This window comes from Dermacentor variabilis, chromosome 9, assembly GCF_050947875.1.
Source record: "Dermacentor variabilis isolate Ectoservices chromosome 9, ASM5094787v1, whole genome shotgun sequence".
Classification (NCBI taxonomy): Eukaryota; Metazoa; Arthropoda; class Arachnida; order Ixodida; family Ixodidae; genus Dermacentor; species Dermacentor variabilis.
In genome coordinates this window covers 106,081,783-106,224,524 of record NC_134576.1, presented here as the reverse complement: position 1 = coordinate 106,224,524, position 142,742 = coordinate 106,081,783, and the positions used below count along the sequence as shown (strand labels likewise).

The following is a 142,742-nucleotide window of genomic DNA, read 5'->3' as shown; positions in this document are numbered from 1 at the left end:
TCCTTTATATCTACACTTTTGGAAATTGGGCCTTTTACGGGTTCCAAAATTTGTACAAGATGGCCTTAATGAACCAGGTTGTCAAAACTACTGCAGCTTCAGCATGTCTCGCAGCTCTCAGCATTGTTTCTGTACGTTGAAGTTTAGCATAAGGCCCTGTCAATTTACTTCAGTCAAACTTCGGACCACAGACATAACGAACTATTGGATATAAGCAATTAAATCGAAATTGTCTCTTATTGATTTTGACATGCAATGATTACAGTTGAACCTAGATACAATGAAGATGGATATAAAAAAGTATCAAATTTATTTATGTCTGTGTTTTGTGTTATTGTACTCACTGCTGTTCTCAGTGCATCTTGTAATGCCACATCAGTCATTGAAGTGACTCTTTTTCACAGTCATCAGAATGAATGCCTGTTCACATATACGTATAGGTGCATCCAAGGAGAGACGCCAGCTTTGATGGATTGTTATTTGTGTGTTCATGCTTTTTCCTGTCAAATTCTTATAGAACCAATAAAAAGGCTCCTTCTGCTGCATGCCTTTTAACTCAAGGCATACGCTGCAGGCCAATCAGCTTTTGCTGTGGTGTCTAGTCAGTCTTCTGGTGGCACCGAGTAAGGGTATCGAAACAGATGGTTGGTCTGTTTCTCATATTTAAACTTGAAACGCTTTTGGAATTCTGCCAAAAAGATTTTTCATGTGCTCTAAAGATGTGGCATCATGCCTTATCCGCATGGATGAAATGTTTATCTTCAAATTAAGAAGCATTGTCTGATGACAGAAATTTTTGAAAAAGGCACCATTCCCATTTCAGTTTTTTAGTGTGAGGAGGGCACAAAGCGTTGCAACCTTCACTGTTAAAATGGATGGGAAGCAAGTATAACTGCACCGAATGCTGACATTGTGAGTCAGGCTGGCAGCACGTCATGAAATCAGCCCCTCAACCGTTGGTAAGTTTACTGTGAGGGGCTTAAAATGTGTCAAAATTATATGTTCATTGAAACAGCATGACGTAGTACAAAGCTTCAAAAATGCTGTTGATGCTGCTTTCACTATGGCAGTATGAAATCGAAGAAATTAACGCAATTTTATGCTTAGCAGTGCCCGAGAAAACTATTTAAACTGAATGTTTGGCGGTGCAAGTGAATTTACCCTTTCAACTGCAGGAGCTAAGTAAGGCCGTGGCTGTCACACTTTTCTCTCAGTCCCAGACTTTCCCAAGATAACCCATGAACATGAAATCTGTGTACTCTTTTCACCATCTATACACAAAAGTTAGCTTATATACGCAATTGTATGAGCAGCTTTCGTGGCTGAGAAAACCTTGTTCCTGACATTCATCTCCATGTTCGTGTGGCTGGCGCTTTACAACATGGTGGACCAGTGCAAGAAGTCCATGCAGGTGTTTGAAGGGTGCAGAAATCGGAGAGCTTCGTATTGACTTTTGTCCATAAGGCATAAGCATTGACTTCGAAGTGTGCCATTAAGAATGTTAGTGACAAGGAAGACTACATTATTGGCTATCATATGATTTTTTGCCTATTGAGTTGAAAATTTATAAAAAATTCAGCAACATGTTGCCAATAAATACCATTTGAGTCTGAAGCCTACTTACTTGTTGTGTCGACAGAAATTAAGTTTAGCGCACGTTGAGAAAGCCTCCAGCTCAAAAAGGGCAGAGATGCCCAAATACAAAGAGGTGGGCATTCTATAAGTATATAGATCACATGAATGCTGTAGAAATGCAAACAGCTTCTCAATTTAAATTAGAAATGAGAAACTTAAAGCTATTATCATAAAGGCTTACAATAGATACCTAGTGCAATCCAAATGGAAGTTCTGGGACCCCTGAATCCTGGGCAAAGAAAAAGAAAGAAAAAAGCTGGACCTGTGTGTAATGTAGGAAGCCTAACTTCAACAAGGGTCTCTTCTGAATTACTGTGTGCCTGGCTAGTGCAATGTAGAGCGCAAAAATGGACGAAGCAGTGTCACTTTGCCTCCTACCTGTCCCATCTGTTATTATAGGGTGCACGCTAAAGTAAACGCCTAAGTTCGAGTGCCTTTATTAGCACCGTGCTGCAAGCTCATTGTTACTTTCACTCATTCCTGATGGAATATTGACAGGGAATTGGTTCAGCAGGTTGTAAGAAGTAAACAAAATCGAAGAAAAAAAATCATTGCAATGTTACAGCCACTGACATGCAGTCTGCAGACCTAACCTAGCAATTCTTTGCTTGTGTTCGACTTTACATAACCAAATGCAACAGTTGGCAAATGTTAATAGGCTAAACCTCGGTAATTCGAATTTCACGGGACAAAAACATATGTCTGAATTAACCGAATGTCAAATTATCGGGGTATCAAGGAAACAAGCAGATGCTTACTTTGTATACACGCTTTTATTTACTGAATGAATGAGCAAGTCCCGTTTCTATTCTTTATGAAAGCAGTACGGAAGCTGCAATTATCGTCAACTCGTGACTGATTGGCTGTCCTAGGAATGAAGGCCTCGCGACTTCCTTTGTAGCATGGCCAAGGCGTGCGTCTTCATCAGACAGGCTTTTCACTACTGCCCACACATCCCGATGAGTTTTTCGCCAATCAGCTGGTCGTCAATATATCATTCATCCATCGTGATGAAGCCGGGGCTCTTCATCCTTGACAGCTTTGCACCAAGTCAAAACGAAACAACTGTTTGCTGCAACCACTGCACACGAAACCGCAGTTGCTATTGACGCGGTCATTGATGGCGACTACTCAGTTTTGAAGGCATGCGGCCAATGCGGTGTTATGCGCGGCGCTAAACGCAGGAATAAAGGCTTTAAAGGCACAAATAGGCACGTAGTATTCTGGCGTTGCTGTCATTTCTGCTGATGACTATGGCGATGTGAACTCCATCGCTTCGTTCCGTTTGGACTCTAGCTCCAGTCTTGCTCCATTGCATCACACATTTGTGGCACTCCGCGAGTTCCGAGGGTTGTCCGAATTAACGAGAGTTTAATTGCAATAAATAATGCATATATCTGCTGGGACCAGATGACAATTCCGAATTAACAAGGTTCGAGTTAACGAGGTTTTACAGCAGTACTTTCCAGCCATTTCGGTATTAATAATAATAATAATATTTGGTGTTTTACGTGCCAAAACCACTTTCTGATTATGAGGCACGCCGTAGTGGAGGACTCCGGAAATTTTGACCACCTGGGGTTCTTTAACGTGCACCTAAATCTAAGCACACGGGTGTTTTCGCATTTCGCCCCCATCGAAATGCGGCCGCCGTGGCCGGGATTCGATCCCGCGACCTCGTGCTCAGCAGCCTAACACCATAGCCACTGAGCAACCACGGCGGGTCATTTCGGTATTGGCAGCGGCCATGATTCAAAAGAAAGTTCGGCAACATGTTACAGTCCTGTAACACATGAAGGCGAAAGCCTGCCGCACTTAAAAAATTATGCTATCGGAGGGGTCAGACTTCTTGAAACACATAACGAGCTGCAGTGTGAAGTAGATGTAGTACGCTGTAGGTCGACATCCTCAACAACACATGCTATCACCTAATGCACTACCTAAAGGTTATTTTCTTCTTTCTTTTCTTCTCTCCTTCTTTCTTTATTTCATTCTTTTTTTCTTTGTTCTTTCATTCCTGCGTTCGTTTCTTGATTCATATTCAGCCATTGTATATTTACTTGCTTACGGGTGTACAAGTCATTCCTGATGAAATTTTTTGCATCACTGGGCTAGACGCCGCCAAGCCTGTGGCATGTGGCGTGTTTTGCGTCCAAGCCTTGGGGTGGCGCCACCATCGAAACGACGACAGCGCACCGCCGGCAGCGGTAATCGGAATGCCAGCTAAGCCTTTATTCTGTAAACTTTATTTGCAACTCATCAAACCAGCACGTACAAAAAATATTTCTATCTGAAATTATAAATCTTTTGAAGTAAATTCAGCTTAAATTCTGAAAATTTTTATAACGTGACTTCTCAAATGGTTAACTGCAAGAGAGCAGGCATTCTGGACCAGAAGTCGAACAGTCGCGACAGAATTCGCCCTTGTGAAAGCTACGTGTTTTCGCTCAAACAGGAAGCACTGGCTCAAATCAAGTTGCAGTTTATGAATATTGTGAACGAAGTGACGTGACATCGTCAGCTACAAAAGTGGAGAAACTTTGGCAACATACCAGTGTGCGACGGCACTATGTGGTCGGATGTGTTTCTTCATTCAACGGCGGACAGCTTGTGTTTACCAGAAATGTGTGGCGAGACTGTACGTAGTATCTTTTTGCACATAAACAACTATGCATGTTACGCACCAGTATATCTTTGAAACGCTATTCATGTGCTTTTTATTTCATGTAAACATTGATGATGTGCGTTATAATAAAGCTGTTTATTGGGAGCAAGTTAGTGTGATTAGCATCGTGATTTCTCTCGGCCTATGCAGCAGTGCCAACCTTCAAAGGTAAATAAGAATATATATATAAGTGAATATATATCAAAGGTAAATAAGAATATATATATAGTGGGGTATACCTGCCCAAAGCAAGCGGGCAGCGCAAAAGCAGTAGCAGAAGCAGACGACGCCGGTGTAGGTCGTCTGCTGTACAGTATTCCTCACAAGCGTCATTGCGCTTTCGATACGCATGCAAGTTTCTAAGCAACTAAAGATTATTCAGGTGTCGCCTGTCATTTTTAAATTTAGATTGTAAGGGAATAATATTCAAAACATTATCTATTATTAGTAAGTAAACATTTTTTCTGGTATCAGTGCAACTACCGTTAGAATCCAGGCGGCGCTAGCGTCGCTTGCGAAAATCGGCCCTATTGGCCCTATAGGAATGTCACGGGCTTGACGCCGCTTTTTTCAGGTACAAGTCATTGCAACAAGCCATTTAGGCTTTTGCCCTAATACTTGTAGAATGGTTAATGAACATGTGTGCCACATGCATACACACATACATAGCTGCAGCATTGTTCTGCAATATGTTCTGCTTTTGTGGCAGCAATATTTTCCTGGGGGGTGGGGGACAATATTTTTGCTCTTGTATTTTTGTTTCTTTTTGTCTTCTTAACGGGCAGGCTTTGGGACCAACTGAAGCAGCAGAGCGAGCAAGAAAAATGGGACAAGGCTGCTGACCACCAATCGACCAAGAACTCGTGTGCAGAGAGACAAAACTTTAATATGTCCTTGATGGGGGCCAGGGGTGGCGGGGTTTGAGATAGCCCCCAGTCCCCCCCTTCCTCAGACAACGGCCAGTCCTTGTTTTCTGGCGGCTCATATGTATCCACCCAACATTCTGTGACTAAGGCCATTACTTAAAAGCTCTATTGTCTCTTTTATAGGCCTTCATTGTGGTCACTGCACATGATTACCCAGCTCTCCACAAAGTGACTCATTGTGACGCCAAGAACAAATCATTTTTTGTGCTTCTGACATAGGGATCATTATCGCGTTGTTCCTAAATTTTTAATTCAAATGCAGCTTGCTGGGTTTCCCTTGGTCACAACGTGTAATAAGCATGCTTGTCCAAAAATCAAGTAGCTCACTAAGTGGTAGTGAAGTGTATTTCACTTGTTGATAGTACTTTGCTATTATTTTACTATGTTTATTGCATTGTTACTTCGTGACAACCATTGTGACACTTGAATGTTTGTCTACTTGGCTCTTCAAAAATGAATTCTGCTTTGTTGTAATAAAGAAGGGCACAGTACATTCCGATTGCCCTGAGCATGGCACCTAACTACCGTGTTTCTCAGATATTCTACACAAGCACTACAGCGCTACAAGCACTACACAAGTGCTACAGCGCACTGAAGTTGCAACAGAGGCAAATAATAAATCAAGCCTCGGTGCAATGACCTGTCCAAAGCTTAATTTTTACCAAGAGCAGAGCTTTCGTAACCAAGAAACATTGGCGAAAGACACCTGCCACTGGTGCTGTAAAAGTATGGTAAGAGTTCCTATGCTGCAACACATCCTGTTTTTAATGACATCGCCACATTCAAAACACATATGCTGCTGTTACTCTCCTGGTATGGTTGAGTTACTGCACTATAGCAGGAAAGTGATGTGACTGGGACAATGTTATTGCATATTTTTGCAGTTAAGTTAATTAAAGTGGTTGTGGAATGCCTCATCTCAACCCCGATCCTATTGTAAGATCTTACTTTCTTTTTTTTTGCACGTATTATACCTCTCTTGGTAACCTTATGAGGGCAAAGTAGAGGCAACAAAACAATATTCAAAACCTGTGCTTTCTAACAGTAGTTGCTCTGAAGCCGCCCCCCCCCCCCCCCCCCTTAGGACTACAACTAACAGCATTCTTGGCAGCAGTGGTGCAGTAGTGAAACTGCCCTTTAGGAGCTGTGTGCACAATTGTTCACGCAGCATGATAGCGCAATAACAGCAAAACCACTGATGAAAATTTATATTTAAAACCTGCCTTGTGCATCTTTAAGCACTTCTAATTGTACATATGTATTTGGTACAGGCACTTCCAAGTTTAGTAGACATATGAGGTAGTTATTTCGATATCCGTCGTTATCATAGAGCATTGTCAAATGAGGTTCACATTCTGTAAACTTGGCAAAGTGCTCGCCAGAATTCTGAATTCTAAATTTGTTCTGCAGCTGTATGCTTTCTGTGATTCTGAACGTGAAACTAAATTATCAGCAGGACGTATCGCTAGGCAGTGCACTTGAAAACCACCTGCAATAAGTGAAGCGAGTGATGCATTTCAAGATGAAACACAATGTTGTTTGACCAGTTTGATTTTTTTTTTGTACGGAAGAAAGAAACAAAAGCACTGGTGTTGCCTCTTCGCATAGCTCACATTTGGCGCATTTTACGAGTGGCGTTCTCTCTGTGTGGTCTTCTAAGTGACGCCGCGATTGTGCGAAAGATTATTCACTGATGCGGCCGTGCTGGATCCGTCGTGCATGCATTTTGCATCAGTATGCGAATTTACCTGCCACGCTTCAAAAGAACTCGCCATATAGTTATTGGGCAAAGTTCGTCCCTGTATCTCTGCTCAATCTGCCTCTTTCATGTTCGTGTGCTGCCCTCTGACGCATGCCGCTGGAAACGTTTTGGAAGGGTGTCGTGGGATTTCGCCGGTTGGTTTGTGTGCCTGCGCCCATGTTGAGTGTGTGTCAGTTGTGCATTTCGTGGATCGCGATTGATTATTAATGGTTTGTCCAGGGCAGCACGTTGTTCACCCATCGAGTATAGCGGGTGAACAGGCCCGAGTGCGCTGTTGTGGTAACAGCTAGGCCGATAAAGGTACGCTGAGGCACGCTGCCGACGCGGTTGCCTTGAGTTTGTTGTCGCTGATGTCTGCGATTGCACATCACTTTTTGTATTCCTTTTACACATTCACTAAATATTTCGCACATCCAAGAAGTCTTCGAGCGCAGTCTTCCGTGTGGGATTTGCCAAAGCGGTGCATTTGTTTACCGATACAGCTTCAGATCGCTGTTAGCTTCAGTTATTGTAGAAACGGTGCATCGCTGATGTGAAATAATCTCAAAACCTAGCAAAACATACAGACGAGTCAGTATGAGCGGCCAAGTCCCTTAAACAACTGCAACTGTGATCCAGACACTTATATATCACGGGTTGTTACTACTGGTTCTCGATTTTGTTTAACTTCATCATACTTACAGTTTGCGCCTACTATATAAGGGACCCTGAAACGATTTTGACGATTTTCTACAAATGTACTGAGTCGTTAGAGTAGGCACTTCTGATCATTAATTGACACATCTAAGTGCTCCGCGTAAAGCATGTAATTTATTATAAGGTTTTAAACATGCACATCGCTGCCAATTGCAGCACACTGCTCGGCGGAATTTCAAGCCGCCCCTACCCATAGGACGGAAATCGCCCATATGACGTCAGTGGGGCGAGCTATCCGATTGGCTGACCAGGGCGCGTGATCGATAATTTTTCCAACTTTATGCTAAACAAATGATGTTTGTAATAGTTGGAATGTTAGTTGATTTGTTTTTATAGAAAGAAAGTAATATAAAGAGAATGCACAAAAACAATTTTTCAGTACATTTAAGCCCTTCTGGCACGCAGCAGGTGTCGTCTGCTTGTGTTACAACGTGCTCCGTACTTGACGAGAGCTCCGCAGTCAGTGTCGGTCTGTCTTTTCGCGAGCGCTGTGATTCGACTTTGTTGCGTTGTGGACTGCAAACGTGGCGACTAGCAATGTGTCAAGCTGCAACATCGTGTCTCCTGCAAGCCAGTAGACGAGCGGACTGGCTGAAGTGCATTGGACAGCCGCTATCCGATGGGCGCCAGGATTTGCGCGATTGCGGCCATCACTTTACACCAGAAGATTACTAACGCAATAGCGTTTCGCGAGTCCGGTGTTAGGGTAAACGCAAGCGCAAGGGGACAGGGCCTGGCCGTGTCCCTTTGCGTGTCGTGTCAGGGGATGAACAGAAGCACAAATGTGAATGGTCTGCACGGTGCAGCCACCTGGTGGCATAGAGCTCAACCACACACAGTAGCAGTAACAAAATGTATTCTTCTTTGCTGCTGGTGTAAATTTTTCGCAGGAGTGTAATCGTTAACACGTTTTTGTAAATGTTTAAAATGTTTTACACTTAGTTAGAGCAATATTAGCTCTTTCTTTGGCAGGTTAAGCTCTGCGCCAATGTTCTGCTGGACCGTGGAGACTGATCAGGCAGCTCACGTATGTCTATGCTAAAGTTCCTTCATCGGGTTGAGTTTATGCCTTCACCGTTCCGTCGAAACGTTCTGCTAGTGTGTGATTACCGGAATACCAGACACGTTCGGCGCTACGACAGAATGCTCGCAACGCACGCTGCTTCGATAGCTCTCGCTTGGGGTTGATGGCCAAGCCGCTAGCGGAAACGTTTCGCGCGGGCGGGCTCCAAGACAATCAGAAGTGGACAATGTGACGTCGCATGGTGACGCAGAACCAATGAAGGCAGAGCTTAGCCCCGATCGCTTGGCGAACGAGTTGAGGAGGAAAAGCATGGCTAGGGAGAAGGGTAACTTGTAATCGCTTGTAGCTTCATTATTTGTAACGCTTCACTTAAATTGTTGTGCGAATGTTCTACTTAAGCTGTACTCCACGCGTATACAAAATTTGTCCAAACCGTTTCAGGGGCCCTTTAAGCAGTTTGCACGTACTATAAAGTATTATTAGAGACAACTGTGCTCGGCATAAGTCCCCACTTGTAGACCGTGTAGTTCTCTCGCAAAAACGCGAATGCCATCGCTGACACTGTTGGCAAATGAGCGAGTTTATGCTGCTGTACCGAATGCACTGTCTCTTCTTTCCTGTTTGATGCAGAGCTAAACAATCCTTCTTTGAAATTAAGAAATGTCGGCATAAAAACACACTCAGACCCAACATCTACGGGAATGCGACCAGCAGCGTTCGGGAATGGTGACGAAAGTACACAATGTTGGCACAACGTTGTGTCGCCGCTTGCCGCTTATTGTGTATGTGCCGTGCGAAGGGAAGAGTAGTTATCAAATCGATATAGGGCCACAACCTAACTATAAGAGCGGTTTCCTTCGTCCTGACTGCTTATTTTTAAATCGAGCTCCATCGGTAGCGGGTGCACGAGCTCGACGAGGTCAGGCCTAACCCAAACTTCGATAAAAAGGTTCAACATTGACTCAAACTTCACGTGCACGGCTTGAGAGGACTGAATCTCATGCATTTGAACTTCTAAGGCATGTCGACGCATTTGGAGCGCGAATAATTATATTTACAAGTGAATGAGCTGCAGCTATCGCGTCGGTTTGACGGCTGATCATGTAAGGTTCGGTGAAGTTATCACGGTCGTCACGCTGACTTTGTCGACGCCGTCGACATGAAAGCCCGTTGCGCCATATGACAACTCGCACCCGTCGGTTGCGACGCTGTCGGTCTATTACAATCAAATGGTCTCAGTGACACAGTGCTGAATAGTCGGCCAATCGTTGGCGTCAGCGTCTTGTCGCTCTCGTATCGACCCAGTGTTACCACGCCTTAAAAGTACATGAAATCAGGCGCACGCTGCCACCAGCGACAGTGGGCCAACGCTGCAAGAAGACTGCATCAGCAACGTGTTTGTGAAGTGTCGCCCAAGTGTAACACAGGGGTTTATCGATAAATTTGACAGCCGTTAATGCAAGGCAGCAACTACGTGGTTCACGGTGCAGTCCGGACCAAGTCCTGGCCCTTTTCTGTTTCAAAGTGGGGTTGCAGACTTACGCACGTTTTCGGCCCCGCGCCGGCGTCGAACTACCAGTAGAGCTTCAACGCGGTACATGGCACGAGCGTTTGCAACAGCGCGGATCCAAACGCTTTTTTTTTTTTTTGCGAGGGTGGGGCCACGCTCGCGTCCCTTCCAAAACGTTTCGCGTCTAATCCGCTTGGGCAGGGCGCATGCGCCGTTGCGCCGTGAAAAAGACGAATTGAGATTGCACTGTCGACCGCCTGATTTTCGACATGAGCTTGTGTGCTTCTTTCTCGTCACTGCGCGATGACCAACAGCTCTCTGCGTGCTTGCGTTGGAAACTATCTTCAAGTTGTGTTCAGTCCGGCAGCAAACATACGTAAATGAGCTCCTTGTGTGTATGGCTTCTTCCCACGTGCGCGGGGGTTTCGCATTTGGTCCCCTGGCCACGAGTCTTCTCATAACATAGTATGCACGTGACGTCACATCCGCTGCTGTCTTCTGCTTCCGCCATCTTGGGGTACCTTATCAACAGGCGCGCGCATAGGCCTATAGGTTCCCCAAGATGGCGCTGCTGTAAACCGGAAGTCGCGGAGTATCGTTGAATGACGTACGTGCATACTATATATAGCTGTTCTCAAGAGCAGTACGCCCGGCGTTGAAGCAAGCGCAGATCTCGGCCGCTTCGGTATATATTTAGCTTTCCAATTGCCAAGCCACGTGATTCCGCTTCACGCAACAGCGAGTAAGAAACGGTATGCGTGCAGGGACACCCGGCACAAGACGCCGGGCTGAACGCGTGCGTTTTTTTTTTTTCCTGTATCTTTTTCTGTGTGTTTTCCTGTGATGACCGCAATGTGCCGGGGTCGGAACCGCTTACTGCTGGAAAACAAATACACCGTTTCTCCATGTCGGTGCCGGCTCTAGGCAGTGGTGACGTGTTCCGCGCCGCCGCAGTTACGTATGCGCCTCGGCGCGTGTTCGGGCGTTATTTTCTGCCTCGCAATTTTCTTTCTCGGAGAGAGTCCAGTTGCTTTTGGCGACTCAACGCTCCACTATGCGAGGTCGCTGCACTCGGTGATTCAGTTATTGAGAGCTTCGATACCCACGACAGCACATTCTAAATGCGTTTATGCATGCAGTGCGTGCTACGCGAAAACCCACCCACCTCGTCTGGCACTTTTTGTGTGTTTGTGGAACGGCTGCGTGAATTAGCGTTGCGGCTTTGTTCAGAATTTACGCAGCCTTTGGAATTATTCCTGAAAACAAAACCACATAAAGAAAAACGCTATTTGTCTTCCTTCTCTTTGTCGGCGACGCTTAATTATTCCATGCGTCTGACATCGAATATCGGGCTGATGAAGAATTATTGTAGCACACGCGCTGTCCGACAGCGCGCGCCGCGTGTTTGTAAACAAGTAGTAGTAAGTGACGTTGAAATGGTAAAAGAAACAGTCACTAACTATAACGATTTATAAGGAAACACGTTGCAAGTAGTTTAAGTAAGGCCAGTCACTGCCTAAGACATGTCCGCTTACTGTAAATGGTTTCCCGAGACCCGGTGGTCGCATTTCGATGTGGTCGAAATGCGGAAAAAAAAAAACGAAAAAGAGAACGACCGTGTACTGTGCAATGGTGCACGTTAAAGAACCGCAAGTGGTCAAAATTGATCCGGAATCCACCCACTACGATGTGCCTAACAATCGTATCTTGGGCATGGCGCGTAAATCCGCACTATTTAATTTTTTCTATATAGATGCTTTTCATTGACGTCATCATGGCAGCCATTTTGGGTCACTAGCACGTCGAGAAGCTGCGTAAGCGAGAAACGTGAGACCACGACAGGCGTGTCTTGCACCGAACGACAACTGAAGCGATATAAGTGATAATCCCGTAAAAAAAAAAAACGTTCGCCGCGTCAATTAATTAAAGCAATAAACGTCTGTTGTGGGGCACTGACGTCATTGTGGCCGCCATGTTAGGGTAGTACGTAGTATGGCGAAGGAAGGAAGGCAAGCAACATTATTCATAGTCCTGCAGGCCGCGAGAGCTTTGGGGTTCTCATGGAGTGGGCGTCTCCCGCGACGGAACCGGGAGGTTGAGTTTCCTGGCGGCGTCGTGGACCTGCCGGACGGCCCAGAGTTGGGGAGCGAGTTCTTCGCTCCAAATTGCTTCTTCAAACTTGCGCTCGTTCGGTTCGGAGTTCGAAGTTGCGTCGGCTACGTCACGTGACAACTTTATGCTTGCATCGTATCCCGAGATTTACCGATTATTGTGCACAATTGTGACTCACCGTTGGAGACGTCATTCCGCCAATTGCGACGGTGACTGTGACCCAATGCCGATGACGATAGTTTCCCACAAGACTTTTCTTACAATGGAGGAAGGAAACGAGTGAGGAAGGAGCGCTCACGGGATAAAGTTGAAGCCAGCAGAAAATGTCGGCCCAACACGTGATCATGTCGTCGCGGTACGTTTTACTGTCTTCCGCGCTCAGGGCACGCACTCCCAGCAACGTGCGACGGCCGCGAGTTGCAGAAGACTTGTAATACGTTGCACTAAACGACAAAAAAAAAAAGAAATCCAGCTTTACAAATCCGGTAATTGTGCTGAATCAGAAAGAGGGAGAGAGAGATATCGCAGTTTTGTAAACTGCGTCTGTTAGAACATCGTGCATGTGTAAAGCGGGCAAATTTGATATTCAAGCGTGCGTGCAGCTCACAATTCCAGACAATGCGCATGACGAGTCGGTTGACGAAGATGGAACGATTACGACGGCATCGCGACGATAACGTGACAACGAGTGCTTATCGATGACTGTGTGGCGACGATAAGTCACGACAGCTAGCGGCGGCATGATCACGATTGAATGATGACGTAATGATTGCGGCCGCGAGATAACGACGGCATGCGTTAAAGGATGCTTTACATTTATTTTATAATAATAATATTTGGGGTTTTACGTGCCAAAACCACTTTCTGATTATGAGGCACGCCGTAGCGGAGGACTCTGGAAATTTTGACCACCTGGGGTTCTTTAACGTGCACCTAAATCTAAGCACACGGGTGTTTTCGCATTTCGCCCCCATCGAAATGCGGCCGCCGTGGCCGGGATTCGATCCCGCGACCTCGTGCTCAGCAGCCCAACACCATAGCCACTGAGCAACCGCGGCGGGTACATTTATTTTATTGAAAAACGGCGTGAGTAGAGGGGATGGATGGACGGGTGGGTGTGTGGATGGATGGTGGCAGAAGCAAAAAAAAAAAAGAAATTATGGGGTTTTACGTGCCAGAACCACTTTCTGATTATGAGGCACGCCGTAGTGGAGGGCTCCGGAAATTTCGACCGCCTGGGGTTTTTTTTTAACGTGCACCTAAATCTAAGTGCACGGGTGTTTTCGCATTTCTACCCCATCGAAATGCGGCCGCCGTGGCCGGGATTCGATCCCGCGAGGTGGCAGAAGCAGGCTAAAAGTTATGCTAATCTCGTTAATACAGCTTCTTTTCTTTTTTTACTTATGCTGCCACGAAAGCTCTATTAGGCTCCCCTAGCAGCTATTGCCCCGCTCCACTAAAGAAAAAAAAAACATCAAAAGGCTTTTAAAATCATTATACAACAGACCGCTGTATCCTTGCGTTATAACGCTCGCATTGCGCATTTCTTTACCACCCGTAAAAATATAAATAAAACGCGTTACGGCATATGAGACACACGTGAGCTAATTCGGAGGAAAGATCGTTACTCTGCATTGCTTATTCGCTGTGAAAAGTAAAAATAATAAACAAACAAACGCCGGGGTCATAACACACTTCTTTCAGGAAGTAAACTGAATAGCGTACCGCCTGCTATAAATACGCTGTAAACAGAGCGACGAATACTCGTGTCGGCCAGTCAACGGTACTTTTTTTTTATCTCTTTTCTGTTTACAGCCGCTTTCTACAGAAAAGAAAGTCCGCGCCCCTGTCGTGTTTACACGTTATATAAATAATTTTCCGGGTTGCCATGGACATCGCCGTGGCACTGTCGAGAAACCGACTCTCCCTCGGGCAAACATTGCCTCGTACACAGACAGGGACCAAAAGAATGACGAAGACAAGCGCTGTTCTTTCGGTCACTGTCTGTGTGCGCGCTGTAAGTGATGCCTGTAACGGAATACCAACTAGCCCTTACCCAAACCCTGCCTTCTCCCTCGGGACCGGCCTTTGCATTCATGTGTGTGCGCGTCTTTTGCCATGCGTTCAACCGCCTTCCAGCAATTATCCCCCATCTGGACGTGCCTCCCTCTCCCCGCCACCGCACGGACACACACAAACGCACTCGCCCACCGTGGTCGCATTTGTCGCTTAGCTACAAAAAAAAAAAAAAAGCACCGGAAAAAGAAAAGTCGATCGATACATACCAACTTACAGACTCCGATGGGGCATAAAATACCGATTATGACGTGTTTGCACGTCTCCCTATCTGTTGTCGATCACGAAACTGCCGGATACTGCCATATCGGCTCTGCGACGTATCTGCGAGCTCGGTATTTCGCGTTTGCCGTGGCCGATATTGTGAGGGGACGCTATAGAGGCAAATGTCGAACGAATACTGATAGAACGGTGCTCCACGAGTTGTCCAAAGTGTAATTTTTTTTTTTTACCGAAAGCTGGAGCACTTCTTTACGTTATTTTTGTAAGCTATAGAGGATCAGGTAAACGTCGAACAGCACCGATGCCGCCACTATGAAAATATACATATGGTAGTAGCTTTCGTTGCGTGACATGTTGCCCTTACACTTGGAAGATGGTGGTTCACGACTGATTTCGAAAAATATCTGTGACGTTGCATCTCAACGTGAAAGAAAATAATTTAGCCAATGTTTCTTACGCCTCCCCCCCCCCCCTCCGCTTTTAGAATGAACGCTCTATATACATGCTATTTGCCAAAGTCACAGTGTGTGGATACTAGGTAGATATTATGAGCGTCTCCTTTGAAACAAGGTGGTGAAGAATGACGCCAAGCTCGTCACTTTTACCTCTCTAATGCGCCCATTTTTTTCGTTCTTTTTTTTTTTTAAACAAGGAGAAGAAAGAGGTTCAGTCATTCTTTGAAATGCTTCTGTTTATAACATGTAACATTAAAGATTCACCACGTGTTACCATTAACGTTCCCACTATTTTCACCGAACTTGAAGTTGGTGTCTTGTGCAGCTGATTTAGGTCTTTTGGAAATAAACCACATAACGGCAGTATTAAGCAACTGTCTACAAAGGCTGTAATTAAGTTACAGAGATTTAAAAGATTATAGTTCGTCGCGCACGACACCCTTCCTGCTTCAACGAAATAAATATAATCCCCGTGCTTCCCATAGTTAACCAAGGAGACCGGGGAACAGCAGCTCTACATGCCGTGCATAAAGTATAAGAAATGGGCGAAGGTAAGTATTCAGTAACTATTTTTAAAGCACATAATTACGCAAAACACTTCAAACTTTCGACACACATCACCCGCAGAATGACCCCCCATTTCTTTATTCAAGAACAAAGAAAATATTAAATCTTTATATATATATATATATATATATATATATATATATATATATATATATATATATATATATATATATATATATATATATATATATATATATATATATGTGTATATAGTCGCAGTAAGAGCGTCGCTGTAAAATCCCGCAAACTACTTCTCCGTACCGTATTATCTGTACCTGCGCCGCGTATGTGTCATTTTAACAGTTTCATAAATATGTTCGCGACACAAAAGAGCCTCACTTAATTATGATTACTATGGTGTAGCGAAATGGTCCGTACGCAGTACGTGTGTTTTCTGCACAATGATTTAACAGAAGTTACGCGGCATTCATAGGGAATTCATATAGATTCCATAAGAACTGTATACGGAACATGTATGGAATTATTGTAAGGGCATACGGAACGCCACGCCCTTTCCTGCATACCGATGCGGCTACAAAATAGTTTCAAGCGTATCGTCGGAAGCACGAAATTATTTATTTCACTTGCATTGCGTCGTGCCACATCACCTTGAAATGACCTTCCCTAGCACATGTTTCTTTCTTTCCTTTTTTTCTTTTCTTTTTTGAAATCGGATTGTCGTGCATTCCGTGACAGCTTGGCATCCGCATTCTTCTTAAATTGTTGCTGTTTCATTCCTTGTTTGTATTTTGTCTTTATTTATTTCTTATGTATTTGTGCTGCTCCTTTGTTCAATTCTGCAGTTCTTCCTCCTCTGCCAGCAACTACTAATATTTGTTAAGAATTGTATAATGATGTTTAATTCTTGTTTATCTTACCTTTGTTTCTGTATTTGTTTATTTGCTCGGTCAATTCAGTTCCCCGTACTCTTATTTCGTTTTTTAATCCTCCTTATTCAATGTCTACCACGGAGGCCTTTAACCCAGGTAGCACAAAAGAGATACGTAACGTTTTCGTAGCGTTTATCCAAGACGATAAAAACGGGTTAAAGAAGACACGAATGAGAGAACTTCGGCGGGAAAACGTCGTATATCTCTACTAATGTCCGGCTTAATTACTTTCTTGAGACGATCTAGAACAGGTCTGTAAGACGTATTCGAAAAGCTGGTCTAGAAATAGGATTGGGAAAGACACAAGTAATCCCTTTGCCAAAACTATTCGTAACCAATTTCTAAACGTTTTTAGGAGGTTATCAAAAAGCTGGTCTAGAAGCGGTCTTGAAAGGTTTACGATCATCTGAAGCTAATTTTCGTGGGTGACGGGCGCGATCAGACATCGTTAGACAGTTTTAGTGTAGCGTCCGCAGCTGTAGTGTACGCTATACGCTATAATATAGCGTACGCTAGGCAGCACACGTTTTCTACAATTTTAGTTGGCCGGCGATATCTTCGGATCTCAGAGGCCATATGCCGTCGTTGCGGCTATTTCGCCCCTTTAGCGACAGGTGGCGCTGACATCTCGAACGTTTCTTTCGTTAGGCTTCGACTCGTTCGAAACGAGAAGCGGTCTCGAAAACACCACGAGGTTATCCATAATACTCTGTCGTCGAAGCGGCCTGAGACTAAGCGAAAGCCGTTTACACAGTCATTTGCTACGAACGAAGTGCATTTTACAAAAGCAACGCCAAATTCAATTCGAAGTGGGCAGCCGGGACCGCCGCCATGTTTCCCGCAAGCTCCACAAACCCCGCAAAAACGCTAACGCTAACTCGTTTGCGTTGCGTACGCCCGCTATACCCGCTATTTCGTTTAGCGTTCAGCGCATGCGCAGTGACGCCCCGCTATTTTTTAGCGTACGCAATGGAATAGCGTACGCTATACTAAAACTGTCTGTTGTTCAAAACACGCGTTTAGTTTCGCCTCACGCGACTGGCCTATGCCGCGCAGACGTCGTCAGCCGCACCCGTTGGCACGGCCTAGGCCAATCGCGTGAGGTGAAACTGATCGGGCGTTTCGAACAACGGTCTCCAATCGCGCCCCAGATGAGTAGAAGCGTCGGTGTTGACTGTAAGAGCCATGGCGCAGTGCCAAGCACTGTTCCCCGCATGGCCGGCGCATCGTCTACCAAGTCGCACGAAAATGAGCCTGTTAGGAATAATAAATCCTTAATACCGCCTTTAGTAAGCTACGATGCTTACAACCACAATGGGACTGACACCCTGCAAAGAACAAATGGCCACGTCTTGGCAGGTGGCCAGACCAAGCCCTTCATGCCAAGAGTGCATGAAATGAGAACATTGTGACAAAACAAAAACACTTTATTAAAATGTAATGCTTATGCAAGGTTCGAACAAACTGTGTGAGAAATGCAAATAGAAGTAAAAGTACACCAACAATGACAAAAGTCGCAGAAAGGATTCGTAATGAACTCGAAAGTGAACATTCACTAGCACATAAACAAAATTCCAAGTACACATACAAAAATGAACAGAAAAACCTGGAGTGTACTAAAGTGTCTAATTTATCATAGTAAAGTGCGCGTGCTATTAGATGGACTAGAGTTATGCAGAAGTGACATCGGAGCGAATGGAAGAAGTAGACTGAAAAATGCAAGAGTATGAATTGGATGGTAACTGCCTCCAAGCAATGTTACCAATCATCTAGAAGCTTGAAAAGAGCACAAAAAGAAATACCACCGCATACCATCATAAAACAATCCTGTGACAAAAATTTAAAAAAATGGGAACAATGCAAAATTGGAAATATTGCCTTTAGGATATATCAAAGAAGGTAATGGCGAGAAAAAATAACCATGCAACAAAAAAGCAATAAAGTGAAATTAGTACAGAATACTTAAACGGGGGATTCAGTGTAACAAGTGAACACTACTGTAGTACAGCGAATGATGAGACAGTAATGCTGCATCTTGCCACTCCAGAACGTGAGAAATGAATATGCAAGCCTCATATTAGAAACTTACATAAACATGGAAATAAACTGGAATGCACTGGAAGCTGCATTTGTGTAACGAAGGAAGCAATAATCATAATAAATAGTAAGTGTTTTATCTAAAAAGCCCTTTACAAGAGGCAAAGTTGTACCTCTCTGGCAAAAACAAAGTTGCAACGAATAATTTGCAAGCCAGCAAATACAATAATTAGCACACTGACATGTCACACTTTGTGCACATCTCCAGTCTCCTAAAGTAAAAAAAAATTACCGACGATTACGTTACTTCCTAATGCGAAATTTGAGCGCAGCAAATAAGCTGTTTCACCTTTTCGATAGATTGAGGCAAAGAAATCGAGCAACACATGTATGCGCTATCACAGAATTTTTTTTTTTTTCACACGTATTCCTTTAACAAAGACTCCACTAACAGTTCTTGACAGTCATGAAGGAAGCTTTGTGGTCGGAGAAATAGACTGATATATGTTCGACTTGGTACACCAATGCTTGATTCTCAAAGACGAGATCGATACAAGTGCCTCGCGAGGTTGTCACAGCCGTGGGGGAAGCAGAGGCTAAGCGCCGCCGCCGAGAAGACCCTGCCGTTCGCGCCGCCGAAACGGAGGCTCATCGCCGCCGTCGAGAGCAACCAGCAGTAAGCGAGGCTGAAGCAGAAGCTCATCGCCGCCGCCGAGAAGACCCTGCAGTTCGCGCCGCCGAAGCGGAGGCTCATCGCCGCCGTCGAGAGCAACCAGCAGTAAGCGGAAGCGGAGGGGGGCGGCGTGTACACCCAGCGGCAAATGATGGGGGCAGAAGCGCGCGCAGCAAGCGGACAACACGATAAAGGGAGGAGGGAAGAGATAGCAGCGACTGACTGATGCCGCTGACGCGATAGTGAGTCAACCCCAGCTATCCGCCACACAAGAACAGGGGGGGGGGGGACCCTTTCCTCCTCTTTCTGCATGGCGGCGACGGTGTTCTATGCAGTCACGTTATCTTGACTCTCTAGCGGCGTCAGCGGCATCCAGCGGTATCAGTCGGTCGCTGCTAGCGCTGGGGGGATGAAAGGGGGGCGGAGCTGGTTACGAGGCCGACGACGACGCCGACGACGACGTGAAACCCAGGAACGGACGCCAAAGAGCTGCGCTCTAAAACAAGGACTCTGAATGAGAAAGACGTTTAACACATGTAGCCCAGAGCAAATTCTTTGCCAGTTCACTCACACTTTCACATCCAGAAACATTTGCCACAAAGTCCAGGCACAGTTCCACTGATGTTTACCAATTCACCCCCACTTTCAAGTCCAAAAATATTTGGCACATAGTCCAGGCAGAGCTTCATAGATAAACAGCTTGAGAGCACCCTATTGATTATTGTGCAGTCCCGCTGCTGGAAATAGAACTGCCGCACATGCTGGTAGTGGTTTCAATGTAGACACACTTGCTGCCCTGGACAGGTATGCTCAGATATCTGCACTGGTGTTCCATTTTGTCGAAGTAGACACATTGATGCACTACGCTGGTAATTGAAATGTTTTGAATGCACAAGTATTGGCTTCACCAGAAAGACTTGCCCACATACCACCACTGGCATATATATGCACTTGCTCTTCACTCAGTAGCATTGAACTTAAAGTGTTCCCTATGCATGGAGCCATGTGTAAAACCGGTGTCACACGACCACTCTCGATCGCGATCAAGCCCGATCCGGATCGAAATTATCGATGCGACTGGCTCACTCTCGTAGCTTGCGCAGAGGAGCCAATCACGACCGAGAAATTCGATTTGTAACGGACTGGATAGCGGCTAAAAGAGCCCCGTGTGAAACCGGTATCAAATAATGCACAGACGTACGCTAGGAAAATGTGTTGCACAAGGACAAAGAACTGCGACATGCCCTGTTGTGCGAAGCGCGCGAACAGAACACATGTATATATATATAAAAGAAACTGCGAGAGCGCTTCGCGAACTCCATGCGCACACATGGCACCCGCACGAACTCGGCAGGCCGCCGTAAAGCGCGAAGGGCGCACAGCGTACATTCCGACACATGTCCCAAACTGCAAACAATCGTACTACCTAAAGCATACAAGTTATGTTATACCAAGGGCATACCGACTCACGTATGCAGTATCCACAAGTGAGTTATGCAGCGTACATGCTGTATCCATTCGCCAAATAGTAAAATTGATAACAAGCACAAAGCTACAAGGGACTCAATACATTACTACCATTTGAGGCGTCAAATAAAATCGAATTTGGCCGTTTCATATATTGGACACAATATATGGACACATGTGGTACCCGGTAATACCATAAAATACCCATCACGTGGGTAAAGGGGGCGAAAACACAATCGAGAACCTGAAGCGCAAACGATAAAAGCACGGTATGGTGCACGCAAAATTCTGTCAGTGCGCTGTAGCGCGAGGGAAGAAAATAGGGCGAAAACACAATCGAGAACCTGAAGCGCAAACGATAAAAGCACGGTATGGTGCACGCAAAATTCTGTCAGTGCGCTGTAGCGCGAGGGAAGAAAATAGGGCGAGAACTTGACCTCACCTTTTGGGATACCGCACTAGTACTGAATCATTACAAAAAAAGCCTGTTTGAACCAGTTCCCTTGTCTGCAACACCCTTGCTAAACGGGAGACTAAAATACCACGATGACGGCTCTATTGCGGAGATCTGCAAGGTGCGCACAGACAGAAATTTTGCCGCCTTTCTTCGCATTCTGCAAAATGCTTTCTTGTTAGGATCATGCATAGCGGCCGACCCCGACGCTAGGGACACACAGGCACGATTTCGTCCCTCTAACTTTCGTCCTTATACTGCCCTTAACGCCTTAATTACAGCGTCAGTGAAAAGGCGCCTCATATAACATGACAATGAACTTGAAGAGCTGATTAGTGCCCTCCACTCCGCGCCCTCCAATTGAAAACACTACTGATTTTCAAATTAAACTACACAAACAGATCGCACAACCCAAACTAATCACAGAACGTCGTTTTCTTGACGGCAAAACCCTGCAACACTTACATGACAAAGGGCAGCGGAAGCACATTCAGAACAGCCGCTATCATACCACAGCGCAATGCAAGTGCGATAACGCTATTATGCCCGGCTCAAACAGATCGCACAAACCCTAACTAATCATAGAATGTCGTTTTCTTTTCAGCAAAGCACTGCAACACTTACATGACAAAGGGCAGCGGAAGCACATTCAGAACAGCCGCTATCATACCACAGCGCAATGCAAGTGCGATAACGCTATTATGCCCGGCTCAAACAGATCGCACAAACCCTAACTAATCATAGAATGTCGTTTTCTTTTCAGCAAAGCACTGCAACACTTACATGACAAAGGGCAGCGGCAGCACATTCAGAACAGTCGCAAACAGACCATAGTGCCATGCGAGTGCGATAACGCAACTATGCCGGGCTTCACGAATAACGTGACCGCCTTGGTCACATAACAATTGAAAACACTACTGATTTCCAAATTAAAACCACACAAACATATCGCACAACCCAAACTGATCACAGAATATCGTTTTGTTGACAGCAAAACACTGCAACACTTACATAGCAAAGGGCTGCGGCAGCACGTCCAGAACAGCCGCAAACACACCACAGCGCAATGCGAGTGCGGTGACGCGAGGACGCCATGACGACGCGACTATGCCCGGCTCGCCCGGCTGCCCGGCATCACGAATCACGTGGCCACCTTGGTCAGATGATTTGGCGACGGTATCGCCACCTTGCGCAAGGTTGGATCGCGTTGATGGGTTGTTGAATATTGTAGAAGCCGTAAAGAGGCTGACGCGCCGTGGCGTGGCGGTGGCGTTTTGAGTCGTTTGCAAAACGTATTCACCCCTCGTTTTTAAGCTGTCTGGCTTCCAACGTTATCAAAACGTATTCACCCCTCGTTTTTAAGCTATCTTGTTTGGAACGTCTTTGATGCGTCGATTTTGATCAAAAATCCGTTTCAGACGTTGAATACCTTAATACGACGTTTTCAAGACTTTGTGTGCTGCCTGGGAAGGTGTAATAAATAAACAAATAAATAAATAAACAAAACAGCTGTAAGTTTTGGGCGCCGAAGTTCACCTGTGTTTTCTTTTTCTTCATGAGTGTCCATGTAAGAGTAGATATTTTTGAAAGATATACACATAGGGTTCATCGTTATAGTTCATAATCTTTTATTCTACATACCTTTATTGGTGTTTATTGAAGGGGATAGTCGGCGTTTCGTTCATTTCGTTTTTCTTTATTTTCTCTTTTGGCGGTACTACTTTTAAAAGAAATGCTTGCCTGATTTTTTTTTTTTTACAGTCACCCTTTTATTCTCAGACTTCATTCGCGCGAGGTCGAGGTTTGCTTTTTTTTCCCGCAATTTTAGCCATTAACTTTCGCAATCCATCACTCAGCCATAGCCGAAAAAAAACGCGAAAATGTAGCTGTGCCTAATGCTTATTTCGATCCCAGCTAATTCCGACGTGTTGATGTCAACAGATGTACTGTTTACCCGTTACTCGTCTAAATGAGTTTCAGTTCTGCACTCTCTCTGTCTGTCTCTCTCTCTCTCTCTGTGTGGGTATATATATATATATATATATATATATATATATATATATATATATATATATATATATATATATATATATATAGTCATATCATAAGAAGCCAACAAACACCGACACCAAGGACAACATAGGGGAAATTACTTGTGCTTCATAAATGAAAATAAAGAAACGATAAATTAATGGAAATTAAAGTGGATGAAAAAACAACTTGCCGCAGGTGGGAACCGAACCCACAACCTTCGCAAAGGTTCCCCTATGTTGTCCTTGGTGTCAGTGTTTGTTGGCTTCTTATGATATGACTAATAAAAAATCGGGCCCCTCGGTTAAATATATATATATATATATATATATATATATATATATATATATATATATATATATGTGTGTGTGTGTGTGTGTGTGTGTGTGTGTGTGTGTGTGTGTGTGTGTGTGTGTGTGTGTGTGTGTGTGTTCTACGAGACTAGGCACCTCTCTGGAATAACCCACACGGTCTCCATGTCACAGACACACACACACACACTATCTATCTATCTATCTATCTATCTATCTATCTATCTATCTATCTATCTATCTATCTATCTATCTATCTATCTATCTATCTTTTTTTTCTCTGCTAAACTACGTTGGTGCAGTGACGTTTCTAGGTTTAAAAAAAACCAATTTCCTTAAGTTCGACTCTCCCCAGGCCCAAGACGACTTTTTCTTTTTTTTTGGGAAAGTGAAAGCGCCGGTTGCAGCGAACGCTAAAAGATGGCGCTGGCGCCCAACGCAGGCACTCAAACCCCGGTAATCCTTAACGAAGCATGCGCGGTTGGTTCTTCGATTACGGCCTTTCATCGTGGGGTGTTGTGGCTGAGAGGGGAGAGGGGTGCCACGGCGTTATAGAAAAGACCCCATTACGCCGTTGCTTTCTCTCAATTCATCTTCCGCTGCTGCTCACCGCATACGTGTTTCTTTCTTCCGTGGCGTGGAGTTCGAACTCGGCGCCCGCCTCACACCGGACATTGGGTCGAGAAGAAAAATAAGGAAAGGCGCGTATATCGAGCCGGCGTGCGGCGCGGCAATCCACTCTCGGCTGCGCAGTTTCCAAACCGCGCAAGCCGGCGTCGGATCGGCACTGTCGGCGCACAAAGGAAGCGCGCTTGAGTGAGCGGTCAAGCCACTGGCACGGACCCGCGGTGCGCATTGTTCGTGGCGCGCGCGCCGGACTTTGGAACTTTTTTTTTTTATCCAGCGCTGTGTGGGAACGCCTCCTCCTTCCTTCCTCCCGCATAACACAGCAAGCACGCGCGCACGCCAAGGCGTTTTTTGCGGCCCGCCTCCGCCGCCACTGCTGACCAAAGCACAAGGAGTTGTCGACAAGTTTCTTTCACGCAACGGGAAAGGTGAGTTGGTTAATTCATTCGAACTGTACGTTATTGGCGTTGATTTAGTTGCGAGAAAAATCAATGAATCATAATGACCCCCCGCGTAGTCGTAGTTTACGAGAAACGAAAAATTTTAATGTGATGTCGTTTGACGTATACCGGCCGATCGACGGACACCGAAAACAAACGCAGAGACAAGACGCGCGCGCGCGCACAATGTAATTGAAGGATGTCTTCCCAATCGTGTCGAGTAAGCTTCACTGGAAAAAAATGCGAGAAATGAAATGCCGAATGTCAGACTACTCGTTGCTTATTGGCTGTTAGACGTGTGTTGCTGGATTCTTCGTTCAGTTTACCAGCGCGAAACGAAATCGGACTCAAACAGAAAAAGACACCGCAGACGCTGGCAGCTAGTGACTCTCACCAACGTTCGTGCTGTTTATGTCCCATCTTCGTGCCCTCAATTATTTAGTTATATTCTTGCGCTGGAAAAAAAAAAACGGATCGAGCCTCTGTACAACTCCGAAATGGTAAACGTGGCACCATGCACAACGAATACGCGGAACCGAGGGGCTTGATTTTTTTGGCTGTGTTAGTTGCAACCGTACGAACCTAAGGGGCAAATGATAGCAATGAAAAGAAAAAGGATAGGCCAAAATAACTGCGCATATAATTTAAATTTAGAAATAATGAGGTAAAAGAGAAATGCAAGTGAAGGAAAAGGCAAGGAAAAGGCCAGGCTGGGAGTCGAACCCACATTTTCTGCATTGCGTGTGCGATGCTCTATATCGTTTCTAATGCGTCAGCATTCCAGGGCTACTTCCCACAGAAATCTGTCGGCGTGTCTGGAACGCGTCGAACCGATGTGCGATGATATATATATATATATATATATATAGTAAGCTACTGGAAAAATGCTTACGCACTGTCTGACAAGTCCCACGTTAGGGATTTTTTCTGCTGTAATTTTTTTGCGTTTCGCTTGAAAGAGTAGGTTAATTTTCCCCGGATTTTACTTGGTATCACATTGTGTGTTGGCGTCGCGTGCTGATAACGAATTGTTTTATCTGCCCCAAAGGTGAGTTCCGAGACCCATGAGTGGCGCGGATGCCAAATTAGGCGACCAGTTCGTGGAATTGCGTGGCGCACGAAGGTTAACGACTCGTCCGCAGAGCGTTATAGCTTAGTGACTATAGCCTTGAGCTGCTGGACTATATCGACGGGACTATATATAGTTATATCCGGTAATCTCGCGCTTCACTGCTACGAGTGTGATTGCGCATTTTATTCTTCTTGAAAGTATGTTTGTTACAAGCATATCCGGACAAGCTAACGAGATATATGTTATAGAAGCTTTTTCAGATAGGATGGTTATACAAGACTGATTCTTAAAAGTGTTCCTTAAAAAAATTTTGGAGTTTTACGTGCCAAGACCACTTTCTGGTTATGAGACACGCCGTAGTGGAGGACTCCGGAAATTTCGACCACCTGGGGTTCTTTAACGTGCACCTAAATCTAAGTACACGGGTGTTTTCGCATTTCGCCCCCATCGAAATGCCGTCGCCGGGATACGATCCCGCGACCTCGTGCTCAGCAGCCCAACACCATAGCCACTGAGCAACCACGGCGGGTACAGTGTTCTTTTTTTTTTCTTTTTTTCTGAATTGGTTGCTACAGGAGCTGCTTACGCTTCCGCATGAAGGAGCTTCAAAATCTATAGTTTGCGAATGGTGGAGTACCTATTTCTGGCGCAGAGCCTTTTCTGGTGCAGTGACCTTTACAGAAAGCGCTCCCGATGCAGCCACACTTCAAAACAAAGTGCCACATCTAAAAATTTGCTTGCACGCACGCGTGTCCATAAATACTCCCTACAATGAGAACGCAGTGATGCGAAAATTCATTATCTTCGATTTCTCCCCCCTCCCCCTCCCCCCGCTCTCTCTCTCTCTCTCTCTCTCTCTCTCTCTCTCTCTCTCTCTCTCTCTTCTTTTTTCTACAGCGGTTATTGAGCCACGAGACCTGTCCTACGTGATGCAGATTCAAACGCGCCTCTGTATAACGAAATCATTCGTAATGGCTGGGTCAAACGTTAGTGCTGATCGTTCGTGACAGACCGAAGCAGCGTAATTGCGTGCTCTCTCGTGATACGTATATGTATATGCTCACGACGGATCAACTCAATTGACGCTGGACGATATATATATATATATATATATATATTATTGTGATGGCCCGCCAGATATACCATCACCTTACAACCGTTTCTCAATTACAAGCTCAAATACTCAATTAACCAGACGTTCAGGTGCGCATGGCATCGCTTGTACTAAATAATGGAAATTAACCTTTTCTTTACCAAGAGGAACTCTCGCGGAAACCTTGCAATACTTCAATTTGTTTAGAAATACGAAAATATTCGATGTTCGAATTCTGTCCTTTCTTTTTTTTTCGAGTATCGCTAATCGATTTCATTTGGAAATTTCGTTATTCGGGCACACCTAAATATATTTAAAGTGGAGCATACTGTATAAAATGAATGTTGGTAGTGTCAAGGTAGACTTTACGTGTATAATTGATTAGCTTTTGTAAGAAAGATTGATGATATTAAAACCGGCCCAATTTCTGGTGCGCTTGGTCCCGTCTGGGATGATAATCAACTATGGCAATCAACTATGGGGACATGCCAAGGATAAAGTGGCAGAATGACACATGAGACAAAGACGTGCTTTAATATAGTGAGAAAAAAATGCAAAAAAGAAAGAAAAGTACTAAAAGGCAAGAATAGTACGTATTTGAGCAGCCGTACTGCTTGCAAGACAATTACAAAAGATATACTAAATAGTGTCAAATAAACGACTGCTGGAATAAGGCACTCCCTAAATCCTTTCCATTTCTCTTCGTCATCCTTTCTAGTTCTTCACATTCGCGTGTTCTGAGAGCGTTAGCCGCCGTGTTGTTTTTGCAACTATATGTATGTAGGGCACATATAATTATTTTTAGTCTTGTAATTTTTTCTGTTAATTGTTTATTTTACTGAATTTGATTCTGTAATTTATTTATTAACGCATGTCGTTGCTTTCTTCTCCATTATATATATATATATATATATATATATATATATATATATAGTGTCGTTTTAGTGTTATTCCTTCCTTTCCTTTCCCATTTTTCGTTCACCTATCAGAATACTTTTCTTATATGATAACTCCTGCCGCCCGGTTCCCTGCCTATTAACCTTAACGGGCACGTGCCATAGATGAGGATCATCATCATCATCAGCAGCAGCAGCAGTAGCAGCAGCGAACTACATTTACCGTCTCCAAAGCGGACACCTATAGGACGACTGGTCGAGATTGACAGCTAGAGCTGCAGGCTACCGTGTGAGTGGACCATTTAGCGCCCTTAACCATTCCCTGAGTGTCTGCAGCCTTGCCATTCCCGAATAACTATGCCGTAACAACGAACGCATAAATACATGTGCTTCGCCGTAGGCTCCACAGAACGTTCGACGCCTCGGTCACAGAAATCTCGCGATTTACGGTGTCTACTCCTCCCACGATCAACTCTGTGGCGCTCCAAGATCATCGCGCTCTTAGCAAAACCTTGCTTCGAGATAGTTTCTCTGTCACGACGTGCTGCGACGAAGCGAATACCTATTCCTCGCTGAAGTCGAGCGAGGAATAGCCACCGGACCAGACGACACCGTTAGGCTTAGCGAGGACCCGTCAGCCCGCGAGTTGCGTGATGACCTGGCGGTGCCGTGACGTTGTTTAGCACCGGTTTTCTTCACAACCTCGCACATCCCAAAGAAGTCGTCGATCCGTCTCGAGACAGCGCAAATAAGTCGTCGTGACCAAACGTCGCTCGGAGGCCTCCCAGTCATGATTTTCAGCCAGGAAGTGAGCCGCTACAGTGTCACCCACCTCCTGCCGACCAGCGACAGCGAACTTTTGGAAGGCCGAGATGGCGCCGGCTCGCACGCTGCCGGTAATGCCGGCGATCACGCGTCACAGCAGCGGCAAGGCCCTCCCCGTTTTGAAAAGAGACTGTCGTCGCTCACCACTCCTCTGTTCTACGTCACAGTGGCCGTGTTCGCTGTGTGCGGAATCTCTTTTGCCCTTTACGTGTTGTACGTTCGATCCAAAGGAATGAGCCTTTATGTGAATAACTAACGCTCGCGAAGGTGCTGTAGTTATGCCCGCCTGCTGTCGTGAAGGAGCTGCGGTTGTGGTCGGTGTTGAGAGATTATGTAACGCATTATTACGCCGTTTTCTTTTTTTCGGTGTTCCTTGAGAAAGCCGTGTATATCTCGCGACGACGATCGAGTATCTGTACGACGGTGACTAACAAAGGCTAACCGCGACCCTTTCTGGTGACCAATTTTCGTGAAGCTGCGTCTAGAAAAGAGTTTATTTGTATGCGCACTTATGGTAATCATAAGCATATTGCAGCATCACAAAGACAAGTGAGATTTAAGAATGCCGTGCAATAAGCTCCAGGGTTCTGCACCAAGACGTGGTCACTTCGAATTTTCGCCATGCGCCGATGTATGAATTACACGCTTTGTGAGGATTAACCTCATAACGACACGTATACAGGAGGCGGAGGCGCGACTTCATCTTGCGGAACACCGTGACAGATGATCTTCACCCATTCGTGAAGAGTGCTCTATGGTCATTCATACCAGATTCGCCGCGTACCCGAGCAAGGCAGTGCTTTTCTCGCAGTTTGCTCCGAGCTTTATTATTGTGGCTCACGCTTTCTCGCAAGCTTAACACGGTTGTTACACGGCGCACTTCTGATCGTGATCAAGCCCGATCCGGATCGAATTTCTCGGTCGCGATTGGTTGCGCAAGCTGCGCGAGGGAGCCAATCGCGGTCGTGAATTTCGATCCGCATCGGACATGATCGCCATCGAAAGTGGTCGTCTCGGTCGCCGGTGTTTTCTTAATGGCGGCTTAAGTCAACGGGCTAAAATATTGGAGACGTCAATGCGTTTTGAAACGGGCCTGTCTCGGAGACAAATGTAAAGGCGTGAGTGGGCAGATCCTACAATACCAGTGCACGTGTGCTAGATCTGTTCTCGCTAGGGTTTTAATGCGATAGCATCGTATCATCGTATTGGTGATGAAGGGAGATATGCCCCCGGCGAGAATATCTGGCTCGGTTTGAGCAACACAGCGGTGAAATAGCAGCGGGTCGGTGTGACCTACCGAGACACGTGACAGAGGGTGTAGCAGTGGTTGTTCGGGTGTGCGGCTGTTTCTCTGTCACACTGGTGCCATTAAAGGTAGTTGTAATTTATTTATTTATTTATTTATTTATTTCACAATAACCCTATAGGCCCTCTAGGGAGGGTATTACATATGGTAGAAAGTGAGGCAAAGAACAGTGCGTAAATGTAAATACAATGCAAAAATAAAACTGGGACAAAATTGCAGTGCATCAACGTATAAACAGAAAGAACCAAAAAATAAATAAGAATAGTTATCAGTACAGCAACTTTAAATGATTTGAGCAAACTATGACAACGTCGCGGAGGCTTTGGTTATCGGCGCATGAAAGGAAAAAAATCAGTTTACAAATCAGAGAGTGAAACGTTATAAATTAGGTATGCATGGTACTGCGTAGAGCGTCTGTAAATTTCGAGGCATTTGCTTCCGTGACAATGTGCGATGGCAGATTATTCCACTCTATCGTGGTGCGAGGTATAAATGACTGACCAAATGCGAAGGAATGACACATGATGCATTTGACTTTGCAAGAATGATCCCGACGCGGAAAAATGGCTGAGGGTTCACACATAAACTCGTTATCAAGAGATACGTGAAAGTAAAGCTTATGGAATAGCGTTAAACGAGATATATTACGACGAAGGGACAAGGCTTCAAGTTCGGCGCGATTTTTCAATGCTGTTACACTGGTTTCTCGTGAATAATCTGAAAAGATGAAGGGTACAGCACGGTTCTACAGGGCTTATAAGTCAGTTATTAGGTGTGCCTGATGGAGATCCCATATGGCTGACGCGTACTCTATTTTAGGGCGTATTAGTGTTGTGTATACCAATTTGCGTAAGTGTACGGGAGCATGTTTGAGGTTACGTTTAAGGAAACCAAGCGAATGGTTTGCAGATGCGAGGGTAGGGTTAATGTGATTATTCCACGTCAAGTGAAGGGTTCGGTGTACGCCAAGATATTTGTAGCTGGAAAGTTGTTCAACAAGGCTGTCGTTTAAGATGTAAGATGCTGAAGTTCGGGCTGCCTGGTTAGTAAGAAACATGAATTTAGTTTTAGCAAGATTTAGAGGCATTAGCCAAGTTGAATTACATACGTTTATTGCGTTTAGGTCAGATTGAAGACTGTAATGATCACGGTTAGAGTGAATATTACGATATATGACGCAGTCATCAGCAAATAGTCTGATATTGGATTTGATGCCTTCTGGTAGATCATTAATACGAATTACGGGGACTAGAGATGAGTTGCGATTGTTAACCGATGTAAATTGCATCCTGTTAGAAAGAAAGCCTTTTATCCATGTGACAACAGCAGAGTCGATGTTTAGCCGTGCAAGCTTGTGAATAAGTCGACGATGAGGGACACGGTCGAATGCTTTTGAATAATCTAGGAATACGGCGTCTACTTGAACTCTGGTGTCTATTGATAAATGTATGTCGTGAATAAAGCCAGCGAGCTGAGTGTAACATGAATAGCCTCTGCGATAATCGTGCGGTTGCTTAAATATGGGGTTACGTTCTTCAAGGTAGTTAATGACCTGGGAGTGTACAATATGTTCGACAAATTTACAAATGTTACTTGTTAAAAAGAATTGGTCGATAGTTAAGCGGTGAAGAACGATCCGGAGACATCAAGAATGACACTACCTAAGCCACCTTCCAATAGGGAGGGATAACGCCTGTCGATAGTGATTGTGAAAATAAGGCGGACAGTATTGGGAAGAGGCTTAGGGCTATATGTTTTAGAATTGTTTTATTTAAGCCACTATCGTCAGCGGAAGACGAAATTTTAAGATTAGTAAGGAGAGAATAAATTCCAGAATCGAAAATTATTATTTCCGGCATAAACAAATCAGCGCGAGTTATGGTGGCTAATGGTTCTAAATATTCACGCGTGAATACCAATGAAAATGTTTCGTTCAGTAGTTGGGAACAATCAATCTTCAGTAGTTGGGAACAAACAATCAACAATCAAGGGTTACGGACTGGATTCCAAGGGAAGGAAAGCGTAGCAGGGGACGGCAGAAAGTTAGGTGGGCGGATGAGATTAAGAAGTTTGCAGGGACAACATGGCCACAATCAGTACATGACGGGGGTAGTTGGAGAAGTATGGGAGAGGCCCTTGCCCTGCAGTGGGCGTAACCAGGCTGCTGCTGCTGATGCTGCTGCTGATGATGATGAGCTAACGTTAGCGAAGGTGTTCAACGAAAAAAAAAGATTTGAAAAATACGGTGCAAGATATGATTTTAAGACCTGTGGTGCTCAGTCATCAGATCCTTGACGACAGAACATCATAGTTTTTATAGTCGCACCTTGAACCGGCTTTTCTTATATATGTTTCCTTTTTTCGTTGAACACCTTCGCTAGCGTTAGCTGGGACAGAAGGTATACAACCCATTGCCAGGAAATGAACGAATATGAAGTTGCGAAAGAGTAATTTACCACTATTAAACTGATTTAGTGTAGGTCCTTAGTGTCCGTTTAAGGTTGCCAAAAAAATGCGTGAGTCCGTGTCTAATAGTATTTTGTTTCTTCAGACCGATGACATAGTTTCTTCTTTCTGTTTCTTTTTTCGTCGGTGCTGCAGGCTAACATTTCGCGCGGTTTTATGTCAACGTAGTTTGTTGTTGGCCCATGATGCTTTGTAAAGTAGAAATCACTATGCTGAAGCAACCTAAATCCAGTGGCACACGCTGTTTCAATATGAAAGCAATATATTTATTCAGGAAACTCCGTAACTTCGTGTTTACATGCATTTGAAGCGTAGTTAGAAGAGACGCGTATGCTGTTTTCTTTCTGTCTTTCTTCTTATATGAACTCTGCTACGAAGACACATATAAATGTCAATGTTAAATTGCACATTGTTTCTCAGAAAGCTTCAACAGGCGGTAATATTAAAGTTTTGAAAATTCGAAGACGGCTTTTATTTTCGCGTTTTGCGCATCTTCATGTACAAAGAACTTCTCTGCTATTTTTGTTTGTTTGTTTGTTTGCTTGTGTGTTTGGTTGTTTGTTTGTAAGTGGAACTTGTACCTCGCGCTATACAATCGACATCAGTAGCATTGGGTAGGGCATTCGTTGCAGGCAACGGGGTATACCTCCTTTTATTGCGATTGAATCGCGCTCCAATTTTGTGTTGCCGACCGTGATGTACCGGAAGGGAAGCATATTCACTGAAAAACCGCACGCTTTGCTGATCGAAAACAAACGTACGCAGCCTATAAAACCAGGGAGTGCCAGTGACCTGGATATATGAATAACTCTGACGGCACACAAAGGAAACGAATGTTATGTTTCTCTTTTTCTTTTTTTCTCCGCAATCTCACTTCCTTTACTCTTGGTCCCTACTTTCTTTTTTTGTTCCGAGTTCAGACAGTGGAATGCTAAGAAATAATAATTCTCATTTCCCCGACGTCACATCCGGCGTATATACCACACTTCCTTTTCTCCCATGTTTCCCGATCACGGAACGCGCTATATGTAGCGTGATTTCAAACAATTTCATACCGGGTCCCTTTCGGTGTCACCAGCAGCCGTTCAATTGCGGGTCGCGATAAAGGGCACCGCGCGGGCGTTCTATTTATAGTCGCGCCGCTCATAAAAAAAAAAAAAAAAGGGGGCGATACATTGCCGCTGGACACGAACAGCGGCTACGCTATATATAACCGGCCGTGCTCCACTATGAACACGGACTCCGGTTGAGAAAGGAGGCCGAGTTGTGCTTATGTTTGCTTTTGTTCGAACGAAGTCGCGCAATTGCGGCGTCGAAGGCTGTGTCACGATCGCGTCCCAGTTCGTCGGCGAGGGGAGAAGTTTATGACTTGGAAGGCGGAAGGCGGTGGGGGGGGGGGGGGGTTATTTATAGCGACCACGCTGGTGTTGGAGCACAGCGATACGTCACTCTAGTCGATGACGTCTTCGTCGTAGTGATTACGTCAGAGTTATAGCGGCGACCCGCAGCTCGGGCCATGTCGATGACCTGAAAATCGCGACTTGGGTCGAGGTTGCTTTTGTGAGAACGCCGGTGTTGATATTAAATCGCAGTTATAGTCGGCCACCAACTCAATAAAGCGAACTTGAATGTCTGAGCGGGATAATGGTGGTTTTATTTATTTATTTATTTATTTATTTATTTATTTATTTATTTATTGAGTGAGTGAGTGAGTGAGTGAGTGAGTGAGTGAGTGAGTGAGTGAGTGAGTGAGTGAGTGAGTGAGTGAGTGAGTGGAGTGGAGTGCTGACGCTGTCAGCCCGGCGAGTCAAAGCAGCATTATGACTTAGCGCTACTCAGCATGCCTTTTACCCCGGCCACAAGGCGCACTTTCGATCGTAATCGATCCCGATCGGGTTTGACCGCGATCGAAAGTGCGCGTGTGACTCCGGTATGATTGCTGCCCAAGGTCTGATCACTGGCCAGGGTGTACGCTGTGCGATAAATATAGTGCGTCATTTTATGCGGTAATGTGTGCTGTATACCACTCTATATAGCGGTGTAGCAAGATGTGCTCTATGGGAACGTTGCAAGTGCTAGGCGGCGCCCTGTCTTTCCGACCCCTAGCGCCATCTGACGAATGGTTGCGCGAATGCGGTAGGATTACTCACGGCGTAAGCAGCTCGCGCTGCGTGTTTGGTGCCCTGTCAAACGGTAGCGATGGCGCGAAACAGCGTGCCGATATTAATTTTAACCGGGTTTTGGGAATTACAAGATCTTGACAGCTTTTTTCGTGAAAAGAATTTAGAGAAAGGAAGTCGTCTATTTGAAGTGGGGCACGTCTACGACGTGAGGGAAGTGTTGAACTCGCACTGATAGGAAGTGACTGCTAAGTGTATTCCGCAAACGAAAAATAACGCACCGGCGAGATGCGTGAAACTCAGCGTAAGTTACTTCGTTATCTACGGTGTGGATGCATGAAATTACAGGTGACATTGATTCTTGAAGATCGGCGACAACAGACAAATCCTAGCGGGGAGCTGCGATTGCCGTGCTGGTATCGCAGGGAACTGAAAACACGCCGCGGTAGTTTCCCTGTACATACAGGACAGCAAATGCGAATCCAAAACATCTCATCCAAGAAGGTGGGTCGTACGAACGACTCGTAAGACCTACCCGAGGTATTCTAACGTTGCTCTCCCCAAACACAAAAGAAGGTGAGGAACTTACCAGTTGTGTTAGACTACGCTGGGAAAATATTTTTGCCCAATTTAAGTTACTGGAAGTTCGATACTTTTATGCTGCGATTTTTTAGTGCGTGCAAAGGAGGTTCCAATAAACCACGTCATCAAATATTTTGGTGATCTCAACTGCCCCTTATTAGTTGATATGCTGGGCGCAGAAGGGTGTATGCCAGATGAGCCAGCTCCAACCCCTCCTCGTAGCTCTCAGCAAGCCCTAGCGCTGTTTGAATGGGATAGCATTGGGAAGGAGTTCCACGGCTTTACTGCGGTACAGTGAGGAAACAAACTACTTTGTTTGCTGCATATCCTGGTACGCACTGCAGGTGTCCCGTTGCTGCCATCATTGCTGTAAAAGCAACGAATTCAGCGTTAACGCACTTGGCATAACGCCGGAACATAAAACAGCTTATGCCGTCGGACGAGCGCGATCCAGAGTTGACGCCGTTCTGCTTCATACGGTCGGCTTGGAAACCTGCAAAAATTTGTTCCTCGTTAGTTGGTGTACGTGCTATTGCAGCATACTACGCAACAGCTCGGGTTGCACTTCGGCATTGCTCACAAAAAGGCAACAGCTACGCGCGAAACAGTGCACAGACACGCTTTCCATACGCAAGCGGGCCGGTCGTATACTGCCGGGTCCGCGCTCGCCGCCACGAGGGGCGCCCTAGTAGGCGCGGGAATTGCCACGGCTCGTTTCTGCGTGTTGTTGCATCCTATGGTATGGTATGGTATGGTATGATATGATGGCATGACATACAATGGTAAAATTTGGTAAAGTGCTGTGGTTGCTGCAAAAGCTACCACGTAACGCATTGGCGAAGTCAGTTCGGTACCGTTCAGTACAGACTGCGTGACAACACTTGGAACGCCAACACAAGGCCGCAGTTTACCTTGGTTATTATCTATCAATCACCCTGCCAGGTCTTGTACGCCACTGCTACCGGCAGTGGCAGCGTGTTGAATCGGAAAGTAGTGATATTCCTTTCGCCACACATCAAGAATGCATCCCAAGTTGCTAAACTATATACTCTGCAGTTAAGTATTACGTGCTCTGCACACCACTTTTCTGTTTTTAGCAAGTGCTGTTGAAGAAAAGAGACGCGCAACGTGCAATTTCCGCGCTCCCAAAGTGACCCACCTCTTCCGTCCTATTGTGCGGAGAACAAAGCTTACAACAAAAATTTTGCACCTGGATTAGGCTGCATTAGAGCCCCACTTCGGAGCATGAACCCCGAGGTCGACGCACCCAAGGACTGACCGCTTGAAAAACGTGATCCGGGTCACCGCTGTTCGTTGCTTATCTTCGTCACCGCTCGCCAACGTTTTTTTTTGGAAGACGTGCTTCTGTACATCGCGCTACTCCTGTACTGTTTCTACGCGGCCCTCCCTTCTTTCCTACTCCGAAGTGACCTGGTTCTCCTGCACGTGAGACGTGCATGCCGGATAGTGAATGCATAGCTCTGGGTCACTCTACTTGTATATAAGCTGGTGTTGGCGCGACGGCAGCTACGAGAACGGATACGACGCGAACGCGCGGAAGTCTCCAAGAAATATTCTGTTGCCGCTTTGTCTGGTTCGATGCTAGAATAGCGGTAAAGTTAAAGGGCCCCTGAAACGGTTCGGACAAATTTTGCAGACGTGTAGGGTGCAGCTAAAGTTAATCATTCGCACCACAACTTGCGTGAAGCGTCTCATATTAAGAGAGCTACGGACGATTACAAGTTACCCTACTTCAAAAGTCATGCATTTTCTCCTCAACTCGTTCGCCGAGCGATCGGGGCTAAGCTCCGCCTTCACTGGATCTGCGTCATGATGGCACGTCGTGTCGTCTACTTCCGTTTCTCTAGGAGCGAGCGCGCGAAGCCTCTCCAACCTCTCCGGCAGCTGCTTGGCAGTCGACTCCAACCGAGAGTTATCGAAGCGTGCGTTGCGAGCATTCTGTCGCAGCGCCGAACGTGTCTGATTCCGGTAGCCACAGGCAAGCTGGGCCTTTAGACGGATGGGTGAAGGCATAAGCCTTAAGCTGATGAAACAACTTTAGCGTAGACGTACGTGAGCGGCCTGATCGCTCTGCACAGTCCATCCACCTGTTCGCGCAGAGCTTAACCAGCCAAACAAAGCGGTAATATTGCTCTAAGTGTAAAACATTATAAACATTTACAGAAACAGCATGTTAACAATTACGCTCCTGCGAAAAATTTACGTCAGCAGCAAAGAATACAGTTCGTCACTGCTACTGTGTTTGGTTGGGCTCTGTGCCACCAGGTGGCTGCACCGTGCAGATCATTCAGGTTTGCGCTTCTGCTCATCCCGTGAAACGGCAAGGTCAAGCAGCCAGGCCCTGTCCCCTCGCGTGCGTTTACCCGAATACCAGACTCGCGAAACGCTATGGGGGTAGTAATCCTCCGGTGTAAAGGGACGGCCGCAAACGCGCAAATTCTGGCGCCGTGGGATACTGACACTCAGATGCGCTGCAGCCACTACGCTTGTCTGCTGCCTTGCAGAGGGACACGATGTCGCATCTTGACATATTGCCAGTCGCTACGTTGGCAGTCCACAGAGCAACAAAGTCGATTCATGGTGCTCACGAAAAGACAGGCCGACATTGACTGCGAAGCTCCATTCAAGACAAAGCACGTTGTAACACAAGCATACGACGCTTGCTGTGTGCCGGAAGTGCTTAAGTGTAGTGAGAAATTGTTCTTGTGCATTCTCTTTCTGTTACTTTCTTTTTATAGAAACAAATTACCTAACCTTCCAACTATTAGGAACATCATTTGTTCACCATAAAGGTGGGAAAATTATCGATGACGCGCCTTGGGCTGCCAATCGGATAGCTCGTCCTACTGACGTCAATTGGGTGATTTACGTCATATGGGTAGGGGCGGCTGAAAATTCCGCCGAGCAGTGTGCTGCGATCGGCAGCGATGTACATCTTTAAAACCTTATGATAAATTACACGCTTTACGCGGAGCACTTAGATGCGTCAATTAATTAATGATCAGAAAGACCTACTCTAAGACTCAGTACGTTTGTACAAAGTCGCCAAATCGTTTCAGGGTCCCTTTAAATCACGGGAATCGGCCACCACTTCGGAATGAACATTATGCTACATTAGACGCGGGAGCATGTACGATTTCACACACGGGCTAACGTGAAAGAAAGACTCGACTCACTGCGGAGCTTCCATTGTGAGCTATCCTTAGCGTGGTTTGTTTTCTTCCTCTCCCAAACAGGCCTCGAGTCATAATTTTTGTCTGTATCTATCTATCTATCTATCTATCTATCTATCTATCTATCTATCTATCTATCTATCTATCTATCTATCTATCTATCTATCTATCTATCTATCTATCTATCTATCTATCTATCTATCTATCTATCTATCTATCTATCTATCTATCTATCTATCTATCTATCTATCTATCTATCTATCTATCTATCTATCTATCTATCTATCTATCTATCTATCTATCTATCTATCTATCTATCTATCTATCTATCTATCTATCTATCTATCTATCTATCTATCTATCTATCTATCTATCTTGCAATATTTCTTTGTTGCTTGTTGTAGGTCCTTTCTTTTTGCATTGTATTGTACTATCCGCTTCTGCTACAGCCCCACCAGAGGCTAATGTATGTGAGATTAAATAAATCAAAAAATCTAAATTCAATATAGCTTCCTTCACTCGGAAGGCCATGTCGTAGCTGCATTGCGAGCGTGGATGATTTCAGATGAGGATCCCTAGAGCTGCTGCACCATTTATTGCCGGTGCCGCGACACAACGCTGGGGTGCGATTCGGTGAAGGTTGCTTTTCCTTTTGTTGCTCTCGGAAGGTCCGCTATATGTCTGAAGTTGTAGTTGCGAGAGACTCCCGGCCAGTGAAACGGCCGGTTTCCGAAACAGGCCTTAATTAAGACACACTGCCGCCGTAGCTTCTCGATTGGCTCACCGAACTCTGATGCGAAAGATGTGTTGGGCCCCGTCGCTCGTGCGTCACCCAGATAACGCGCACGGTCGGATAAACCCCGCGACACTCTCTTCTCGTGCCGTTCGATTTGACTGGTCGCGTGCGAGAACGGCGGCGCCTCGTGTGCTGATAGTAAAGTTAATTACTCTCGAGGGGCGCACCGCTGTCGCTCGGCGCAGCCGTGCGTTCCGCGCCGCAGTTTCGTTCGGTTGTTGGTCGGAGCACGTCGTATCGACGCCAAAGATACACCCCCCCCCCACCCCCCGCGGTCGCAAGAGGTCGTGCGGAAAGAGACGTGAGTCGCGGTGTTCATGTCGGGGGCAACAGAAGAACGACCCTGGACCAATTTGGCCGGACAGTGTTAGGCTTAAGGTCATTTCCTTCGCGTCAGTTCCGTGCAGTGCTGCGTGAGCTGTGGAGGTGCAGTTAACGACGTAATTGCGAGCGGAAAGGCGGCTGAGGAGGCGCTCGAATACTGAAAGGCCGTCGAGCGCGTTCGGACCGAGTTTAGGCGTGCGTCCACCTTTATCTAAAACGGCCTGCTTTTCTGTTGCCATAAGCTCTCTAATTCGGGTTGCGAAAAAGTTGATGGCGAAAGAAAGCATGATAGAGCAATCCAATAAAGCCTATCTTCTTCCATGCCTTTCCTTTTTTTTTTTTTTGCGACACCCATCTTGTACAATGCGTTCGTTATTTCCCAACGAACTGACAATTTTGCGCCTTGCAGTGAAACTTGCAATATATAACTTGGATTGCAAGTTGTTCGTTGCGTTAATGTGCACTAATGCTAATATAATGATAAAAGTGTAACTGTAGCGCGGTAATATGCAGTATATCTTATCAGAATTGAGGTGCGTTGCTTACTAGTGCAATTCTGTGGGCGCATAGCTATAAATAAGCTACAAACATCTAAGCAGCGTTTAGCCACGACTAGCATACCAACAATCTACACCTAATTAGTAAGGTTGCTTGGCAACATTCAAGGTGTAATCTAGCCCCATCTCCCGCGCCTCGTCCTGGCGTCACTGACTACTGCGCATCAACTGCATTCCAAAGGAGTGTAAAGTTGGTTGGGCTTCTTGGTGATGCCTAACTAGAAGTACAACGCATAAATGCGTGGACACAAACGAGCATAACATGCACAACCGCATACCCCGTCTTGTTGTTCTTCGTCCCAGTTTTCCTTTTTTTCGCCCGCCGTCAGGCCGAGAAACCCCTTAGTGTTTTCAGTTCCTGACATTGACACGACACAAAAGTCGTTATGTCTAGGGTCCGCGCTGTTCTAGTTTCGGCGGTGCTAAAATTGGCAACGGAACTTTGCTCTCCACGAGCTAATGTTCATTACGAACTACATTTACCAGAGTATATTCCCTGTAAAAGACGTGGCGTGTTGCGTGCTTCTCCTGCTCAACACACCGCTTGAGCTGAAGCACCCTTGCCGGTGTTATTCTTGACGGTGTGTGTGCGCGCGTGTGTATTTCCTCTACCTTCCCCCCCATTACATTGTCGGCGCCAGTCTCGACGCGCCCACGTTTGTGTGCTTCCCCTGCGTTACATTTCTCTTGCAGTGAAGCACCCTTGCCAGTACCGGCGTGTGTATGTGTGCTTCCCCTTCATGACACTGTCTTCGCAGTGAAGCACTCTTGCCGGTGTCGGCGTGTGTATGTGTGTTTGACCTTCACGACACAAGGCTTGCAGTGAAGCATTCTGGCGAGGGTCAGTGCTCGCATGATGGTCCCTTTTTTTAAGCGAATGGGCCCTTCTTTGGCTCTTTCAGTCGTTTCCTTGGTGGTGGGACTTTCACCGTCATTACAAAGGCGCCGACCCAAAACACAAAAAGCCTCGTGCTACCGAATCGCCGGGCGGGCTCGGCGCCGTAATAACGCCAACTAATATATGGTTCTTTGAGACGCACGCGCTGTCGCGCGAAAACTTTGAAAAGTGTGAAGCTTTAGGCGCTGAATGCGGGATAGGATAATGGCAGTGACCTTCCGTGCCGGCGCTCGCGCCGCTAGAGACAACACACACATGGCGGATAGGGTTGTACGCATAGCCATCTATACTACCGCTACAGGTGTGCTGCTTAACCACTCTGTTTTCTACCAAAACCATAAAAACGGACAATTCTTGCCAGTTTTCTTCTTTTGAGTTCATTGCTTTCAGTGTCTGTTGGCTTTATGTGGTTGTGATTAACAAAATCGAGTCCCTCGATTCCCCTTCTCCTGTTTTCTACCAAGTTACTCAATGAAACAATAAACGCTACCTAAATATCCTGACTGCAAAAAAGCGCGCATTTGAGCGCGTCATTTATTCGACAAAGCGAGCGCATTTCTAGAAGTGTTCAGCTATTCTCTCACATTGATTGTAATCGTCAATTATTTCTGGACGTTTTTATTTTTCCTTGCGTGAATCTCGCGGTAAAGCCTCCTTGCTGATGCCAGCGTGGGTGCCGTCTCGTTTGCATTGCGTTATTTTTTACAGTTGTTTCCGTGCATAGTTCAACTATTCAGACGTGTGCAGTCTGAATCTGGAATCCACAACACGTTCGAAGAAATCGTTGAAGCCCAAGAGTTTTCTCAGTTTATCAGACTCTCTGGTACCCTAGAGGGCCGAGCCATACTTGGCATGCCGGGACGTAACCCCATGGTCGTCGGTCCCGACACTGTGAAGCTGCCCAACGATGTAAGATCCAAGATTTTCATACACCGGATGCCACGCAGTATGCATCCGACCGACAACGAAGAGCGAAGATAAGCCAGCGGTAAAGCTCTGCTCGCCAGTACCCGCTTGGACAAGGATCGAACATGCTTCGTAGACACTGCTTCGTACGCTCAAGAAAAAGCTTTCTCCTCAGTTGTCATCGACTGTGATTCCAAAGCTCTCAGCTGCGCTACCATCCGCACTTCTAGTTTCAGCGTTGCGGAGCAGGTTGCAATTGCTCTTGCATTGACGGACAGTGTACATGAGACGATTTATTCATACTCCAAGGCCGCTATCGGGGCCTTTCAGATGGGAATGGTGGCTCCCTGGACCCTACGTATGATCCTAAATGCTAAAGACCTCAAACATCACCCATTGGCCTGGTTCCCTGCTCACCTTGGAACCATTGAGGGTACCTCGCTCAACCCCAACGAGGAGGCTCACTCGGCTGCACGAGGTTTGACTGACCGTACGCCGGGTAACGCGCCCTCTCATGGGCGACCCGAGCCTTTCTGCTCGTACAACTAAATCTGCAAGCATAATTATCTATCAAGAAGACTCCTGCCTTTGCCGCATTCCTCGCTGTGCAGGGCCCAGGCAGTCACTCTCAGACTTCCACAAACAAGCACTTACCCGAGCCCCGCGGCACTGTACACAGTGTACCCCGAACGGTTCCCAAGCCCGGACTGCCCCTGTGTGGTGGTTATGGGGACTTCGAGCATGTCCTGTGGGGCTGCGCCTGTGCCAGTCCCCTTTTCACCCAACAGGAAATGATGAAGCTTATTAAGGCCCAGTACCAGACCTCTCAAATCCTGGCAGTCCAGAGGGCCCGCGAAAGGACCGTCAGGTTTCATCTGATGGTCCCCGAGTGGGCCTAGCCAAGTGGCGTTGAGTTTACTCGCGTCCACTGTGGACCGAATAAAGTTGTCTCACTCACTCACTCACTCACTCACTCACTCACTCACTCACTCACTCACTCACTCACTCACTCACTCACTCACTCACTCACTCACTCACTCACTTACTCACTTACTTACTTACTTACTTACTTACTTACTTACTTACTTACTTACTTACTTTACTTACTTACTTACTTACTTACTACATAGCAAACGCCCACGTTTGTGTGTTTCCCCTGCGTGACATTATTGTTGCAGTGAAGCATTATTGCCGGTGTCGGCGTGTGTACGTTCATTAACTTCCCCTCCATTACATTGTCGGCGCCAGTCTTGACGCACCCATGTATGTTTGCTTCCCCTGCCTGACATCACTCCTGCAGTGAAGCACCCTTGCCAGTGACGAAGGACAAGAATAAAGTTTTGCCATACCACACATAGGAAACAACCAAAATACATTTAATTGCTTCTCTTCTTTTCTATATATCTGTCAAAAAGGAAACGTCGCCTCATCTACCTGCACAAGAACTGAGGGGAACGGCGCCACGCGATTGTGACGTCACAACTTGAGGTCTTTTTTCTTTTCTTTTTTACACAAACGAGCAAACTCAGACATAAAATTTCTGCAACTTAAGTCACCGAAACAACAGTCAAGCCACAACGAATATGTACGTTTCTCAGTACACAATATTTACAGCCTTGCAAAGGAATAAAAGCGAGGCAAAGGAGGCTTCGACAGCGTTGTACATTGAGTTGCACGCGAAAAACAGCGCTGCTTAGTTACAGCAAGTATTTGCTTTTAAGTAATTATTTTTCATCACTCGACGAAACAGTGGTATCGATTGTCACAGTTTGTTTCCGGGGCCGTTCTTGTAAACCGATCGCACCACGGCAGACAGAAAGAAAAAAAAAGAAGAAGACGGACTGAATTGCTGCTGACAGCGGCATGTCGGCCAGGTCTCTGTTGTGGTCCGCGTCGCGGTCAATGACATTTACCTGAGGGAGAGCAGAAGGGAGCGGCGAGTTCTTAAGCGTTCGATATACCGACTTCCATTCTGCACGGCTTCCGGGTTTTTTTCTTTTCCGTTCTACAACAGCTGCAAAGCCGAAAGGAGACACGGAAGCGGAAGCATTCCGGAAGTTAGTTACAATATGCACTGAAACAGAACGGTGTGTTGACTGAACGCGTTTTCTCTCTCTCTCTCCTTCCTTTTTTCCCCGTGTCTAACATGATGAACTTCAGTGAATCACACAGGTGCGCGGTCATTCATCCCATCCGGGCAGACGTGGAGAGGGTACTTTCGACTCAAAATCGATCGTTGCCTCGTCCTTCGCCTCTCTTTCTTTAACCTTCCACGCGCGTATTTTGCCTCTTGTAAACTCTCCCAAGCGCTGGAGAGAAGGGTATGAAACGGCTGCCCATAGAGCCACGCCTTCGTACTAAGCGCAGACGATTTTGCCGTGCCGTCTGCTCCGATACAACGTGAACGCGCGGTGTTGAGTGCCGTGCGGTTGCTCGCTTCGGGTTCTTCGCAAGCGAAGCAATACGTGTTGCGCTATGGCCGCTTTGCACTCGTTACGAGATCTGCGACAGACAGAAATTTAGTTGCACCGGCTCTCTGTGGGCATATTACAGTGTAAGTTTTCAGAAGTTCGCTCTAAGCCAGATGTTTCGCGTGCCGTATACTTGCACAAGTAGCCAATATCACGAGTATATGTATGGATGCTTCATAGCTGGTGTCTCGATAAGTGTAGACGGTTAGATACAGCAGGATGTCTGCATTTTATCCTACCCTGTGTTGCCTCGAACTCACTGTTGGTTGTTAACCAACGACCAGTCATTCCACAGCTGCATGTACTCACTGGTTGACTTGGGAGATGAAGGTTACGTTTAAAATGGTGCAATTAGTCGACTAAGTTAGCTAGATAGTTATAGATTGACCGGATAGGGATTGACTGAAGGAGACATGGAATGCACTGGTTGACGAACAACCCAACCGATTGGCGAACTAATCCTTCATCAGCCGACCGATCCACTTCACTCTTCGATTGTCCTTCCGTCCCAGGTATGACTCCGCTAGAGACAGCGGCGACTCATGTGACTCCCGGCAGCCTAAGACCGAGCCCCATCGTATTTTACAACGAGGCGCACGGCCACGGAATGACCACCTACCACAATCACCACGGAGCTGGAGGCGGCGGCTTGCATCCGTCCGCAGAAGTCCACGGCGGACATCCGACCAGCCATTTTCTCGGAAGTCAAATCGTTGTGGGTAAGTAAAGCAGCTTCCGTGGAGTGTAGGGGGCGTGTTATCGGCAAGGGGTGGCGTGGGGGAGCGAGGATAACCCGCAGGTGTAAATGCATATGCTAATGACCGCGCATGTCGGTGGGTTACCGCCCCTCGAAGCTCTGTCTGAGTTAGCTGAAATAAATGCCTCATTGTAGCCGCGGACATGACGACAGAACTCGATTTCCTTCGATGTCGTACCAAAAACGCGGAGGGGCACGTAAATGCTGCCGCCACGGAATTCGGTTCTTGTGAAAACAAAGTTTACAGATATCGCCGGGCAAAGATCGTTTTTCTTTTTTTTTTATTGCAGCGTAATCCCACCTTTAATGCAGAACTATCAGCAAGCCTAGATTGGACGTCGCAGTGATTTGTGAAGTCCAGCTTCGTAATTCTAACATGAAAGTTCAAAGTGCACTAACGGTTATGCTGGTAGGTTTCTACCTTAAAGCTATTCGATATTTTCTTTTCTGTAATCAATACCTCATTACCCATTATCGTAGAAAATGGCGATAGAATGGCTTCTTTTTTTTTCAATTCTGCGCCGATGAGTTTTCATGGTTCTTAAAATGCAGTGTAACGTTTTCGCTTCAAAACCAGCAACCCTAGGCCGGACGTGATCCCAATAATTCGTAACGTAAGAGAGACTCGCTTCGGTGATCTGAAAGTGATATCGCCGGCAATGTTTCACTTTGGTAAGTGTCTTTGGTATGCAAAGGCTCCACTGTCGCGCGCGCGCGCGCGCGTGCGTGCGTGCGTGCGTGTGTGCGTGCGTGCGTGCGTGTGTGTGTGTGTGTGTGCGTGCGTGCGTGCGTGCGTGCGTGCGTGCGTGTGTGTGTGTGTGTGTGTGTGTGTGTGTGTGTGTGTGTGTGTGTGTGTGTGTGTGTGTGTGTGTGTGTGTGTGTGTGTGTGTGTGTGTGTGTGTGTGTGTGTGTGTGTGTGTGTGTGTGTGTGTGTGTGTGTGTGTGTGACGCAGCAAACATCGTATATATTTTATGTTGGTCCCCTCTAGCGTAGTGGAAGGAGGATAAATGCATGATGTTTGTTATTACAGTAATCTTTGTGCTTCCAAGCATCTCATATCTGTCGTGTTCACTTTTTTTCCCGTCCTTTTGTTTTTAAACAGATTGCGTATGATCAAGTTTGACTTGTCCGGGTTGTTCGCGAAGCCTGTTGCGTGCGCAAAAATAGCAATTTGCACATATGTTCGTGACAGCATTGTCTATTGGCCAAGTACGCTTACCCACCACGGTCTAAAAATGTGCCACTTGCTCTCGAAGGGTCGGGCATTGAGAGCGATAGCGAGGGTTTAGCGTTCCGCTTGAACTCCTCGGACGGTGTTCTCGGAGGCCACGCCTCCTCGGAGGTCACGCCTGCTGGGCAGGAGAAACAGCGCCATAACAGTTACCAGGCGTCTCACAATGGTGGCGCGATGATCACCGCCAGTTTGCGTTTTGCAAGCGTCGCACCTCTGATGGTGCACGAGATAGAAGACCTAACGAAAAAAAAAAAGAGAAAAGCTGTAGGCGTTATACGGTCGGCACTACCCACTGAATTGTTCGATAACGTTAGGTCTTGACGCTTACTGCTCAGACCAGACACAATAAATCGACCTCTAACTCTCCGCGCGCTAGCCGCGCATGCGCCGTCAGGGGGACAACACGACAACGGTGGCGGCGTGAGTGCATCTGGAGCGTCCGTATAACATTAGCTGTCGCAATGAAATGCTCAGGGTTACCCTCAAGTTCACTGTCCCTTCCAGGACGTGCTCAGTCTTATTTCTTCTCGCCGTGTCGGCCTCGCAGGCGTCAGCCCCTCGGCCAACGGCTCCGGCCGCGTGACCGCCGGCAGCGCCACCAACGGCGTCGGCAAGGCGAGCAAGAAGCACGGCAACAAGCACGGAGGCAAGCGCCTCTCGAACCGCATCATCGAGGCGAGCCTGTGCGTGTTCCTGAGCCTGTGCGTCTCCCTGGCGGGCCTCTTCCTGGGCCTTCTTTACCAGCCGCTGCTTCTCATCGTGTTCGCGTGCGGGCTAGTGGCGCTGCTCGCCTACCTCTGCTACGGTTTCGTCCACTACAAGCGTTCCTGGGTCAGTACGTAGTTCACCGCGGTGCGAGTGTGATGCAGTTAGTAGGGACGCGTACAAGTGCATAACAGCGCGCTAAAGAAAGAAAGAAAGAAAGAAAGAAAGAAAGAAAGAAAGAAAGAAAGAAAGAAAGAAAGAAAGAAATAAATAATGCTTTTGGCACTGCGGAACATATTTCCCTTATTCTTTTGTCTTCACGCCATGCCATGCGTTATCAACAAAAGCTGATTGATATGTTCATTACATTCATTAGCCTGCTGGCTGCGACCGAGCGTGTTGACTTCGGCAATAATAATAATAATAATAATAATAATAATAATAATAATAATAATAATAATAATAATAATAATAATAATAATAATAACTGGAGGACGCTTAAGCTTCGCCTTTAAGAGTGGAAATCAATAGCATTCAAGGATCCCTGACTGCTTCTCATGCTTCCCGGCAATTACAGCTTATGTAACCGTAATGTTTACCGGGAAACGCTGGCGGCGAACGCTATACACAAAGGCGGGCTTTCTGGTAGAAACGCCACCTCTTGCATGGGCCGGTCTCGAAGGTAGTGCACAGCCGCGCCAAAATGTTTGGCACTTTTAATATTTAAGTTCGAGAAGACTTAACATAAAACGCGTGTGCTGCCGGTGTTTTGTTTTATGATATTTGTTTGTGGGCTGACATTATCAAAACTCTGAGGAATAACTTTGCCAAGAATGTAAGACAAGGTATAAGCAAGTTTAGTGATATAATATTGTGGAAATATAGCCCGCATGTACCTCATGTCATATAGCAAGGCGTGACATTTACATATACCGAAATATATACGGCAATTTTCGCTCACGGGCAATTTTGCCGACACCGGATGTCCTGCGACGGCTGGCCCTAACGCTATCGCGTTAATAATAAGAAGAATTTTTAAATTCAGTCCCCCCATTTTTGTAGCCTTAGAATCAGGCTTCGCCTTGTGCATGTAAGCGCAAGAAGGTGCCCACTTTACAGGAGAAGCACGCCACGTCGTGGATGGGCGTTTTGCTTCCTGTTACGCTTGTACCACTGTATCAGACCTTGTGACCTACTGCGCTGTTATTAGCGCTTTCCGTACCATGCACATTGACCATCGTTAGCCCGCTAACGATGGTTTGAAACGCGGCTTTCGAGACCTCCCGCGCCGCTCACGTACACACGGTATTATCAATGAGTGAAGGAGGAGAAAGATATTGTTGTTCTCTAAGCAGTTCGCCTTTTTCCAGCGAGGCGGTGATTTTTCAACGAGCTTTGAAATTTCGTGATTGTCGAAGTAGAAAGCAAAAAATGGCAGCCCACTATCGACGGTTTGAAACGCCGTTTTCGAGAACTTCCGCGCCGCTCACAGAAACACTCGCCATCGAACGTGAAGGAGGAGAACTATATCTTTGTTTTCTACGCAGTTCTTTTATATTCCCGCGCGCTAATTTCCTTAACGCGCTCCGAAGTTTCGCGATAGTCAAAGTAGAAAGCGAAAATGGCCGAGTCCCGGAACGGTGCGCGCGCTTCGAAAGATCGCAAATATAGCGATTCCGCTGCGTCTGACGTTATCGATGGATCGAGCGTCAGCGAGTCCGGGGATGCTGATTTTCGTCGGACCTTGACTCTGAGAGAGACGAGGACGACGCAAACAAGCCCGGAACATCAGCAGCCGCATCCCGCAACGCCAAACTGTAGTGCTTACCGTTAAATACTTGCACCGGAATACCTGCTCACATAATATTTTTTTCTGAGATAGTGCCCATTAGACGGCGGTACGTTTTGTATATCTCATAATTTTTTTTTACATATTTTTCTTCGTAGATACAAGGGTGTCTTTAAACACTATGTTCAATTTCATCCCACAACCTTGATCCTATCAATATATGTCGTTTTTATGACATATATCTCGTTAATCAATCTAGTATGCTTGAAAGCTGCATTCATTGTGCTTTTTGTTTATGTACTACATGAAATACCGAGTGCAGTAATTAAAAAAAAAATGTGGCGTCACCTACAAAAAGCACCTATTTTACCCCATGGCAGGGAAAGAGTTAATACACTAATTTCATTCTTCACTCGAGAAGGAAACTTGCACTTGCATGTTTGTTCATTAAAAGTTCACAGCGCATCCTTACAAGAAGCATCCTTAGAAGAAAGTGGCTCTGTGAACTCGTTCGCTTTTTGCGGTTAACCTCTAAAAAACACCGTGGGCGAGCGCAGTTAGTGCCACGTGGTTGTTTTCGCCCGTTCATTCCGACGAAACACAATATCGTTGCAGCGGAGACGTAACTCGGGTCTGGCGTCTTACTGGGCGGGCCACCGCAAGATCTCGGTGGTCTCCGTCGACCGCATGCCTACCATCAACGAGGTGCTCATCGAGGACAACGTCTCCATCACCAAGGGTCTCCCCGAGGAGACCTGGAGCGGCAAGACGTTCGTCGTGCCGAACGGGAGCGCGTCTCCCGAGAGCTGAAAGCAGAGTGCGGCACTGCCTCTGGGCGCCTCATCCTGCGCGCGTGCGCATCGAGTCCGTGCCGATGGGCTGACGTGACTTCTCGCGCCGAACGCCATGATGGCGGTTTCTGTGCGTCGCGCTGAAAGCGGGTCGCGTTCCCATGGCAACAGGCGCTTTAGCAAAGGACGCGTTTAATATCAGAGAGGTGCACGGCTTTCGTTAACACCTGTCGCGAGGTCGAACGAAAACCATGGCTCAAAAACGGTGCGCCTACTGTTCCAGCTCATTGGGTCTTGCAGATCTTTGCGGCACCTGCTGGAAAAAAGAAAGAACGTGAACTAGGCAGTGATAATGCGTGACGCTTAAAGATCTAGTCATTTTCTGCTCATAAGGGTAGTACGTGTTTGCTATATACAGGAAATTTGCCGCAGTAGGAAAGCGCAACTTGAAACGGGGTTTCGATGCTTGCACGGTTGCCCAAGTCTGGTACGTGGCAATCCAACATATCCGTGCGCGCGACGATCCAACAACGTGTTTGATGTTTCGAACTAGTTGATAATGTGTTTCGAAACAACCATAAAACCTAGACTTGCTCACTTGAATATAGGAATATGGAACCTTAAGGGACAGGCCGCGGCTTAAAACTGAATGCCTGGCACCTGCTGTCGTTTTGCCAGGGAGATAAGACAAGAGGTGCAGACATCTTGGTATAAACTCCTTTTTTTTTTTTTTAGAGTTTTGAAGTGTCTACATGTTAAATAAGATCAAATGTGTCACAATCTCTTTTTCTATGTGATCAAACATTATAATCACAGAAACCTATGCTATCATAAGTAAGCAGGTGCATTGTCTTATTCTTTTGTATACATAGCAAAACACAAGCCATCATTCATTAAACAGGTTTATTAATTCCTCAGCACACAATACATGTCGTTCAAAACAGCACATATAAAGTATCGTGACACAATATAAGGTACACAACAATATTAGCACGGCAAGTGTAAAGATAGTAGGAACCGATGATGATAGGAAAACAGGAAACGAAGTACAGTTCAGTTGCAAATGTACGATCAAAATGCTAAAGAAGCACAGGATTCCACTCACACAAATGTTCGCGACTCGTGAAAGAAGTCAAAGTTGGCATGTGGTTATTGAATTCAACTCAAATACCAAGCATACCCTGATGGTTTGGTGACCGAAGTCACTGTCAACATGCTGATCCTTCTTTATAAAAATCAACAGGTGTTTAAAAGAAAATGGGTGGGGGGGAGCACTGAGCAGAAATCTAAAATATGTGTGAGCCTAAGAATTAAAAAAGAGCGTGGATATATGATCAGTCTCTTTTTGGTTTGATCGCTAGCTTAGTTCGTGCCACCCCACTCCCCCTACTGAGTTAATTTTACAGAATGACTTCATGTTTTTTACAGTCTTGTGTTCTCTCTTTAATTAAATCCAGCAAGAAACCACTGGTGTGTCTAGTCGGGCACGCTTAAAAACTATGCAGCTAAACAAAGCACCATACCTCCGAATAATAAAAAGACACTGCCACTTCACTCTAAAGCAGGTACCCTGACTGGAATGTTGTGCATTATGACTACATAAGCATGTGCTAGTGTATACCAGTGCTTCATGAACCGCCTCTGAAATGCAGAGATCCGTCATACACCACTCAGACCATACTTTCTTGCTGTAACACAGCAGCCAAATGCACCTTTCAAAACTTGCAATCAACAGCTGTACAGACGTAGTGAATTGTCATTTAGGGCGCATTTTATGGAGTTCACATATGGGCGATATATGACTATGCAGACTACTGAGATATACCTGAGCAAAACAGTGACCAACGTATCTGTCTGTAAAACAACACTGCTTCACCAAATGGAATGTAATGAAATCACAGATGATGTAATAAAATAAGCAAGCATTGAAAGGAATGTCTCTTAGCTCATGTGGGTCTCTCTCACAGCACTGCTTTGAACATGCATCCCTCAGCGTCTATGGAGTAAATAATGAGCTTTGCAATCAAGCTATATTGAGCCACAAACTGTCAGCACGCTTAAATGACAATAGCTAAACATGAGCAAAGCCTTGTTGCTTTGACACGAAACATGCAACAAGGTGGACTAATAGAGAGGCGAAGGAATTGTTGTGTAAGCCAGTGAAGAGCTATTTGCTGACTAAAAGAATGTTATGCTCCACATATAACTACCACAAACTCACAATGCAAATCACATACTTCAGTAACATTATCAATATATATGTATTATGTCTACACAATATTACGAAAAAAAAGAAAAAAAAAAGATGGGCATTTGTTGCAAGCAAACTCTGTGTCTCCTCATTGCTTTCAATTTGCAAAAAAAGAAAAAAAAAGCATCAATTGTTCACATATGACTAGAAGAACAAAGTTTGTTAGAGACCTTACTGTGTTAAATGACTGGCATGGTTACAAGCCAATAAATATTTCACAAAGAGAACAAGACACAAAGGTTCAGTGAGATACCCTTCACACGACGTCACTTAACCTCTCAACTACCAAAGGTGAGCCTTACTCGTCCTAATAATTTTTTGCAGCATCTGCCAGGACTAGTCTGAGTCAGTATCATAATCCATTACAGATTTTTTAATGCAGGCAATGAGGCAAGTTCCTGCATCCTATTCTGATACCATTTTAGAACTCTCTCTTTTGCCTCTAAGAGGGAAACAGGTGAAACATTGTGGCAGTTATGTCAGAACTAATGAAAATCGTTGCTATTGGATAACCTAATCATCTAGCCTTTGGACGGCTTTGTGCTAGATAACAGAAAGCCAGTGGCTTTTGATAGCAGGGTACCAACAAGGTTTTTGAGAAAGAAGTCTTGTATTTTCAAATTTTCACAGGAAATATTGCTCACAAATAGAGGCATGATGTGTGCATTTTTAATCTACCACAAGTTTTATACTCAGATTTGCAATAAGGAAAATTGTCATTTTCAAAAAACGTTATGTTCATGATCTCTGAGTGGTCGAAAAATTTAATTGAAATTATTTTTCAAGAACTTTATCAAAACCTACAAATTGGTTCCGCATGAAGCATAAGCTACGACAGCAAGTGCCAGAAGACTGTCAATGAGAAATAAATATTCAGGTGGAGAAACTTCTCCAAGTGGCACCGACACAAATAGGCGACCAGGTAACATCACATGAACAAGTGAAAAAGGAAGTGATCATGGAGGGAAAACAGTGATGAAGGGATATTCACTGGAGCAGAACGAAAGTTTGCAGCGGTGGGCTCAGTTGCCATGGCAACCATGCAAATGGGAAGATTTAGCCTAGGATGCCAAGGCGCACCAGGTTACAAACTGCCTTGAGCTTCTGCAACATGATGAAACTGCGTCCAAGATGGTAAGCACCAACTAGCTCACTAGTGAGTGTTAACTAAAGTCCTCTGGTGCATCCTTTATTTGTGCACATTCCAGATGTGCTGCGCCTCCACATAATAGCAAGTAACTAAGCCTAACAGTATATGTTATGCAGCACCATCTGGCATCCGCATCCTAAGTGCCCTGCGCATAACCCTAATGAGCAACGAACTACTAACACACCAGTATATATGTGGTAACCAGCACCTTATGGTGTGTTGTTTTCATGCGTCCTCATCCTATGTGTGCTGAGCTTATAGATAATGAAATACCCTGTCCCCTCAGAACTACATATGCGGTAGTACACAGGACCACAAAAGATACATGTTTAATTCTGTGTTTGAATGCATGAAGATGGCTTGAGCCCTTCAACTAGCGCACTCCCTAGGTATTGCCCACTATACCACCAACCTCTTTCTAACCTTTAAGCTAACTATTCAACCATTGCTATCTCTTCACATCATGTAACACTTGAGCAAAACGAAATTCTCGCAAATAAATTTTTAGCAAGGACTGAGCCCTACAGCCATATTTCTTAGTGCAATGCAAAAAAAGTATGCAAGAACAAACTTCTTTTGCATGTGCCAGAATCACAAGTGGGATACAAATATATAAAAAAAAAGGAGGAATCTAATTTAACTCTGTTGCTAAGTCTCTATAGCTGTCCCTTTGACAGCTGTCAGTACAATCACATTTTACAGCTAGGAGAATAAGGAAGCCAGGTGGCTCCAGAACAACTTATGCACTTTTTGTGACACTGTCATGACAAACCAAGTTTGGCACACTCTAAACAGTAATGGCTCCTCACAGTTAAGCGGTAAACACCCTAACAAGTGACGCTTTAGACATGATCACTCAGCATGTTAACTCTTGGCTACAAAGTGTGAGCCAGCTATGCAGTACCCAATCATTCTTAAACTAGTCAAGCAGCAACACTGATTGACAAATTTGTATGCAATGCACAAACTACAAACCCTGAAGATATATTGTTAATTAGCTAAAGTGAAATGTGGCTGTTGATGTATGAGTCATTGCTGTGTAAGGTGTTCTCTTCTGTCATCCTTTAGTGTAGCAACATCTTGCACTCAGAAACTGTTACCGTGCTAACGGCATACATACCACATAAACAATAAAATCCAATTACCTACTTTAGCATGACTTTGTCCTGTAGGCCTTCTTGGCAGTGACTGAGAGCAGGATGTCAAAAAATAGGATTTTACCCTTTGAAGCTTACTAAGTTGAGTCTGACAAAAGATGAGAAACATGCAAAAAAAAAAAACACACATCACCCATGCTATCCCAGATTCAACAGAAAACAGAACGCTAGATAGATCTCGAGAATCCGTGCATGAAGGTGAAATTGACAATCCATACGTGACACCAAAGGGTCTACACATAAAACACATTAAGAGGAACATCAGTACATGTGATAAAAGTAGCACGCCACACATTTGACGTACAAATGGTAACGCTTCATAACGGCACTGAGACATACTTTTTGTCGCAAGAGCTTCCTGGCCAGAACGCCTATGACCAAGAATGGTCGTAAAGATGTGGGATAGTGGTGCAACTCCCGGTATGCGGCTGATCTAATGTTACTGAGACTTCAAGGTCTCTTGTGAGAATCTCGGAAAACCGCAAACCCATGGCTCTAGACTCATCGCCTCCATCTCAACTGCTAAACCCATGCCATGCCTTCACCTCTTACAACTTCGGCAGCTGCCCGCCTTACGTGTGGGTCCGGTTGGGAATGTCATGTGACCGTGGTGCATTATGGTAGTTGGCCGAGCCACCAAGATAGACACCGGCACTACATGCTCAAGATCTTCTTGCAATTGCAAAACATGCAAAAGAAACTGAGGCACTAAAGTGGGTTACCCACTTCCTCTGTTGACATCATCACTTATCCCCATCACATCAACCAGCGCCAGTGGGCAAAGGTAGTGCATACCCAAAGGCTACCCATACCATGTCATACCATACCATACCATACCATACCATACCATACCATACCATACCATACCATACGAAGCAACAATAATTGCACTTTTTGCATGTTGGTGGTGTTCACTGCTGTGTGCTGTAGTGTTCTGTGCCCAAGTGGGAGTTATTGCACCAGACCAAGACAGGCATGGCTGGATGTTACCTACACTGTATGGCCCACTGCACTCAAAATTACTTTATGAGCAAGCACAAAGCAGCAACCATGTTGAACATACCTTCAGCAAGGTGTCAGTGCACTTATATTACGCTATTTCATCACTGCCCAGTTATCTTTACGCAAATGAGTTCAATGTAAGTTACAGATTAAAGCGGTACACACGGTACAGACTTCTCACTGCATGGTAAACACTTCGTATGCCATAGCAGTGTGGCTGCTACACAGCATAAATAGATGCGATGCTAATGGACAATGCCGCACTGCAGATATGCCGGAAATGTGTTCTATATCGGTGCCACCGTACGTTGGTTCATGTGTAGTTTGGCTGTGAGCAACTAAGCCCAGGAAACTTTGCGACAAATAGTACACAGAAATAGGCATTAGGCATACAACCACAGCTTTTGTTTTAAATTCCACAGTAATGAGAAATAATTGATCAATGACAATCAGCATGCCATGAAAGGTGTACAACACATCTGCTATCGACAGGGAGCAATCAACAGACCCTGTCACTCAAAAATATTTGCACCAGGACACGCTAGTGCAATATGTGTGACGGCAGCTTACAAAAGGCAAGCTCACCAGCATTTATCCACAGGAATGGCAGTGGAAGGCAATGACAAGCTGGAAAGTGACACATAAGGTTCGAAAACATGGCGCATGCAAAAGTGACATGCGCTGTCTAGGATAAAAATGTTAGAGCAAGGTCAAGAAAAGGAAAAGAGAAAGCAGCCTTGGAGGTGCACCTGGTGTAGGCCGGCTAAAGAGAATAGACCCGTGCGTTCCTGTAATGCCTGTCTCAGATTATTAAAGATAGGGTACCCAAGGCAATACGGTATTACAGACCAAGCTTCCTTAGCATTTGTGCTACAATCACTGATCCAATTATATTATGTAGTAAAATGCATTGCTGTTAATCAGCATTTCGTAAGGTTGCTTGCTTATGGGCAAAATTTTTTGTTGCTGTTATTTCTAGTACTCGCCTGTTTTGCGATAGCTGCAGTATTTCATACAGGGTACTGTGGTTACCGTTAGGTTGTTGCTATTTGAGTAAAATATAACTTTGTTCATGTTTTAGGACGTGATACTATTCTGCTATTATACAGTGGTGCTTGTTATGAAAATGCTTTTGATGACACTCCTACAAGGACCCTGAGTTACACCTGCAGTATATTGTAAACAAATAAAAAAGCAGTGCACTTTGCAGCACATTTTGAGTAGGTATTTTTTTAAACTGGAGCTAGGTACAATGTCTCTAGCAAAATGTTATACATTGGGTACTGACTGACTTCAATTTTGCAGTTACAACATGGCCCTCAGGTGGTTGTTAAAAGCCAACCAGTGTGATACTATGTAAGAACTACACTGGCAATTTTCGTGTAAATTCTGATGTCTGCCAACTACTATACAGCTTGGTCAGCAAAAATTGTATAATCTCAAATTCCCTATATTTGTTAATCCAAGACAGTCATTACACAGGCATGCAACGTTCATCTGGTATGGTGAGCCCGTGGTGCAACGGTCAAATATTCTCAGATTCTGAGACAATTAATGTTTTCACACACTATAATCCACGATTAGAATCCTTGCATTTCTCCCAACAAAGCGCGTTTCGTGTTTACCACTGACCTGCTGACACTCAAAGTTTGCACCAGAATTTCACTTTGCAGCTTACATGGAGCATTTAGTGCCAGCACTTGCTTGGCTCTTCTGACAAAACAAGAAACACAACCGATCTGTGCAAATGTTACTGATTACAGAGTCATTCACAGTGAACAGCTGTTTCACCCCCTGATCCTGTTATGTCATTGAATATGTCCATTACACATGGATATCAGCGAGAAACACTTTAGCTTTACTTTGTTACATTTGAAAATTCATTACAGTGAGACTTCACTGCGGTCACACATGCATTTTTGTTAAGCATTGAAATCAAAGACCGTTAAGATCTGTAATCTCCATTCACTCCCTTTCATGATCCCGTACCAAGGAGCCAATGAAGCTAAGTGATCTCAATGGCCTTAGATTTCAATCACCACTGAAGATGAGTGCGTGATCAGGGTATCACAAACACAGGGAGAACCTGACAACCATACAATGAACACTGAACTGTTAGTGACTTCAAAAAGCCACAGCTGGCATCATGACCAGGCACCACAAACGTTTTGTTTGTCAACAAGACACACTCGAAACACAGACAGTAACACACAACGCACTAACCTCCAGTTCACAGTTCAGATTTTAGGACAATACCATTATGTGAAGGGTAGCTGCCTATTTAGGAGCAAGACCATATGCAAAAACGACCTTTTGGCTCTTAATCTACACTCTGAGCAAGTGAAGGCTAATTACCAATTTAATTGCCTAATTACCATAACTTAATCCAACATAACCACGCTAAAAGCTTAGTTTCAGAAGATATATAGGAAAAGAGTAGACACAGCACAAATGACCTTGTTCTAGAACAGCTCGCTCACAAAATATTTCGAGCAGCCTTACAAAATTGTGACATCCTTGCTATGGTGACATATGAATAAGAAGAGTACATTTTGTTCCAAATGGTAAATGAATAACACACCACACCTCTGTTTGGCGATTGCTTGGATGATTAAGGGGACATTTCGAACACCGAATGAAGCGACTCGTAACTTTCCTGCAGTTGCAAAGTAAGCTTTTCAGGCCCAACTATGATGCTGCAATATTGAAAGTCAAAGTTCACAGGTCATCAGTTGGCAATCATGCATAATCGCCAGAAATAATTACACAAGTTAGATTTGCTGGACGCTTTTTGGAATTAGGTTATCCTGTGCAAGTCCACAACTTCAAAGGAGCACCATACTTATGCACAGACTTCCACAAAAGCATTATCGGTGCATTCTGCGAGGCTTTGAACTTGGACAGATCCTTAAAATGAGCTTAACATGAGGAGTTGCAAGCTCTTTCTGCTTGCTGTGACAGCAGACGTAACTAAGGTTATGAGCAAGTGCTCAATTGTTTCTCTAACCGCACTTGCCATGTTCCGGAAGTGCATCTTTGACATCTCAAGCTTAAAAAACCTAGCCAAGTCAATGAAATCAGTCATTTCAACTTCAAATACAATATTTACACTCATAACTTACTCTAATGCTGTCATTCGACTAAGTCTGGAGCTGGACGTATGACTTTGGTAAAGAGTGGCAAAAATCTGCACTGCACGATACACATAAAAATTTGGAGAATCGGCTAGCATACAGCATGGCTGTTGCAGCTAGAACCATGCCCACTAAACCCATGCAAACTTCTGCTGTCTGTGACCACAACTCAAAGTACCATACATAATTGATGAGCACCACAAGAGTTTCCACCAGCCAAATGAAATGCCAGGATGGCTGTACATGTGAGTAGGAAACGTCAGAATGATTTTCACCTTAGTAGCTTCATCCAGCAGTCACCTCTAGCGGTAACTGTTAATGCTTTACTATATGTTTGGCCCTGCTAGCCTTGCAGACAACATACACCGTGGTATCCTTCCAGTGTCATAACTCTAGAGTCGCATAATAAAGCTCGGCCAGTTCCTTCGAAGTACAGCATGTACCAGCATCACTCACGCTTGCACATGGTTGAACAAGGATAACCCTGGATAACCCAAGGATAAGGATGTCCACTGGAAAGAGAGAATCCTGCCTCTGTTACTTAAACACTTGCCACCTTGGAACTAACCCTGTCACACATATCACAGGTACTAATACAAACAGATAAGTTCACAATAGTTAAATAAGGTGTTCTCAGTGGGATTCTTTCAAGGAGATTATTTGAGCTCATGCTAGCCCATGACTTGGAAACAAATGAGTGGCTACAAGAAATTCTCTAGAAAACCAAATTCAACCAGGTTTTTCAACAAAATATCATTGCGGATTCTAAATGCTACTAACACCCAAGTAAAGCTTCTTCATGGCCTAGTGCGTGCAACAGTGTGGAAGACATACTTGCAACATAAAGTACATCAAGAAATAGACGTAAATCACATAAGAGGGTTATCCTCTCATGTGACTTGTGCCTATCTTTTTGGGTATATTCTGTTACAATTACCAACACCCTGTTGTTAAAACACACAGAATCCTTCTTTCCGCAAATGAAAGAGCACCATGTTTGCCCCATTATGATGGCTTTGGACACCACAAGAGGCATGTCAGGTGTACAAGCTTTCATAACAGTACTGATCAACTCAATTCCCCATAAGCCAACAAACCAACATAACCTGCCAACTTTCGGCACACACATGACCAAACTTTCCCATAACCAAACTGGTTGAGCAGTCTCACAAGTCGTGTGCAGTGCTTCTAAAGTTTCCCAACTACCTGCAACAACCCTACAACTTAACAGTTGAGCGCAGTTCTAAGTTTATTCATGACAGTCTAGCCAATCTGACACAATTCTTTTCACTATATCACTTTCAGTGGCTGAAATTATGCAATAAAGCTGGCTTGAAGTTTGAGCCATGCTTGCAAGACTGTGAGACAACTGCACAACGTATATACTAACTTGAGAGTCATGTAATGACGACAAAGGCGTTGCAGGTGTCGTTACCCTTCTGTGCTAGCAACCTTCAAGCCTCACTTTTCTCAGCTCTATGTCTAGTCTTGAGTTATATGCGCAGTATAAATTATCAGTGGCCTATCGATTCACAAACCATTACTAACTGCAACCGTGCCAGCCTCCTTCAAAAGTGCAGTCAATAATCTCACTGTCAAATGTCAACAGATCCTGCTCAAGGAAGCCATGTTCTTTCGTAACCTCTCGCCTGTTTCATGAGGCTTTCTTTAACCTGCATCTCACTTGACAGGCAAGTCAACAACTTCTGCTCCGCAGTCCACATCACACTTTGTGCCGTTGCGATTTCAGAGCACGTCTGCAAAGTTCTTTCTCACTTGACTGGACTCCCAAACTCGTGAATCGTGTGGCAAGTATGCAGGCATTACAGAGCCATCACCTCCTCCTCCGGAGGTCTCGGCCACGTGTCAGACGGCCGTTACTTTGAAGCCCACAACGGAGCACGGCGAGTCACCGCTCTCGTAGAAGGACGCCTCCGACGACTCCCCGTTGGGAGCGACGTCAGCGAGAAGGACACGGGGCGGCGACCTGTGCTCCGCACTTGGCGTGTCCGCCGGCGAGTCCTCCAGCCCATCGGACGTGTAACCGCAGCGGGTGTTCACGTCTCGCATCTCGGGCTGCACGATGCTGGAAGCGTTTGGGTGCAGCAGGAGGTAGTAAATGACCTGCAATGAAAGAAGGCCAAGAGATCAAACTTATTAAGATTATTATTAGGATCAGTACATCGTCCTGTGTTCTTTTGCTTGCACCCATCGTAAATGCTGCTGTTCAAGATGGAAGTCTGAGGGAACAAGGAACACGATGACAGAGCAGTTGAGATGTACTGCCACTGAGCAAGGGGTTGTTCAGTTTAACTACAATCTCCCATATGTTTACAATGCCTGCCCAGTTGCCTGCAATGCGTGGGAGCTTGTGGTCCTCTGTAGCAGCGTCACGTTCCCAGGCGTTTGATGAAACCAGTCGCTGCTTGAGCATAGAAAACTTTGGCCATGCACTATTGCCACTCTGTAGCCATTCCTTTGCTTCTGCGTGACATATGGTGATGAAATAATGCTGATGTGACACTAACCATGCCCCATAAACTATGACTAACTAATGGGAAACAGGTGCCCTTTAACCCTTTCGAGGGTCAACGACGTAAATACACGGTGCTGCAAACAAGCCCAAAATGGTCGATGCCGTATATTTATGGCACCACCCCACATAGCACCGTCTGCCGCTATGTGGGAATACAGGGAATTTCTTTTCCCGCGCCTCCCTCTCTCGGTTTTCGTCGCATGGTTTGTATTAGAGCTAGTTTGCTCCGGCACATCTATATACTACAGCTCGTGCGGTGGCGAGCGGGCGGCGGTTTGGGTTTTGTTTCACGGGCGGTTTCGGCTTCTTGCGCTGGCAGAACTGATGGCTATCTCGTTACTAATCGCTCAAAGGGCGACCGCCTGTTTCTCGCTCGTTTAGGGCTCACAGGAAGGATGCCGCCGTGCATGCGTTTCGTTTTTTTTTTTTCTTTTTTGGAGACATGCTAAAGCTAATTGCCCCTGGCTGGTGATAAGATGAAGATTAGCAGAAGTTTGTCACATGTTTTGCTTTTAAAAGGGCACACAACCACACAGTTTTCTTGAGTGCACTCACCTACTTAGTTCGATTACGCTATGGACGTAAATATTAGTGTAAGAGCAGGAACATTTGAGAGTTGCGAAATATTCTTGTGTGAGCATTTCCTAAGCCTTGAACTATGTGTATAACAATGCATCAAATTTTTTACTCTTATAAGTTTATTTCCTTTTTTTATTGTTGTTATTCATTAATAAACAGTACATATATAACAACACAAAATATTTTTTTCTCATTTTACGGTCACCCTAGAAAAATTACGGTAATTTTTTCTTAGAAATAGCTCCCTCAGAAGAATTGGAACCTGCAATAAAAAAAAAATCGACCCTGGGTGGTTGCATATGGCGAAAAAATTGACCCTCACTCACGAGGATCGAACGGGAATCAAACAAGGATCAGAAAGGCAGCACTTTGGGTCTTGAACAACACGCCACCTTGCGCCATATGGTGCTGGAGTGCAGGAATAATCGAGAAGCACCACCGTCATGATCACCACCAGGTGAAAACATGCAGAAAGAAGCAGATTCAGAGGAAGAATCGGAAGACCAGTGCGAGGCTCTGCTGGTGACGCAAGACCCTGACAGCCAGCTGCGGTTGGTGAACAGGACTCGGGCGGCGGCAGCGAGCCACGGCTACCTGGACTGAGGAGGCCACCAACCTATGGGCTCAAGAAGCCTGGTCTAACAATAAAGTTTATTTCTCTCTCTCTCAGAGGGTTAACTCTTTCAAGGTCAATGACGTAAATATACGGCACTGCAAACAAATCCAAAATGGTCGATGCTGTTGTTGATGATGATGTTGATGTTGTTCTGTCTTCATGCTCATACGACATCATCTTGGGGTGGGACTTCCTTTCCGATCACAAGGCTGTCATTGACTGTTCTCGCGCCGAAGTAGAATTTTTGCCGCTTCCTGACGTCCAACTTGATGATGCTGATGATTCCGGAGCCAAGCCGCTCGTTGCTGACGACACTACAATAACTCTGCACTCCTCTGTGACTGCAATTGCCTGCTCCAACGATGTTACAAATGCCACTGCTCTTTTAACACCGTCGCATATTTTTGTTCGTCGACGCTGTTCTCTTCCCTTCGGTGTCATCACTGTCAAAGGGAGCTTCACTCATATGCTTATCTCCAACAGTTATGCCTTGCCACTCACTTTGCATCGCGGTGAGTGCCTTGGACGTCTTGAACGCATAGACTCTATGACCATCTTCAACACCCCTCTTCATGGCACCTGCTCCGAGATTGGCTTGCCCCCTGTCTCCACTGGACGTCCTCAACAGTTCTATGGATACCAACTTGAGCCCTGCACAATGTTCCCAGCTTCTCGGCCTGCTTTGCAAGTACTTTTCTACATTTTATTGCCAACAAGCGACTTTGGGCAGCACATCGATGGTGTATCACGAGATCAATATGGGCCCTCACGCTCTGCTGCGCTAGTGACCTTATGGCGTGTCACCCACAGAGTGCCGCGCTATTGAAGACCAAGTCAGCGTTATGCTTCAGCGCGGAGTTGTTCAACCTCCTAACAGACCCTGGGCATCCCCTGTAGTCCTTGTGAAAAAAAAAAGGATGGGTCCATCTGGTTTTGCGCAGACTATCGGCATCTTAACAAGATAATGCGCAGAGACATATATCCTTTGCTGCGCAATGACGGTGCCCTCGATTTTTTGTAAGGCACGAAGTACTTTTCCTGATTCAACTCACGTTCCGACTATGGGCAAGTGCCCATGGCTCCAACCGATTGGCCAAATACAGCTTTTGTAACACCAGACGGCTTCTATGAATTTAAAGTTATGCCGTTTGGTCTTTGCAATGCTCCTGATACTTTTGAACTGATGATGGACAGTCTCCTCCGTAGTCTAATATGGAAGACATGCTTATATTACCTTGATGGCATGGTTGTCTTTTCCCCAGACTATATATTTGAAATCACCATAAAACGCTACGTAAACAGCCAGAGGTTCATTGCTATAGGCTATATATTGAAAAACAGAAAAAGAATGTCGCCGACTACCATCTCCTCTTAGAGACCCTCTTTTTTGGCATCACCAGGCAGTCACTGAAAATAATATACAGGAGGTTAACGTGAAACGGCGTGAGTACTCCTGCACCGTGCTAAGATATCTAAGCATGTAATAAAGCTCTACCTGTTGATCAGCCGGTCTGTGCAGCTGTTGTTCTAATAGCACTAGAGGTGCATAGAGAGCAGGCTAATTTCAAAGACGCACTGCGCATACTGATATGGAAACATGATGGATTGCTGGAACGTTCAGCAACAATCTTGGTGTTTGCCCCTTCAAAGTAGTACTGTATTTACTAACGTAATGAATGCACCCCCAAATTTTTTTTCCTCGCGTAATGAATGCACCCACAACTTTGCTACTGCGCAGACCCACAGTCGCACGGCTGTGCTGTACTTTTTCAGAGGGACTACAATCTTTGACTCCTGCACATGTGTTTAAAGCAAGTGCATTTAATGCTTAACGCATCCTTTCCGCCAGTGCTGGCGTAAAGGTACCTCGCAGATTTGAGAGAGAAAAAAGATGCAACTGGCTCTCCACAACATACACAGTTTACGTACTTTACGCTGGCGTAATAGGAAAGCGTGTGTGCGCATGGGAGAGTCTAAGTGAAGAAAGGTGTTCCGTGAAGGGCGGCCGGCACTTGAACGGCATAGTGGTCATAGTCGGGTGTAGTGTCAAATTCGCGTGTCTGTGGCTCGCTTTTCTGCCTACCTTGGGTTTCATGTGTGTGATGAACCTTCAGTCAAGTTATATGCCTGCTGCGGGACATAGAGTTTATCTGCTCTCAAAACGGAAATGCTGGTCGGAAGTCGATAAACTTTGACAAACCGATGAGCAGGACAGTCGAGGAAAGAGACACACACAGCGTGCTTGTCAAAACACGTGCACGCTTCAACATGGTGCTTGCGATAACAGTAGACGGCCAGAAGCGGCTGCAAGGATGAGCTGATGCAAGATCGGAGATTGCCATTCAGAGCGTGCATCCAGCTTCGCCGTGCACGCTTAGCCTAGGCCACGCCGACTTAGTGCAGCTGACGTGTTCGCATTATACTCTAAGGCAGAACCACAATGCGGATGAAGCAGCCAGCGAGCTGAACAGCAGGTCTGGTGGTTTCGATGCTGAGTGAATTTACAGTTGGCAAATGGTATACGTGCATTTTTACTGCAAAGATAAGTTATCTTATGGATGTTCCAAATCATTACCATCTTACTTTTCAATTTCTGCTGTTAAAAAATGTATCTATGAAATTTACTCTACATAATGAACGCACGTCTCGACTTTGCTTCAGTAAATTGGAAAAAAAGAATGCGTGCATTATGCGGGTATATATGGTATGCATTTTAATTTGAAACTATAAACAAGTCGTTACGTTAGGGAAGACTGATATGCAACACTTCTGCAGTAGCAAACAAGTCGGTATTGCTGCAAGCAGAGGCTTGGTGTGACAGAAAATCCATGAATGTTCAAAATGGCGGCAGGGGTAAAGGCAGCGCCACATTGAATTACCAACGCCGACTTCCCACAATGTCACAAGTTTTGATGCCGCCTAATCAAGCTAGCACTAGCTCTCTATCAATAAAAGAGAATAACAGAGACTCAACATAGCAAGATCTCTACGTTTCCTGTACACTAAAGGAAAAGATATGGTAAAATTTCGTGAATTCTGTCACATTAATGTTAATGACACAATGGTTTATGCACAAGATAAAGAAAAGGAAAAAGTCTGGCCTTCATGATATAGTGCCGACAGAGTAATCTACCAGTCTAAACCAAATGCACGTTCTTGTTTAGCTGCCCTTTAGCAGAAGCTCCCTTATAGACAACACCTCTTCCCCAAATGAAACTCAAGTTTGTTAGTGCAAACATGAAACTAGTAGGCATGATAACAATGAACCACAACAACATGTGAATACTAAGGCCCAAAATAACGCTAACATAACCTTTGTAAATCGTACAAGTTCTTGGATAAAGGAAAACGAATCAAAACTTGGCTGACTAAAGTTATTTATAGCTTGCAGGAGAAAGAAAGAGAACTTCCAAGGGTCAGTTCAAACAAAAACAAGACAAATGCTTGTCCCGTTCCTTCTCTTCTATGACAATTTTCACATTTTGTGGTGAAAAAACATCAATGTCACTGCAGTGCATCAAATAGCCCTGCAGGAAACTTTTTCTGGCAATGCTCCACATGAATATGGAGCTGTGCAACCAAGACAACTACGAACAAGCTGACAGGGCTTACCAGGAAGACCATGCCCATGCAGAAGCTGCAGAAGCTGCCCAGGAGCGCAACCGTCTCGTACCAGTGGCTGCCCTGCTTGTAGTGGTACCACAGCCCGAGCAGCAGGGCGTTCTCACCAAAGGTGAAGGCATAAAAGAAGGCGTAACGGAACCGGCGGTTGCCAGGCGCCAGGTCAACAAAGCAAAAGATGTACACGGCTGCCAGCACTGCCTTGAAGCACAGCTTGTCACTCCTAATGGCGGCATCGACAGAGAGAGAATAAAAAAAGAAAGAAGGTTCACGAGTTACTGCCATGCCCTGCTAGTCATGTGAGCTCTGGTAATTCTATACTTGGACCGTATGGCCGCCGGCACTTTTCGCACTACCGGTGGGAGATGGGGACATCGAGCTGATTCGTTGTGGCATACAATGAAAGAAACAACCTTAGTGACGTGTTGTGACTGTATCTTGCCCACCGGCGATCACCCAGAGTTAACCGGTGGTGCAAAAAGGACCAGCAACCATTCCATGTGCTCCTATTACCATGTTTGAGTCTCTGAGCACTGTACATGAGAGGATGAGCGCTTGCAAAACAAGAGTATGCAGCCTTGCCTAAGGATGAATGCAAGTGCCTATGGCCTTGACTTAGCGCATAATTTAGCACTTTTTCGTAGCCTGTCTAGCATGAGCAATTTTTTATCAAGACGTTGGCTACAGACAGACGTAACTGCCTCATTACTGACATGTTGGGTGCTATGTATGGGTACAAATGCTTCTGCATATACCGTAAATACTCATGTAAGGGCCGCACTCTTTTCTAGAATCTTGGCTGGGAGTGGTCCTTACACGAATCAGTGCTGACCCAAGCAGGACTTCCTCTTCTAGAGGTGAAATGCAACCAGTCTGATTGGAAACACTGCAAACACAGCCGAGGCAACACACCACACAAAGAAATAATGGTGCGGCAGCGCCGGCCTGAGCGGTGCCAACGGAAAAGCAGCTAGCGTCATCTGGCGGTAACGGAACCAACTTCGCTTTCTGGCGGGAAGTTTTGAATTTTTTCCAAAAATTTTGTCCTCCAAAGTAGGGGTGCAGCCCTTACACGAGTATATACGGGAACTGCATGACAGCGTGAACTCTATGTTTTGTGAGGTGCATCCAAATGTACTACTGTGAACAAATTAAATACCAATCAAAAAGTGCTAAACACATCCCTTTCCAAATAACGTGAGTTAAAGAAAGCAACTCTGTTCTACTACTATCAGGTCAACAAAGAAGGGGTAGTCGCCAAGCTAAGTTTACAAGCTGTAATCGTAATGCACAACATCCAACAAATTGGCAAAAGTGAAAAGGAAAAAAAAAAGTGTTTGTTAAACCTGGCACTAGCTTGCTCGCTTTTCATTTGTTTACAAGAGCACAAGGTTGTGCCGTCTGCAAGCAGTGAAGACCCCAGCTCCTCACCTGCTGTCATACTGGCCTATGCGCACAAACTTGATGAGCCAGGAATACATGAGCAGCCAGCGAACACCACAGACGATGAAGAGCACCCAGTGGAAGACCGACGAGAATAGGGTGAGGGCTGTCAGCCGGGGCATGAGCACCATCAGACGCCAGCAGTAGCAGACCAGCGTGCCTAGCCAGGAGACATTGGGCGAGTCCTCAAGCGAGAAGCGCAGCGTCCGTACGTAAGCCACCAGCGCCCAGGCCACCGATGCCGTGCCAACCGCCACCGACACCGCCTGCGCCAGCACTGAGAAGCACAAGAAGTGGTCACCAATGAACATGCCAGTGATGGCCAGCTAGATGTGCCTGATGGTCCGCCAAGAAAAGAATCACTGTGTTGACAAGTCGCATCAAACACGGGGGTCACACAAATCCTGGGGATGCAAGAAATTATTTTCCATACAGCCTGTGGCTGATACTAGTTACGTTTATAACTAATGATCTTGGCCAGACACCTTTGCAGAAACATTGCACTTGGTTGCACTAGTGCAACCAAGCTTTCACATAAATGGAAAGAAAATATAATTTTCAAGAGTGGAGCCATTAGCGTGTGTTCTAATTGAACAACTGGTGTTCTTTGATTATACAGTTCTGTACTATCCATAAACAGTCCATGGCTGTTGCGCTGACAGAAAGGCACGTCATAGTCACATGAGCTAACTGTAGGGGACCGTCCGAGGTTCCACCAGAAATCATTCCACTGGCATGGGGATTAGCATGATCTCCAAGATAATGCAATCTCAGAGGCTACAGTATTAGTCTTAGGCAAGTAAAGTGCCAGGTTGGTTTCTAGTACGTTTTGCAGCAAACTACATGCTGACATGTTGGTCCTGTCTCAAACGTGACACTGATAGCACCGACAGTGGTAGCTTGCCGTGGCAGCAGAGGCGTCGACACTCACCCAGTGACCGCAAATGATCTGGCGTGGTGGTGAGAACGTAGACTTGCAGCATTAGCTGTGGCACCGACTCGAGGAAGGACTCCACCAGACGCAGTATGGAGGCATCGTTGTCCTCCCACAACATAAGCTGGTAGTAGATGCGACGGTCTGTCTTTGTGCGTGACTTATTTTGGCTCTTGATGCCGAAGATCAGTGCACTCAGGTACCTGCAATAGGATGAGAAAATGAGGTGCTTCTTTAACAGCTCACAAAGGTCTAATAGGAATGAACAAGTTGCCTCCAGAGTTCTGTAACCTGTAGCTTAACACAGAGCATTGCAATGGTGACCAAGTCTAACAAGTGGTACACTTAACTTGCCCCTTGAGTGGACACTAATGATAAACACTAAATCAGCTTACGCTGGCAGATAACCATCTAAAAACGTTCTGCATTTCTTTAAATGAAAAACATTGCCTATTAGCATAAAATGTGAAGGCCAAAAGCAGATAGCACAGTGCCCACGACATTATGGTGATGACACAGATTTCGTGGTACCTTTGTGTAAATAGGGCCATTTCTTCCAGGAAGAGAAAAGACAGTATTTTAGTTTATTTCTTAATTCAAGGTAAACCTTCTCAATTTCTTTATCGTTAGGTATTCTCGTCCTGACACAACCGACATCTTCCCCATTGGGGGAAGCTGGTGCGAGACTCTGCCGTCGCCACTCACCTTTCACTTTTCTATCCTCTCTGACATTGAGACAGAGGGGATAGAAAGACGACAGTCGTGTACAGTTCTATAGGTACAATCAAACAATCTAGCCTAACAAGTGACCGTTATTCGTGGAACTAAAAAGTGACCAACGGAGTTGCTGAACTGAAGATTTCCCTACAGTGTGCCTTTTAAAAAACTGGAGTTTTTTTTTTTTCATATCTTGCGCAAGAATAGAGAACTCGTTGAGAGCAACTGCCGATGCAGTGCAACACTGTGACTGCAGTTCTGCATAGTTGTCGTTGCGCCAGTAGTGTGAACAACTCAAGCACGCGTTCTCTATAACCGCAGAAGCATGCCCTACGGCTGATATGCTCTGCCTGTCGAATTATGTTACATACGTTTAACTTTTCTTAAAGGCTAATACAGCTTTTGCAGCACGTGTATTGTAGTACATGTCTGTATGTTCGCGTTGGCGCTGAACCAGGCAGTGGTGGAACTTTTCACATGGACAAAGTTGTTTCCAGTTAACTACACTGCAGGGACCACGAGATACTTTCTGCCCGTCCACTCTAAACAGTGAGTAGATTAGATTGCAAGACGTGGAAATCGCGCGTGGTCAAACATCGAGAGAACGGCGCGCAAAGGGCAGCAAGAACGATGCGCGTTGTGACAGGCGCAACGATCAGGAACGCGCATGTCGAAAGGTCGTCACCTGTACACGATGGCGAGCTGGAAGACATGAAGCACAACAGCCAGCCACGTCCGCTGCCTGTACTGATTGTACTCGGGGTGGCGTGTCTGGATGAGGCACCACTTGAGACTGATCCATGTGACGATCCACGACGGCACGAGAATGAACACGAGCGTCAGCGCGAAGTAGACCAACTTGCCGTGCTGTAGATACTTGTAAGCGACCCAGGCGTCGACGAAGACGTCGCCGATCGCGGTCAGCATGGAGAAGACGAGCACCGCCTTGTCCCAGCGCGAGAAGGATAGCGACTCGGACACCGCGTCCACTTCGACGATGTCGTCCATCGTCCTGAAGCCGTCCATTCTGATCGCTGACGCTGCGGCCGGTGGCGAGTACGCACCGCCGTTCGGCGGGCTCGGCGTCGTCGCGGCCAGCATAGCGTGCCGGTCCGGTTGGTCGGGGCGGCCACTCCCGATCAAAGAATTGGGCGGCGTGCGGACGCGAGCGAACGGGTTTGTTTACCTCGCAGCCGCCACGATCTTGCGACGCGCGTCGTCGGCCAGCCAGCGGTCATCTCTCGCCGAGGAAGTGCAAGGTGAGTGTACTTCCGGTGCCGGAGACAACCTTTTGCTCCAGTTCCTTTTGCCCTCGACCGCCAGCTGATGTCGGGAGTTGCACTCGTCAAGGCCAGAGACGATAGCGTGAAACGAAAACGCGTTCCGTTGGATTTCTGAAACTTGTCCTAGCAGCAGTCGTCCAGTCGACTGCGGAGTGCTCGTGTGCTTGTCGTATTCTCGGCTCTTTCGAGTTTCGATCGGCGGCGCTCGCGATCCGCTGGTGCGTATCTACGGTAGCCGGAAAGAGATGCCGAACGCGGAGAAACCGAAACAGAAACTGCCGTGAAGGAAAGCATACATCAAAAGTTGACGCCCTTGTCGCAGCTCGCTCTGCATTCCGTCGTTCGTGGCAGCTCAAAGCGTTAGGAACGTGTGGCTAGCCATCAGTCAACTGTCGCTGAGGCGTGAAGAGAACAAAAGGGCTCTTCGCTCAACAGGCGAGGATCGAGCGGCGTTATAAAAAGCTGGTGGAGAGAGGAGAGCCCAGCCTGCTGCTGGCTTGTTGCGGCTCCCCGGTGGGTACGTCACAAGGGCTCCGGTCAAACGTCACGCTCAGCCGAGGACGAAAAGGATGTGTGTGCCTGCTGTGCGGTGTGCAGTGTCGCGTTGTTGTTATAGATGACCCGCTGAGCGCTGAGCCTTTGCCGTGCCACTGGGTCACTATGTGCGGTCTGTTGCTCCGCGCTTGTGAGCTGCAGCATTAAAACGTTGAGTGGTATCGCATATCGTTGCCGGCTCTAAATGGCAACCGCTGAACCTCGGAGCGGCGACAGCGATGTCAGCTTCGGAAAAGACGGACGTTTCGACTGGCCCGCGGGCCAATGGATCGACAGGCTCGAACTGCAAGTGCGAGCCCGCGGCCGTGATCGTCAAACCGTCGGTGCGCACGGCGTTCAAGCAGCGCAAGTACACGATTCTCGACGGGCTGTGCGTGCTTTGTTCGGTGGGCAGCTTTCTGTTCGACACCGGCTCGGACATCTGGGTCGCGTACCGACACTACAAGGACGGCAGTTATTGGTATTTTGGGTTGACAGTCGCCTTTATCATGGTGCCCGCAACGATCATGATGGGCTTTAGCTTTAGGTGGTATTTGCTAGATCTCAAGCAGCACCAGAAGCACCCGTCCAAGCTTCAGTGGTTCGTGAGGACTGCCTTTCACTTGCTACAGCTGGGACAAGTCGTCAGGTGAGCGAATCTTTCTGTTCTATGGACCTGGCAAAACCTTTCTGTGGCACGGTCCATCAATCAGAAACGCTCGTGTTTGGTGAACGTGCCGAGCAAAGGCCTTAGAGATATGAGGTCGAAATATTTAATAAACCGGAAAACAAGAGAACGTACTATTTATAGGTTGTTTCACTGTGTGTAGAGTGTGATAAACCACGTCCTTGCATAATGCAGGAAGCGCCACGATAAACCTTATCAGTGTGGCCGTGTGACTGCCGCGTTTGAAAGCATATACCCTTATCTTTGTGCTCGTTTATTGAAAGTGTCACCATCTGGTGATCATTCAGGATGATCGCCATTATCTGTGAATTTGACGCGTGATAAGGAATGCATGGATAAGTTCATGTTCAGGTACATAGGCTGTCATGAGAGAGAACTGGTAGGTGCTGACACTGTATATTGCCACAATTATTAAGGTGCAAGACTGAAGTGGCTTATACCCCTGATGGCCTTGAAAAAAACACGTCGACGAGTCCAGTGGTACAAAAACTATCATCATCAGCAATGACTCGTCCTAAGCAAGCAAAAACTGCGATGTCTCATTCCTCTCGTAATACCGAGGCTATAAGCACTCAGCAAAGTGAAGCGTACAGTGCATGCATTCATTGGAATCACGCATACAATGTACAGAAATGTGTCATCCAGTCGAGTTGTAAAAAAAAAAAAGAACACTTGACCTTCTCAATGGCCCTAGCCCCATTAGGCTGAGGCTACAAGCACTCAGTAAAGTGAAGTGAACAGTGCACACGTTCATTGAAATCACCCATACAACACACAGAACAACATATGTTTCAATCCCCTGCTGAGAGGATGCAATGTAAAGTGAAAGAGAAACGTCGTTGCCGTGAGTCTGACCCTGCTATACGAGCCCGCAAAGCTGCAGCTAAGCGTGGAAAACGAGCCGAAGAAGCTGAACCGCGAAAGCAGCAATGCGACGATGCGAGATGACACATTACCAAGTATGCAGCAGGCTTTTGCCTTCACGCGTTCCAGAAGTATAACGTGCTGCCGAACTTTTCGTTGAACACTATACTAGCTGTGTTGCTACATTGCTGGTATTGATGTGCTTTTTTGCTAACAAGTGTTGTTCGAATGCTGTGCTAGATCTGCACACATTGAAAGTAATGCAATGTTTCCAGCATATCTTCATTTATAATATTTAACACATAATCGCAATTTAACATGTACAATGTATTTCTTGCTTTAATGTGAGCAGTTTATGTCATTGATTTATCAACTTATGCCTGCTGCCATAGCTGCTGACTACGGGGGAGCTCCAGGGCTCGAGCCTCCTCCGAAGTTTTACTGCGAGTGGGGGGAAGGGGGCAAAATAAATGAAACCAATGGCATAACATACACTTTGACAAGTAATTATACTATTGCATTATGGAGTAGCGTGGCCTTATGTTAATAATTCTAGTCATAAGTTGTGTTGAGAAATTTTTATATATTGTGTAATCTTTATATATATTATGTCTTGTATCTTCTCAACTGACCTTTTATCAGGGAAAGATTTTTTGATTGTATCTTTTTGTATTAAAACTTTCACGACACGTTACGTGGCTTTTTTTATGAATGCGTATATCTGCGGCTTCATACACACAGAAGACATATATCTCACTGACGTGTTTAACTGAATCCGCTTGTCGCATGGCTCATCTGAGAGATGCCAGTCTCTTGGTGGTGCGAGGGGACTCAGGCTGTCAAATTGAACTGTCTCCTCCTATGAGGTCTTGTAAATACTCATATAAGGCCGTCAATTCAGTAAACAATTCTTCGAGTGCACAAAAAATTTTTTCAGACCCACACCCCCCCCACCTCTTGGAAAAATGAAAACTTTCCGCCTATGCCTGCTCCACACTCCCTGCGCAAAGCCGTGGTGGTTTTGGCATTGCATTGGAAAGCCCGATTGCACGGGATCGAATCCCAGCCATGGCCGCTGCATTTTGATTGAGGCAAAATGCAAAAATGCCCGTGTGCCATGCATTAGATGCAAGTTAAAGAAATCCAGGTGTTCAAAATTAATCCACTGTCCCCCACTACGGTGTGCCTTATAATCAGATTGTGGTTTTGGCACATAAAAGCTTAGAATTTTACTTAATTGCCCTCCAATTGCATTTAAATGCTTAGCCACTGATGTTGCCTTGTTCCCTATGTAGCAGAACTGTTTGCTTCTCATTTGGTCGGGTTTCTTGCTGTTCCTATCTTCAATGACAATATATGCATAATCCAAAGCAACAAGACATCCCAACTTCAGCAGGATGTTTAGTACTTCTGCTGCTGTTGTACTGCCACTGATGCACTTTGTCCGACTTTTGTGCGTCCCCCTTGTCCTAGTAGCAGTTGTTCGTGGAGTGCTTGTAGTATTTTCGACTTTTTCAGGTTGTTACAGGTGGTGCTAATGCTAGACTGGCACATATCTATGGTAGCAGCAGCAGCAGCAATACGGGCTTTCTATCGTAGTCAAAATTCGTCACAGGCTCAAGGTCCCAACCTTTTCTATAAGCTTCAGTCACTGCCTTTAGTGTTGTAAGAGATGGAGAAAAATGTGGTGTTGCAAGTATCATGGCACATACATGGGTGCACCAAATGCAAATTATGCAAATCCAGATAGGGAAGATGTTGTCAAGACATTTGTCACACAAGGTGCTGCATACAGACATGCTAACCTTATTTCTTCTCAATGAAGCTTGCACTTGCACCCCTTGCCAGTGAGCTAACTTTTGTTTTTATACGAAATCAGCCTGTATGCGTTGCTGTGCTGCAAGGATGGGACATCACTCAATGAACGACATGAGTTGTGTGTTTTGAAACTGTCATCAGTGCAGTATTCTGCTTATACTGCTCAGTCAGACAGGTGGTGTCCATATGTGCAAGTTGGGTATGGGCTTCTATTTTTGAGAGAGCCCATATGGGTTGGGTTTCCTTTATAACTTAGTGCCAGTCTTAGGTAGATTATTTTTCATTTCCTTTACACTTTTTCCTTTCATAAAGACTTGGTCCAATTCACTGCAAACATATACGTTTACTGTGAACATAACATTGACTGGGAACCAGGGGTGTATCCTGCTGCATGGTTAGCACTGTCAACGCTAATGTGCCGGCATTCTCAGAGGTGGCTTGGGCCCCCAGTGCCCCTCTCTGGATCGGCCTCTGCTGAGAACGTATATCAACTATAAGCACTCACAAACTTTCCTATGGACATATAAGCACTCACAAACTTTCCTATGGACAACTGATATTTTTTCTTTTGCTTATTGCGGCTACAGCGTGGGCAACACGGATGAACTTGATATGTGAATGCAGATATGTGGACGCTCTCATCTATGGCCTTAAGAGCGCCCGCAGCAAGTCGGAGCAGCGCGAATTCTACAGACGGAGCGCGGAGGAAGACGTCGACGCCAGCATGCTGCGCCTCTTTGAGTGCTTTATGGAGGCCACGCCGCAGCTGATTCTGCAGATCTGCATCCTTGCCAGGGACTACCCGCATCAGGAGGAAGACTTTTGGACGAGTCAGTTGGTCCCCAGAGATGTGGGGTTTTTTTGTCCTTTGTTTGGAAACATGCCAAGGTGGAGGAGGAGTAAAGAATAGTTATTGGATCATAAAACAACTGCTTCTTTAAAAGAACAAGTCTCTTCCTGCTTACATGAGAAGGGGCTTTCAGTCCAGTCCAGTGCACCTATGGGTTTCGCTGTCTTCTGGGCCCACCACATGAGCTGTCACTGCTCACACGGGTCTGAGCTAAACAGCACAGCCTCTCACTGCTCGGGTGTGGGGTTAGAAATTTACAGAACTACCTGTATACAGGGTGTCCCACATAACTTGAGCCAAGAATTTAAAAATGAAAGACGCGTCGGAAGCGAATTGAAGCGAATGCATACTATTCGCAATAGCCTATAGTAACTCAGACAATTTTTTGTTTTCCATATAACTCACTAATAAGTTTAATTACCCAACTTTTTAATTATTGGCTGAGGACCTCAAGTATGATACGCAGATTTGTAGAGCACCTTCAGAAACCACCGATAGAGTTGTTTCCTTTACGATACGTCTCACGTGGCCCTTTTTTTCCGGGTTGCAGAGAAAGCCAGCGAAAAATGAAAAAAGCTACGTGACGGAGCGTTTGCGCAGTGGCGTTGTGCTGCTCTCGAGCGTGCGTTCGGTTAACAAGGTCAGCTGCATCGTGACTGGTGGCGAGGAAGCGGCAGGGCGTTCTTTATCTCGTTGGCAGCACTCGGCCAGCACCATGTATTTTTGCCATCATCCGACGGGAGCCGACCTTGTTCACCGAACGCACGCTTGAGAGGAGCACGATACCACTGCACAAGGGCTGCGTCATGTGGCTTGTTTCATATTTTGTGGACTTTCTTTGCAACCCAGAAAAAAGGACTATGTAAGACGTATCAAAAAGGAAACAACTCGATTGGACGTTTCTGAAGGTGCTCTACAAATCTGCGTATCATACTTGGGGTCCTCAGCCAATAATTAAAAAGTTGGGTAATTAAACTTAATTCGTGATTTACGGGGAAAACAAAAAAATTGTCTGAGTTACTATAGGCTATTGCGAATAGGATGCATTCAGTTCAATTCACTTCCGACGTGCCTTTCATTTTTAAATTCTTGGCTCAAGTTATGTGAGACACCCTGTGTACTAAGCATAGCCATGTAGTGTGGTAGAAGGAGGCCTAGTCTCCACATAGGGGGCATTTGTGTGAGTATAGGGCGGTGTGTATCATGTGTAGTAGGCCTAAATGGGTGTATGTGTTGGTTTGAAATTGTCGTGTCACTGCCCCCTCGCATAAGAGAGGCCATGGAAACCAGCGGCACTGCGAGGTTGTTTTTACACAGCTTCTTAAAGGAAGCTTATGGAAGAACTATGATTATTTCACAGTCCCTTAACCTATATTGAAGTGTGCAGATCCTTCTGATACTAAACACTACTGTAACAGTCCGCGCCAGCACCCATGCTCCAGACTATTGTATTCAACACAATTTAGATCTCGCTCCCTTTACCCTCTAATCCATGCACACACTGTCTGGTTCATTATTTTTCACTAGTTTTGTGTGTGTTCCACTGGTATGACCAGTGTGGTGGGCTTACTCGAACACTCAAGGTTGGCCCTATGAATTAATCGACAGAGTTTTGTGCAGGATAGGGCAGACAGCACAAAACTACAGGCACGGCGCTTCTGCCTGTAGTTTTGCATTGTTACCTGTCTTATGCTGTACTAAAAATTGAAGTGCTATATTAATTATGTATGTATGTTTTGTTTTGTATGCAAGTTTAACATGGTAATTAGCCTGAACCAACACTTTGCTTGTTGAGGCAGTCATGATTAGATTCCAGTTTAGTGAAAATTAGTATCAAGATTGGGAGCACACATACATTGTTCTGCATTTATGTCCTTTCCTTGCATCCATGTCTCATTTATACTGCGTTTGAGTGCGATTATGGCGTACATGGGAACAGCCTGGAGTAATGACGTTGCAGCTCTCCATGCTAGGTGCCTCGCGGTCCTCACACACAGTTAACCTCTCCCCATTAGTGGTGGCTCAGAATGTGTCCATCGTGACATCCCTGGTGTCAGTGGCCTGGTCCCTGGCCTCGTACAACAAGTCGCTGCGGCTGGTCATCGAGGACAAGGCGAACATGCGGTGGCGGGGTGCGGCCGTCTACTTCCTCTGGCGCCTCTTTGTCATCGTGCCTCGAGTGCTGGCCCTGGGGCTGTTCGCGTCTCTGTTCCCGCTCTACATGTTCCTCGTCTGCGGCTTTCGCTGGCTGATCATGTCTGCCTGGATCATCTCCATGAAGACACAGTTCTACGAGAACAGGTCAGGGGGGCAGCTGGCACCTTGGCCTGCCCTTTGTATCTTTTCTGTTTCCTTTAGGCATAAAATGATTACTCAAAATGTTCTAGATATTCTTCCTTGCCGGAACTACTGGGTTACTTGCACGAGGTACTGAAGAAAAACTTTGAACCTATCGGCATTGTTAGATGATCTTTGTATAACCCTCAAAGTGTTTGTTTGATGCTAAGGGATAACTTAGGCACAGAGTAGGTTAGAGCTTATGGGACCTCACAGTTCTTCCAGGGCTCCACTTGTGACTGGTGTGGCCTCTTTTGGAGGCACCTTGAACTGCTTTGGAAATATAGGAGGACGTGTTATGCCTAGTGCTGCTGCTTGCAGCTCAGTGGATGACTGAGCTAGATATTGGTTCATACCTGAGAATACTCATCCTTTGTATATGCAGTAAAAAAAAAAATGTCCGACGATTACGATACTTGCAAATTCAAAATGTGAGTGCAGCTTTATACATGTTTTCATTTCACGTTGTATTGAGGCAAAGAATTTGAGACTGAAATCACCGTGGAACGCTAACATGATAAGCTGCATCAGAGCCAGCTGTGGAGGACGATAACAACGAAGGAGTGAGCAATATATTGAGGCAAGAAATTTCGGAACGAAATCGCCGCACCGACTGGTAGTGGGTCAGTGCTGTCAGTGCCTTCACAGAGGGAGGGGCAGTATGGCAACGCTGCCATGATGATCGGCATCAGAGTCAGCTGTGGTAGAAGGCGATGACAAATGTATCAGCAGTAGCACGAACGCGTTCACACAGCTATGCTGACGCTCAACCCAGAAACGGGTGCCTAAGCGCTGCACTCTGAAAATTTTGTTCTGAGTCAGCATCTGTCTACAGTAGCTATCTGCAGTGGGGACTCTCGTGGGCTGTGGTGTAGATCTTCCCCTTTTGTTTAAGAATTCTGCACCTAATATCGCAGGGTGGAGGAGCTGGTGTACAACCTGGTGCTCGGTGTGGTGTTCATCTTCTGCTACCTGAACCCAGTGGACACTCCAACTCGGTTTCGCATGTCTGCCTTCTACGTGGGCACCTTCATTGAGAACAGTGTCCTGCTTGGTGTCTTCTATGTATACAGTCCACAGGACATCTGGTACAAGGTTCCTGCAGTGCTCGGTGGAACGCTCTGCTTTTTTCTGGGCATCATCTTCATGGTAAGTGTGCGTGTGCGTGGTTTTGTGGAGGAGGAGGGATATGTGCTTAGAATAATGTTACAAGTGAAACTACTAACGTAGGTTACAGTTCTGAAGTAGCAAATACAGTAGAACCTCATTGATACAGTCCCATTTTGTACACAAATGAAATTGCCAGCGCGCACTCGGTTCCCTCTTCTGGTGCCAGCAAATATTCTTGCAGGTCAAATATTCACAGCTGTCGTCGCTGACCCTATTGTGATGAGCATCTTCACCTACCTGTGTCACAGTGTGCGTGGTGTAGAGCTGTTCGACGCATACTGCACACTTTTAATTGGCAATAGCCCAGACCTGCTGCCGTTCCCTCCTGCAGGCAGTGTGAAATGAGCATCATGTTTCGCTCGTATTCCACCGTCTGCCCAACTCGGTTTCATTTAGATTTCCTGCCGCCATCTTGAAACAGTACACTACAAGAAAACGACAATGCGCAGCTCGGGCCACTCGGGCCTCACTAGCTCAGCGCACGCCCCATCGTTGTACGATGCTGAAATTATTCGCGCAATGGTTCGCATTATGTAGATGTCAACTGCAGTTGAGTCTGCCGAACTTTTTAGTGACCTCGGATTGTATGCTTTCTTGGTTATTACGTTCTTTCTCTCCTTTTTTTTTTTTTCAGAACGTACAAACGAGGTTCCACTGTAGCTCTTCTACTAAGAACAAAGGCTCAGCATGCAAGTAAAGTAGTGAATATGAAATACAGGTGGCAGCACTATCTTTGAATTCCCGAAGCTCGGCACAACATCAAATGTATTGCAGCGTTGACTGGTTGAGGCTAGCTAGCTGTTGACTGTTGAAGAGGAGAGCACATATGCAAGCACATTCCATGTTTACAAGCAATGTAATAACTTAATGTTAAGAAAGACACAATCTCATTGCATTTAAATAGGAAGTAAATTCATAATTGTATCATCTTGTGTGGAACCATATCAACCCAAAATGCGGGGGGGGGGGGGGGGGGGTTGCTAATGCTTTTGACAACACACAATGACTTTGTCAGATTTGCAATTTTTTGTATGGAAAACTGAAGTAAATTTCAGGCTTCACTTAAGATTCCTCTTGCTTTTGCTTAAGAAATGGCGGTTGAGTTCTGAGTTAACATTGTGCCAGTCTAGCCTGTCTTGATAACATCATAGCACATGCATACAAGAAGGTCGCCTATACGACAAGAAAAAGACCAGCGCACATGGCTGTTTGTGTGCATGCATTGCATTGTAATCATGACCATACACTACCTTAATTTCTCATTACCATGATCTTCCAGCCTTACATGCTATTTCTCTTTAGCACCTCTTTGAAGCAGTGTAGGCATCAAAATTTCAGCTTTCATTCTTCTTTACTTGCGAGGAGTATGGAAAGTTCTGCTTTTCCCAAACACAAAGCACGGTGTCAATTTCGAAAACATGCTATGTTCTTGTCTATTAACTTGGCAGTCAGTACGGCTTCACAAGCAAGGGTCAGGGGTTAAATGTTTAGAGCTTTGGATGCCCCCATAAGCCTATGTTCACTTCACAAGCGTATCTACATAGTATTTGTTAATGCAGGTGATCTACTATCTTCTCCTCCACCCAACGAGCAGCATTCCCCTGGTGCTGCGCCGTAACCAGTGTCTTCCGGTACCGCGGGCGCAGATCCGCGAGGAGATTCTCAAGGCCACTGCGCTCGAGAACGACATGGCCAGCCACCTCGAATCTCTCACTACACAGTCTCCGCCCAGTGAAGATGACTGCAGCTGCTCCTGCAAAACAGACAGTAGTGCACGAGACAGCCACAATAAGGTTGACGTTTAACCGAGAGTGCCAATTAGGCCAGGGCCACTGGTGCAAGGTTTGCGTTGCAGTGACCCAGCAGTCACTGATAAGGTGGCTCAGCATATGTAAAGATTTTTGAAGAGCTATATGGAGGAAGAATTTCACACAATGTACTTGCCTGCTTTTTTGAAATGGAACTACTACATAGGCCCGCACAGACAGAGTTAGATAACACCAGCAAGTACAAAACAAGCCAACTTCCAACTGGATGTGTCTTTACACGGCTGAGCGAGAGTTGTTCCTTCATTCACAAAAACGTGGCTTTTTTTTTCGCCTCCTAAAGTACTTCCTTTACACTTGTCTGTACAGTGTTCAGAACATTTTCACGAATGTAACGCAAGTTTTTCTTCATTTTTCCATAATTGCCAGCCGAGGAGTGCACCTTTTATTTTTAAGACCATAAAAAGCACGCAAATTTTTTTCCCTCTCTGGTTCCATTTTTCAAGTTAATGTATGCTCCACCATCAGGCAACTAAGCTTTGTGGAGAAACCACCTTAACCACCTTGTCAGTGACTTGTATCACTAAACCGTAAACACGATAACGTCAAAAGTGAAGTTGGGCTGCAGTGCACGTGACAGTTATCAACGGGCACCTCAACAACCTCAACAATATATGACGCAGTCACCAATGACAACGGCTGTCAGTTTAGTAGCGGGTGCATTGAATGGTTCCACTGGTCACCATGCAGCAAACTCCTGTTGGTGACAGCCCTGTGCCACTATGTATTTATGTTCAATTCACTGATGGAAGCAGCTGAGTATGTCCGTGCCACTGTAGTTCTTCACTGCTGTCACTGCTTGGACCGGAGTGCCAGGCCACACAGAGTGTTTGACGACGACAGCGTCCAAGCTGGATGATGGTTGCCATATGTCTTTCTCTTCTGACCCCCTTGTACAGGCTGTCATGTCATGGGTCACACGTACAGCCTGCCGAGTTTTTAGTAATATAGTTTGAGTACCGAGCGCATGGAATGTCAGTGCCTTATGACGGTGAGGAGCAGCGAGATTGACAATAGTGCATGCAAGCATGCAAAGCACTCTCCAGCACAAGCATCGTCTGCTATGTTATTTGCTTCATGAGTGTACGTGTCCTATTTTTGTTATCCGTGAGGCCCTGTCATTCACATACAAAACCTCCTACGTGCCAGTAACATCCCTTTCACGTATCTTTTTTTCTTTTAGTCCATGGCACAAGCGGGGGTCCAGCAGTACGAAAGAATAATGGAAAGTGCATTGCAGATGACACATCATAGCCATGGAGGTGTTTTTCTTCACACCGGTTCTTCCGTAAACAAAACTGCACAGATAACCCTGGCACGGCATGTGTCCTTCTAAAGCAATTAGTGTAGCAGAAGATGCTTGCACTAAAGTGTGCCTTGCACGCATGTACCTACTATCCCCACTATCATCTCATCTTGCCGTTGTAAGGCGCTGTATTGCTGAATTTGCTACCCCTTCGAACGCTGCTAGTTTTAATTGTTAGATGAATTAATCCCACTTGGATAATTTGTGATCGTGCCTCAGGGTTCAACTACTTGCACTGCACTCACTTGCCACTTAGTTTGTATTTAGTGAATTTTCGTGCAGTGAAGTCTCAGTATAGTGAACCTCAACTTGCGTAAACTACAAATGCATGATATAAATACTTCTTTTTCCTTTTTTTATTTTTCTGGTTCGAATTCACTTGGACACTGTGTGCCCTTTTCCGCATTTTATTGAGGTGATCTTGTTTTGCAGTTTCGATTTAATTATGTCTGTCCTATTCACTTGCATGTACGAGCACCCACAAATGTTTATGAGACACAGGGTTTGTGAAAAAACTGAATTCCCATGTTGCTTGGGCTCATAGCCTCAAATTTAAAGTTTCGATGCGAGTCCTTGCGGCTTAAACAGTGATTCATTAAAGGAATGCCATACATTAACAGTACTACAGTAGCTAGCTGGGCGAGTCGGTACATCTGCATTATTACTTACAGTTCGAACAAATCAAACGCGGACAAAGAAGAGGTACGTAACATGGGCGCTCACGTTACGTCTCTCTTCTTTTTCCACGTTTGATTTGTTCTCGCTGTAAGTAATAATGCCTTAACATATCAGAGATTCACAGGTATCATGGAACCCATGTCCCGTATACATTTGTGGCCGGCTCTACCTTGAGCTTTCGTGACGAATGCAAGAAGGACACCGTTCAGCAGTGAATCCATCATTTGTGTGCATTTCTGTGCAAGCACATATTGCCAGTGAACTAATTTTTACTGCTTAAACGCAGAGACCTGAACTTAATGAAATTTGGAAATATTAACGAAGTTCTTCTCTCTCTCAATGAAATTTGGAAATATTAACGAAGTTCTTCTCTGTGAATACAATTTTTTATGTTGAGGTTGGGTCGTGTACTTGTATGAGGTGCTCAAGGTTTAGGTGGTAAGTAATCGTTGAGCATTGCTTGTAGCATGTGTCTGCATCTAATCTTTGAGATTGCTTCATCGTGAAGTGCGATCATGCATTCAATATTTTAAACTTCATATAGCCTCAGAATATACTGGTGCAAGCCAGTAAGCTCTGACTATGGGAGCTACTTGGTGTTTTGAGTTTCTTGGCAGCTCCTAACTAAAGAATGGGCAGTGGTTTATGCATTTATAATGTGCTAAAAGCAGTCGTTATTGATATTTCTGGATCTTTAACAGCAAACTGCACTACACTTAGCTTCAATATTGCAATGCTTGTATTGCAACTGGTAGTTCAAAGTATAAAACAATAAAAAAGGTTGCCTAATCAGAGTATGCACGACAGCAAAAGCATCCGGAACAAGTCACAAAATACATGATTTCCTCGTGACTGCATCACACAACCTGAAATTAAGGTAAACAATGCAGTTGTCGTATGGGGAAGTATTCAGGGCAGTTTTTCATTTGACCGTCAGTGCATTTGCAGCGAAGAAAGCTAGCTTATTCGCAGATGTCGTGCTCCCAACGATTTTTCGATTGGGGATACGTTTTTCATGTGTCAAGGTGATGTCAATGACGCATCACATTATACATGTAATGCGACGTTACATGACAAAAGGAACTTTTTTTAACTGCTTGCTTGAGATGGCTTCGATGTCCAAATGAAGTTCTTGAAGACTGTTGCTTTGAAGGCAGCTATCGCAGTAAATTTTGTTTCAGAACAAAAGGAAACAGTCTTGTTTGCGTCGCAGTGATGATTAGAGAGTTTAGCATGTCACCATTGCTGCCACTTCGTGCACCTGCCAGATCTGCATGGGTTAACTAAGATGTGGCCAGCGTGCAGCATGCTAAAAGATCTCTGTTCCAAGGTCATGGATGCCGATTGTCAACTCATCTTGTGTACATTGTTTTTTTCTTCTTCAAATTGTTGAAAGAACTCCCAACCGTGCACATTAGATCTGTGCATATATGGTTGATCCTCAATATAGTGAACGCAGATATAATGAATTCTTTTAAATAACGAAGTAACTTTTCTTGTTGATAGCAGCTTATTATGAATGTTGAATATAACAAGTATTTTCATGTTAAATGTGACTTTGTTACAACAATGTTTCACAGTAATTACTCAGCTAACACTGGATGCCAGCTCAAGGGTGACTTCCAATGACTTGTGGTAATTAGGTGAAGTTAGGTTTCAAGCAATTTTGGGAGTCTGTTGCCAAGAACTGGCTGTCTAGTCATCTTCTATAGTCCTCAGTTTGCTAAGCTTTAACTGCTTAATTTGTTTTGGGTGTGTTGTATCTTATTCTTCTTTCCACAATATATATATCTTTTTCTTGCTCAGAGTCTAGTGCTTTTAAGTGTTTTTTTTTTTGGTGGTTACGTTATGCGAGTTCTGTTGTTGTTTTGCTGCTCTTCGTGTAGTTGAACAAACATTCTTGGAACACTTTAGAACATGTTTTAACGCTTGGATTTACATATCGAAGGAGTGTTTCTGGTCAGAGCATTTATAGAAGTGGAATTCATTCCACATAAATGACTTTTTTAACACATTGTTGAACAGAGATAATGGTCTTCTAATAACAATGGTGGGGACTGTATGGGTGGAAGTAGCTTTCTTATCATGGTTTTGACGGCAGTAAATCCACCCTTACTGACTCTGGCCATGAATTTTTCATTTTTTAATGTGTGTGTGTGTGAATTAAGTGGACTGCTAAGAGACATATGTACAGTCCAAGTCGTTATAACAAGAGAACTCGCGGTTGCAATCTTGAAAGGTCGCCACTAATGGCCGAATTTGAGCACAAGCCGTCGACTTCTACTAGGTTATTTCTCTATTGACTTATTATAAACCAAACAGTACTTTGTTAAACTGAACACAAAAGGAAGAAATACCACTGTAGGTTCTCTTTGAGCTGAAGATAAAGGAACATTGGAAATATGTCCATGATGCCAGAAGTTCATCCTGTGTTGAATCAATGGAAGACTAAAAGGTCCTGAACAGTTGAGCCTGCTGAACGATACAGAGTGTACAGTTTTCCCACAAGTTACACAATCTCTGTAAAACAAACTTGCCACATGTGGTCTCAGCCCTGACACAGGACTACTTATTGTAGCAGAGAACATCCTAAAGGGTGATTTTGAATGTGCTGAGAAACACTGTGCTGTACGGTAATACCAATAACAGTTTGTTTAGCTTGTGTACGATGACAGCATGCCAATAACTGTGCCATTTGCATATTGTGTTTGCATCAACACATGCCATTGTATTCAAGGGACATTGTTAATGTTTCAATGCCTGAAGTGTCTGGACGTTGCCAAACTATGCATAAGATTGAGGAGCAGAATGGTGAAACTCACAAAAATCGATTGCCCATATTTTCTTGTTGACAGTGCCACTGCTTACATGTGTTGTTTTTGCATAATTGTTTCTCTCTATTTCGGTTTGCCTGAGGGTGCTCTGTGTTATTTGTTATAGTCGGTAGTCTTAGAAAAGGTGTAGAAAGAATAGTAATTTGTCTACAAAAGCAGCGCTGTTGTAAACTTAATGCTTCACTGTAGTACTACTTAGCCAATATAGTTAAACGCACATTTGTTTTAGCTAACATGCACGCTATCGTATTATCTTATCTTTTCAGTCGTTTTTCACTGTGGCTGAACAACTCAGTGATAGGCTATGTAAAGACCGATCATTTATTCTGAAAGATCACTATTTAGAAACAAACCAAACTGCCAAGTGTTGCCAAAGCAGAACAGTGCAATATTGTATTTATACAGGTAGCTATTCACTTTGGCAATTTTAATAATACAAAGTGCGCAGTTTTCCAAGAAGTTACATGATCTCCATAAAACAAACGTGCCACTTGTGGTCTCACCCCTGACACAGGACTACTTATTGTAGGATGCAATTGTTCCTGCAGTATGTATCTATATCTGTGATAACTGAGAACAATTCCATCTGTTAAAAAATCTAGAACAAGCGTTTCTTTATTAAATTGAAAAGACATTTGTTTACCGAGTTTTAGAGGTATTTTGTGTCTGTTGTTTGTGGCCTTGTTATAAGCTTGGCGTATTGTGACACACAACATATAGAGGTTTAATAAATAGCTTTTGTTAAACTTGTTTTTGTTGTTCTATTAATTACGCCTGTCAGGAGTTTGCGCAAACTTGACCTGATTCTCATTGCGATACAATTTCAGTTACAATTACAATTTTCTTGTATTCTGGTGGACCCCCTTGGTATCTGTAAATGCTACCTGCAAAGATGAAAACAAATGCTAAAGTGCATTATTATATTGCCAGGTGTTCTTGTGCTCATTTGGGCATTCTGACCATGTCCTGACCACGGCTGAAACATCAGTTTGTGTTCATCTGGATATGTGGTTTTGACAAGCATTTCACAAACATCCATCTGAGTACAGTGCCGTCTTGTTAAGCCTTCTCTCTCTCTCCTCTTTTGTTGTTGTTTTAGATGCTACCATATCCTCGTGCAACTCATCATACTTTATAATGCTCATTACCTTCAATTCTTTGCCATGTTAATTGCAAAGTGACTGTAAAATATTCATCCCAGATATGAAACCAGATGTGTATGGAAGTATGTGGGAATGGTTAAAGCATATCCTTGCTGCAAGCTTTTGTGAAAATTGACACCTCTACAATTTAGATCATCATGTTGCTGACTGATGACGAAAAGCGCTCAGGAAGTGTGTTTTGAATGCAGTGAGTTGACATGAAAATCCTGGAAGCAGCATCAGCGTGCCAACGTACCACGCGATGTTACACCATCTTTTCTGCGTTTAGGACCAGAAAAGCAATTTTGACATCAAGGAATGCGAGGGGACAATTACCATCTCTACGTACACGAAGATGCTGCATTGAGCTCCTGTCAGGGATACTTAAAAAAAAGATTTTTTTCATGTTTGTAACACACAGTCAGTAGTAAGAACTGACTTAAAAGGCAGCTGTGTCCTCGAGTTTTGTTCAGGTGTGAGGAAGATATGGATTAGTAGATTTGCATCTCCGCTGCGGGAGTAAATGTTTCGGAAAAAAAAAAAAATGTTTCGTTGCTCAGATAAGGATGAGCCCATGTAGTGAAATATTGCCTTCAGGCTGGGGCTCCTCTCGTTAGCTCGTTCGTCACTATAATGTGTACATTATGAATGACCATTATTGATCTACCAAAAAAAAAAAACGTGCAAATCCAAACACAATGTTGGAATCTAAACGATGGGAACCTTGTTTGAATTAGCCAAAGGGCAACACAGACACGAGCACAGCCTTGTTGCCAGTCACTGTTAGGTGTCTGCATCACAAGGACGAAGGCGGTGTATGATGCTTGTTGAGGGAAGAACGGTGGCGCAGCCATTCTGCATAATTAATTGGCCATGGTTGGGCACATGACTAGTGCCGAAGTTGTCTACTCGGGCATATACCCAATGGCCCAAATTGTCCGCATATATACATATATACACAGAAATAGTTGGCAAAGAAACGACAGTGAACGTCAAATCTGGGGAAAAAGGCAAAGAATGCTATTCACTCTTAAACGTGCTATAGAAACATTTCACTGTAGTTTTCGTTTGGATGCTTTCATGCCCCAAAATTGGAAGCAGGTGCGAAATTTGAGCATACCGGGTATCAGCTTCCTAATATCTGCAACGCACAATTTGCATTGTTGCAGTACAGTTTAGTTCAGTGTGGTTGATGGCATCATAACTTGTGGCACGGACATTTGTTTCAGTGATCTTCTTAAATAAAAAAATATGGCGGCCTACATGGCATAGGCGCGCTTGTGTCGGTTGAAATCAAAATGGTACTAGTAGCACTGTTTATACTGCAGGCTACTTACTTTCGGGTCCTCGGAACTGCAATTGTTAAGTCTGTCAAGCGTATCAGAAAGCGGATTCCTGGATGCTACAACTATGCAAGCAGCTTTCACCGAGTGAAAAGCCACTTTTCGGCTTGTACTAGAATCTGTTAAATGTAGCGAATTTGGTCGAAGTCGCGTATGTGAAAACACTTTTTCTGTAGGACATCAGAATTGCGTCCTTATATCCGTGCACCATCTTGAGGACAAATAGGACATCTGCCTGACGTCTAGTTTCGTAATCCTACCACAGATGTCCCTAGCACATTGCACATATACCTTTTTCTGATATTTACCGCATAAGGTTATCTTGTGGGGGCCTTTTTCGATATATACGTGAATATTTGCACTCCAATTGAGGCTTTTTCTTTGAGTTTCCTTGCAACATAATTATGTTTTCTCACATGTTCGAATTACAGACCGAAACTGCAGCTCGTGTACGTCATGAGTACATCGGAAGGCCTAAAAGAATTAGGAGTATACTACTTCTCCACATGTGCATGCACGCGTAACATGTACACAGTATGTATCTGTTCTTGGTGCATGGGCATCTGCATGAGCCGTTGCATCTGTCTCACAACATGGTCTGCGAACGTAATAGCTATAGACAAATTATAGCAAGCAGTACAATCGGCCCTGCCACACATCCACGAAATGTACGCAGCATGTCCTAGCTCACGATGTCCCTCATGGACATGCAAGGGACATCTGCAGGACATGGAAAGTGCGGCCACTTTGTAAGAAACGAAAGACCTCCAGAGGCATCCAATACCTACCACAGAGCTGTGCCGAAAACCAGTGATTCGAAAAGAATTTTTTTTTAAAAGCAGCATTCACAATTTTTTGGCTCTAGCATAGCATTACGTTCAGCAGAAATAGGAAACAAAAGGGGTCTCCGGAGGATATTCATAAAAGCTATAGGTTATTTACAGCAAGTGTGTTTGTAGTTTATGGTTAAGAAGACAAATATGATCTTGTAGCCCTTCCTCCATAGTCGAACGCCGTACTTGAAAAAGCATTACGTGCGCGTGTTTATGGGTGAGCAAGCGCGTGCCACCGAAACCGAAACCAAGTTTCAGTTAAAATATTTGTTTAGGGAGATTTGTATTTTAACAAAGTTTACGTCTCATATTTAATGTTTAGCTTTTATAACATACTTGCGTGTACTTTGAGAACGAACATAACAGGTGAGAGGGGCAGAGGAAGATCGGCCATCAGCAGTCGATCCGAGATTTGACTTTATCCGGGAAACATGGCGTCTTCCATGCGGTGAGCGCGCTTGATTTGCGCTTGATCCTCGTTATCATCGTCGAGAGCGGTCAGTGTTATTCTTTCCAAGCTCTCGTCTCTAGCGCAACGTGCAAGTCAGTTCGATACCTCACGCAGTCGCGATTTGGTGAAAAGGCCGCTGCGTTTCGCCATGCCTCGCATCAAGTACATTGGCTATCCGTCCCCGTACGTCGGCAAGCACTTGCTCTGGCTACTGGGCAACCTCAAGGGCTTCGGCGTCGGACGCGTCATCACGCGCACCGGTTTCGAGCGCTACCCGGAGCCGTCGTACTACGTGATCACGAAGGTCGTGCCGTACATGGACGACGCCAACCAGTACGGCGACGTGTGGGCCGAAACCGTGTACCGCGGCCGCCGTATCGGGGTCGTTCAGCTCGAGTCGCCTCAGGTGCCCGACTACAAGTTGGTGCCCAAGAGCGAAGAAGGCCGACTCCTGTCGCTTCCGGTCGCGGACCCCGTGCCCAAGGTCCTGCCCCGCTACCTCAAGATGCCGCCGTTGATGCGCATAGTCGTCGAACGAGACCTTAAGGCTAAAGGTATCGACGACGCGGAGCCCAAGTTGCAGGCCGTCTACACCAACTCCTCCTACTTGATGACCTATCGCATCGCGGAGGAAGGGGAAGCGCCGGACGTCGAACACACCGACATGAGGGATTACATCACCGAAAAGTTTCGACAGGGCATAAAGGAAATTTAGGACCTCAATTTCTTTTTTCCCCCTCATCCGGTGCCGTGTTTTGAAGGGAACATCATGTGGCGCTCCTGTATATAAACGCGTAGATATATGTTGAAATTACAAAGCCTAGACGAGACCTTGTGCGCGTACTTTCTCATTCAAGTGTTTAGAGATGCTCTTTACGAAAGCCGCCTCCGCGGCGGTGCTAGTATTCTACAGGACTTGGCAGCTAAACTATGGCGTTTACACAGTGTTTCTAAACACGTAAGGTAACTGATCAGGCTCTCAACCAGATCTTTCAGAGCCTGCGTGCCCGCGCCTTGGAGCACAAATTGTGTCGTGCAAAGGGGAAGCAAGCACCGACTTAGAATAGCGCCTCAGCAGAATGTGCCTTGGAAGCATTCATGTATTGTGTGTCACGCTATACGTACAGATAAACTAGCAGGGAGGTCTAAGTTGTGTTGAGCCTGAAGTGAAACGTGGTAAAAGAAGAAAGCACTGTCAGTGATGCTCAATAGTAGTGGATGAGAGGACAATGGTGTTAGTCAGATTTCTCCGAGAGATTAAGGGAAAAATCTAGGCATGCACATGAAATTTATGTGCAACAGTTAGTGGAGCCTGCTACTGAAGGTCTCTATGTATTACTTGAAGTGGTGGGCAGTCTAACTGAAAACAAAAAAGTGAACTTAGAAAGGACATGTGATGCACGTAACTGACCAGCCTGTACTCTAAATACAACAAAATAAGGGAAGCAAAGCATTGTTTGAGGCAGAAAAAATTTGTCGGGCCGCAACATTCATATGGGGACAGATTACTAGTGAAGTTGTTTTAGGCTGCACACATGGGCTGCATAGATTATGAAATCATACATTTTTTTTTGCCTACGCCACCACACGCCGCAACATTCATATGGGGACAGATTACTAGTGAATTTGTTTTAGGCTGCACACATGGGCTGCATAGATTATGAAATCATACATTTTTTTTCCTACGGCACCACACTACGGCGACACCAGCACCGCTGCTGTCACCGCCCCTCCCATGCATCTGCCCCAACCGCAGCTGCAGCTGTACCAGCAGCTCCAACGCGCATGATGTTACAACCACAGAAGCCTAGGCAACATGCACAGGTGCCGTCGCCACACTCTTTCCCTCTCTCATTATTCATCAAACAGGATTTAAAAGAAACAAAGAGCACGAAGGCCAACTGGCTACACTAAGTGAACTTTCTAATATATATGTAGAAAGTGTTTCTCTTACAATGCCCAATTTATGTGGTTCGATGTGGATCCAAGATATTAAACTTATATTTGGAAGTTGGCGGAGTGCTTGAAGCCTGCTTAACCTCACCTGTGGGTCGACCCGCTATTTTGCTATCTCCAGGATCGTCCCATGCGTTCCTGTCGACGCACCATGATATGGATGCAAGCCGATCAGGGTACCCACCCTAGCTGGAAACACATGCCCACTATTGCGATATCTCCGGAATCGGCACCCACATTCCTCTCGCCTATACGTACGTACGCCAGCCAGGGTACCCCTTAGGGAATGCATGTCTGGTACTTCACTATCTCCGAGATCGGCGCACACATTCCTGTTACCTCTACAGATGTAAGCCAGCCAGGATACCCCCCTACGAACGCATGTCCGGTAGTTCACTATCTCCGGGATTTGAGCACACATTCCTGTCGCCCATACGGATGTAAGCCAGCCAAGGTACCCCCCTGGGAACGGATGTCCAGTATTTCACTATCTCCGGGATTGGTACACACATTCCTGTCGCCTATACGGATGTAAGCTGGCCAGGCCACTCGCCTGGTAACGCATGCGGGGGACGCATATGGGGGCCAGAGGCAAACAGTTTCACTGGGAGCAGAGGGGTGAGCAGTTATATTCTGGGGTAGAGGGTACATGCAAGATGGGGCAAATTGCAGGCAGATGTGAGAAAGGGAATTTGCCGCATTCTTCAAGATATGTGCACCTGCTGTTTGTGCCCATCATGGCAAAACTTTGGGACTGTGCTTAGCTCAAAAAGAAGTAAAGCATAATTATGAACTCGGAAATAAGCTGCCCAATGTTGCTGTAAATATAAAAGATTAGTATTAACAGACCACTAGTTCAAGTACCTCAAAGTTTAATTTGTGGAGAAGTTTTATTTCTTTGGAGGGAAGGAGCAGGGAAATGGGATGGGCACTTTATAACAGAACGGAAACATACTTACGTTCATACTTACGTTCAAGTGAACTATGCAACATAACTGACTTAGCACTGAGGCAATATTTTGCTAGTATTGCCACAAGGATAGCCACAAGTCGACAGCATTGGCGCAACGTCAATGGAGACCATGGTGATTAAGTAGGACGTCATTTATTTTAACAGCTCAATACTACTTGTAAATACTACCGACATCTGTACACATATATTACAGGTGACAATAGGTCACGAAAGTAGCGCGGCCACCAGCGCCGATATGAACAGGGTCAGCCAGAAGTTGACCTTGAGAAGCGGGCTGCTGCTATCCTGCTGGTGGCTGTCGTGCGCCGGCGAGTGGGTTTGCCCAGGCGCTGCTGGAATGCGGTGCGTAGTGCTCTGCTCCCTGTCTGGTACATTCAGTCCTGTTGGGCATAAAAATACATTTAAAATAAACTGCTGTGTTCAAAGAAATGCTGACATGACGTTTGATACTTTCCAACTTCATAAAGACCAAAAATTTCAAAAATTCTAGGCACAACACCAAGAGGTGGGATGGAGGGAAAGAATAGCACTATTTTTTTTTCGTGTTTGTCCTTAGACACACCTTTTTGTTGAATATGTGAGCACCTTTTAACGATTGTTTACCTCTAGCACCCTTGGGCTGTGCGTCAGAGCAGCGGGAGAAAAGGCGAAAAAAAGAACTTCGCAAAGGTTGCTCTGTGTCATAATTTCAATGAGAGCAATGGGCCTGGCATTTCAAGACGACTTTGATATGGAAGTAAAATATGTTTCTTAACCTTCACACTTGCTGAGCGTGCAAGAAGCATGTGGCAGTTACTAGAACTAAAAAGATATAGGTCAGTGCTTGTTTAAAGGCGCACTAACGCGAGAAATAAGATGAGCTGAACTGCATTAGTAAATTGCCCTTCTACATTACCAAAAAGGCCACTCTCGCTGTGAGATGAGGTTTGATAAACCGTAATCAAGATGAGTAACGAAGGACTGGTGGGGATGCCACCTTGAAATTTCCTGCACAATCTTGTATTTTAATGGTGTCTGCTCAGTCCCAGTTAATTTGTTCATTGGTGGTCAGTCTTCCCTGGAAACCTTCACAGTATTCAACTCTGCCACGGAATATTATTTGCTGCAATATTACTGATAGCTATGACCTTCGCAGAGAGCCTCAATGCGACCTTACTCGAAGTCAGGCCAGCGGCACATTCAGTCCGAGTGTTCTCAACCAGAAGAGACAGCCACGCTGCTGTCACCAATGTTGGATATGTCGCTTCCAAGCTATCTTGTAATTGATGATGTGATATTGGATAACCATGCTAACATCAGTGTAGACATTAAAACGACAGCATTTCACGGGTAGCAATAAACATCTGTAGTTCAGAGAGAGATATATATACATATACATACCCTGCTCGCCATCTGACAGCTCACGTTTCTGAAACAAATGATCAATTCATTAGAATGTTACATGCAACGCATACTGAACATCCTAGCCTGCTCTCGATTGATCTACTGCAGCCAAACACGAAGATATTACTCTGTCCGAAACGGCACACTCAAACGTGTGCATGAAGCAGACGGCAAACATTGAAGGTGAAACAAATAAAATATACCTGCAGCTGCGGGCTTTAGGAACGTGCCCCATGTACACATCGCACGCTACTGTTTAGGAGCTAAACTTTAGGCATTCAATCTCAGCTATCTGTCAATATTATGAATGTCACATGTAACTTTTTGTTAGTTGCTTCGGATACATTGATACCCTTGCTGCTTAGCAGACGCCGTTATGAGCGCCATGTTTACACAGAGGTGTTGTACGTTATCAGATGGCACGATCAAGGGCGCTGGTTATAAGACTGCATTATCGGTTGGTATCTTTGCGACAGTAGGAGGTGCACCGGTTGCTGCTAAACAATGAGCATGTACTGCACCACGCGTGATACAAAGTGCGGCAACCCCCGGCATATGATGCACCCATATTGGCTCGCACTTCTAAAAGCACTCTTCTTTTTTTCGTTTTGGCAACAAAGCGGCGTTTTTCATGGCGACACGTAGATCGAGTAACAGAAGATTTCACTTTCCCAAAGACACGACTGACTCTATCTCTTCTAAACACACCGCTATACGGGCATGCCGTACGTACTTACAGACACAAGGTGATCAAAAGCAATTCAGAACGGTGCCGAATCAACACGATTAGTCAACAAATACGAACCTCTTCGGCGCACCCGCTGGAAGAGCAGTCCGCCTGATCCAGTCGCCGCTCCGAGAGCCATGCTAACATAAGCGCAGACATTCAAACAATAGCATTTCATAGGCAGTAATAAATAGCTGTAGTTCAGAGAGATATATATATACATACCCTTCTCGCCAGCGGACAGCTCGTTTTTCTGAAACACGAATGATCATTAGAACTTTACATGCAACACATGTTCAACATCCTAGTCTGCTCTCTATCGATCTGCTGCTGCCAAACACGAGGATATTACTCTGTGCAAAACAGCGTGCTCAAGTGTGTGCATGAAGGAGATGACAAACATTGAAGGTGAAAAAAATAAAATAAACCTGCAGCTGCTGATGTCAGGGGTGTGCCCTGCGTACATGTCACATGCTGCTGTTTAGGGGTGAAAGTTTATGCCTTTAATCCCGCCAATCCATCAATTTTATTGTTGAATGTGTCGATGATTCATTCAAGCTATATATGTTGGTTGCTCGGTTTCTGCTGATACGTTTGCTGTTTAGCAGACGCCCTTATGAGTGCTATGCTTACACGGGGGTGTCAAGTCGTTGTCAGATGGCACGATCAAGGGCGCTCGTAGTAAGATTGCTTTTCGGTTGTTTTCTAAGCGACAGTAGGAGGTGTGCCAGTTGCCGCTAAAAGGGCATGTAGTGCACTATGCGCGATACGAAATGCAACACGCAGCATGTGATACATCCATACGTCCTGGCTCACGCTTCTAAAAGCACTCTTCTTTCTCATTTTGGCAACAAAACAACATTTTTCATGACACACATAGATCGAGTAACTGAAGATTTGACATTCTCAAAGACACAACTGACTTGCTTCTACACACACCGTTATATGGACATGTCATATGTACTTACAGATACAAGCAATCAAAAGCAGTTCAAAACAGTGCCAAATCAACATAATCAATGGGCAAATACGAACCTTTTCGGCGCACCCGCTGGAAGAGCAGTCCGCCTGATCTTGCCGCCGGTCCGAGAGCCATGCTAACATCAGCGTAGACATTAAAACAACAGCATTTCACCGGCAATAATAAATAGCTGTAATTCAGAGAGAGATATATATACATACCCTGCTCGCCAGCCGACAGGTCACTTTCCTGAAACAAATGATCAATTCATTAGGACATTACATGCAATGCATTTTGGTCATCCTAGCCTGCTCCCGATCGATGTGCTGCTGCCGATCACAAAGATATCGTATAGACTCGTGTAAGGGCCGCACCCCAAACTTGCCAGCACAAAATTTCGAAAAAAATATTTTCTATCGGAGAAGCAATCGCGCTCGGTGCCCCGATGACGCGCGCACGCATCGGCGAATTTTCGCGCGCTGCGTACTTCGCATGAACTGCGCGTTGCCCACCTCTGATGCAATGGTACATGCGGGGTGTGCAGTAGTCGCCGGCTGTGCAAGCACCATACTGACCAAAAGGTTCGGTCCAGTTTAAGGGCCGCACCTCGTCAAAATTGTGAAAAAAGAAAACAATGTGCGGCCCTTGCACGATTCTATACGGTATTACTCTGTGCGAAACGGCGCGCTCCAGTGCGTGCATGAAGCAGACGACAAATGTCGAAGGTGGAGAAAAAATTAAAAAAACGCAGCTGCTGGCTTTATGAATATACCCCACGTACACGTCGCTACTGTCTATGATCCCAGCTATCGGTCAATTTCATGGACGTCACAGATGTCGGTGATTCATGCAAACTACTTTTGCTAGTTGCTCGGTATACGTTATGATACCTTTGCTGTTTAGCAGACGCTCTTGCGAGCGCAACGTCTACAGAGGGGTTCAGACGGCACGATCAAGGGCGCTCGTAATAAGTGCGTTATCTGTTGATATATCTTCGCGACAGTAGGAGGTACGCCGGTTGCCGCTAAGCAACGAGCACGTACTGCGCTACGCGCGATACGAGGTACAGCAAGCCCCGGCGTGTGATACACGGCCATACGTCGACCGTGGCTAGCGCTCCTAAAAACACTCTTCGTTTTCGTTTTAGCAACAAAGCGACGTTTTTCATGGTCACACGTAGATTGAGTAACGGAAGATTTCACATTCTCAAAGACGCGACTAATTCGCTTCCACACATCGTTATACAGGCATGTCGTACGTAACACAAGCGATCAAACGCAATTCAAAACGTTGCCAAATCAACACGATCAATAATCTAATACTAACTTTTTCGGAGCACCCGCTGGAAGAGCAGTCCGTCCGATCCCGTCGCCGCTCCGAGTCTGCCAAGCAAACCGCTATGAACCAGAAAACAGCATGACCACGATTGTTCGACTCTGAAAGGTTCAATTAATAGCAGGTAGCTTTCAACGAGGGTGTAACTTACCGGCTAGGACGAGAACAGACAGAGCGATCGTCGTGGGATTCATCGCATCCGCGCACCAATCGATGAGTCAACCACGATAGTCGGGCAAGCTCCAGTAAGCTCCCGCTGTGTGAAACACTACCGCAGCAGCGTAGATCGGCGCGCCTAATCGACGTGAAGAATTCATTTCGACGGAGATCACTGCGATCTCGAGCAGTGCGTCGAGGTCGAAACAACGTCGCAGAGAGGCCGACGCATCGCCACACTCGCTCACAGCCTCGCTTCACACTCCTACTGTTCCTGCCAGAAAGCGACGCCAGCCTTGGCGACGCCCAAAACCACCTCAAACGAAGCCGACAGAAAACGAAAATAAGGAAAATTCCTCCCAAAGAAACGAAACTAGACACCGTTACGCCACCCAGCGCGCGAGCTGCAACTAATTGTCATCCGTTTTGCCAAAACAGTATCGCACACTTTATTCCTGTAATACAAAGTCAGTTAAAGTTTTAGTTATTATAAATTATTTATTGATGAAAAAACCTGTTTACATTTTTAAAGTTTAGTTATTATAGTGCATATTATAGCCAGCACGATTCGCAGCCAAAGCTGTTTCGCAGCAAACATGGCGCTGCCTAGCGTGATGCTCGTTGCAAGAGCGCCGGGCCGATTATGTAGGAACACGCTCTGCCTTCTGAGGACTGCGTACAGAAACGAATTAGGTAAGTAGTGAAAGAGCGCACTCGCGTGCCATCCGTCTAGCGAGGCTATCCGATGACTTGTTTCTTCTATGCTGTTATCATTAAGTCCGTCCTCAAGCGATCACTGATGTATAACTACAAAACGAAAGTCTCCTGTTATGATGCGTAGACGCAGCAAGACAAATGTTTTATGCCGTTTTGCAGTCATCATATTTTTGCAGATGTCCATGGACCGAAATGTAAACTGTCCTTTCTGTCCGGGTAAGCTCCTTTGAGTTACCTGAGAGCGTGCGCATTTATAATTACGCCACGCAAGAAGGTTATTAAAAATTATATACTATATCTGAAGTGGCAGGCTCTGCAGCCGCATTGAAAAGCCGACGCAGAGGCACACGTACTTTTATGCTAAAAAAAAAAAAAAGAGCGATAGCACCTGTTGGAGCCAGCGCGACTGCTTTCCTTTTCCAATGATATCTTAGAGGTTAACAGAAACGAGTCGTGCAGATATCCGACGCAGTGCTGGCATCTAAATGACGCGATGCTTGTTTGAGTTGGCGAGGTAGCAGCACTGGCAGGTGAGTCGAGCACAACCTCGTCGCCAACTAACTGTTCGCTCTCCGTGTCACGGAAGGCGATGCGTGATCCTGGTCGAGGGAAGAATGTTGGTGAGAAATGTATGGGCGCACATACGCGCGGCACATATATAACAAAATTCCGACAGAACCCAATGTCGCGATGAATGTCGACGTTAATGCGTGTATCAGTGACGCAATGTCGCGACACACTGTATTGACACCGCCGAAATGCGTCATTTATGAGGCATGCGTGCCGCCGGGTTACCTTCTCGCTGAATACGCTGCGCCATCTAGCGATGCCGCCCCGAAATCCGCTCGTGGCGCCTGTGTCAAGATATATATATATATATATATATATATATATATTATATATATGCTATATGTTACGACTTCTTGATATCCTGTGTAAACTGGACAACGTGCATCTTCACTTTAGTGATGCATTTGCCATGCAGAATTAATCTTATAACCTCCTTGACGCCATGCACTTTCGGGCGTGAACTTCCAACTAATTTTTTTGGGGAGTTGCTTGTGACAGTAAGGTTAGCGGTGCACTTGCACAGCTTTTCTTCATTGTGTTTTAGCAAACAATCTTTTATCTTTGATTAGCATAAATATGCCCACCATGGCCCTAAATATAATAAAATAGTCACAGCTTACAACAGCTCTGTGTACACAGTTGAAGGACTCACTGTAGGTCATTCTCGCACAGAGACAGAAGCAACTCAAAACAGTTGCTCAAAATCAACAGCTAGTCTTATTTGCTATCCTTCATTGTTACACTCATTCAGCCATGTTCGCTGTCCTTACCCAAATTATGCAAGGCCTTGTCCTTAACATTAGGCAAGCTCTAAGAAGAGAGTGAGTGCAGGCAAACGACTATTAATAAAAATGAGCTGTACAGCTGTTGTCAGACTTAACTGAACATTCAAGACACATTCCCATTGACTTATTTCTAACTAACGCTGGCATTAAGGATTAAATACCGAAGGTGTTGAAAAAACGCATTAAAGGAACACTGAAGAGAAATGCTAAGTCAGTTTAGATTCATAAGGTATTGTTCTGTTGTCGTTAATTTCGCTGTTCTAGGTTCATTATTAGAAGAGACAATGAATATTAAAATTTCATTTTGTTAATTTCATGCTGAAGCCTTATACTTCGCACTGAAATTTACTAATTTAACTCAAATAATTTTCCTCTTTAATCTCCCTTTAAACTAGCAGTTTTAAGCCACACCAAAACAGGAATTTCCATTTATCAATGTGCAATCATTTATCAACATGCGCCACCAATACAGAAATCTCCAGCGTCATCTGCAGGAGAAGTGAAAAAGCGCTTGAAACTTATTAGAAGTTAAGTACGATGAAGGTCGTACCTACCGTTTACCTTCACGCTACAAATGAAGTGTAAGCTTCTTAACAGTGATGACTAGACGGGAGTGCTACTGCTTTCGTCTAAATGCTCAAAGAGGGCTTAGTGTTGTTAATTCATTTTGAGAACCTAACTAGTGGTGAACAATTTGTTTGCAGTACTTGCTCGGTCCTGTTCATCAGTGAAAGGTTCCTCATCTGGTTGGGACTTGGTTGGTGCGGTTGCTCTTGAGCGTAAGCCTGTCATCATGCCGGAGCTGAATGCTCTCGAGAAAAAGTACCTCGAAGTTTTGCGCGCCATTGAAGTGGAGGGAAGCCTACTCAGTGACCATGAGCTGCAGCTTCTCGAGTGTGTAACTATTTCTGCCTACTGCATGCAACTGTGTGAGGATGTGCAGATTGATTCAAATGTGCTTTAACTGCCGGGAGATGTCATACATTGCTGTCTCATTTTTCATCATTTGTTGTGTACTTTAAGGCACACTTTAGAGGAGACTTTTGCTTGGGGTGGCTCCCATCTAAATACATAAGAACAAATAAATTGTTTTGCTTTGTACCGATTTTGATAGGGTTTGCTGCGTTTTAAGAGAAAAAGAACATCTATAGTCGGTGGCAGCCCAGGTATTCAATACAAGCTGCACCCATAAAACGTACTGCATCTTGCAAATTGTTTTTGATTTGGACAGCATACATATAAGCTTTTTATTCTTAGGTTGTCCCTGACTATAACAACTGTAAAAAGCAGATTTTTTTATTTAGGCCACTTTTTTTTTTTGCAAAAGTTGCTAGAACTAACAAAATCGGAAGAAAAAGCTTAAGTACCAAGAACTCCATAGGCCAGTAATAAATAATATCATGACTTTGCAAACTTCTGTTATCGAGACATCCACAGTGGACGAAATTGGTGCATTATACACCACTCTAAAATATGGTACTGGTTTATGAGTAGTACTTCTAGAAAACCCTTGTAAATGTTGTAATGTGTTCATGTAAGCTGTAAATTATTACATCAACTTTGTCCACTTTAGGTGCTCTAACGGATGCAGTTTATACAACTGTGATAATTTTGGTGCAGGGTTACAAATTTGTAAGCGTCACGCTGAAATTTTCTTTCCTTACCAAAATTTTACGCATTTTTATACAAACTTGCACACCCAAAATCAAAATTCTGCTTCATAGAGTCACTGAAATTTACCTTTTTCTCTCAAATACAAGTTGCATTCCATTTTGTCTAATAGTAGTCTAATAAAAGCATTATAAAAGTATTCTACACTTTACATGTATTAAGAAGCTTTAAGAAATAGTGCACCCAAACATCTTTGTTTACCCAAATCATTACCCCCTGCTTGCATTTGTTAGTACACTATGCGATTTGCACATGCCTGCAAAACTTGAATGTCCTTATTGCTGGAACTGGAATGCGATGACTCCATGCATTTATGGCAAAGGGAGTTAAAAAAAATCTTAAGCACAGTGGCAATATGGAAGGCATTGGGTTTGCTTTTCTCCGCAGGACAAATCTTTGACTTTTTGTTCCACCAGTGCCTGACTTTTCCTGTCTTCCTCCTTTTCATTCATTCAGGGACAAAAAGAAAAGGCAAGACCCAGAGGAAGGGGTTGCCATCAAAGTCCAAACAGCGCAGGACATTGAAGATGAGTGGACCAAGAAGGCCAAAGAGTTTAAGCCTGCCTCACGGTTGACAGGTAAGGTTGCACTGTAAACTTGCCACGAACCATCCTTGGTTTTAGGCATATAATTTCTCAAAAGCTCTGTGAATGGAGAGATCTGTGTCAGACTACTGACTGAATTGGCACTCAATGGCTAACGGCCATATCGAGTGCATTTATGTAGGATTGACTTTCATTGCACAACAGCCGCAGATATAGGACTCAATAAATTTTTAAGGGCTTGTACCAAACATTACCTGCCGCATTATGCTGACAAAAATGAGTGTATTGCTTTAAATTGTGCGAGAAATGCAATCGTTAAGCCCTGGCAACTTGGGTAAGTTCGTGGTATGTCATTTCTGCTGCTGGAATGCTTGAAACGGAGTAGTTCCTTGGAGTTGCTTTTCATCTCAGTAGCTGCAAAATTAATTTGAGCCGTGACTGGTGCAGGTAGGGTCACTGGAAACTTTAGCTTTTACGTCGCTTCTGAGGTAACCACACGTTTCCCAGTGAAGGCACTCCACTGAACAACCTTGGAAGTTTTCGGCACGAAAAGTACCATAAGGGGCACTGCGTAGTTGTGACCATGGGTGTACACAGTAACACACAAGAGTGATGGGCGCGGGGAGGGGGGGCTGAACTCCAAGCTTCAAAGTAGCACAGCACCATCCCTCCCCATCTGCCTAATTTCTCGGCATCCTTGCTGTCTAACTTTAGCTGCATACTCAATAACTGCAAAGTTGCCAGGCGTCTGCTGTTTCCGCAGAAGACTGGAGGCATAACAGCGAGGGACTTAGTAGGGGAGAGCAGGTTATTGCCCCCTGCCCTTGCTTCCCGTTTGCATGTGCCTTTGGTTATGGCAATGGTTGGTTGATTGCTCACTGACCAGCGCAAGTTTCCTTTTCAGAGGCTGATTCGAAGGGGGACACGCGGACCACACTGCGCTGCCTCGACCAGGCGCTTCTGCTCGTCGTGAACCAGCAGTTGGGCAAGGGCCATCGCTGGATCCTGCCACAGACACTCCACGCTAGTGGTGAAACAATGCGACAGGTAATAAGCTTGGTTCTTATAAGAAGTCCTGGCTGAACCTGTTGAATTATTACTACAGGAAGATTAGGTGCTAACAGATGCATGAACAAGAAGATTATTGTTTCATCTGTCCTTCTTGCATGGTCTGCATCTGCATCGGGCTTGTACACGTTATTGAAGAAAGTAACTGATTACAATTGCAGTTGCTTCATTCAAAAATGCATAATTACTGCCCCACGAAAGCAATTGAGCAATTATTAAAAAGTAATAAATTACTTTCACATTACATTTGTCCCAACCTTTATGACTATTGCACAAATACAGTAGATAGAACAGGCTGGCATGGCTCTTTGAGTGCATCCTCTGCAGACCTTCACACGTCATCTATGCACTCCAGCAATTGCATTTAAAAATTTTCAACAGCCATCTTCCCTAATTTTGCTTGTGAGGACATCAGCAGCAATGCTCAAACTTGTTCATTGTGTACACTGGAGGGGAGAGCTGTGTTGCAATGTACATACACCGGGCGAGGAAATCAGAGGCTGAAAACTATACAACGACAAATGAAAGAGCGAAGTCTCAGCTCGCTAAACAGGAGCTTTGACATAGCGGCACTTGTGTTGCACAGAAATGTGGAACTATCGTGAGATGTATAATGTAATGCTCACATAGTTAGCCTTCACACATGCACACACGTAGCTGTGTGTATGGAGACTCTCTACACCGGCAACATAGGCAGCACGATGCGGCTTTAAGATGAGGAAACAAATGCCATATTTACCCAGATCTAGCGTGCACCTTTTTTTCGAGAAATGGGTCCAAAAATTGCCTGTGCATTACAATCGAATAGAAAACCAAAACCATGTTCGCGACGTTGGCAACAGGACCGTCAGGGCCGTAAGACGCCGCACCATCGCAATCCCAAGATGGCGACAGAGCACGTTTTCGTGATAGTTGCTGTAGGTTCATTTTGTACACGACTGTGTCCTGGAGCGGTCTTCTCGATCAGTAACTTTCGGAGGTACTATCACTTTTGAGAAATGTCGCGTGTCTTGGCACTTTCGAGAAATGTCGCGTGACCTGGCACCAGATGCGTCAGCGTATACTGCTGCCAGTGTTCTTGGTGCTGTGACAAGATTGCTATCTGTGCACAGTTCTTGAAACACTGTCGGCTGCATCCTTCAATGAGTTCAACGCACAGACTTGTGAAGGTGATCATAGCATCTCTAAAAGTGATCACTCAAGAATACTGCCCCTGTGCGCTTGTTACCTGTGGCCAATGAAGTGCAAATGGCTACGACGCACCGCTTTCATTATGAAAAACTCAACAAAGAAAAAATCTTTCTGTGAAAGTAAATTTTGCAGATCTCATTTTTTTCTGATTGTGAACATTGCGGGCATGTTATATTTCTCATTTAGTAAATCAGAGACATGTTACACTGAGATGCATTTTTATTTTCTTACTTTAAACTCACGAAAATTGGTGTGCATTAGATTTAAGGGCATATTAGAATAGGGCACCAGGTGTGCCTCTACGAACATGCCCATCCACAAGGTTTCAATGTGGCATGACTGCAGGTATACTTTAGTTCCTGCCAAATTGAAGTGCCCAAAGCTGTTACAGCCGTGCTCAAAGTGTTACAGCATCTCGTCAGTAAAGTAGCTTATTACATGTAATTGCATACTGAAAAGAGTAATTGAATTACAGTGGGCATTACCAAGTAAAAGAAGTAATAAATCAATTACAGGTCCACCAAAGAGTTTGATTACTAGTAACTAATTACGTGTTATTCGTTACGTAGAAGTCATGTGCATGAGTGTTCACACCTGACGTCTGAATAGTAATGAACTTGGAATTCTAGAAACCACCAATGGATGGGGACCTGCTATCATATTTAAACAGCCTGTATGCTGTCTTACTGAAACCTTGTTTTATTATCATTTCATCATTTTGGATCACCTTGTCCCAGAAGTTTATTTGCTTTAGGTGCCTGTGAGAGCCTTCCATGCGCTGATGTTATTCACACAAAAAAAAAAGTAATGTGGAAATTTCCATTTTCTTCTTTAGGAACAGTTGGGTAGCATAAGCACCTTGGCATTTGTGAGCATAATCCAACATGCTGAATGCTCATACATTTACGAAAGGCAGACAAACAACTCAAGCGGATAATTTGGAGTGACAATCCTTTGTGGAAACTTGTTTCTTACACTCTTTAGATGTAGCATACCATTATGTTAATTGCTAAGTGCGCAAGAGAATGCTGAACAGTTCGTGTTCTCACACTTCGGTTTTGTTGAAAACAACTGAATGTGCCAACCATTCGGCTTCTGTGATTAAATTACCGGGTGACTAAAGCAAACCATGATCACTTAGTGCCACCCCAGTTTTAGCGTCACACATTATCAGTTGTCGCTCTATATTTCAGAGGGATCAGAAGTACGGTCGTAAGCAACATGAGCGTGAATGCCTAATTAATTTTTGAGCAATGATTGCTTTTGATGGAACAATTGCTTTTAACATGGAAAAAGTATCTTTCCTATTGCTCGTTTAGTCTCATTTGACTAAGCTTGAACAGCACGACTGAAACAATGATACACAGAAAAAGAAGTAGGCATTTTTGTTTCTCTCCGCATCCTTGTTTTAGTTGCACTGTTTGAGCTTAGTTCTAAAGATGAACCAGCTAGCTCTCACTAAGATGTTGGTAATCTTACTACTCATTGGACACTTTTGTCCAATGTACGAGGCAGAAACTTGGAGGTTAAGAAAGGAGCTGGAGAAGTCAAGGTCCTCGTAACGTGCGATGGAACGAAAAATAATATGCGTAACGTCCAGAGACAGGAAAACAGTAGTGTGGGTCAGAGAGCAAACAGGGATCGCCGATATTCAGTAAATGGAGCTGGACAGGCTATGTAATGCATAGGGCAAATAATCAGTGATGTATTAGTTACAAAATAGGTGCCAAGGGAAGGGAAGAAGCATAGCTGAGGGGTGCAGAGAACTAGGTGGTCCACTGAAACTAGGAAATTTGCTGGTCTAAAATAAGGGCAGATTCCACAATATAGGCGCTATTGGATATCGCTGGAAGAAACTCTTGTGCTGCCGCGGATGTAAATATTGCTCAAACTTGTACTTTCATGTTGCTCAAACTTATTCCTTTCATATTGCTCAGACTTGTACTTTGAAAATGCAAGGGCATCGTTTGCTCAACTACTATGCTACACTCTCTGACCACTATATAGCCATCCTTTTGCCAGTGGCAGAAGCATCTCAGAGAAGAGTGGTCACTGTAACCTCTTGCAATTTAAACACGCTGCACTTTGAAAGTTGACAAAAGCGTAAACCGTTTCTTCTTTTGTGCAGACTGCTGAACGTGCGCTGACTGAAGTCTGCGGGCCAGCTTTGGAGACTTTCTTCCTTGGCAACGCGCCTGCAGGTTGCTACAGTTACACGTATCCGCCTGAATTCCAAAAGAACGGCATCCAGGGGGCCAAGGCAAGTGGAATGCAGTCACCCCGCTTTCAATACGCCTAGATAGAAGCATGTGAAAGCACAGAAGTAAATCTCGATTGCTTTTCCTCACACTAATGGTTCAGCCGTGATCTGATTTGGGGCATATTCAAGCTGTCAAGAATTATGAGAAACTAACTTTTTATAAACATCTAAGTGCGTGGCTGATGGAGGAAGGTTTTGTCAAGGTGTGAATAAGCTCAGTATTGATAAGAAGGCTTATACAACTCAATGAGGTCCAAGTCTAGGACAATAAAATGAAGTGCACTAGCTCTTTCAAAACCTGTAACTCTTTGTGTGGTCAGTACTCATGGACCAAGCTTGAAAATCAGCTTCTGTTTGGTGCCAGTGTAGCTGACTAGTGCTGTGCTGGAATTCGTTAGCATACTCACCGGGCAGTTCTTTCACTGATTTTGCACTAATATCACGTGCCACTTAAACGTGCAGCTAGCAAGACTAGCACTACATATTATAGCTGGATGCATTCAGACATGTGTTCAAGGTGAAATAAACCTTGAAGATATGCCTTGAACAACCTTGAACAAGTGTGCCACCTCACAAGTGAACTAGAGAATCAGCATTTTTGCTGGCCCTGGTATTGTTACCCTGTGTGGATATTCAATATTCTGTAGGCAAGCCTCTTAGCACTTAGTGCCATAGGCACAACAGTGTCTTGACTTTGGGCGAACTTGGTAAGGACCCACATTCTTCGTGGAATTATTTTATAACGTGAAGCTTCCATGCAATGCTTCAAGCACTGTAGATGACCTAACTTCTCATGACTTGCATGAATTGCTAGCAATTTGCAAAAGAATTGACCCTACAAACAAGTTGAGTTGTCATGCAAATAGAGTGCTATTCTTCCTATCTCTCATAATTTAGATTCTACGAACTGTTAACAAATTTCAGAACCAAATAAAATGATGAGAAATTAAGTTAAAAAGAAGCATAATTTATAGTATTCGCTATTACTACTTCGCTAAGTAATATGACTGTGTTCTGTAATTGTACTGCAGTTAAAACTCGATCTGACGAAACCCAACTTTACGAAGTTCCTAATCTAACAATGAAATTTCCATTCCCTGGCAGGTACCCTTAGGGTTCAGTGTTATCATCAACCCGAAATAATAAAACAGACTTGGCCAAACTCAATTTAACAATGCTTATACTGAAATAAATTAGTAAAAAAAAGCGGTAATTCTTTCTTGTTTTGACACGAAGGCTTCTTCTTTGAGTATGTGCCCTAAAGCTATTGTGTTAAATCATCTAGACGCTGTGGTCACATTCTTAGCTTTATTTTGATGAGGCTGCACGTTGTGCCCACGTACGGAAGAGCCGCCTCAGCACCACCTCGGTAGGAGCGGCAGTGGTCGCTTTCGTAATATCACGGCTTATGCGACAAACATAAACATGCCTGGATTAGCGGCATATACAATGCCACAGTAGCTTTTACGTGTCGCTACGTTACAATTTCAGGTTTTGAAGGACCGAAAAATTCCTTTCTCGATTTTACGAACTTCGTGATTTAACAAAATAATTCGAGCGTGGTCATCAGTTTTCGTTAAATCGAGTTTCAACTGTATATAACTCTGATACAAAGTCACATCATCACCTTGTGAGTGTGCAAACGGCTTCAACTTGAAGTTAACCAGTCATTCACTTTAGAGCATTGTTTTGTGTGTTTGTCCCAATAACCCACAAATCAGCCTAATAACCTATAATTTTATCTGCTTTTACATATTATTCTACTTTGGGTAATTCAAACAAAAAATCTGCGCTTCCTGCAGATCTAAAATTAATGTGAGTCAGCTTTAATTTTTGTAACTGAGGTAGTTGTTTTGCAATTTGGGATTTAACGTTCTAGAGATGGCTATTGGTCAGTTATATTTTGTAATTTTCCCTACACTAGGTATTCTTCTTCAAGGCGCAGCTCAAGAAAGGTGCTTTGTCTGTCACCGACTTGAAGAAGCTAACGAGGGCTGATGACTTTGCGTGGCTCACATACAGAGAGCTCAGTTCTAAGATGCTCCCAAGGTACTGCAAGGCTGTGCAGTCCTTCCTAATGGCCCCCGAAGAAACGCCATACCAACACCTGCTTGACAGAGCTTTGTCTTCGATAACACGGCAAAAATCGAGCATCACACCAGAGATACCGCATGAAAGTAAATCCGCCGCAAAGGCTGTAAAAAGCTAAGGAACCTGTTTCACAATAAAGTTGAAGTTAATGTAGCTATTTGGTAGCCAAGCATTGTCATTCTTTTGCTATCGTACAGTTGTGTGGGCATGGCAATTCAGCGCGGCAGGAGAGCTCACCATCGAAAGCACAACACTAACTAACTGTGCTCTGTTTCAAGCATAGCAGGCAACGCTATGAAGGGGTAGAAAGGCTTCTCCCACTGCTGTTATTAGCAACCAAAAATGTGCGCAACATATAAAAGAAAGTATAGGTACACATAATTTAATTTGATTTTAGTGTGTAAAATTGAGTCTTGTACTTTTATATAGCAAAATATGGTGTTGCAAATGCAGTGAACATCTGATTTTTCAGACTCACTAGGGCCCACAAAAGGGTAAGAAAAAATGAATGCATGCCTTTTACTGCCCCCAAGAGCTCATATCGCCACAGGTATGTTTAAAATAGATCTGAAAGCCTGCAAGTACACTTATCGGGCGTATAGGTGCTCGTACTGCAACACGAGACAGCACGTACGCGGTTGTATAATTAAGGAACACATGCTGTGTCCCGTGACATTTGCCCTCTTTCCACTCTTTGTATGCTTCACTGCAATACAGTTGACGACCGATGATTCAGACTCTATGGGGAACCTAGATAAATCCGAGGTATTGAATGTCCAAAAAAATGAATGTGTCCAAAAAATATTACTTACGTTTAAGGCCCTTGTGCAAGGCATAAGTGGTTGATTCATTGCTGCACGTACTTCCGCTTACGTGCAGCCAAGTTCACCTGTATTTCTGCCTGTTTCTTGTTGTCTCTGTATGCTGATGCAAGAACTGCAAAGGCTCGAGTCAGATCTGCATGTAGACGCTCTAGAGCATATGACACATCATCATTCAAGTTAGAGTCGCAGTTTGACAGTGAGAAAACTTGCTCAATGGTTTCGTCATCGTTCAGTTCGGCACATGGTGACACCACGCTGTCGATGCCCGCAAAGTCTTCAGATGTAATGGTGGCAGGAATCAGCAACCGCAGCCTAGCAGGTAATTCATAATGTCCACACTTGAGTTTGTTGTTGTAGGCGGCAGTTCAAGCTCTTCAGTTGCGGAGCCGGGCTCATCCAGACTGCGACTCAAGACTCATTCGGAGTCGGACTGCAAGGGCACCACTGGTGCCATTTGACATGGACTGTTGATAACTTCACGAAAAACACTTCTTGGAGCCAGCAGAATGGGGTCTGGAACGCATACTAAACAAGCAAAAAAGCACTGAATGGCAGAACGCTGCCTGGAAGGCTAATTCAGCAAGCAAGAGTAGGCCATGCGCAGTGGTGCCGGGATGGATGTGATGATCGCTATGTTTATGCGACCTCATAATTCAGGCCAAGCTTTCAAGATTGGCATTTGCAGTTAAATCTCTGAGGTGCAGTGCTGCGACCTAGGCAAGGCCTCAGGGATTACCATCTAGCATGTAATCTCTGAGGCTACACTTGATGTCTCGTCGAGGTTGCCAATGGAGATAATGGCGTACGTTACAGCCACGGATGGAGTCTGAATAATCGAATGTAGAGCTGGCAGCTGTCCAAAATATTGGTCGTCTTTACACATTAAGTCTCTGGCGCCATTGACAGTGCCGCAAAGCTGTCCAATTAGCGAGGATGTTCTGATTATCTGTATTCGATTTATCGGTCGGTGACCGTACACCGGATTTTCTTGATCACAATAAATTGCATTTGCTTCTCTGCATAACACTGTGCAGCTGACTTTTGGGAACTGGCATTAGGCAACGCTTGACCTTTGCGGTGCTCTCCACGCTTTGAAGCCATCGGTGAGGATTGGAAAGGTGGAGTTGGCACCATTGCTGACAGCGGTGATTTCTTTCGATAAAAAACATTACCCTGAACAGCACGAAGCTTGGTAGTGAAAGTCGAAGCAGCTAAGCCTAGCATTGCCGTAGTGGTGGCTACTGTTGCGAGCAAATTAGCGTGCAAGAGGGCTGGTTCAAGGTTGTGACGTAATCAAAATGGCGGCGGTGGTGGCTTCAGTCATGCCAGAAAGTCCGACAAACTGAATGACAAAGGGTTTTAGCATCCAAAATTTCAGACCTTCTCATACATCAGCTCTGTGGGGTATGTGGTGGTGCCACAAAGGCATCCAGATTATCGAGCATGTCCAAAAAATCTGGCATCCAAAAAATTGGTTGTTGACTGTATGTGAACCTACTTACAACAGAACGAGTGGAGCGACACATTTGTGGCGAGAACAGTCACAGCGTACCACTTGTGCTCATAATGAAAACATAGTAGGTCGCATACTGAAAGGACAACAGTGCACAAACAATATGTCATTTGATGTGAGCTTACGACCACAAGTTGTTCTTGTAATAGTATATGAAGCAGTTATCCCACAGAAGGTAGGTACTCTGTCCGAGTCCACCTAGCAGATTGTCCATTTCGGATGCCGCTGATTGGCTGGCGCTATACCAGTGAGAAAGAGACAGGCACACCACCAGCCTTAGCCACTTTCCTTCTCAGTGGTACAACTCCAGCCAATCGACAGAAATGGACTAGGAGGACACATTCAAACACCCCTTGTCCTTCCTCAGGCCAAATACAAATGCACTGTAAAGCACTCGGAGTGAGACTTGTATGTCTGCTCACTATTTGCACACCTTTGCCAGAATTTCCTGCTAAGTGTAAAACGCAGTACGTTTACATTACCTTTTAATGTGACCAGTTCAAAATGCCCACAAAGTACATCCTAGCTTTGGATGGGAAGCAATAGGCTGGATACACCACGTGAAATCACAGGTAGTTGTGGTATCACAAACCACTTGCAAGTGCAGTGCAGTGGTTGGAGATTGCAATCATCCTGTCATGAAAACTAGTCGTAGTGGACAGATCAGGCCTTCCACTCTTCATTCTGCTCCACATTCGGCAAGTAGTAAGCTGGTTTTCTGCAGACACAGCACCACTGCTTTGCTCCTATCCCATTGAGTGCGCAATAGATTTTGCTTTAGGTGGCATGTTCATGGTGTTTATGCACACCGATGTGCAGTACATAAACTTTTCCATGATGTATTCAGCACCCTGCTTCATGTCCAAAGCTGCACTACACTTGGCAAGCATTTCAAGCTGGTCACATGAAAATATGATGTAATAAGTTAATTGTTACACACTTATGGAATTGTGGTTTCATACCCTAAGTGTAGATACTTGAGCTCGTTGGTGTAACGTTTTGCAGTTTTTCCTGTAGCGCAAAAAGCACAAGGATGTAGAAGAGGAAACAGACAGACAGTGCCTGTGTATGTCTGTTTTCTTTTCTACGTCCTTGTGCTTTTTGTGCTACAGGAAAAACTGCAAAATTCATACCATAACTGCATCAGCAGCTACCCATTAAATAAGAAGGAACAAGATAGTATTTTTGTGCTAGTTCACATTTGAAGTGTTCTTGTACCCTTAAAATTAAGGTTCCTTTCATTTTGTTTTCCCTACCTTCACACCACCAACCTTCTTTCACTACACACTAGGGGTTCATTGAGTTACAGATGAAAATAATATTAGCAACTGGAGTTGCATTTGTGCAAATAGGTGTTTCTCTTACATGTTACAGTAACCTAAAAATGGATGCCTCATTTCCATACTGTGTCTTGATTTATTACTCTGAATCATGCTAATTTTAATGTGAATAGCATTCTTTGCCTACTTCAGCCGTATTGATCCTATCTACTTGTCTGTCTCTCCGTCCGTTCGTGCCATCATCCATCCATTCATCCATCCTCTTGTGCCAACCCAGTGGACCAAGTTGCCTATCTGCTTGGGCCACTAGGTTGTGATGCTGTTATGGTTGTTCAATCATCGTCACTCCAACTTTGTGATCTGACTCTTGTCACGCTGTTGTCATCACGCCTTCTATTCCAACCCAGTGGTCCAAATAGCTTGGGTGACTAAGTATGTGTTCAGGGTTGTGGTGCCATCGTGGTAAGTGCATTGTCATCATTCCAGCTTTGTAATCTGACTCTCGTTATGCTGTCATCATCATGCCATCATTATCATGCTGTCGTCATTGTCACGCTATTGTATTGTCATTACTTCAGTAACATCAACCCATTGATGTCATGCCATCATTGTAATACCACCTTCGTCGTTCCATCAATGTCAATCTTTCTTTCTCATTGTATTGTAGTCACATTGTTGTCATTCACACATGATTATGGCGCCCTTGTAAATTCCCAATACAGCACAAAAAATACACATACACATGGCGTCCTTGTCATGCCCGCGTTGTCAGTCGCTATCACAACTCCATTGTCAGACCTTCATCGTGATTCTGTTGTGGTCATAAAATCATCTTCACTCCAACTACATCACCCGACTCTAGTCATGCTGTCGTCATCAAGCCATCGTCATCATACAGGTTTCATGATAGTCATCATTACATCATTATTATCATATACTCCTCGTCATCCCATTGTCCTCATGCTGTTGTCTTGCCATCGCTGTCACAGTCATCAGACATTTGTCATCATACCATTGTCATCATGCCATCATTGTCACACTGTCGCTTCGCCATTGTCATCACTTCAGCGTCGTCATCTCATTGTCATCATCTCATTGTCATCATACTGTCTTCGTCATGCCACGTTCCTTGATCCATCGACATCATTCTTGTTTGTCATTCTATTGCACTCATGCTGTCATCATTCAATCGTGATTATGCCATCATAGTCATTGCATCATCATCACACAGAAACCATCATGCATTTGTTGTCATACCATTGTCATCATGCAGTCGTCATTCTCGCTTCTTCATACCATCGTCATCACACAGCCTTGTCATCTCATTTTCCTCATTTCGTCATCGTCACATTGTCGCTATACCATCATCATAATTTAAAAATCCACATGTCATCGTCATCATCGCATAGTCGTATACCTTTGTCGTTCCATCGATATCATTCTTTCTTCCTCATTTCATTGTCACTGTGTCAGCATCATACAGTTGTCGTTATGGCTCCATGCTCATGGGCGACCTTAGCAAGCGAGTGCCATAGCAAAGTGTCACAATATTTAACTATGTGGCATACAGCTGAATCAGCGAAAGTGTCAGAATTAGCATATTTGCACGATTTTAGTGCACAGCCTAATAAAAGTACGTTCAGATATGCATACGTGTTACAATCATAACTAATTCTTCTCAAAATGAAAAACCAAACTGATTCTTACTAAAGAAAGCTCAATGCAAGGTAGCTAGCCACAATGCCATCAAACGGACATTGTATTTATATTTGCCTTGGTTTGTGGTCCCCATTCTCCAGTTTGCACCAGCGCATCGTCTGAAGAAAGCGAGGCTCTTGAGACATCGCATGGTGGGCCGATGGTACGTGCATTGCCCTCCCGCATACAATAGTTGCGCGAGCCTTCAAGAAGTGTAACGTTTCTAATGCATTAGATGGAATTGAAGATGACTTTCTGTGGTCGGTAGACAGTGAAAAGGAGATGTCGTCAGACTACGCTAGGGATTAGTTGCCGAGATTCATCTACGTGCATGTCTGTGTGCCTTTGTTCTGTAAAATCATTTCAACATGGTACGCGTCGACTCAAGTTGCATTACTTGATGCGCGTGGTAGAATTGGCTCCAAGTTATTTTTGGGGATATTTGGATGGTAATATAACTGTGCGTTACAATCGGGGGCATGGTAGAATCGTGCAAATACGGTAACACTGCAATCTGAACTGAACATGACTTCGGGAATATGGCCAGTGGCTGCATTACTCGACTGCTATTCACATTACCATCGACAGTCCATTGTGCGAGTTGTGCCGCAGTGTATTTGTTCTCTTAGTTTAGGCCACCGTGCTTTTGTATTAATGTGATGTAAAAGATATCATAACAAATATTACTTACTCGCATTTAGTTCCTTTTTTCTGTGACGCTAACATGCAGCTGCAATATTAGTATGAAATCTGCCAGAGGCAGTCTTTTTTATTACTGCCATTGTTCCCTTTTCCGTGTTGATCATTTAGAAACTGCATAATTTACTTGCTTGTACTTGAAAACAGCACTGTATGTATTGAAGGACATATTTTTTTTATTAGTCTGTGTTGTGTTTTCAACATTTTAAAGAGCATCACAAAGAAATTCTTACAGCCTTCTGTTTTGCATAAAAGCTTTATTACATTTAATCTGAAAATGGAAGTGGTATCCTTGGCACCAACCTATTTGAAACCATTAAAGGGAACTAAAGGCAAATATTAATTCAAGCTAAAGTGATAGATTAGTGATGGGTTCTAGGGAATCTCTGAGGCACCAATATTATTGCAAACAGGGCCTTAATAATCGAGAAACTCAGGTAAATGAAGGACATGATTAGATACTCCCCCGGAACGTTTAAGCACTTGTCCGATGACGAAAGCACTTCTCACATAAATTTTGTCACTAGTACTCAACCACTTGTTGCAAGAAATATCATTGTATTGTATTAAAAGATGAAATGAAATGCTACTTATCCAGTTCTATCTCATTTTTAGTAAAAAGAACTAATTGAAATTACCCTTGACAACCACGCAGGCTGTCAAAAGGTCTTGTTTTCACTCGACTCTGAGTAGCCCATGCTTTCGCGTTTCAGCAGTTTCGTTATCGCATAGTGCTGTGCTGGCTTTGCTGGCTCACAAAACTTGCACAAACTGCAAGTAGCAGTGATTTCAACTTCCAGGTTATGTTGCGGGATGCCCAAATGGTCAATGCCACTTTACAAAAAAGCAGCTGCAGTGGCGAATCCACCGCTCTGTCTTGGCTCGGTGCCGCCGCCTGTCGGGTGCCGTTTTAGTCACCGATGGCAGCACAGAGTGGTGACGGTGTATGCGACGTCACCACTCCCCCAGTTGGTTGGCGGGAGATTTGAATTCCGAAAAAAGTATTCTGACCCTTTAGATGCAATCTTCTCGTGAACTAAGTCTTTTCGTGGCATGAAACTAGTGTCGCGAGGTTTCTGGAATGGTATTTAAACAGTCCACGTCGACTGATTATTTGCCTTTAGTGTCCCTTTAAGCAGCAGTTTTGTATCGTACAGCTAATAAATGTGAAACAGAGCAGAAGGCAGCAGCTCACTACAGTTACTCAGACTACCATACTATTGATGCAGACAATGAAGTTAAAACATTACACAAAACAGTAAGAACTATTGTCACCATCATATAATTAGATGCAGTGGAGAACTACAATTAGCCCTTACTTCATGATATGTTGATGTAGACAATGAAGTTAGAACATTACACAATGCAATTATCACTATCATCACCGTTATGTAATTGGCTGCAGTGAATAATCACAATTAACCATTACTTCATGATGCGAAAAGTCATAGTGCTGTGCCATTTGTTTTCTCTGCCAATAGCTTGGCCAAAGCATGTCGCATCATGTTTATGTAAGAAGTTTTGACTGTTTTGTTCTTTGGCTTATTGAGTCACTCGATAATGTACTGCACTGACAATAATGCAGGATGTCTCGATGTACACCCTTACTTCCGCTCCATTGAAGTAGGGAAAGCGTATTAAGACTTCCTAAATTGCACTCCTTACAACCCTGAAGGCATGTTATATAAACATTTCACCAGCAAGCTTCCCATTCACACCAGAGATACTTTTCAGTTGGTCTATTAAAAAATCAGTGGCAGTTCTCGCACACCCGTCTAGCTCAGTGATGTGAGCTTGAAATTGGTGCACGATTTGTGAGCTATGTGCCACAACATAACAGGCCCATGCTGCTACCCATCGGCGCTTAGTGGAACCGGTAATCATCCACGTAGCAGACACATCCGCTGGGAATTGGAAACAGGTCGATGAGGGGTTTCTGTCCCGGATCGTAAGGATTAACTGCGATGAGTGGGTAAAGCATCTCGCGCTGCTTGCACGAAGACTTGTAGCACGGCACCATGTAGTCACATGGCTTGTTCCGGTACCTGCGAGCCAGCAAAACACCAAAAGTGATGAAGGTGCCATTGCATCACGGAACGAAGCCGACATTGCGCCCCCACGTTTAAAGGCCGACTGCAACAAAATTTTGGACCGCTTAAAAGGCCTAGTTTAAGATAGTTTATGCTATACATAGACCAGCCTTCGTGTGAAATTTTGCCTTTGAAATACGTGTGGATGCATTCTGAAGAGCTCACAAAACTGGATGCTTTCGATACCAAAATAGCAAGGAAAAGAAAAAAAAAATGCAGATCCCACACACTAGGAATCGATGTAAGCGAAGCTTTCTGTGCTGTTTGCTTTGATTGACGATAATTAGCGGTTATGTTGATGGCAAATGTTTATTTTCTTCAACGTTTTGACCAACACGAGAGTGGTGAGTTGTTAAACGTTACCTTGCGTGCACCACTGCTGTTTGTGCGCGTAGTGCACAAAACGCGAAGGGATAGATGTCGTGCACCATATTTCATAACCCGTGAGAGGGTTGAGCATTGTCATTGCCTCACATGGCACATCGCATCGTGGCAGAAGCATTAAACTTGAATTGGATTATGAGGCAGGCCGTAGTGGCGCACTCCGGATTGATTTTGGCACCGTGGTGTTCTTTAACACGTCCCTAAATCAAAGTGCGCGAGCGTCTTTTTAGTTCGCCTTGCCGAAATGCGGCTGCCTCGGTCAAATCCGCGACCTCGAGCAACGCCATAGCCGCAAAGCTATCGCGGCGGGCACAGAAGTGCTGATTTGACATGCGACTCCTTCCGTTGTGTCGCCTAGACCCTGTGGTGCGTTTTAATTAATGCGGCTCTGCTTCTGCACGTCCTGCGTCAGTTTTCCGCTAGACCTCTTTGCATGGTTTTAGTTTTCAAAGATAGCAAAGCGCGCACCGTACCGTGCCTTGAACATAAGTTTATCTAGCGTTTCCTCTCCTTCTCACGTCACCTTTTCCCTATCCCCAATCCTGTATCTGTATAGGAACTGCGAGTGAACATTCGCGAGGCTGCTATTCACTCCTTCCGCGACTGCATCGGTTCTACCCATTCTTCGCCTCCTCTCCCCCTGCTCTCTTCCACTCTATCTAGCTACCCTCTGGACTTGCACGTTGGTAGCAAGGTAAGCGCTTCCGGAAGGTCACGGATAATTACACCTGTCAAGAGGCTAATGTGGTGACGACCCGGGAGCTCTAGAGGGCACTGTGCACATTCGACGTGGTGCGGTCCAAACGAGTTGCTCGCCTCTCTTTTCTTCTCTGCCACGCTCCTTTCATGTATATACACGCTTTGAGCCATCCCCTGACGCGGTGTGCCAAACAGCAGCAGTGGGAGGAAAGTCGAAGTAAAAGTAAAAAAAAAGCTTCGCTTGAAAACGCCGTCATTACTGCCGCCGGAAGTGACGCATGGCTCAGACCGCGCGGCTCCTCGGCATGACCTTCGTGTTCATGCGCCGCCCGCGGCTGCCGACAGTGCGCGGACGAATCTCGGAGGCGACGTGCAGGGGCTTGCGTCATGTTTGCTAGCCGCCAGGTGCACGCGTCGTCTGCTTAGGTACTGTATAAAGACTGTTAAAAGACAGATACTGTTTAAAGACAGCTACCAGCCCTGCAACCTTGTTATGATTGCTTGAGTAGTATATACTGCTCATTTATAACCACTTTAGCCGCAGTGAAATTACTTTGCAGTCGGTCTTTAAGGAAGCTCTCAAAAAAGGCAATCTAGATGAGCACGGGCCTGTTGGACATTTCTTAGAAAAGGTAAACATGAGTTGGGGTATTAGTAAATTACCCTTCCACAATACCAAGAAGGCCACCCTGGCTGTAAGGAGAGCTTAAGTGAGCCAGAAAAGGACACAGAAACGAAAGGTGGATGCAGACGCAGCTTTGAAGTTCCTGGAACAGCTGGATGTGACGTCGATCGTGGGTTCTGATAGCTCCTTCTCGGGCCTAGTTAATTTATTTATAGCTAAACATGGACTACATTGGTACTCGGGAAAAAAGCCCCTAAGATTTGAACTTAGCAAATTTCGGAAGTTTCTACTGCGCTACAAAGGCCAGGATGTTAAAAAAAATACTTTGAAATCCATGACGTCACACGGACGTGCCGGCACTTTGATTTCGGCTCTTTGCCCTTCATTTTTGACAAGGTGAAAGTTTGAGCTATTTGTGTCACCCTACAACATAGGCTTAAAGCGCAAGGCTAAGCCTGGACAGAGACAAGAAAACACCGTTGCCTTGCTCTGTATGAATATATTGTAGGTTAGCCTACCTTTCTAATAACTTATTACCGTGATGTTCACGAAAATTGAATTTCGAAAGAGTACCTTGTCACTGTAAAGTGTTTTTGTGTTTCTATTTAGTATCCCTTTGAATATTATATATACATTCCTTAGCCATAAGAAGTACGATTACTAACGTACAAAATGAAGTGCGAACTCACCACTTTAGTTTCCGCCACCAAACAACCCCGCACATGACACCTGCGTGACGTCGCATATTCACCGGTACTTTATTGTATTTCGGTGATATTTATGTGCTAAAGTTAGCGAAGAAGAAAAAAAGAATCTGAAGTTTTTGTTCTTTTTCCTTTACAAATGTAGGGCAAATTTTTGAAGTTTTGAACATGAATCGAATGTCGCACACTAACGAAAATAACTATTCGGTATTTTCGAATAATCTGAAACTAACCAAATATTTCTTGATAACGGGCAGCACCAATGACGAGGGCAAAGTAACCACACAGAATGAGCGCTATTTAGCAAATATTAAAGTGTGGCTATTAAAGGGTGGTTGCTTTTCTCCGTCTGCTAGACAGCACCGCAGGTTATCAGAAGTTAGACAACTACAAAAGTTTTCGAAGGGCTGAAATAAAATAGGTAATGCGCACCTTGCTTTCTGTTTCGCGGCAGAAGCCAAATTACCTAACAGCTTGTGATCTTTGCTTTTTGTCTGTCCTTTAGTGTTTCTCACAGCGTAGGTATGTATAGGCATCACTTCCTGACTGTCATGACACACCTTGTGGAAAACTAAACCGAAACTTCGCAAAACTGAGGCTTTCTACTACTTTTTCTAGGGTTTCGAGGTCTGTGGGATCGTCACTGAACGCAAAAAAAATGAAAAGTGAAAATGTCGTGCCAGTACTGCTCCAACGTGATGCGCCCCACTGTTTTCTGCATTCGCGCGTGTACCATTCCCTCCGAGATTACGGGCGCGCTATCTCGGAGGCCATGCGCTTACGTACGTACCTGCACTAGCGAAAAAGAAAATAAAGAAAGGGCACAGGCGCCGACACAAAGAGCACAAACATTCTTTAACTGCCATTCCGGCCCCCCACACGGAAGCCTTCTTCAAGGCTCCCGTGCGGGTCCGCGGAACGTCAAAGAACTTTATCTTTGTGTCGGTGCCTGTTCTCCCTTTCCCCCTCCTCTTTTTTAGCTATGTCTCTACCCATAGCTCGCGGGACCTTTCATTAAAGTTATTCCGTCCATCCATCCATACCAGACCAGACGAGATTTCGTCAAGATTCTCGATTCCACGTACTTGCACTTCTCTACCCTCGTGACCTGCGGGAAGCGCTCGGTGTTGACGACGGTCATCCAGAGGCCCTTCCAGTTCTTGGCCCACCCGATGCGCAAGTACACGGCCTCGGAGCGGCACACGAAGCTGCCGTGCTGTTTCTCGGCGGTGAACGCCAGCGTGTAGTTCTCCACCCACTGGACCTCGTGCGGAGGCGTCTTGTAGAGCGTGTGGTACAGGTCGTACATCTGGTTGTAGTACCGGTCCACGATCGCTTGAACTTTCTCGCTACGAGAGCGCAGCAAAAAAAAAAAAAAAAAGAGAGAGAGAGAGAGAGATCTGGGATGAACACTTACCCAACACAAGCGCGCAAAATTAAGAGAATGCTGTCAAGGCTATTTTGTTTCTAAACGTTGTTTTATAGCCTTTAGAGGATATGTAAAAGAAGGCATCTTCGCCGCTGTATGACCTGGATAAGAAAGCCTGGACTTTCTGCCGAGGCAGGCCTAATACCGTGCGCTTCGCGGGCACATTTTGCGAGAGAGCAAATTAACGCTCGATAACTTTTCATTTGCCTGCTGGACCTATTTCAAAATGAAACCTACTTTCCGATGTCTCTTCAAAAACCTGTTTTTCTTGTCGATGTGGTCTGCTAGTGTTGAGTTATCATTTGTGACCTAGAACTCGGTGATTAGGTTTATTGTCTAATGCCCTGTAATATATCTTGATGTGTTCACAATGTGATATATCAGAAAGACAGGAAAGCTCACTGAATGATCGAAACCTTGGCCCCGCTGCTTGCTGCTTCAAATGGTGATTGGTTGATACGAAAAAGGCTCCCAGTGTATACGCAGCATTACCATGATCCTCGCACAGGCAAGGAGTGCAGATAAGTTATGTGAAGTTACTGCCACTTTTGAACAAGGAAAAGCGTTTTCAAATAATTTCGCAATAGTGCATTCATTCCACAGACATTTCTTATAATCTTCGAGAACTTACGCAACGGTGTGTGCTAATCTCCATACGTCACTTATTCGCCCCGTTGTAACTCGGTTTCACGTCTTGGGGCGCAGTAACGCCCAATCCAAAATCCCGGATGTTACGTTTTTTTTGGTCGTCACGACTGCCCGTACACGTTCGTATTTCCCCGCACACTCACATGGGGTAGTCGTGGTTGAAGACGCACAGGTCCAGGTCCCTCGCGCACGAAGGCCTTCCGTGCACGAACCCCGACGGGATGATGGACGCCGCAGGTACGAGCGACGTCTTCCCCTTGGGGAAGCGCCTGTCACCGGAGAACGGAGGCTCCTTGTGGTACAGGACCACCACGCCACCTGCGCCGCCCGAGCCGTGGTGGTGCGGGAACTCGGAGCCCAGAACCGTAGCGGCAGTCCAGAGCAGGCCCAGGCAAAGGACGGCGGATGCTGTCGGCAACAGCTGCGCCTGTGCGGACAACAGGTCCGGTTGCTGGTTGTTAAAGATTCGGGGAGCAAAAGCATTTGCACTTACGGAAGAAGCACACGCTGGATGGCCATTTTGGGCTCAAAGCTACGTAAGTAGCTCGACATACTGCGAAAAATCTTACAAAGACAGTAGCAGAGTAAACAGTGGGCCTCTTCGATTATCCGTCCCTGACAGTCCCGGAATGCCACAGACGGTGCTTTCAGCCAGTGAGGGTTGCCTATGCTGCGTCTCGGAGAGTCCTGGACAGTCCGGGTCGAATCAAAGAGGCCCATGTGTGTGCACAGTGACAACAGCGTAGGGATTTCTACAAATTTTCGCAAGCTGTAGCGTCTTGCATCTACCGAGGTCGTGTCATGTGCGCTGTAATAGTAGCCGAAATGACTCCTTGATTAGGAGCACTCAGAAGCGTAGTGAATTAATCCACGTGCTGAGGTCTCATGAAAACGTGGTCCTTTACAAAGTTATGCATGAGCGGTACGCCTCTTCCACTATGGTCGCGCACCGTTGCAACTAGACCTAAGAACCGCGTTTCGTTTAGACTGCTTCATATGGCAAGTTCAATAGGCTGGCCGATAATCGAAGTACCTAATCGAATCTTTTCTTCTGCGGGAACATGCGAAACTAGCCACAGACACCGCGCTGACCAAGGTGAGCCAATGAAACGTCATTGGTTGCTGTGGTTTCGTCGGTCCCGGTATTGTTAACGGCGCGGATCAGCGGTATCTGCAACATAAGTACATGCGTGTCCATATTCCACGTCCGTCAATCCCATATTATTTTATGTACGTCGCACAAGACGCGTCATCTGCAGCCAGCACGGTCAATTGGCACCAATTGGTACATAATCCAAGAAGGGCGGAAACAGCGCAAGGGGGCGAGACGAGCAGGAGGAGATCCTCTGGGCATTGTCTTTATGTGTCCACTAGTGCGAAATAACGAGAAATTCGGTATCCCCTCCCTCCCCACCACCTGTTCTGAGATAATCTTAATTCTGTCACGCTCATACACTTCATTCGCTACTTGAAGCCATCTAAATGGCTTCAAGTCAGAGCCTTGTGTGTCCACAGTCTGCATCCAGCCCCCAGCGCTCTTCCCATTCTTCCTCTGTGAACAACACAACCTCCACCTCGGCTAGAAACCGAACCCACAGTCTCGTTCCCGACACATCCACGTTCTCAACGAGCGTTTGCACATATCACTTCCAGGGACAAGGGTAGGGTTGGGAAGAGCAGCAATCCGTTCCGTGGCCGGCCCGGTCCTCACCGTGCCTATCCGTGGCGGAATCCCGAGTCTCTGCCTAGTGTCCATGGCGAACAGCTTGTGCCTGGGCGCCCGTTCGCGCGAACGTCTCTCTCTACGTGTTCTGCGTGGACGCGCGGTCCGGCACCGGTGTTTTAAGGCGGCCCGCGCTACAAAAGGGGCACCGGGCCGGAACGGGGCCAAGGGAGAGCGGCCACCGCCGCGCTGTGCGCATTGTCTCTGCGGTCGGCCGGGATGCCACCGGCACCGCTAATTGCGCGCCTCGCGTCCCGTCGGTGTGGAAGGGGCGTACGTCCCCGCGGTGAAAGCGAACGCGATGATTCCACGCTTGTCCGATGAGGCGCTTGTACGTGGCGGAAGATGGGGGAGCGCGTTCGGTGTTGACCGTCCCAGCTGGCCCTTCTCGCGGGTCGCCCTTTGCGACTTGGCGTTCGAGGCGCCATCTGGGATTTGCGGTGGCGTGCTCGTGCCGCGCGTGGTCCTCTCAGCAATGCGCTTCCGATCTCGAAGCGAATTTAGGATGTCTCTAGATTTTAACGCGATGGCGTTAAGGGCCCCGTGTGGCGGAAAATCCGGTGACGGCGTCGGCGCCAGCGTCGGCGGAGTTGTCCGTGAGCGAAAATTTCTGCATATATTTAGGTATATGTGTATGCCACACCTTTCTGGGTGACATGACATATGTATATGCGGGTTGTATTGCCACACCATTCTATCACTAAAGTTGCTCATACGTTCATACGCTTACATTCTTGACAAAGTTATTCCTCGACACGAAACAAAACGCCGACAGCGCGTGCCTTTTGTGTTAAATATCTTCAGACTTTAAATATTTAAAGTGCGAAACAATAAGAGAAACCTGAAAATGATGTAGTTTTTTTGGTGCGGCTGTTCACTACCTCCGGGTTCTGTCCACGCGAGAGGCCGCGTTACCAAAAAGCTCGTCTTCGGGCATAGCGTTCGCTACCAGCTTTTCCCGGTAATAAGTTGCAGTTGCCGGGAAGTGTGAGAAGCAGTCAGAGATCTTTGAATGCTATCGGCGTTCCACATCTTAAAGGCGAAGCTTAAGAGTGCTCCAAAATTTTCCTCGTTCTAGACTATACAATGTCTGTAGACGAAACTCAGTAATGATTCTATTTAATTCGATCGATTGCGGTGCATATAGACCTCTGCGCGGGTTATTGACAGGAGTTCTCTGAACACAATAAGAATACAACATTTATAAGGTTTTCAATTCCACAGGCTATCTATCAATAGTTTGCATACTTCGAAAAAAAATCTATAGATATTCTGTAGACTAAATATGTTTTAGCCAGGCTTCTGTCGTGTGTTTTGACATAAATGCGTAAACGACTTATTATAAATATTGTTTTTCAGGCGTAACAACATATCACAGGGAGATGAAATTTCAAAAAAGCTGACAGGCAACTGCCATTAGGAGGCGTACAACGCTTGCCTAGCAATAAATGCGTTTTCTTTTCTTATTTAAAATGGGCCGATTAATCTTTCCGCGTTCTGCAACCATTCCTCTCTCTCTGCTACTGCTGCGGTACAGATATTAGCTTTCTGTCAAATAAGAGATGAATGAAGTGCGCGCTGACACTGTAGTATGATTAGACTGCAGTTAACATTGCACGTACTTTCCCGATTGCTATGACGTTGTTCAAAAATTTCCATTCTGCTAGTGGATCAGGCTAACCGGGAGACCGGAGCACAGAAAACGCATCTTGGACTCCATGAGTGATCTCCAAGTAACACAGCTGTGCATTTACCTTTAACTGCACCCCATAGAACCCCGTCCCTTTCCCTTCCTACTAAGGTGGTAATTACCAAGAGGGGAAGTCGTACACGTGTACAGGAAATAAAACGTTTCTACGACCAACACCACACCTTGTTTGTGCACTAAGGACCGAAAGAAAACCATCTGCGGCATGCATGGATAGAAACCGTACAAGTTCGCAACTTCCTGAGCGGCAAACTTCATAAGGTGATTAGTTAGGAGGCTTGAATCTGCTGTGTACGCAACATTGATTGGGTGCGCAAGGATCCGCCGAAGGACATTTTGCAATCTGTCACTCGCTAGTGAGGCTAATTAAAATGAAATTTCCTTCCATCCTGCCCCGTGGGTTCTCCCAACCATCTGACTGCAGTTCGAGTGTCGCCCACCAGGTGGATCTTCGTTCGCAAGTCCTGTCGTTCCCGAGCAGGGCAGCAGGCGCGGCGCCTCATCGCCTGCTGTGTGCGCTGGGAGTCGTCACACTGAAGTCGATCACTGGGAACGCTGTAACGTCGCTGTCGGAACACAGACCGGCGTGTGGCGTAACGCCGGTTGACGCGCGGCTTTTTCTCTTTCTTTATCGGCGCTGCCTTCGCGACCTTCCCGCACCCCATCGCGACGTCTGCGCTTTTTGTCTCGGAGAACATTGCACGGGGTATTCCGCGGCGGACGTCTCGGTGAAAGGAAGCTTAAAGCACGCACCTCGCCGCGCTCTCGCCCCGGTACTTGTAAGGCTAAAGCGCTACCCCCCTACGAGCGGCCGTTGATTGTATCGGGCCGTGTAACGAGCACGGAGCGACAGGCATCCCGATTTCATTCGAAGTTGTTCGCGCCCCGGTTATTCGTCGACTTTGTTACGAAGCAAACGGTGCTCGATTAGTGTTCGAAATTGGTTGAAAGGGTCAGAGCAACATATGTATCGCGCTGTCAGAGTTCTTACTTATACATCAAACCCGGCTGCGAAAGAGACACACGGGGATGATCCCAGAGTGTTGAAAGCAGGCCTTGACCCATGGGCGCTGGGGCTCGTTCCGTATGCAGGGTCGCGGGTACGTGGGCGTCCGAAGCGCACCCGGGGATGCTTGTGTGCGGCGTACGTGATTCGGCTTTCTCTTGAATACGCCGTGAGCATGTGCCTTTCGACATTTGCAAGACAGTGTAAGGGGACGTCCCCTGGCTCTGAGCGTGCGACCCTCGGAGGAAATGCAGAAGGCGCCCCTCCTGAAGGTTTCGCGTTCTATTGTGGCATTAGTTCGAGAGCAGGACGACGCCGGAGTGAGACGAACGCGAGTATACGTACCTACTTTGCGATGGACGGCCATGGACGTTTTTTTTTCAAAGTTACCTATAACCTTTTCGATGGGTAGGCGCAGGAACTACAGGACACGTAGGCGCACACACCGCGCAACTAGAAATTGATGGTTCAACTGAAGGTTCCCTCGCAAACGTGTTTTACCAACGCCCTGGTGCTCGAACATTCACTGCAAGGTTCCGGAGTTGGCTGCCTTGTAAAGCTTCGTCGCCACCAACATTCACAGACCCAGTTTCGCGTTGATAAAAAGAAAGAAAGAAATTGAAAGTGGTGTGTCATTTGGTCCGGTTTAAGATCTAGGCCACCTTAAAGACCGCTTTTGTTGAGGACCTACCAGTGGCTTTCGGTGGCCGCAGTGTTTTGAAACGTTGGTTGAATATCGAAACGCGTTTAATTTTTTTTCTTAAATCTGATCGAAAGCAGGAAGAATATGTTGGATACCGAAAATTAGGTGTTCACACCAACATCGAAGCAAGACTCGCGTATCAAGCCGCCGCACAATGACGAAACAGCTGAATTTTCTCGTACCAACTGAATTTTCGCGAACGGATTCAGATACAACTTATCACGTTTTAACTGAAGATGCTGAACCACGCGTACGCATCTCCAGAGCCTCCAGAGTGTAAACGAAATTTCTAACGGAGCCTGTTGAGGGGCCCCATAGCATTGCTAGCAAATGTTGACAAAGGTTGCACAGAAAGAGAGACATACTTGTACACCGAGACACTGAAAATATAGGTCACCGTATAGCAGTCAGCAGTCGCTACTCGAAGTCAGCATTAGAGGAACGATGAAAGGCAATATTTGCTCGACCCAGATAAATATATTACAATAAAACCGTGCTGCCCCGTGAGCTGAGTTATAAAGACAGAAAGGACTTTAAAAGGTAGAAACTTATGGCCGTTACGCTAGCTCAAAATTCCTGCAACCCCGCTCCTTGTGACGTCATATGATCTATAGTGGTCTCTGCTCAGCGATAATTGTGAAAAAAAAGGAAAAAAATAACGATGACGTTGCCTCGACATATGGGGAAGAAGTCCATATTGTGCCTTGGGGAAACTTCTGAGGTTCATGGCTGAGGCAGAGCGCTCGAAAATATTGTGGAATTCGTGGCGCAGGCATGATGTCACCAGTGGCCCAGTTTGGGCGCGAAATGCAAGAATAGAAAAAATTCGCTTCATTTTCGCTACTAATAACCAGACCCCCGCACGATATGGACGAGAATAAGACTTCGAACAAACGAATTGTTGGTAAGCCTAAGACGATTTGTTCTCTTTTTTTTGCGTTCCTTTAACTATTGTACGAATTGAAAGTTTAATGAGACAACAAGGTTTCGCAAATATATATGAGGAAATCACTATTGGCACCTTTTCTTGAAAATAAAGGGTCAATTGCGCTCGGAAATACGGGAGTAAAGGATATTTTACAAATAAACAACACATATGCATGGCGTTTATTTTCACACATTCAATCAAACACATTCTAATATTCAACACATTAAAGCCCATTCACGCAAGCACAGAGAAATCCCACCAAATTGGTCTCATTAAACTGTACGTATTCATTATTATACAAAGACTAAAAAAAAAGAAACTGGAAGCGGTAGCGGTCCCCGATTCACGAGAAGAAGGTGCACTTCCTTGCCGGATTCATGGCGGCGCCCTCCGGGCATCGGAAGGCTTTGGCGAAAGCCGCCATTTCGGAGACCGCGTTGTTGCAGCTGACACGCAGAGCGGGGTACGCGTCGTTAAGTCCGCAAATGGTGACGCAGGCCGCCACGAAGAAGAGCTGGTCCTCGCTGAACGCGTGAAAAACCTTCAGCGAGCGGTCGTACTCGGTCGTGGCCGCCTCGTACGCCGCGTGCACAGCTTCCATGGCGACAATCTCCGGGAAGAAGTCGCCGTAGGCGTCCGGCTGGGGCCCGAGGCACGACGCCTTCTTCGCCAACACGTCCTTCGTGCCGGCGGGCAGCCACGATTCTGTGATTCTCCCGTTGGGGTCCACCTGAAATGTTACACGAAAGAGGGGCGATTCACGAAACGATATCTGCGGGGAAACGCAAGGTGGAGTCGCATTCGCACCCATATCTGCGACATTTAAACGCGAATATGAGAAGCAATATTCAGCTGCAAAACTTGCATTCCGAGCATCCCGTATGGTCATATTGCTGCATTATCTTCGTCGTGTCGAAATCCTCCACAGACGCTCCCAACGAACCAGAACTTACTTGATGTTCACGTCGACGGTGTCCCTTTGACGGCGTTTATATATATATATATATATATATATATATATATATATATATATATATATATATATATATATATATACTGGAGCCCAGGTGTCCATAATGAGTTGTAACCTCCGTTGCCGACTGAGGAAGGTTCTCACGCCTCCTACTACCACTACCGGCCTTCTTCTCCTACTACCGGCCAGTTCAGCCGACGTCTCTCTGGCTCTCGAGCTGTCGGCTGAACTGGCCAGCACTGCATTACCCTTTGTAAATATACTTTGTATATAGTCTCCAGTCCTCAATCCTTCGGCCGCGTGAAAATGTCAGTGTGTTGTCCTGGACACATATTGTAAAATTCTGCAATGGCGGCGTTTCGAGCCAATCAGAGGCGCCGCAGCAGCCCTGTGAGTCAATAAGAACTGACGAGATGGCGAATTTGACAATACGGGAGTTTCAGAATGCCGAGTGCACCACCTATAGTTTAGTTTATGTGCAACAGCAGATGTGCACGAAGAGGGGATGACACAAAGGTAGATCAGACAACTTTTCCGTGCGCGTCAGCTGTTGCGCTGAAATCCTACTTTGGAACGCATGTTCTTGTATATGCAACCGTCGGTCACTATACGTTGTCTCCGCTTCGCGGAAATCCAGTTTACCTCGCCTTGCCTCGCCGTGGGGGTCATTGCCCCCTGCTCTTTCTTGGAATAGAGGTGGCTGCCCGATTGGGGCGCCACCACTGCCACTCGGCAAACCTGCTTTTGCTTTTGACTAAGGCCAGCCGACCAGCGTTCTCAAACTGTCAAAACGTGTATATATTGCCTCCGCTGAAGCGAGCTCCCAACATTCTTGACATTCTCTAATTTCGCCATGTTGGCATTTTGAGCCAATCGGAGACGGCGTAACCCCTTTGCGAGCCAATCAGAGCACACACAATAACGACTTCGACAATACGGCGGGTATTTGATATTTGTCCTGAACAGCGCAGCCCGCCTCGCCATCTTGTAAACCCCATGAGTTTCTTTTTTGCGCTGCAAATGTTATACCTACGGTTTGCAAATGGCATTGTCTTATTGAGCAGTGCTAGCGATGACTTTCTACAAATTATTCAGGACCTTCGCCTAGAAAGTGTAAGACAGGGAAGAAGATTATTATGCAGAAGAAAAACGTAGTGTTCAATAGCCTGGGAAAAAAAAAGAATTCATAATTGGCAGTCAGCCTCTAGTATCTCTGCAAGAGTACGTTGATCTGGTCAATTGCTAACAGGGGACTCAGAGATCAGGAGAAGGAAATCCACAGAAGAATAAAAATGGGTTGAAGAGCATACAGAAGACATTGTACCAAGTCATGACTGGCAGCTTACCGCTATCCTTGAAAAGTATACAATCATTGCATTCCTCCGGTATAACATATGGGGAAGAAACTGGGAGGTTAACAGGTAAGCTTGGGAATAAGGTAAGGACCGCGCAGTTAGCGACGGAAAGAAAAAATGTTAGGCGCAACGAAAAACAGGACGAGAACTGTATGGGTTAGAGAGCAAACACGGTATATATAGCCGATATTCTAGCTGACATCGAGAAGAAAAAAAAAAAGAAGACTGAGCTGGATAGGCCATAGACATACCTGAATTCCTACGCTGTCGAAACTTCCGACTAGCTGGAGTGCGTAGAAGAAGCCAAGCGCGCCGTAATCCATCGCCTTGGTGCCTTTCGCGTAGTACCAGGGGCGCGATAGCGTCACGAGCGCCACGCGGACGGCGTTGAGGAAGTGGTCGTACCGGACGAATGGTACCAAGAAGTTTAGAGGGTGCTCAGTGACTTCTACGTGGTCGCTCCGAGTGGCGAGCTTGCGCCAGTTCCTGGCCGCGTTGATCCAGCTCTCGGTGAAGGAGCTCGCGTTCGAGAACCAGCCTGCGTGGAGCTTCGACAGCCCTTCCTCGGTCAGGAGGCCTTCGCTCGGCCAGAGGGTCACCGAGACGTTTCGGACTTTGTCGCCTAGAGCCTTTCCGGAGCCAGGGTTGGTCCAAGTCGCGTTCTCGAGCAGAGAGGCTATGGTCTGCGTGATATTGTTCAGCGAGGCGTCTATAGCGTCTCGACTTTCCCGCGGAAAGTCGGCGGCCACGAGCAGCGAGACGACGATCCATCGGTACGCCGCTTCCACTTCGGTCACGCAGAACAAACGTCGCTGTCTGCGGGCCAACGCCTGGCTGCCGAACTTGTGCGTCAAGAAGTCCCGGTCGGCGATCGAGGAGAAGACCTGAACGAACGTCCAGGACAGATGCCACATTACGGAGGTGTCGTTGTAGCGGAGGAAAATGTTGTTCACCGCTTCCAAGAGGGTCTTGTCGGCGAAGGTGACGTTGTCCGATAGATGGAACGGGTGGCGACTCGACGCCTCCAGCGCCTTTCTCCAGCGATCCGCGCTGACGTTGACGGTGTGTACTCCGATGTGCCGAATATGAACCTGGAACGGTGCCGCGAGCCTTGCTTTGACCACGCGGCCCAACTCTTCGTTGATGTCTCCGTGTGTTCGCACGATCTCGTCTACATCGGCTTGCGGTAGTTGCAGCTGGTGCGGTGCAAACTCCTGGTAGAGGCCGTTCCAAATAGTGGCGTGTGCCGCCGAAGCCCCGACTTCTCGTTCGATGGAAGACCACACCAAGAAGAGACTGGCAGGGCTCAAGACAGCGTTGGCCGTCCCGTCGCCGTCCTGCAACACGGTGACGTCGAACCATGGACCCACGCGCCAGTTGAGCGAAAGGTCCAGAACGACTTCCAGAGGGTCCACTCCGGCCGACGGCGCTTCGGGCCAAGGCACTCTGAGCTCGCGCATGAATTCTTTTAGCTGCTCGACGCCTTGGCGCGACTCAGCTCTCGAAACGTCGGCCATGCACTTCGTGAAGACGTCGAAGACTTGGCCGGCAGTGTTTAGGTACGGAATTGCTCTGCGCAGTTTGACCTCGAAGTCTTCCGCCCATTTCTTCAAGCCGTAGCCCAGCGTCCCTGTGGTCTGCCTTCCGCCCTGAGCACCGACCCACTTGGAGCATATGTAGCCGTCGAAATCGTGACATGGGTCGACGCTCGTGTTCAGCCAGCGCTCGAGTATGTCCGCCTGCATTTCGCAGTCCTCGGTGCGGCAGAACAGGCTGTCCAGTACGCTCGACTGGCGCGCCGGTTTGGAGAAGAGCGCGTAGGCGAATATGCAGAAGATGACGATAGTGGCGACGCCCGCCAGAGCCGTGAGTGTGGCGCACCGGTAAGACTTTTCGATGGCGTACGAGGGCACGGATGTCTCCTGCGGGAAAAGCGAGAAGAAAGTGCCGTGCGCACTTGCGAACTAACGAAGCACGTTCGGGGCTGACGGGCAGAACCGAATAGACGTGATAGCAGTTCCCCCCTATGCATTAATTCTGCTCGAATGCTCGAAACAGGAGACGGCGCAGAGAGAGATACTTCACATTTTAACCTTTAATGGAGATTATAATTAACGGGAAAAATTTAAAAGTAGGAAATGAGGTTTTCATAGTTTCATTCATTACTTTAAATGGACATCGAAACCTTACAAAGAATACCAGTAAGCTTCAAAGCGCCCTAAATATTTTAACTATAATACTAGCTTTCCTACGAATCAGTTTCGGTTTCGTTTGCCAGGACATGCATACGTCATGACGTCGCGACGTAGGTGGTGTCCACGTGGAAGCGCAAGATTGTGATGTTTTGGCACTTGTGCCAGATTCCTGGGTCGTTTTTTGTATATATGCTGTTACGTGGCGTCACGCAATGGTCGAGTAGCGCGGGCGTCCTTAAGTCCGGCCTTGGCTGCGTGTGGTGGCCTGCACGCTATACATTGAGGTCATCTGTTATGGATGCCAGGGCGAAAGGCTACCATGAAAGGGCGAGCCGAGAGGGCTGGCGGCTTCCCACCCGCGTATATAGGTCACGTGATATGAGTTTTGAAGACGCGGCGCAGTTGAAACGGCAGCACGGAACGTTCGTTTTGGGACAAGCTCGCGGTCGGCGCCCTTCAATAGCGTTGCGGCAGCGAGTGCTCGAGGTCATCGAGTGCTCGTGGTCATCGAGTCAAATCTGTTCAATGAGTGAGATCTGTTCGTTGGGCGCGTGACACGACGGTCGTTTAATTAGTACGGGAACGTTTACTGCAATTTATACCACCTACAAAACTGCAAACCTTGCACATTGACTGTGTATAATTGCGTAATAATTTACTGTCGCTATCAGTGCTTCGCCTTTCTAGGCAAACTAAAAGCTTTTTTTTTTCTAGAAGCACCAAATACGGTGCGCATACATACCGTTGTTGATGCTGGAAAAGCCCCGGCAATCCGGCCTCTGGCGATCTGAGGAAACAGACGCAAACGAGGATTTCCGGGCCCCGCGCTACCCAGTAGATAACCTAGTCTCCTGACGCCAGGCTTGGCAGGCAACTGCAGTGTACAGAGACGGAAGTCAGGGCAGGAAGGTCTTGTGGTCGCTTTTGTAAGCGCGGAAATGCTGGTAAGTGAAGGAAGAGAACACGTACGTGTTGCCTATGCCGCAAGTTGCATGTTCATCAAACATATCTTACAGCGGATAGCTGCAAGGCATTATGGGCTTTAAGATGACGGTTTGTCCAATAGCTATTGTTCGAAGAAATTATTGGTTAGCACCCACCAAACTGCAGGTATGAATCAGGAAAATTTATTTAGACAGTTCCCCAGGAAAGAAAAGTTTTTCCTGGTGCTGAATTTGACCCCGGCAACCACGGCGATACTTCGCGATAACAACGACTCTTAGACAACACGTTCTTTTTTTGCTGCTCGCCAGCATTAAGCGCGTGCACGCGAAAGCAAGTATGCAAATGATGAATTCTCTATCGGGCGATGCTCTTTTTTCACGACGGTTCCCGGTACATGTACGATGCGCGTGGGCTTCACTACAGAACAGTGAAGAAAATTGCTTCGAATATTTCGGTTATATATATATATATATATATAAACACTTTAGTGAGTATTGTCATCTGTTATATTCAAGCAGAAGCAAATATTCAATCGAAACCGTAATCGTCGATCGCCAATTGAATTCGTCCGTCGTGAGCATACATGTTCATATACGTATCACGAGAGAGCATGCAATTACGCTGCTTCGGTCTGTCACGAACGATCAGCACTAATGTTTGACCCAGCCATTACGAATGATTTCGTTATACAGAGGCGCGTTTGAATCTGGATCACGTAGGTGCAGGTCTCGTGGCTCAATAACCGCTGTAGAAAAAAGAAGAGAGAGAGAGAGAGAGACATCGCAGAGAATGAATTATCGTGGCACGGCGTTCTCATTGTACGGAATATTTATGAACACGCGTCCACGCAAGCAAATCTTTAGAAGTGTTACTTTATTTTCAAATATGGCTGCAACGGAGCGCATTCTGTAAAGGTCACTGTATCAGAATTGGCTATGCGCCAGAAATGTGTACCCCACTATTAGCAAACTATAGTTTTCGAATTTTTCTTATGCGGAAGCGTAAACAGCTCCTGTGGCAACAAGTATTTTGGGGAAAGAGAAAGAAAAGAAAATGAGAAAAGAAAAAAAAAACAACACTACGACTAATTTTCTAATCGAAGTCGCGGAGCTCACGTTTAGCTTTAAAAAGCCCCGAACAGAGCTGAGTGAAATTAGCAACATACAGCGATCGATAGAAAGACAAAGCGATAAAAAAAAATGCACATATGTATACAGCTTTGACTTTCAACTTTTTTTTTCTCGAAGATACAGCGATGACAAAGGCTTTATTATCGCAAATTACGACACAGCGTAGAAAAAAGAAATACTCAATTTATTTTGGAGGGAGACGCACTAAAGAGCCACCGACATATTCAGTCATGTATAACTGTCCTACCTGAAAAAGCTTCTATAACATATCTCTCGTTAGCTTGTCCGGATATGCTTGTGGACAGACGTACATTCAAGAAAAATAATATGCGCCATCACACTCGTAGCAATGAAGCACGAGATTACCGGATATAGCTATAGTCCCGTCGACATAGTCCAGCAGCACAAGGCTATAGCCATTAAACTACACCGCGCCGCGGACGAGTCGTCATCCTTCATGCGACACGCAATTCCACGAACTGGTCGCCTAATTTGGCATCCGCTCCACTTATGGGTCTCGGAACTCACCTTTGGGGCAGATAAAACAATACGTTCCCAGCACGCGACGCCAACACACTATGTGATACCAAGGAAAGTCCGGGGGAAATTAGCCGACTATTTCAAGTGAAAAGTAAAAAGAGTTACAGCAGAAAAAATCCCTAACGTGGGACTTGTCAGACAGTGCGTAAGCATTTTCTTCCAGTAACATAATTATATATATATATATATATATATATATATATATATATAATATTGTAAGGAAGAGAACGAACCTGCGCAAAGAGTCAACAGCATCGGCAGCATCAAGCGCGCAGCAGAGGCTCGAGCTCGGTCACTGCTCGGTGCAGCCTAGAACCGACGGTCGCTACGAACCCCAATAAATCTCCTTTATAAGTGGTGGAGGTGCGGGGTAACGTTCCATTCTACCATCCTGGAACTCCATTCTCGGACGCTACCTTCCGCCATGCCGGACGCCGACCAGCAGACTCTTCCATCGCCACCCGTCCCTTGCGCCGGCACCGTTCGCCAGCGGGAGCCTCCTATCTTCAGCGGAACCGACGACAATGACGTTGCAGAGTGGCTGTCGTCCTACGAATGGATGAACGTTCACAGCAAATGGAATGACTCGGACAAACTGGCTTGCGTATCATTCTACCTCGCGAGCGTGGCCAGTCTCTGGTTCAGAACTTATGAGCGGGATATCCGAACGCGGTCGGCGTTCAAGACGTCGATTACAGAAGTATTTGACCGACCCGCCGTCGGGAAACTTCGAGCCGAGCAGCGTTTGCGTACACGCGCACAGGACACGGGTGAGACATTCACCAGCTATATAGAAGTTCTAGATTTGGGTGCAGGCGCGTGACGGAAGCGGAAAAGATCAAGCAGGTCATGAAGGGAATCGATGATGACGCGTTCCAGATGCTTCTGGCCAAGGACCCGCGCACTGTTGGCGACGTCATCAGCTTGTGCCAGAGCTATGATGAATTACGCAAGCAGCGAGCTCTGACAAGGCGACATCCCGCACCAAATGCGGCGTCACTCTGCAGCCTGACCACCGGCCCAGAACAAGCCTTCCTGATTACCAAAAATCAAGGATTTCGTGCGCGAAGAAGTCGCACGACAGCTATCTCTGGTGTCCGTCACTCAAGAGCCTGCCAGCACTTTGCCGTCTCATCTCCGTAACGTGATCCATGAAGAGGTCGCGGAAGCGCTGCCGGCTCTTCACCAGCAGGATGTCGTGACTACACCAGTCATGCTACGGTTGCTGCAATGGCCCCTCGCACTGTGCCCGTGCGTCGCTTCCAGCAGCCTGTGCACCGCCCTCCCCCTCCCATTCCCTGGACCACCACTGCCGTCGCCAACCCGTGGCGTACGCCGAACAATCGCCCTATATGCTTTGCATGTAAGTATCCGGGTCATGTCACAATATTCTGCCGCCGCCGATCGCGGGCGTTCGATGACGATCGCCGAGCGCCCCATGTGCTGCCTGATTCAAATGCGCCTTACGGACCCTTCGACCCATCACCAGCTCGCTCCCAGACTGATCGCCGTCCTCGGTTCGAACGCCTTCGATCACCCTCTCCACGTCGCCGATCGCTTTCCCCTATGCGTCGACGACCCGTCTCTAACGAAGAGGGAAACTAGACGACGCAGTTCCTGAGGCAAGAACTGCGCAAGTGTCGCCATGCCGAAGTCCTCCTCCTTTACCTGCCAATATAATTGATGTGTTTATCGAAGTTGTCGCTACAGTCGCCCTCGTCGATAGCGGTGCCGCTATTTCAGTTATGGATGCCAGGTTTTCCCGTTCGCTTCGTAAAGTGACGACGTCCCTGTCTGGATTGTCGCTTCGAACGGCGAGTGCTCAACCCACTTTCCCTACCGCTGCTTGTACTGCCCGTGTGACCATACAGGACGTTTTGTACACGATTGAATTCATAGTTCTTTCATCGTGCTCCCACTCCGTTATTCTAGGATGGTATTTTCTCTCACGCCACAATGCCATCATCAATTGCGCTCGGGCTCAGATAGAACTTTTCCACCTTGGTGACCTGGCCTCCGTCGATGCTCATCCTGCCGCTAAAATTGCCGTGAAAGAAGACACCTGTATTTCCCCGTGCTCTTCAGCATTCGTACCAGTCTTCACTCAGTGTGTATATATATATATATATATATATATATATATATATATATATATATATATATATATATATATATATATATATATATATATAGGAGGCGTTCACTGTAACATTAGATAGGGACAACGAAATAAAATGTTCGTTACATCGAGAATTTCGCTAAATGGTAGTACGCTATATCAAGGTTTCATAACTGGCATCAAAACACAATGTGTAGTAAACCCCCAGAACACACCAAAAATATATTACACACCAACTGGATAATGCAGAAAAACGACATCGAGTAAATTAGCAAAACAATGTACATAGAACTCCAGATATGAAAGCAAGGTACCTAGAAAGGCTAGGAAAATGTCAAGAGGCGAGAGAGCGTGTCACGTACGAGGGGAAAAAATTAGCATGCTCAATGAACGACGCAGCCCTCTAAATACATTTGTATTGCATATGTTCCTGTCACTTTGATGAAATTTGTATGAAATTAGGCATTTCATACGAAGTTATGTATGAATGTATGTATGTATGTAAAAATGTATGTTGTATGTATGTACGTACGAACGCACGTACATACATACATACATACATACATACATACATACATACATACATACATACATACATACATACAACCCGCCGTGGTTGCTCAGTGGCTATGGTGTTGGGCTGCTGAGCACGAGGTCGCGGGATCGAATCCCGGCCACGGCGGCCGCATTTCGATGGGGGCGAAATGCGAAAACACCCGTGTGCTTAGATTTAGGTGCACGTTAAAGAACCCCAGGTGGTCGAAATTTCCGGAGTCCTCCACTACGGCGTGCCTCATAATCAGAAAGTGGTTTTGGCACGTAAAACCCCAAATATTATTATACATACATACATACATACATACATACATACATACATACATACATACATACATATATACGTACGTACGTACGTACGTGCTCAGGGTGATAAAAATTGAGTTTTACGGCTTTAAAGTTAGGCGCCAGGAGGAAGGGCGTGAAGGTCACCTATATGTAAGTCAGTTATGTGGCCAGGGGGACACAAAGTGAGATGATAATTATCGCTGTCTGCCGGCCAAATAACTAAAATTGAATAATTAACTTCTTAGTGACTGCAGTAAGCGAGTACGTTTGTATTGAAAAGTTAGAGGCAGTAGTCATTCTACACAGCTCCACTTGGCAGAGTTCTTCTAGCAAGCCAGTGTTCCGAGATATCCGGAAGCCTCGTGTGGCCACCAGCCATCAGCGGTCGGCGTCGCTCACACGCGGCGGCGGCAAGTCGACGCCCTGAGCGTCGACTGGACTGTGTGTTGCTACAAGGCAAGGTCTGTGAGGGGAGCGCCGTAGGCTCGGTCTGGTGTCACTCGCCAGTATGGAGTCCTTAGAGAGGTCGATAAAGATTGCAACACTTAACGTCCGAGGGCTTAGTGCCAAGAGGCGGCAAAACCAACTTTACCGCCTCGTAACGGAGCACGATTTTGATATTGTAGCCATTCAGGAGACCAAAGTAGAGAGAGGATCAGACAGACCTTATGGTGCGTCCTTTCGCGAGACGCTATAACATGTGTGTTGCCCATGCGGTGGGGAGGTCTTCGGGGTGCATTTTGTTAATTCGGCAGAGTCTTGGTGCTGTAGTACAGGCGGTGACTACTTGTGAGTCAGGCCGTTTCATTGTATCTGACCTTTCCCTGTTAACAGAAAATTGGCGCATAATTTGTCTTTATGCACCAACTCAGGCTCAAGAGCGAAAGCTTTTTTTTGAAGAAATTGAGACGTACTTGAAATGCGAGCGTAGACTAATCCTGGCGGGAGATTTCAATTGTGTCTGTACGGAACGTGACAAAACCAGTGGGAAACACAATGATGCAAGTACTGCTGTTTTGAAAGACTTGATTGCCGAATTTAATCTAGAAGACGTGGGTGAATGTCTTTGCGGCGGAAAAGCGGTCTTCTTTGCCCACTTTCAGGGTGCGAACCATGCTAGACTTGACAGAGTGTACGTGCCGGCTGAACTAAATCAGTCGTGTCGAGATTATCGAGCCACACCTGTTGCATTTAGTGATCATTGTTTGGTTTCTTTCTGTGTTGGAAAGGAAAAAAAACAAATAACAAAGAAATTTCCTGGGATCTCTGGAAATTTAATGCAAACTTGCTGAAAGACGACGAGTTTTGTGAGCAGTTTCTCAAGGCTATAGATAAAACAACAACTCAAAACTTAGATAGTTGGGGACATAAATGGGAAGTTTGTAAGCAAACCATTAAATTGAAAGCACTTGAAAGGGCCAGTGTTTTAAGTCACGCGACAAAAGAAGTCGAGTCCCGTCTTAGATGGAATCTGAAGCAATTAGTGGAAGCGGAAAGAATACAACCCGGTTATTTCTTAGAAGACATAAGAAGCATAAAGCAAAAACTTGAGCTGATAGACCAAGAGCGATACAATTGAGCATTGATTCGAGCCAGAGGTGAAAAATGGTTCACAGGAGAAATACCAACAAAACGTGCCTTGGGAGTCGAAGAGAAATATGCCTTCCAAAATGCAATAACAGAAATAGAACATAATGGGTCACTGTCTACAAACAAAGAAACAGTAGCAAGTTCTTTTTTGGATTATTATGAAGTATTGTTTTCTCGTAGCCAAGTTGACACTGATAGATTTAAAAAAGACTTCATGTCATTGATGCCAACATTAGATGACGAAACTAAGGAAATATTAGAAGTGCCCATAGCAGTGGAGGAATTAAGAATGCGATTGACCATTTAAATAATGGCAAATCACCAGGACCGGATGGCTTAAGCACAGCATTGTACAAGGCGTTTAAGGGTGTTATCGCGCCTGTTTTGACTGAAGTATACAACGAGGCTTACGCGAACAAACATCTACCGCCGTCCTTTTTGTCAGCACACACGGTCCTAATACCAAAAACTGAAGACCCAATCAAATTACGTAACGTCACATCGTATAGGCCGATTAGCCTGACAAATACAGACTATAATATATTAATGAAAGTATTGGCTAACAGGTTGCAGACAGTAATGAAAGATTTAGTCGGTCCACATCAAACGTGCGGAATAAAAGGAAGGGCAATTATGATAAATATACGCATAGCTCGATCAATCCTTGAATGCTGTGACGCAATGCAACTCAGTGTCGCTATGCTGCAAGTTGACCTTGAGAAAGCATTCGACCGCGTGCCGCACGATCTGCTTCTAGCTATACTTGAATATGTGAATGTAGGCAATGTGACCAGCGAAGGTGTGCGGATGGCTTACGCCGGATGTACGACGAGATTGATAATAAACAAATCAGTAGGTGAATAATACCAGTACAACGCTGAGTCAGACAAGGGTGTCCATTATCACCGCTTCTTTCTTGCATGTATATTGAGCCCTTTTGTCTAAGCGTAATTAGGAAGAACGCGATAAGAGGATTTCAATTACATCAAGCCGAGGTAAGCCTTCTTGCTTACGCTGATGACATTGCAGTTTTCTGTGTTGATCATGAAAGTATAATGCAGTATAATGCATACTGTCAACGCTGTTAAAAAGTTTCTGTCAAGTAAGTGGTAGTGCAGTAAACTGGGACAAGTGCGTTGGATTCTGGTATGGGGAATGGGACGTCGCACCAAGGATGTTTTTGAACATTAAATGGCAAGAAACGTTGACAAAATACTTAGGAGTACCCCTGCAGTACTACTCTGATAACGAGCCTTATTGGAAAAAACAAACAGAGGTGTTACGTGAAAATGCACAAAAGTGGAATGGATGGGATAAGTCGATTTTCGCACGGGCTACGACGTGCAACCTATTTCTTGTAAGCAAGCTATGGTATGTAATGCAAGTTTTGCATTGCAGCAGGTTAAATGTACAAAAAATGCACAGAGTGTTCGCGGTCTTTATCTGGAGCTCCCTATGGGAAAAAACGAGCCGAACAAATCTGCTTAAAAGAGGGAGTGATGGTGGGCTTGGTTTAGTGTATCTGTATCTGAGACAACTCGTCAGTCGATTTGTATTTCTCAGAGATGTAGATGATACCTTTCTCAGAACTATGGTACAACTGAGGCTGGGTAAAGTGCTACCAGAGTTTGTTGTTTCTTCGGTGTGTCAGCAAGGACCAGTACGGGGATATCTAAAAGAAGTGGTGTCATCTTCTCGCTCGTTATCGGTGCGTTTTTATTTGCAATATTTGACTGATGTGTCACGTAAAAAACTGTACAAGGACCTTGTGGATGTGTTATTTCCTGTGCTATTGTACCGTGAATTATACTGTGCAGGCAAAGGAATATGTTTTGAAACGCGTTAAAAAATGCTAGTTGCGCCAGGGGTTAAAACCTTTTTTTTAAGCTGCACACAGGAACCTTACCTGTTAAAACACGGTTAGAAGAAAAGGGTTTATTTGTTCCGTGGGGTACTCATTGTTTGTTATGCAAAAAACCAGAGACAATTGAGCATGTGTTCTTAGATTGCTGGGGTGGAGTGTTCTTCTGGGACATCTTACAGAGAACCTTGAAAAAAGATTTGCCATTAAGTCCGCATGGAATCCGTTATCTCACGGTCGAAAACGACGATCGTGTGCCTTTCGAACTGGTCATGCTCCTGGGCCTGCACAGTATATGGCGAACTAGGATTGCTGTACACAATGCGGATATTGACGCTAGACCAGTTCGCGAATATTTTTGCGAATCGGTGTCCCATTTTGTCGAAGTGCAGAAGGTGCAGTCGTATGTACCAGAGCGGTTTCCGAGATTAGAAATGTTGTCGCAGATGCTGAAATACTGATGACTTGTAGTCAGCAAACAGCTGACGGTTCTCTGTACTGTGATCTTGTTAATCTGTTCTTCTGATCTCGTAAACTCTGTGAAAAGCGAGGCAATAAAGGAAAAAAAAGAACTCATGGCTGAGTGGTAGCGTCTCCGTCTCACACTCCGGAGATCCTGGTTCGATTCCCATCCAGCCCATCTTGCAAGTTGTTTTTATTTATGAATTGCCTTCCGGGATTTTTCGCTCACGGCCAACGCCACCGACACCGGTTTTTCTGCGACACGAGCTCCTTAACGCTGTCGCGTTAATAATGTCCCATTGAACGTCACTGAGCGGTCCTTCGAGTACAACCCCTCGCGGGCAAGCGAGCGCGTTGAGACGCTTGGCGCGTTTCGATTTGCCCTTGCCGAGGCCAACGCCTCCGAGGTGCACTTAGAATGCAGGCGATAGCTTTCGCGGACAAGGAACACGCGGATAACACAGGCTTCCAAGAGAGAGAGCGAGGGTGTCGCGGCGATGTCCTCTCCCCTAACTCAACACCTGGCGCGCTATCGCGGCAGCAGCTGTTCCTTTTCGCAGCCAATGGGAACTCGGTCGAGGCGCGCTCGTGATGTGGCGTCGCAGCCAATGTGACTTGAGGTGCCGTTTCGCTGCTAGAGACTACAGACGCCGGCTTTTTCACTCAATGGGCCATTTGACGTTTTCGCATAAAAAGATATTGGCAGTGGTTTAGCTCGGCTATGCCAGGATATACGTAGCGAACGCTAAGGCGTAGCATGGTTAGCCTTGGTTAATCTTGATTGCAAGTCCAGGTTAGTCTGGTTGTCTAGCTATGTTGTGGCGTTTATTAGTCGTTCGGCGCGCTGTTCGTCTGTTTCATGGGGGATCGTTTTTTCAGCTCGTTCCGATGTCGATTCTTGCCTCCTGCTTATCAGAATTGTCGCCGTCCTTACTGCCGCCTCAACTGTGGTTGCGGCGCACGCGAGCTCTCCTTTTGAATCCTCCATGTTATCAGGCATGCGACGCAGCTGGCGAAGTGAGCGGAGGCGAGCGCAGCGACGAGGAACGCGGTGTGACGTCATACCAAACGGCGGCGGCTGAAAGGCGCGGCGCTGCGCAGCGGCGGAACACCTGTGGCTCGGTGCTACTAGTGGCGCATGCCCAGTAGTGACTAGGGAGCGAGCGAGAGAGAGAACTATTCCTGGCGAGGCGCGCGTTATGACGTCATGTGCCTCTTCGGAGCACCGCCACGTCGAAATCGCATGTTCGCGGCCAATAAGGCTTTCGCTTTAAAAAAGAATCGTCACAGCTTACTCGCGTTCCTCCTTGGAGCGGCGAAGTGGTTGTTCGTCCTCGCCAAGGCGCAAACGGCGTTCTCCTGCCTTGCAGATCCTGCTGGTCCGGTGTCTCTCGCCGTGAAGTGCGACCCGGCGGTGACGTCCACCCCTGTGGAAGCGGCGTCTGAGAGGACCAGACCTGCCGCGTGCTCGTGGTCGCCGGCGGCGCAGTGGCAAGGGAGCGAGTGCCCGTGCTGCGAGAGTGACCGGAACCTTTACAACGCGGAACACAGTCAGAAATGAAATTATTAAGACTGTAAGGAACAGTCTATAGAAAGGGGACACCAAAGATATGTATAGTTAGGCTATGTAACAGATTACACTGCGAGTGTAGAACGAGCAAGTGGCAATCAGAGGCTTTGCTTCCCGTGTTTAACTTAGTTCATATAGTTTCTTACTATATCAGCTAGAGGGAAAATCTGGCGCCACTGTCTATGGGAGTTTACAAACGGTCGCGGTGCCGTCGTAGGAATGGCGGTATATATGGGTGCGCTAGGCTTGTGTTGGCTGGTGTTGTACGAGGCTTCCAATAAAACGTAGAAATGGCTGCAAAGATAATGCGCTCTTACAATAAAATTTTCGTAAAAGGTTTTCGTTCACCCGCATTACATCTTTCAGTAAAGCTTTCTCGCCTGCAGTGCATAATCGAGCGAAGAAAAGCATGAACAGTCGACAAGCTGCTACAAAGCGAGTGCGAATCTCGTCTGTTCTCCAACTTCAGGGGCCCGCTGATACATTTTGCGTTTCATATAATTTTACATGCAATCACAAGTCCTCATAACTAAACAAAACATGTTTTGTGTCATGATAAAGTTAAAACGGCTTTTACTTGCTGTTTCAGTAGGAAATGAATCATTGTGACAGACGGAACGGTGCTCTCTATAGGCGCGTCTTCGAAGTGTCCTGGCTCTCCTAAAACGATGCCAATCCAAATTCACCATATATACCGGCACTCCCATGCATACAACAGCGCAGCAGCACCAGATTTTCCTCTACGTAAAACAGTGCGAAACTCTATGACTTAGCTTTCCCATGTTAGGCTAAGCTTCCCATGTACGAACAAGCCGACGTCCTCACCCAGCGCTGGTGGTCCGCGAAGATGACGGAGGAGGGACAGTCGAAGACGGTGACTGCTCTGCTGTCAGCCCAGTGGACCTTGACGGAATGTCTGGCGATGGCGACGCCGTTTCAGAAGTCGGTGCCGGCGAGGCATTGCTAGCCTCGTTTGCGAGCACCACCTTCGGCAACGGCTCCGCAGACAGTTTAGGGAGGACATCCTTTCCCTTTCCGGCTAGAGGAGCGAAACAGTGCTTTGGTGAGTGCTAAAAAAATTCACGGAGTATTGACACGTGGGCTGTGTTTTCCCTTTTTAAAAGTGGCAATTTAAGGCCAAGGGCGATCGAAGCAATGACAGTGATAGCAAAGTATTAAAATAATACTATGCTAAGTAACGCTCGTCGTTTTATGGGTAGTGTAAGTTGCAGTAAACATTCGCTTACGAAAAAGCACGCCTGGTCCCACGCGCCCCGAGACACACATGAACGGAGTTCACTAGATGACCTCGATCACAACTCTCACGTGATGAGGAGGGCCGACAGCAGAGAGAGAGAGAAAAAACACTTCATTTTAGGAGAGAGAGAGAGAGAGGAATATAGGAAGGCAGGGATGTTAACCAGTCAAGAGTCTGGTTGGCTACCTTACGCCGGGGGAACGGAGAGGGGGAAGAGGGAGAAGGGAGAGAGAAGGTGCAGAGACGTGTACGGATAGTACTTGAGTTAAAGCCACTCGCGCGAACCAGACGTTCTGAGAGAGCACAAAAGTGCCTTCACTGCCTTCTGAGCCGATGATCGGTGGATACTTTATTGTAGAAAAGGAAGGCAAGTTGTGGGGGCCCTCAGTCC

At 45.6% G+C, this 142,742-nt stretch overlaps 9 protein-coding genes across 11 annotated transcripts in view; 5 read left to right on the top strand and 4 right to left on the bottom strand.

Moving 5' to 3' along the window:
• The window catches only part of LOC142557221 (uncharacterized), a 15,525-nt gene extending 9,778 nt beyond the window's left edge, over nt 1-5,747 (top strand). The window contains exon 6 of one of the 2 annotated variants that reach the window (XM_075668917.1): nt 5,086-5,747. In XM_075668917.1, coding sequence (XP_075525032.1) covers nt 5,086-5,224 — 139 coding nt within the window. In that variant the 3' untranslated portion in view covers nt 5,225-5,747. Of the gene's footprint in view, nt 1-823; nt 1,855-5,085 lie in introns of those variants that run through there. The other variant, XM_075668919.1, reaches the window with a different exon arrangement.
• An 18,546-nt stretch (nt 5,748-24,293) lies between these two features.
• Nucleotides 24,294-49,696, top strand: LOC142557218 (uncharacterized). The gene is made up of 4 exons (XM_075668913.1): nt 24,294-24,568; nt 44,599-44,805; nt 46,626-46,909; nt 49,188-49,696. Exons 2-4 carry the CDS (start codon nt 44,601-44,603, stop codon nt 49,380-49,382), a joined length of 684 nt encoding a protein of 227 aa, XP_075525028.1. The 5' UTR covers nt 24,294-24,568; nt 44,599-44,600; the 3' UTR covers nt 49,383-49,696.
• A 553-nt stretch (nt 49,697-50,249) lies between these two features.
• On the bottom strand, nt 50,250-69,973 carry LOC142557215 (XK-related protein 6-like). Its single transcript, XM_075668908.1, has 5 exons — nt 69,189-69,973; nt 67,784-67,989; nt 66,841-67,129; nt 65,401-65,632; nt 50,250-60,181 (listed from the first exon to the last, which is right to left on the bottom strand). Exons 1-5 carry the CDS (start codon nt 69,602-69,604, stop codon nt 59,924-59,926), a joined length of 1,401 nt encoding a protein of 466 aa, XP_075525023.1. The 5' UTR covers nt 69,605-69,973; the 3' UTR covers nt 50,250-59,923.
• A 297-nt stretch (nt 69,974-70,270) lies between these two features.
• On the top strand, nt 70,271-85,443 carry LOC142557216 (XK-related protein 6-like). The gene is made up of 5 exons (XM_075668909.1): nt 70,271-70,969; nt 74,315-74,520; nt 76,556-76,841; nt 77,795-78,026; nt 79,607-85,443. Exons 1-5 carry the CDS (start codon nt 70,560-70,562, stop codon nt 79,850-79,852), a joined length of 1,380 nt encoding a protein of 459 aa, XP_075525024.1. The 5' UTR covers nt 70,271-70,559; the 3' UTR covers nt 79,853-85,443.
• Nucleotides 85,444-88,417: 2,974 nt separating this feature from the next.
• Nucleotides 88,418-89,290, top strand: mRpS34 (mitochondrial ribosomal protein S34). Its single transcript, XM_075668914.1, has one exon. The coding sequence runs from the start codon at nt 88,609-88,611 to the stop codon at nt 89,173-89,175; it is 567 nt and encodes a 188-aa protein (XP_075525029.1). The 5' UTR covers nt 88,418-88,608; the 3' UTR covers nt 89,176-89,290.
• A 2,215-nt stretch (nt 89,291-91,505) lies between these two features.
• LOC142557220 (uncharacterized) lies at nt 91,506-96,304 on the bottom strand. Its single transcript, XM_075668915.1, has 8 exons — nt 95,947-96,304; nt 95,787-95,857; nt 94,682-94,709; nt 94,535-94,596; nt 93,725-93,752; nt 93,578-93,639; nt 92,770-92,797; nt 91,506-91,769 (listed from the first exon to the last, which is right to left on the bottom strand). Exons 1-8 carry the CDS (start codon nt 95,987-95,989, stop codon nt 91,594-91,596), a joined length of 498 nt encoding a protein of 165 aa, XP_075525030.1. The 5' UTR covers nt 95,990-96,304; the 3' UTR covers nt 91,506-91,593.
• A 203-nt stretch (nt 96,305-96,507) lies between these two features.
• mRpL46 (mitochondrial ribosomal protein L46) lies at nt 96,508-141,440 on the top strand. Of its 2 annotated transcripts, none has more exons than XM_075668912.1 (6): nt 96,508-96,644; nt 98,728-98,917; nt 100,151-100,272; nt 101,144-101,286; nt 104,627-104,758; nt 140,894-141,440. In XM_075668912.1, the coding sequence occupies exons 1-6, from the start codon at nt 96,548-96,550 to the stop codon at nt 140,921-140,923; spliced, it is 714 nt and encodes a 237-aa protein (XP_075525027.1). In that variant the 5' UTR covers nt 96,508-96,547; the 3' UTR covers nt 140,924-141,440. The 2 variants fall into 2 exon arrangements, with proteins under 2 accessions (XP_075525027.1, XP_075525025.1); XM_075668910.1 differs by lacking the exon at nt 140,894-141,440 and adding an exon at nt 106,683-107,013.
• LOC142558115 (neurotrophin 1-like) lies at nt 113,818-121,452 on the bottom strand. Its single transcript, XM_075670273.1, has 4 exons — nt 121,154-121,452; nt 119,586-119,869; nt 118,451-118,714; nt 113,818-114,908 (listed from the first exon to the last, which is right to left on the bottom strand). Exons 1-4 carry the CDS (start codon nt 121,196-121,198, stop codon nt 114,728-114,730), a joined length of 774 nt encoding a protein of 257 aa, XP_075526388.1. The 5' UTR covers nt 121,199-121,452; the 3' UTR covers nt 113,818-114,727.
• Nucleotides 125,664-136,725, bottom strand: LOC142557900 (endothelin-converting enzyme 1-like). The gene is made up of 4 exons (XM_075670103.1): nt 136,708-136,725; nt 130,776-130,907; nt 128,090-129,760; nt 125,664-126,240 (listed from the first exon to the last, which is right to left on the bottom strand). Exons 1-4 carry the CDS (start codon nt 136,723-136,725, stop codon nt 125,854-125,856), a joined length of 2,208 nt encoding a protein of 735 aa, XP_075526218.1. The 3' UTR covers nt 125,664-125,853.
• Nucleotides 141,441-142,742: the final 1,302 nt, after the last annotated feature.

Bases quoted from the DNA above. Each gene is read 5' to 3' on its own strand.
- LOC142557218 (XM_075668913.1), top strand. From the start codon at position 44,601: ATGACTCCGCTAGAGACAGCGGCGACTCATGTGACTCCCGGCAGCCTA. The intron at 44,806-46,625 runs GTAAGTAAAGCA...TCGGCCTCGCAG, and splicing joins CGGAAGTCAAATCGTTGTGG to GCGTCAGCCCCTCGGCCAAC. The intron at 46,910-49,187 runs GTCAGTACGTAG...ATATCGTTGCAG, and splicing joins TCCACTACAAGCGTTCCTGG to CGGAGACGTAACTCGGGTCT.
- LOC142557215 (XM_075668908.1), bottom strand. From the start codon at position 69,604: ATGCTGGCCGCGACGACGCCGAGCCCGCCGAACGGCGGTGCGTACTCG. The intron at 67,130-67,783 runs GTGAGTGTCGAC...TGTGCTTCTCAG, and splicing joins AGATCATTTGCGGTCACTGG to TGCTGGCGCAGGCGGTGTCG. The intron at 60,182-65,400 runs GTAAGCCCTGTC...CTTTCATTGCAG, and splicing joins GCATGGGCATGGTCTTCCTG to GTCATTTACTACCTCCTGCT.
- LOC142557216 (XM_075668909.1), top strand. From the start codon at position 70,560: ATGTCAGCTTCGGAAAAGACGGACGTTTCGACTGGCCCGCGGGCCAAT. The intron at 70,970-74,314 runs GTGAGCGAATCT...ATGTGAATGCAG, and splicing joins CAGCTGGGACAAGTCGTCAG to ATATGTGGACGCTCTCATCT. The intron at 78,027-79,606 runs GTAAGTGTGCGT...TTGTTAATGCAG, and splicing joins TTCTGGGCATCATCTTCATG to GTGATCTACTATCTTCTCCT.
- mRpS34 (XM_075668914.1), top strand. From the start codon at position 88,609: ATGCCTCGCATCAAGTACATTGGCTATCCGTCCCCGTACGTCGGCAAG.
- LOC142557220 (XM_075668915.1), bottom strand. From the start codon at position 95,989: ATGAATCCCACGACGATCGCTCTGTCTGTTCTCGTCCTAGCCG. The intron at 95,858-95,946 runs GTAAGTTACACC...TCTGGTTCATAG, and splicing joins GTCTGTTCTCGTCCTAGCCG to CGGTTTGCTTGGCAGACTCG. The intron at 93,753-94,534 runs GTTCGTATTTGC...TTCGTGTTTCAG, and splicing joins CCAGCGGGTGCGCCGAAAAG to AAAAACGAGCTGTCCGCTGG.
- mRpL46 (XM_075668910.1), top strand. From the start codon at position 96,548: ATGGCGCTGCCTAGCGTGATGCTCGTTGCAAGAGCGCCGGGCCGATTA. The intron at 100,273-101,143 runs GTAAGGTTGCAC...TTTCCTTTTCAG, and splicing joins GCCTGCCTCACGGTTGACAG to AGGCTGATTCGAAGGGGGAC. The intron at 101,287-104,626 runs GTAATAAGCTTG...TCTTTTGTGCAG, and splicing joins GTGGTGAAACAATGCGACAG to ACTGCTGAACGTGCGCTGAC.
- LOC142558115 (XM_075670273.1), bottom strand. From the start codon at position 121,198: ATGGACACTAGGCAGAGACTCGGGATTCCGCCACGGATAGGCACG. The intron at 119,870-121,153 runs GTGAGGACCGGG...TTGTCCGCACAG, and splicing joins TTCCGCCACGGATAGGCACG to GCGCAGCTGTTGCCGACAGC. The intron at 114,909-118,450 runs GTACGTGGAATC...GCTGGCTCGCAG, and splicing joins ACGAGGGTAGAGAAGTGCAA to GTACCGGAACAAGCCATGTG.
- LOC142557900 (XM_075670103.1), bottom strand. The intron at 129,761-130,775 runs GTATGTATGCGC...CTTTTCCCGCAG, and splicing joins CTTTTCCAGCATCAACAACG to GAGACATCCGTGCCCTCGTA. The intron at 126,241-128,089 runs GTATGTCTATGG...GTAACATTTCAG, and splicing joins TCGACAGCGTAGGAATTCAG to GTGGACCCCAACGGGAGAAT.